The sequence below is a fragment of the Alligator mississippiensis genome, chromosome 3, assembly GCF_030867095.1.
Source record: "Alligator mississippiensis isolate rAllMis1 chromosome 3, rAllMis1, whole genome shotgun sequence".
In the NCBI taxonomy this organism is placed as follows: domain Eukaryota; kingdom Metazoa; phylum Chordata; order Crocodylia; family Alligatoridae; genus Alligator; species Alligator mississippiensis.
This window is the reverse complement of record NC_081826.1, coordinates 195733133-195877311: the sequence shown is the minus strand read 5'-3', so window position 1 is coordinate 195877311 and position 144179 is coordinate 195733133. Positions and strand designations below refer to the sequence as shown.

Sequence of the window (144179 nt, the reverse complement as noted above, 5' to 3'; positions counted from 1 at the left end):
GGCAGGACTTCCAGCTTCTGTCTCTCTCCAAGGAAAGGAAAAAGCAAGGTAAAGTTATGTGGAGTTTTTGCTGCTGTGCAGGCATCTAAACAACAACTATTGCTTCCAGGACACACTATTAATAGATAAGTTTAGATGAACCCTATCTGTAAGTGTCCCTATTTTTAGCAGAAAGTGTACTCCTACCAAAAATATCCATCTGCTCCAGTGTTTTTCAAGGGAGGCTCATGGTGTGTCCCTCATGTCCCCTATTCCCCACACAGGACTATTAGGCTAAGTACAGATGGTCAAAAAGTCTGAGGCTGAATTGATTCCATTTTGCAGGTTAGTGTAAGCTGTGTAGATTGAACTGACAAGCAAGTGAACAGACATTCACTTTTGATTCTGGAAATGCAGCCACATGCCTGCAGTGGCCCAGGCCAGAAGCCAGGGGGCACTATACCACACGTCCTTGCTTGGCTGGATCAAACAGTTTGGGCAAGGCTAGCCCCCCTGTGAGGGTGGGGGAGGTACAAAGCATCCTGGGATGCTGAAGGACTGTGAGTTGACTTGAATCTGGAGGGGATCTGGGACAGAATGTCAATAAACTGATTTAATCTAAATCAGTTAACTATCATACTACATCCATCCAGGTTTATCTTAAACCAGTTTTGGCCATTCTGAAAGCAGTTTATGTACACTGAACTCCTGGGGCTCATCCACACATGCAAGCATGTGCACTTGCAGCAGCTCAAAAAGAAGCAGTGCAGATTTGAGCCAGGACTTTTTGCCTCAACTCAGCGCACATGCTCAGACATGCAATTTGTTATGGAGCAAATTGTGCCACTTGGGGCAAAATAACCCTGCCTAGCTCCTCCCGGATCTGCAGTCAGAGGGAGCTAGAGCCTGGGGCCAGCACCTGTGCTGTCCCTAGCAGTATAAAAAGCTGCCCTGTTCTGGCCCCAGCAGTATAAAAAGCCATCCTGGCAAGTAGCTCAGGGCTACTAGCTCTCAGGAGCTTCTGGGGCCCAGCCAATTGGTACCTGGGTACAGTACCCCTTGTGCCAGCTGGACTGCTGAAGCAGCACTGAGAGTTCCCTGCACCCTCTACCCACTGCAGCAGTCTGGCAGTGGGGGCTGCTGCCTGGCTGTGACCTGCTGTGCACCTGCCAGACCCGGATGGGACTGCACAGCCAGTAGAGGCATCTGCCCCGCTAGGCCAGCTGCCAAGGGACTGTGGTTGCAGGGCTGGCCTCTGTGCAGCACTACTGCCATGTGTGCCCCCTGCCTGGCCATCTGGGCAGCTATCGCCTGAAAGATGTTCCAGGTATGGTGACCTGCTTTGAACTGTCAAAGCATATCCTCCTGGTCCCATTTGGCCAGGAGGTCAGCCACAGCCAGCTGGATCCCAGGTGCCAGCTCTGAGTAGGCAGGGTCCTGCCACTGGCCTCCCTAGCAGGAATTCTAGTGTTCGCTATTGGAAAACTTAAAAATCCCTGATAAAAAAAAATCCAAGTCACTCTGTAAAATACCCCCAAATCCATGTTCCTCCACAGGTAAAACAAAAGACCACTATAAAGAGAAAGAGAGAGTGAGACAGAGACAGTGATCAGTTGGACAATGTTTTATTGATATATCTATAGTGTTAAAGCAAGTCTCATCATAATAATAAAGTGAATTCTAAATACAGGTTTCATGAATTTATGAATACATATTTTGCTGCCCTCCCACAGAGGCTATGGCCACCACACAGGAGTTATGGCCCCCCAACAAGGGATTTGTCCCCCACACAAGGGCTATGGCCCCCCAACAGGGGGTTCAGCCTTCACACAAGGGCTACAGCCCTCCAACAGGGAATTCAGCCCCCCAACAAGGGATTCAGCCCCCACACAAGGGGTTTGGCTCCCCAACAGGAAAACTAAGGCTGCGATGGAACTCCAACCGGCTACAAGTATCAAGGACAATAAAAAGTCCTTTTTTGGATATGTGGGGAGCCGGAGGAAAAGCAAGGGCAACATTGGACCCCTGCTAAACCAGAAGGGAGAACTGATGACCAAAGCCCAGGAAAAAGCCAACTTCGTAAATGGGTACTTTGCATCGGTCTTTTACAAGTCCCATGGGATGCCCCTGCCCATTATGGGACAGGGACACCCAAGTGAGGGTGGTTCCTTGCCCTTCATCAATGCTGACCTTGTGAAGGAACACCTTGACAGGCTGGACACCTTCAAGTCAGCTGGCCCTGACAATTTACATCCCTGAGTACTCAAGGAGCTGGCCTGCAGCATAGCTCAGCCCCTGGCATAGATCTTCAAGAGCTCCTGGTGCTCTGGTGAAGTGCCCAATGATTGGAAGAAGGCCAATGTGGTGCCTATCTTCAAGAAAAGGAGGAAAATGGATCCAGCAAACTACAGGCCCATCAGCCTGACCTCTATCCCAGGGAACGTCTTAGAAAAAAATCATCAAAGAGGCCATTCTTAATGGACAGGCCAGTGGAAACATCCTGAGGGATAGCCAGTATGGGTTTGTTGTGGGTAGGTTGTTCTTGACCAATCTCATTTTCTTTCATGACCAGGTGACCTATCACCTGGACAAGGGGGAAGAGATTGATGTCATATATTTTGACTTCAAAAAAGCCTTCGATTTGTTATCCCATGATCACCTTTTGACAAAACTAGCCAACTGCAGCCTTGGGTCCACCACGATATGCTGGCTGGGGAACTGGCTCCGTGGTCAGACCCAGAGGGTGGTGGTTGACGGAAGTCAATTGTCATGGTACCTTGTGACCCAGTGGGGGCCCTCAAGGATCTCTCCTTGGACCTATTTGGTTCAAACTCTTCATTAATGATGTGGACATTGGAGTCAGAAGTGGACTGGCCAAGTTTGCTGATGATACCAAACTTTGGGGTAAAGCATCCACACCTGAGGATGGAGGTTAGTCCAGGCTGACCTTGACAGGCTCAGGAAATGGGCAGACAAGAACCTGATGGTGTTTAACACTGAAAAATGCAAGGTTCTCCACCTTGGGAGGAAAAACCTGCAGCATGTCTATAGGCTTGGCAGTGCTATGCTGACTAGCACTATGGACGAGGGACTTGGGGGTCAGGATTGACCACAAGATGAACATGAGCCTGCAATGTGATGCTGCAGCCAGTAATGTGAGCAAAACACTGGCTTGCATCCATAGATGCTTCTCAAGCAAATCCCAGGACATCATTCTCCCATTGTACTCAGCCTTGGTGAGGCCACAGCTGGAGTACTGCATCCAGTTTTGGGCTCCACAATTCAAAAAGGATGTGGAAAAGTTTGAGAGAGTCCAGAGAAGAGCCACACACATGATCAGAGGTCAGGAAAACAGACCTTTATGACAAGAGGCTGAGAGCCATGGGACTCTTCAGCCTGGAAAAGTGCAGGCTCAGGGGTGATTTAATGGCCACCTATAAGTTTATAAGAGGTGTTCACCAGGACGTGGGGAAATGTTTGTTCACCACAGCGCCCCAAGAGATGACAAGGTTGAACGGTTATAAACTCCTGCAAGACCATTTCAGGCTGGACATAAGGAAGAACTTCTTTACTGTCTGAGCCCCCAAGGTCTGGAATGGCCTGCCACCAGAGGTGGCAGGCCATTCCAGACCTACTTTGAACCTAGACCTACTTTGAACACCTTCAAGAGAAACCTGGATGTTTTTCTTGCTGGGATCCTATGACCCCAGCTGACTTCCTGCCCCTGGAGCAGGGGGCTGGACTCAATGATCTTCCGAGATCTCTTCCAGCCCTAATGTCTATGAAATCTATGAACGGGGGTTCAGCCCCCCCCCGACAGGGGAATCAGTCCCCACACAAGGCTATGTCCCCCCAACAGGGCTATGGCCCCAACACAAGGGGCACAGGCCCCCAACAGGAGCCAAATGGCCCCTGCAGGGGCTACCACCCCCTGCAAGGCTCACCTGCCCTACCCCAGCCTCCCAATTGCTGCCTCACCTGGCCCCATCCCACACCAGCTGCTGCAGCCCCCTAATGGCTTTCCCACCCAGCCCCACCCCCTGCTCCCACAGACCCCCCCAATGGCTGCCCCACCCAGCCTCACCCCCCCCAAATTGCACCCCCAGGCCCACATGGCTACCCCCACAACCCCAGGCACTGTCAATTTAAAACAAACAAACAAAAAAAAAGAAAAAAAAGCCTCTGCTTACCTTAGAAGCAGGGGTGGGGGGGCTCCAGATCCTCCTGGCAGAGTCCCCCCAGGCAGTACAGGACAGAGGGGGGGCAGAAGTGCCCAGGATGGGGCTGCTGGGGCTGTCCCTCTGCCCGGCACTGTGCAGGCGGGGCCCCAGTCAGTGAGACGACAGTTGGAGCTGCTGGTAAGTGCCGGGGTTTTTTGGCTTTATTTTTTTAAACTTTGGGGTGGGGGGGCAGGGATCAGGGGGGCTTGGGGGATGGGAGGATGGGGCTGGGCAGGGCAAGGGTTGGGGGCCTCGGTGGGGAGGCTGGCAGGGGAAGGGTCTAACCAGGGTAGGGGTGTGGGGCCTTGGGGGGGCTGGCGAGGGGTGGGGTAGGGCAGGGCAGGGGTGGGGGGGCTGGGGGAGTGGGTAGGGCTGGTGAGGGTCCCCTCATGGTCCCCTTCCCCCTCCTCCAGCCCCCTGACCCCTTACTCACCAGCACCAGGGCAAGGGGCCAACCACAGAGATGCTCTGGCAGCCAGAACATCTCTGTGGAGGACCCAGCCTCTGGGTGCCTCAGGGCATGGTCCAGGACCGTGCCCTGCTGCGCTTTTTTAAACTTTGATTTTTTAGACCCCTGAATATCCAGGGGTCTCATTTTCTCCCCGCACTGCAAACTTGCCACATGGGGAACATTTTTTTATTCCCACACATGCCTCTTGCCCCGCCTCAAAGGGGTTGAAGCGGGGCAAGAGGCACATACACGCTCATCTGGACACAGCCCTGTTGTGTTACAGATTTGAACCGGTTTCCAAACACTTATACCAATTTGTGTGTAATTTCTGTCCCTAGCCTTAATAATCTTCAGTTGTTGGCTTCTATGCTTCAAGAAATGACCAAATCATACCCACCTGTAACAATGAAAAGAGTAGAGCACAGTGATTCTTTTTTGATGCTTTTACATTTGTGTCTCCAAAAATACTTCACTTCTCTTCCCTTCCAAAAAAGCCACCTCTCACCCTTGCCCATTTTTCTGCTCACCTTTCTCATAGTTTATTCCACCATTCAAACCCCTGATAATTGTTTAGTAGTGTCCAAAGCAAGCTTGCTTCACTTAAGGCAAACAGTCACTTGATTTGAAAGGCTACTGAGTGAGTTTATTTTTTTACTATCTAAACAGAAGCAGAAGATTATGCCAGGAATACAGCACTGCAGGACTGAGTGCTGGAGAAAGATTGCTAATATATGCACTGTCTGCTTCTAAGTATAAAGAAGTATGCTGTTTTAAGCTGGAAATAGAGAGCTATTTTTTAAAAAAAGCTGACACAGTATTGTTATTGACTGTAAATGCCAGCTGATTTTTGGTAACTTCCCCTTATTTCTGTGTAGCCTGCTTCTCTGTTACTGGTATTTCTCCATATTTTTTGCTGGGCTGTGGTCCTTTTTAACCAAAGGGTTCAACATGAGGTTATATATTCTCCGAAGTATGAGAGTGATGTTGACACCATGATAGTTCAGAGACCTGATGAAGAATGTATTAAATTTGAAAGCTTGTCTAACTTTATCCCAACCACATAGTTGGTCCAATAATAGATATCTGAGGCACCGCATACCACATGTCTGACCATGCCCTCTTGGGCTAGGGACAGAAGTTACACATAAACCGATTTAAGTGGTCAGAAACTGGTTTAAATCTGTAGCAAAATTGAAGCTCAGGACACATAAACCAGTTTCAAAATGGCTTGAATTGGTTTAAGATAAACCTGGTTGAATGTAGTATTGGACTTAACTGATTTGAGTCAAACCAGTTTATAAAACTTCTGTCCCAGACCTTTTTCTGGTTCAAGTTAAATCACATTTTCCCAGCATGCTTTACAGCTCTAGGTTGGGCTGTACTGTCTGCTTCACAGAGCAGGGCTGGTCCTGCCCCTCTGCTCCCTATCTGGAGCAGTGAGGGCTGGCTGGCTGACAAAATGGGAGAGGCAGGGAGGCCTAGCTGGGATGCAGACTAAAAATCCCAAAGGCACCTGAAAGCAGAAAGAGGAAGCAATGTACAACCCTATAGAGTCCTGCTGCTGTAATTCTAGACTGCAAATCCCAGAGACCTCTGGGGCAGCAGGAAGAGGAAGTGAACACAGCCAGAGAGCTGTGCTCTAGCGCCTCTTGGGTTCTAGCTTGAGTCACTGTGGGTATGTGGCTGCATACCTGAATCAAAGGTAAATGTCTGTTCACTTCTGTTTCAATTTAATCTCTGCAGTTTAGACTAACCAGCAAAGACTGAATCAATTCAGCCTTGGGCTTTTTGACTGTCTGTACCTAGCCTTGTTCACAATATCAGCAGTAAAAGATGGCTCTCACTAGTTTGCTGTTACAAAGTGCCTGATGATGTCTGCTGCTATGATTAATGTTAGCATTTTATGCAGTTTGCAGTTTTAATTACTAGCTTGTATTAATCCAGAAATTGTTAAATTATCTTTCCTCAGTTACCCAAGAAGACACTCAAAAAGAAGTAATTTTATTATTATTATGATTATTTTCTATGAAAAATGACAGTAGGACAAATTTAATAGGAACTCTCTCATGGCCAAAGGCTTAACTTGTATCCCCCAAAAAAGCTCCCAGATTAAACACAGTGCACCTATGCCTGTATTTATTGTTTGCAATATGTTGTGATGCTCGCAGGAAACAGAACATCTGTAATGTTGGAGGGCCCAATTCACTCCTGCGCTTCCCTACACATTAATAAGTCAAGTGTATCTCAAGAAAGTTCAGTAATGCTTCAGAAAGTTCAGCAAAGATTAGTGAGACCCACAAAACTGTAACACATCAGGGTGTTTACTGATTGTTAGTTGATACTAGAACTGGGTAGATAACTGATTCTTTTAGTTTCTGTTTCTTCTGATTTGCTGATCATTCCAAAATATTATTTTGCTTTTTGTATGATACAAATAGGAACATTTCATTTTGATTTTGGGGCATCTTTGTTGTTCTAAAAGCAAAAAGTATTTGAAAATGAAAGGCTATATGGACAATAGGAATCTAATTGCATTCACAAAATTGGGATAGAGAGAGGAAGTTAGCTGTGTTAGCCTTCTGCTTGAAAGGAGATTTGAGATTCAGTAGGGCCTCTGTATTCATCAAAGAGAAAATTTGTTTCCCAATCGCTATACTCTTGTGCAGTGGGGGTTTAACTTTTTTGGTAGGTGTATCACAAATTATCCCCTCACCCTTCCCAAGTGCCATTGATCCTCTTGCCCTGTCTGATCTGCTCCTCTGCTTTTTGCTTCTAGCCCTGTCTGCCATTGTGCAGATATCATCTTAACCAGCTACTGACTCTTAATAGGTCACTGGTGGCTTTCTCCTCAGGAGGAATCAGTTTAAATAACAGTACCTAGAATATGAGTCATCACTACCATGATCCAGCCATAATCCTAACTACTTCCTACAGCTACTTAAAGCAGCCCCAATGCCTTCAGCTTCTGAATATAACCTATAGCACTGTGGCTTGGAAGATAGGTTTTCCAATGTAGAAACTGCAGTAAAGTAAAATATACATGATTTGTGAGCCTCCTTCGGCAGTCATAAGCTAAGACAAAGCTAATCGATTTGATTGTTAGAAAAGTTCAGCAGGAATACAACCTATTCACTTAGCAAGTTTCAAGCACAATCAAGTATTCTGTTAGTGAAAAATTATTTTGAATGCAAGTTGACAGTACAGTCCCCACTTTCACAAAGTTTGATCACTCCTTTTTTATCAGTTTGGTATAAGCCTCAGACTGACATCTCATATTACTAAAATTTTAGGACAAACCTCTGTAAAGTACCTGAAACACAAGTGGCCAACCAGCAGAACCTGTGTGCAAGTGGCATGAGCAGCCTTTGTATATGGTATGAAGAGGATCAGGGAAAGGTCAGGGAGCAGCAGCAGATCAGACTGGGCAAAGGGGCCACAAGTGGCACACAGGGAAGGCACGGGGCTTGATTTGTGGTGTGCCTGCCAAAAAAGTTGGCCCCTGCTGCCCAAAAACACTCAGGCTGGATAGCTCCTACTAAGATGCAGAAGCTGATCCTCCAGTATTTGGGCACAGGAATTGCTAAATTGTATCAGACTAGTGACCCATCGAAAACATGCTTCAGGTATCAGATATGGGATTATTGTTAAAGTGACAATCTTAATAGTAACATTAGAACTGTATATTATTAGTTCAAGCTTCATAACATGCATGCTGGCCAAAAGGGAAGGACCTTTTAGCTTATTTTAGACTATTTTGTTGACAAAGGTATTTACAGTCTGCTTGGAATATAATAACTGATTTAGCCAAAAAAGATTTAAATTGGCTTGAATGGGAGCCAATCAGGCCCTTAAGAGAACACCAGTGCTACACAAGAGTTTAGACAGAAAGTAAAAATGAATGCTTAAACCAATTGAATCCACAGGGGATTGTAAATAATCAGGACAAAATTAGCTGAGATGGAATTTGATGAGGACACAGGTCTAACACCCACACACTCACTAAAAGTGCCATGGAAACTTCAATTACCACAAGTGGCCATGACCTGGGTTTTACCTGTCATTCAAAATATACCCCTTCCAGCAACATAATGCTTATAAATCAGTGTTTGTAAATCAACAAACTCAAAGGGAAGAGTGCCACCTATTGAATCCCATATATAAGTGTACATCCTTGATGCCATATTCTCTCAATATTTTGCACTGGGCTTAGTTGCTTATTTCTTTAATTTCTTCCTGTAGTTTATTTTCTATAACTTTATGCAGCTCCTTGTTGTCCCTTGCAAGCCTCTGATCCAAGTATTGATTCAGTTTAAATATGTCTGTGAAATTTGAAAGGGCAAGATAATTATTGCTGCATCAGTCAACTAAAAAGGAAAGCGGTGGGTGCATCTACATGAGACACTTACTGCACAATTGACTGAGCAGAAAAATAGCTCAGCATCTAAACGTGCATCCCTATTAGGGTGCATGAAATTAATAAACTCTTCAGAGTTTTTTGTGTGCAGTAGTCTATGTGTAGATGCTGCCTCGGCTGGCTGGGGCACTGGGTGCTTCAGTGTGGCATCCACCAAGTTGAAGCACCCTTGTGCCTCACCCAGCTGCTCTTAGCACATGGAGCTTGGTCAGAGCAGCCCTGAGCTGCCAGGCTGATCCCTGGGTCCCCAGCCACCCCAGGCTGCTCCGACTGTGCTTCGCATGCTGCGCACAAATAAACTCCGGAGCAATATGCTCTGGAGTTTTTTGCTCCCGGGGCATGTCCTGGAGCAAAAACCTGTGAAGCAATAAATTCCAGAGTTTATTTGTGAGCATTAATCACACATGTAGACGTGCCCAGTATATATTTAGTACCTGTAATAGCTTGTTGGAGAATTCTGCATCGGGTATCCATGTTATGTTAGGATGATTTGATTTTAAAAAAATGATTCTTGAAGTCATTTTGCTAATAGTCAATCAGTGGTGTTGAATCTAATTATTACAAACCAGGTAGCAGAATCATTGTTCTACTGAATGTGCAAGCCATCTCCAAGATTAAGGAACATGGAGGAAGACAGTTTGCCCCATAGAGGCATACTGCAGAAACTGCTCTCACACTCTTTCCTGGCTAGTTATTAGCATGCAAATGAGTGGGCTATGGAGGAATCTGCTTATTAAATGCCTAATTGAAATCCATTAGCTAAGCCCCCATACTTTGGGACTGTACAAATGGAGATTTAGAGAACTGAGTCACCATCTCAGCATATATGAAAGAAATCTAAGCATTTTGCACTATTCTCATACATACAATTAACATTTCAGAAACCTAACTAAATATTAAAAACACGGAAGGTAAGTCTTTATGATGAATTTGCAATCAGCGTTGCTTGCTGTGTTGAATGGCAAAGAAGGGAGAGTGGCCTTTGTACAATTATGAACAAAATCAGAACAATAAGTCTAACTATGGACACAAAATGATTTACTCCCCCAAAATGGCAAATAGGTTTAAGATTAAAATTGTGCTGTTATATAGAATAGCGGGAATGTATTGCTGGGCTAGCACATGCCTACACAGTGTCAAACAGTGTTGAGAGGAGGTGTCATGGTGAAAAAGTGTCTCACTGAGTCACTCTCCACAAACATCAAAAGATTGAAAAAAGTGTCACCTAGATGTTTTTTGATGCCTAGGTTGGGCACATCCATGCAGGTACTTGCGCTTGCAGCAGCTCAAGTAGTAGTGGCCCAAATTTATGCCTCAGCCCACATGCCTGAACATGAACCTTGGTGTGGGGCAAATTGTGCCACTTGGGGCAAACTAACACTGCCCAGATCTTCACACAGTGGGAGCTAGCGGTTGGGGCCAGCACCTGTGCTTGCCCCACCAGGATAGTAACCTACCCTGGTGAGCAGCTCAGGACTACTTTCAAGGGCTGTGTGAAGCTTCTGTTGCTGATTCGATTTGGTGGAGATTCAACCTGATTCAGTGGCCAAATCTCCAAATCCAAATTGAATCAGAGGACCCTTTAATGTCTCTGAATTGAATTGGAACCCTCAGAGAGATTCAGAAAGATTCAATGATTCAGACATAGACACAGCTTTAAATGTTTTTTATGCATACTTCAAGGTACCAGGCGGCTCATGAACACTGAGATGGTGGGGTGCTTCTGGTCCACTTCTGGGTCTGCCACCAAGCAAGGTGGAGAGGGGGCCCACGCTCCTGTGGGACGCTTCATCTGCCCTACCATTGCAGTGTCCACGAGCCATGCCTGGTACATCGAGGTATGTAGAAAAAACATTTAAAGCTGTGTCTACGGCCAAATTGCTGGTTCTCCGAATCGGCATCGAATCTTCAGATTTGGATTCAGCTGAATCGAATCGGGACAGTGATCCAAATCAACTAAACAAATCACTACCCCTGATTCAGGCCAAATCTCAATCAAATATGGCCCGTTTCAGACACCCCTATTACTTGCCCTCAGGAACTTTTGCTGCCCAGCCAGTTGGTATCTGTGGACATTAGCTCCTTGTGCCAACTGGACTGCTGAAGCAGCCCAAACCTAGAGTGGCCCTGCCCCGTCTACCCACTGCAGCAGTCTGGCAGTGGAGGCTGCTGCATGGCTGTGACCTGCTGCCATCTGCAACAGCATCCACCCCCTTGGACCTGCATCCCCAAGGCTGTGCACCTGCCAGACCCAGACAGAGACTGCACAGCCACTTGGGCTGTGGTAGGAGCACTGTGGCAGAGCTGCCTGCAACTCTGGGCCAACTGCCAGTGGGCCATGGCACCACAGTTGGCCTTCATGTGGCACTGTTGTCATGTCTTTCTGTGCCCCTGCTCTGCCATCTGGGAAGCTCTCACCCAGAAGACGCACTCATTGTAATGGCCCACTTTGAACTGTTGAAGCATGTTCTCCTGACCCCGAATGGCCAGGAGGTCAGCCACCTCATCTGCCCTCCAACTAGGTCCAAGTGCTGGCCCTGGGCAGGCTCTGCTGCCTGGTTCCTACCATTTGCCTCACCAGCAGGGATCCTGATAGTCCCTGTTTAAAAATTGCAAATTTTCTGATAAGAGCCCAAATTCTCTCATTAAAATACACAAAATCTGTGTTCTTCTGCAGTTAAAAAGAAATGCCACTATATATAGAGAGAGATCAGTTGAGCAATGTTTTATTGATATCTTTACAAGTTTAAAGCAATTTGGAAACCTACCAGTGCCTCTGTCCTCATAATAAAATAAATTCTAAATATCTGTACACTTTGGCATTTGCTTTTGGGTTTTTTTTCATAGAAAAATCAGAGCTGTCCCAGCCCCCTTCACTTACCAAGATGTGGGGATGGTTGCAGCTGTACTCACAGCTGCTTTATGGTGCTGAGCAACACTGATATGCTGATATCCTGTCCCTGTCCAGGCCCTTGCCCCCACAGCCCTGCCCATGCCCCTCACTCCTGACCCGCAGCCCCTGCCTGTCCCTCACTCACTCCCTCCTGTCAGCAGCTCCCTCCTAGCACCAGGACACAGGTCCAGCTGTCCCACTCACTGCTTTGTGGCTCTGAGCAGTGCCAGCCCTTGCTGTTCTTCTCCCTGTGCTTGTGCCCATCCCCAGCTATCCCCATACCCTACCAAGGAAGCCCTTGACTGGGGCTTACGGACTGGGCTCAGCAAGCCCCTTCCCTTCCAGGTTGACCTCCCCCTGCACAAGTTGCTGTATGGGGGCAGAGGGGCTCCAAGCTCAACTTTGACACCTGCTCCTAACTGAAGCACTCCCCCACTCTCTCTCACATGGTCACACACACACCCATAGACTCCACTGCTACCTCAATCTCCCCACACCCATCACCCACCCCTGCTGCCACCTCCACCCCTCCCCACAGCACATCACACTACCCAGTGGGTTCCTGGGACCAGCACCCTCCCCTCCCAGGCCAGGGCTGTATGTCCCATCACTGGAGTGGGTATGGGGCAGGACTGCAGTGTGGCAGTTTCCCCTGCAACTCCCACCAGCAGGTCTTGTCCCATCTGTTGGCTGAGCATTCAGGGTGTGAGATATGTAGTGGGCATGTGGGGTTTGTCAGGGGAGGTGGGAGTGGGTGTGGGGTTTGTGGACATGGAGTTTGTGGGTGGGTATATGCATGTGGGGGTTGTGGGTGTGGGGATTCTGGGAGGGTATGGGGTTTTTTTTGGGGGGGGTACCACATGCCCAGCTGCCTGCTTCCCCCATGGTGCACGGACCCTGGTGCTGGCAGCAGCAGCGGGCCCTCAGGGTGCTCATGGCCTGCTGGAGGCAGAGCCCCCCAGTGGTGCATGGCACCAGCTGAAACCTGGGTGCTACACGTGGTGCAAAGAGCTAGCGCAGCCCACTGGTGCATGCCTTTGAATAGGACTGGGCCAACTCCTGCTGCTACTCAGAGCTCCTAGCACTGCATGCAGGAGCCATGCACCATTGAGCCAAGCCAGCTCCTGCCTCAACATAGTGGGCAAATGGAGACAGAAGCCAGCCCAGCCTGATGGTATGCTGTCCCTGTGGAAGCAGGAGCTGGCCCGGTTTGATGGTGTGAGGCTCCAGGATGCAGTACTGGGAGCCCTGGGTGGCAGCAGGAGCTGGCCTGGTCCTGTCTGAAGGTGTGCACCAGTGGGCTCCATGCACCACATGTAGCCCCTGGGTCTCAGGCAGGGGCTGCGTGCCACGGGGGGGGCAGGTGGGTGGGCAGGCATATGGTGCCTCCCCTCACAAACCCCGCACCCACACACAGAGCTGTCTCTAGGGATGTGTGGGATCCAGGGCATATCAGCCTATGCAGGGCTGTGGGGGGGGGGGGTGGTGAGCAGCCCAAGCACAGAGCAGGGGGAGGGTGGTGAGCAGCCGGACCACGGAGCTGGCAGAGCCGGCGGCACGCAGCAGCTGGGGTGGGGCCTGTACGGCACTGTTTGTGGGGCCCCCCAAAGCGCAGGGCCTGAAGCAGCTGCCCCACTCACCCCCACCACAAAGTATGGCCTTGTCCACACAGCACAAAGTCCCTTCACCCCCACGTCCCTGCTTACCGGGGACAGAGCCTGGGTCCCAGCCAGCTCTGATCCACTGCTGCCAGCCATGCCTCACTTCTATTTCTTCCATCATGCTGAGGCAGCATGCTAGAGCAGCAGGGGCATACAGCAGGCATAGAGATGTTCTGGCCTGGTGTTTAGACCATTTTCTTGGAGGACCCAGCCTCCATTTGCTTTGGGGCATGGTCCTGGAGCATGCCCTGAGCCAATTTTCTGTCATGGTTTCTTTTGATACCAGGATTCCCTGATATCAAACTTATCAAGGTTGCAGCATGGTATCAAATTTGAAGCATGGGGAGCATTTTTTTAGTTAGTGGCGTGCCTTCGGAGGCATCTCAAATGGCTTTGAGATGCTGCAACAGACATGTGCATGCTCATGTAGACACGACTGGTGTATCCACAGCCACTGTCAGCTTCAGGCTGCTCCAATGGAGCTATGTAACAACTTTTATATCATGTGGCATTCAGAGAGCAGAAGTGGGGATGGTGTGTTTACACAGCAGCACTGCCAATACAATATAATGAGTCTATTGTAGAAACTGATGCAGCAAAGCATTTAGTACTGAGTATCATTAATGAACTTTATAACAGTCCTGAGGAGCCTCTGTCATGGCCTATGATGCCATTGTGCTGGCACTGCACAAAGGTGGGAGGTAAAAATACTCTTGCCCAAAGACCTTACAATTGGATGATTACACAGAAGGTTTAAATAGGTGACTGGACCTATTTAGAATTTAATAATGCAGTGGTTACTACAAAACAGTTCTTGATGCTACCATCTGGAGGCTTTATGTAACCATTTCTCACAGGAAAAGTCCTACTTAATGCTGTCTATCCATCCCATACTTGTTATTGTGGTAGATGAGTGCTTGCCCAGGCATATTTTTGAAGGACAATTTAGAAAACAAAGTGCCATAATTCCAAATGCTCATCTGAATAATGAAAGTGGGTATGAGTGAAAATTTTGAACTTTCTGCATGTATTTACAATAGACTGTTTTAATAGCCAAGGAAAAGAAATGGTTATAGTTGGACTAGCAGGTGAACTAGAATTATGGCATTAGACATAAGCTCAGAAAAAATGTTATATGGGCACATCTACACAAGACATTTATTGTGGAGTTGACTAATTAGGTCTGCAGTAAATGTTTTGGCATCTATAACCATGGCCCTATTAGGTTACAGGAAACTAATAAACTCCACAGCAGATTAGCACTTGTAAATACAAGTAATATCCTGCTGCAGAGTTTTTCTATGTGCAGCACCGCAGGTATAGATGTTGACCTGGCTGGCTGGGACACACGGGTGCTTCAGTGTAGGGGTTGCTTGCCAGGTTGGGCTGGCAAGCTGACCCTCAGGACTGCCTGCCAGCCAGGGCTGTTCCAACTTAGCTCAACATGCTTCAGTCCCAGGTGCACATGTAAACATGGTGCCCGGGAACAATAAACTCCAGCATGATATGCACTGGAGTTAATTGCTGTGCATTAATATGCACATGTAGATGTGCCCTATTAGTACTAATGGTGGCATGAATGTGGTGTTTTAGCCATGCTGGTCCAGGAAATATGCCAGAGGCAAGAATTCTTGTGGGTGATATCTTTTATTGGGTCAACTTCATGGTTGGGATAGACATAGACAAGCTTAGCTATGTCTACCTCAGCCATGTGCTTAAGATACTGGTACTAATTAATTTAATCTTTGTCATTACAATCTTCCAAAGTACTCTGAAAATGAGATGAACAAATGTGACTGGATCCAGTCATTATATTTGGACTGAGAGCAGCTTGGTGCATGGGTGGATCCAAGATTTTGTAAAGCAGGGTGCAGGAGCAGTTTCCTATGCTGCAGGGGTGGCTTCACTCTGCTCCGACCCTGGCACACACACTAGTGGGGGGCAGACTGCATTTCAGAAGCAGGAGAAGGAGATTTTATTCTTAAATCCCTTAAGCAGGTAAAAATCTTTCCTCCCCCCTGCCTTCCCCTCCACACTCAGCAGCACATTCCCAGACCTCTTCTTTCATTCCCTCTCCTCTGCCCTGCCCACTGCTGCTGGTACTGCCACTGTCTCTAGCTTATCGGGGGGGGGGGGGGCAAGTGTAGGGGAATGTATATGGAGTGAAGCTCAGCTAAAGACAGTGGCAGCAGCAGACAGGTTTTCTTCCTCCGCATCTGCTCCCTGGCTGGCAAGGAACACCCGAGGGGACTGGGCAGAAAAGAGGAAACTCTGCTGCTACCACTGCCCCTGGCTCAGCCTGGCTCTGTGTGGAGCTGAGCTGGCACAGACAGAAGTGGCTCTGGAGCTTCCCACAACCAGGACAGCTGAAGACAGCAGCAGTGGTTGACAAAGGGGTGGGGAGTGTAGGGGGAGAAATGTGCTGTTGAGCACGCAGTGGATGGGAAGGAGCATTTTACTTGCTTCCAGGGCTTAAAAAAATTCCCAATTGCTTCTCCCACAGCATGGTCAGCTGAAAGGAAGGGGTGCATCTGTGTCACTGCACATCCCCCCCCTCACTCCACCCACTCCATTCCTCCTCTGGTTGGGCATATCTTCAGTGTCCAGGCACTATGGTAAGGATCACTGCAGTGAAGCCTAATGTGTGTGTTTCATGTATATTAACATCCTTGAAAGCACGTTATGTCACCATTCTAAATGTGGCACCGGGCATGTAATATATCTTTCTTCACAGCTGGCCTTGCAGCCTGTGCATTGATACAGCAGCTGTATTGCCTCCCCTCCAGTTGTGAGGGCAATTACATTCATTGGGATGCTTGATATAGCAGATTTCATGGCCTTTCCTCTGGCTTGCTTCCATTGCTCAATCTACATGAGACTGACAAAGCCTCTCTCCATGATATAAAGAGCCCCCTACCCATGCTCTCTCTGTAGTGCTTGCATAACCCTTACAATAAGGTTTCCTCAGTATGGGGTTCTTTACATTTTACATGTTGTGGTAAAAGATGACAGGATGTGTAACTCCACTCTGACTTTTTTATAGGCAACATGACAGTAATGTATTCACTGCCTTCCTCTGTTTGCCCTTCTGCTTTCCACAGTGGTTGGCTGGTGACAGTTGCAATCACCCTACCATAATATTTAGGATGTCACCGCACTGTTGTGTGTGCTGTCAACTTTCCCTACATGAGGAGGCTGCAATATCCTGATACTCTGTAAATTTTGTGATAAACTTAGGCTTTATGGGATGATGCATAGTCACAGTCACTATGACACCTGCTAAAACTCTACGCTCAATTAAATACACAAGTGTTGGTGATGCTCAGGCCAAGAATAAGGTCTGAACACATTTTAGGAATGAAGGCATTTACACATCTATATACAAAGAATTTCTCTCCAGATGAATAGACTTTATTTTAGACTAAGAGAAAAAAATAAAGCCAGAAAGAGCACTTGTATGGTCTCCAAGAGAGAACCCAGGTTTGTTTTCACTTCAGGATCCTTGCAGCCTCCTTTCTTTTCAAAATGGCAGCTGACCTTGACGAACCCTCTCTCTTGGGAGGCTCCTAAAGGTTTAAAATTATAGGATAAAAATAATACTCTTTTAAGAATTATATAGCAACTTAGACCACAAAGGTCCTCCATAAAATTTGGATCCTGATCTGGACTTCTGAGTCTGGGTCCAGGTTTTGAACTCAACTCTAGTAAATTGTGAAAAAAAAGAAAGAAATCAGAATTGTTGGCATAGGTCTAAATATTGGGTTTTAGGCCTTGACTTTTCTTACTGGTTTTGCCAGAAGAAATTCCGGCACCAACCACTGTTGCTAGACTGTGTACACACACACACACACACACACACACACACACACACACACGGCTCATTGCAGCCATTACGCCAACAGAGCACAAAGTGCACAGGAGGAAGGCTCTAGCTGCTGAAAAGTGGCTACAAGCAGCAGAAGATATCACAGCAGAGATGTAGTAAGGCAGCTCTGTATCTGGGGCAGTGTGAGCTGTCACCATGCTGATTGCGGCAGAGCAATCAGCTGCTGATGTGGCTATTTTTACACGCACAGCCCCAAACAAAAGTGGCACCAAGGCTGCTTCCCCAGTCAGTCCCTTCACTTACACTACTATATCGTGGTGTCCGCTCATGCATTCTGCAGACTGTGGGGTGTTGGTAGAAGCCTTGCTCCTCTTGGGAAAGGAATTGTAACTCCATTGGAAGAAAGTAGCCACACTCAGCATTTTGTAGGTAGAACCAGCTTTATAGTGCAGGCCCAAAAGTTTTTTCTATTTATTATTCTTTACAAAGCCAGAGCCTCTTGGAATTCCATGCAAGACAACCAATTATGACTTAAATTCCAACCTACTAGAATTCACAAAGAACTCTATGGCCCATACAAGAAGTCCAGGACGTTCTCCTGTCGTCCCAAGCATAAAGAAACAACGAGCACACAAGAATGTTTAAGGAACCTCTGACCTAACAAGGGAAGCAGGCACAACAGCTCAGGGGGATAAATGCTCTGCTAGTTAGGGTTGCACTCAGTTCAGCTACACAGTACCTGAAATATTCTGAAGTCTGGCCAAACTTGAATCTGATGCCAAACTTAGGCATACTTACTGGTCCCAAGAGTCTTAGCAAGGACAATGTGAAGGTTATTGCTAAGGGGGGCAAACTGGAAACTGTCTGCCCCTTGAGCAACGGCATTAAACATTCTGTGGTTTCTAACTGCTGCTTTTGACAATTGTCTGTACTGCTAGCAAAACCTAGCTCTTACTCTAGGTTCAATATGGAGATTAGCTCAACCCATTTCGTTTTTGTTTGATACTGACACATGGGCTGTTTTACTAGTTGAGTTGCATAATAAAATTATGAACGCATGTATGAGATATGCAAACCAACGTGATAACAAAGCACAAAATATTCCCACAATTTCATTGCAGCTGATTATAAGAGCCACAAGAATGAAGAGGACAATCAGGACACTTTCTTCCCAAAGGGAATGGGTTTGTAAGAACTAGTTAATTTTGTATTGATGTAACAGACTGCCAATGCGGGCTCACCAGATTGGCTGAGATACTTACCCTGGGCTAGAAACAGTGTGGGTGAACTCTGAGTGGCCCCAAGGGTGGAGCAGGGGAGCCCTACCCTGTGGAAAAGGAGAAGCCAGTCAAAAGAAGGGGTTTTCAGTCTCCTTGTTCGCAGGGAAGGGGGATGGCTGGAGTGGGGGGCCAGCCACCCTGAGCCCTGCTTGGCCGGTTTGCAAGCCAGGGAGGGACTGCCGGAGGGGATAAAAGCAGAAGCCAAACTGGCATGGGGAGCTGCTGACAGTGACTCCGGGAATGATGCAGGAGGCCTAAGAAGAGCTGGGGTGAGCTGACCCAGGGGAGGGAGCAGAGAGACTCCTCTAAAGAGCCTCGAAGGCCCTGGGAGAAGAAGGCAGCGGCAGTCGGCCGTGCCTCCAGCCCTGCAGCAGAGAGGGAGCCGCAGCCAGGGCTTGGGGCAGACAGCTGGTACCCCGAGGCCCCATTGCAGTGTGCTGGATGTGCCGGGCATACCAGAGGCTAGGGGTGGCAGTCGGCCCCCCACTCCACTGCAGAGAAGAGGCAGCAGCCAGGAGTGCAGGCAGCATCCTTATCTGGAGCAGGGAGCTGGGCTGGTGAGTTGAGGAAGCCCCTTACCTTCCCCGGGGAAGCAGGACAGCAGCAGGCAAGGCATTGGGATCATGAGGAGCAGCAGAGCACCAGGACGAGGGTCTCCAGGAGCCCCGGGAACAGGCCGGTGCTTGGAGTGGGATTGGCGAGCCATATGGCATGTGGGGTGCCCGACCAGTCATCTGGAGCAGGGGTTTAGAGCAATGACCCCCGGGAGCTGCCTGTGCTGCTGACCCTCTGCCACTGACTGCCCCAAAGGGGACTCAGTCCTGTCCCTTATTCTGCAACTGATTGTCATTGGATGGAGTCCCTGAGCCTTGTGCTTGGGTGATGCTGATTGCGGCAGGAGCCTACTCTGTTGCTTGTTGCTTGCCTTTTTGGTTGCCACGGAGCCCTTCAGCCCCTTTGGGGGGTTGGGGTTTGATACAATTTGATTGCTGCAGACCAGAAGAGCTTAACCTGTTGCAGTCTGTCACTTATTGGGAAGCCTGCTGGAGCTGCTGGGAGTGAGCACCTTGCTTCCTTTTGGTAGCATCTCAGCAGTGGCTGAAAGCTGCCAGTTACCCTACCTGTGGTTCTTGAGTCAAGGGTTGACTAATGCATTCGGGTTTGTTTTGGTGATACTAGTTAAGCCATTTAAGTTCACTTGTAAATAACCTTTCCTATTATCCTTGTTTTGTAAATAAAGTCTAAATAGTTAAATTAGTTAAGTGTTAGACCTTCTTGGGACCATGGGCTGCTCTGTGGGGAGCAGGGTCCGGCTGGAAAGTAAATTGGTGCTGGTCAGAAGTCCTGCCCCACTCTCACCACACCATCCCTGATATTGGGCAGGGGTGGCAACTATTGGGCTGCCACCCGAGTTACATTAGCACGCTGTGTTAGAAATAGGAACGCTCATAATGAGGAGAACCACAATGTAAATGACTTGTCTTCCTGGGGTGCTACAGCAGCTGGGGTGCTACACTGCTATCAGTACCCAGCCTAACTCCTTTAATGTAAGCTCAGGTAGTTCTGTACAAGTTGCAGTCACACTTCTGGATTGTGGTGTAGACATAAACATATTGAGAACTATTATATCATCAGAGCAGGCTCTTGAGGGCTTGCTATATCCTGATTTTTCTCTCTGCTGTCTACAACACTGATTGTAATAGTGATGCGATTGACGCTGGTAAAAGTTGCCATTTATCAGTTATCTCTTTCACCAGTGTTTTACATAGCCCAAATGAACAGAGAACACTGTCAATGTAGGCCCCTGCTACATGTTACATATTTACACAATTAACTGGTTTAATTGTGCAATAAATTTTAAACTACCCATGCATGCGAAATAATTATCCAGTAGAGGTGTGCCAAGTGGGCCCTATTCGATTCAGATTTGGATTCAGCCCAAATCAGGGACAGTGATTCAATTCATTGATTCGGATCACTGTCCCTGATTCAATTAATCCAAATTTGAATCTGAAGATTCAATGCTGATTCGGAGAATCAATGATTCAGACATAGACGCAGCTTTAAATGTTTTTTCTACATACCTCGAGGTACCAGTGTGGCTTGTGAATGCTGTGATGCTGGGGTGGATGGAACGTCCCACGGCAGTGCGGTAGGGCCCTCCATGTGCTCAGCAGCAAATCCAGGTCCGCTGGGGAGTGCATGGGCCCCCCTGCATCCCGCCAGCTTGGTAATAGGCTGTGGGGGGACCCCGGGTGCCCCCCCAGACCCAGGAGGCACCAGCCACCAGGGAGTGGCCCTGGTGCGCTCCCCAGTGGACCTGGAACTGGACTGGAAGTGCTTCTGGTCCACTTCCGAGTCTGCTGCTGAGCACACTGGGGAGCCCCCCGTTCATGAGCTGCCTGGTACCTTGAGGTATGTAGAAAAAACATTTAAAGCTGTGTCTATGTCTGAATCACTAAATCTTTCTGAATCAATTCAGAAGGTTCAGATTCAATTCGGAGAGATTAAAGGGTCTTCTGATTCAATTTGGATTCAGAGATTCAGCCACTGAATGGGGCCAAATCTCCACCGTATCGAATCAGGGACTGAAGCTTTGCACAGCACTATTATCCAGGTATAAAATGAGCCAACCAGTTATAAAGTTAGTGCTTGAAAATGTGTAACAACTCTCTAGCTGGTTTCTATTCAACTTTAATTTGAACATGTAGCAGGGCCTGTCACTGCAAGAGCAAAAAACAGCAAGCCTGAGGGGTTCTTATTTCAGCTGCAGCTGTTAATTCGGTGAAGGGTCTTGAACAGCCCATAGGATAGCAAAGTATCACGGTCAATACTGCTGAAAATCCAGGGCACACTGCAGACCATGCCGGACAGTGATGTGTTCCATCATGCTGCTCATGCTTCCTCCTAAACCAGAAGCAGAACAGCTGTGTTCGCAAGGTGCTACAGGTGGGCTAACTGATACTGCTGAGAAACACTACTAATTAGCCCACCTGAACAAATATAGCCTTCTGCTTTTGTCTCTCGGAGTAGGATTCACAGAGCAGGTGGTGTGACTGAAGGTGCTGCTGCCTGACATGGTGAATGAGTGGACTGGACATGCCCTTGGTATAAAGGAAACATACTAAAATTAATGCACTACATTTAACAGAAACTACCAAAAAGATTATTTCCTTCTTTTCTCACCTGTCTCAACAGGGCCTCTGTATCTTGTGTTTGCAACTGTATTTGACCTTTATCCTAAAGAACTGTCTCCTAGAAACTGTACTATTTAATGTGGAAGGTTCTCACATCTTCTGCTTAGTTAAAATTCTGTGTTCATAGGTAATTGACACTTCCTTGTTCTGAAATCTGCTTCTTCCACTGTCAGATATTTAATGTATTTTATTTTAAACAGTAATTAAGCCATAAAACATTTTAACATAGAAATAATTTCTGCTGCTGTATTTTCCACTGTATTAGCAGTTGAAGCCAAAGCTTATTCATGAGTTTGCCATTTAAACTGTTCTGCATTGACTTTTCTTACTGAGACTAATTTGAGAATCAAGGAGTGAGTGAGTTATAGCAGGCTGTGTAGTACTACAGTGATGTTAATACAGAACTTCATCAAATTTGGAAGCCAAGATTAAAGAGATTTTCAAGAAAGAAGCCTAGAACAAGATTTCCTGAAACTGGTTTAAAGATTAACTGGAAAACAGTTTTTATTGCCTCTTTATGAGAGAGTGAGAGATTTGTTTGCCTCATAAAACTTTTTACAAGGAGACAGCAAACCTTTTCACTTATTGCTCACATTTATTATTTTATTTCTCTTTTCACATTCCTAATGAAAAAAGTCAGTTCCCTTTTACCCAAAATAAGCCAGTTACGTAAGCCAGCAGTTCACACAACCAATTTCAGGTTAATTAAATCAGAGGTTTGGGAAAAAAATATGAAAAACCAATCATGTAATCATACACCTCAGAATAATATTGCTAACTATATTGCTGGATGAGTGCAAGTTTAAGTAAAAGAATATTTCCCTAATCCTGTAAACTTAACTGTATACAAGTAAGCAGTTACAATTGACTTCACGTTAACAAAGTGAAATATATTTCTGAATCTTTCCAGGATTGAAGTCTATGATAGTGTTACCTCCTCTTATTGTTTTATTCTATTGTTGTTTTGTTCTTTAACACAACATGAAAAGAACCAAATAGACAACTTGGAGTGCAAACAAATATATATTATTGCATGCAAGGGATATATGTATATGTATCTATAAAGGTCTATCTATCTGTAGATTGCTTCCCTGGCAGAGTTCTGGAAGTTTAAGATGGCACTAAAAGTCATTAACTATTTGAAGAGATACTACTTACCATATAACACATAACACATTCCCCCCTCCCTTCCTCCCCCCCCCCCGGGGTAAAAAATAAAAAATTGAATCTCCAAAATTGGGGTGCAGGTCTTAATCAGGGAAGCTGATTTTCTTTGCTGCACAAGAAGAATGGAGATACTGTGCTCCAATCACTTCCTTTTGGGCCAGCAAGGAGAACGGGTAAACTCCAGGTTAATCCTCTCACTGCCACTAAGGAATTTACAGTAGCTATAAGTGAGCACTGTAGTTTGTATATGAAGCAGTAACTAAACTGGTTCTGGGCAAGTGAGCTGCTGCTGCAGTCTGTAGTACTTTAATGAGACTTATGATGAAACTTTATTATATACAGGAGCTTATAGATATAACTATTTACAGTAAAGAAGTAATAGTTTTGCTATTGCCCTTGAAGGGGTCTAGGCCTAGCCTTAATGCTATCTTGACATACCAGGAAGTTCTTGCTGCATCTCCCAGACTGCATCCTGAGAGACTATGCAACCTGGGCACTCTTTGTTTCCAGAAGGACTTATTCTATATGATACAATTGTCCGTAATTGTTCTAATAGAATAGTCTGTCTGTCTGTAATGCTCTGGGCCAACTTGCATGCACCGCCCACAGGGTGGGCAGTGATTGGCTGGCCTGGAGTGTTACAGACAGACAGGAGGAGGTGGAGGCAGACATGGAGGCAGTTGAGGGTCAAGGAGCAGGCCAGGCAGTTGGGGGTGCAGTGCGGCATGGCATGCTGCCTACCATGGGGCTCTCCCTTCTGCGGCGATGGCCATGTGGAACAGCCTGCTCCCCTCCCTGCCTCTTTCTGCTCCCTGCCACCTGTTGTCGGGAGAGGCAGTGCAGTGCACCCCCAGAACACAGTTAGCAGGGAGCAGGAAGCGGCTGGGAGGGAGAGGAGGGACGCGGGTGTGGCGTGTGACCCCACCCCCCACCCCACTGCACTGTGCCCCCAACCACCTGTCCTGCTCCCTGGCCCCCAATTGCCTCCGCCCAGGGTGGAGGAGTGGGGAGGGGAAGTGGCAGGGTGGTTGCACACAGCCTGACACTGAGCACAGGGGCAGTGTGGGGCATGAGGAGGTGGCTATGGCCGCCATGTGCAAGCTCCCCCGCCTCTTTCTAGGAGGCACCATGGGGTGGAGCAGCAGGAGGTGGTGGTGGGGAGGCACACAGGGCCAGACATGGGATGAGCCAGGGGAGGGGGGCACATGTACTGCCTTGGCTCCCCTACACTGTGCCCCTGAATGAGGCACTAGGCTTGGATTGCCCCATGACCCGGCCCAGCCGGGGCCCCAATTCACAGTGACTGAGCCCCAGCCAGGCTGGATCGTGGGGCAATCCAAGCCTGGCAGTTCCTCCAGGGGTGCAGTGCCAGGGAGCCAAGGCCCTCTGGTCTGTGCATAAGGCAATGGCAGGCAGAAGCTGCAGGCTGGGTTCAGCTGCTGCTCCCTGTCTTGCTACCACTGCTTTGACAGCAGCGTGGTACAGCACCACGTGAGTCCCGCCACTGGGTGGGCCGAGCAGTGAGGCACATGGCATTGCACTGCTGTCAAAGGAGTGGCAGTGAGGCAGGGACCAGAAGGTGAGCACAACCTGCAGCTGCAGCCCACCTTTGCCCCGTGCACAGACCAGGGGGCCATGGGCCGTGCCCCTGGAAAAGCCATGGAGCTCTGATTGCCCCATGACCTGGCCTGGCCAGGGCCCAAATTCACAGTCACGGGGGCCCTGGCCAGGCTGAGTCGCTGGACAGTCGGAGCCCAGTGGCTCCTTCAGCGGTGTGGAATGGGGGAGGGAGGGGATGGGCCCAGAGCCAAAGGCTGGGGAACGGGCCCTGACCCAAACTGGTAGTGGGGAGGGAGAGAATGGCCTGAACCCAAACCAGTGGTGGGGAGGAGGGAGGAACAGGCCTGGACCTGGATATGAAGCAGGGGACGGGACCGGATGCAGAACTGTGTCCCTGCCCGCCCATCATTATTGACGGGCAATTTGCTAGTAAAAAAAAATATTTCTCTACAGTCTTTCTTCCAAAAACCGGTGCATTTCTTATTCAGGAAGTGTGGTATACAAAATAATATATCATAATTCTTATATTTTCTATTATCTAAAATTCTTTGACCATATCTACACTGGAATTTTATTCATTTGAGGAGCTATAGTACATGTATTCAAATATAGTGCAATAATTTTAATGGAATGGTAGAAAGGCACTTAAAAGAAGTCTAAAATGGTGTTGAATTTGCTAGTTAGTAGACAGATCATTCTTATAAGCTATTGCTTGTATATCTTCTGTGTTGTGCATTTTGAGGACTTCAAAGCATTTCACAAACATTAATTTCAGCTAGTGCCAATAAGATGTAATGAACCAGTTCCAACCACTAGATAGTATTCTCATCTATCTTCTTTTGGGGGTTTCCATCTTTAAAACTGAGCAAAGCCAAAGTGACCCCAAACTGTGGAATCAAAATTTATCAAGATAGGAATATTTTGAATTTCAAAGAGAATCTTTATTACTTGTGAGAAACAGAGGAAATAAACCCAGTCATCCTAAACATTGCTTTATTCCCTTGAAATACAATGTCCTAAATACTGAATAGGGAAATGCAAGTCTGTAAGACAAAAGTTGGTTCTTCTGGGAGGCAGTTGGTGTGTCTACACATGTGTAACCCTGGGTACGACACTACACGCGCCGTTTACATGAATAGTGGGATCCTGGGGTAGCCAGTAGCCCTGCCCAGTCCCCCTGGGAAGCTGCTGCAGTGCCCTCGAGCGGAGATCCTCCCCTTACAATCAAGCACCCTCACGGACAATTCTCAAACTATTTACAAGATTTTATTATTTACAACATAACAAATAATCATTAAATAAGCACATGGATATACCGACTAATAAACCCTCAAGAACTTATTTGCACAGTCTCTCACTTGCACACGGTGTACCGGGGATCCCGTGTGCACTGCCCCTGGTGGGGTATCTCAGGGAGCGGGACTGTCTGTGTCCCTGCACGTGGTCTGTGGACACTCCCTGGCACTGGTGGTCCTGGGGTCTCCAGGCAGCAAGCGGTGGCTCCTCTGCAGTTCCTGCAAGACAGCCTTCCCCTGCCTTTGACCCCCTTCCCTGGTTCTGCTGTGAGCAGTGTCTGGGCTGCAGGCTGTAGCAACCCTCCTGCCCCACACAGCCTCGCAGCCCCGGCAACTGCAGCCCCTCCCTGGGCTTTGCCTGCCCCTGGGGCCCCTCACCCCCAGGGAAATTAGGGCAGACTCCAGCAGTCGTGTCACTCCCCCCCTCCCCCGGCTCTACTGTGCTCACCCAGCCACACCGGCTGCAGTCGGGTCTCTCCAGGCCAGTCTCCAGCCCGACCAAAACCTGCTCCCCCTTTTATCCAAGCCTCTCAGCCAATCCCAGCTCAGGGCCCTTCCCGGGCTTTTGCTAACGGCTCTATTTCAACACTTTGCTGGGGTACATCACCCCTCCCACTTCCAACAGGGCTGCTCCCAAACAGCTTCACTTGCCCTCAGAGCCTACAGTGTTCCCTCTGGGACAAACTGTCTCTCTGCCAGGCAGCCCTTCCCATTCTGTTCAGGTGGGGCCACTTTTTAAAGGCTGCTACACATGCATTAAGGTACTTTTTCTAATGTGCGTTAAATTTAGTACCTCCAATGTGAGGTACTAAAGAAATGCGCATTAGGCTGCTTTAATGTGGAGTAACAAATGTGCATGCTTTTTAAGTGACACAATGCACAGTAATCTATTTAACTGCTCATTAGCATAATTGCACAGTTTTTTACATGATGCTTTAATATGCATCAAAATAGGCTGCTGCACCTTAAAGTACACCTGTATGCATGCCCAGTAAGAGCTAATTTCCTCATATTCAGGCAGCGCACAGAAGGATGTCCAAAGGTTTTGTGAGCTACCAGCTTAATAGTTCCAGAATACAGTAGAACAAGTAAAAGAAGAGCTGCATGTCCTTCAGTTAAATAATCGCATCAGATTATATCTCACCCAAATATAATTCACAGACAATAACCCTGTTGTGTTCCAGATGCCTTCGATGGTCCATCACAATTGGTTTCTTTGCAAAAATGCAACCAAAATATAAAGAACAGCTTCCAAAGTGGTGTAGATAAAAGTGTGCGTGTGTGAGGATGATATTGTTCTAGTGGTGTAGATAAAAGTGTGTGGGTGAGGAGGAGGGAAGGACATAAGCTTCTAAGCTATAATAGTGATTGAATATAGAAAATACCAATACAAAAGTAACTGGTGGGCCTCAGTTCTGAACTGCAGCTAAACTACATTCAGATTGAATTTGGTGGGGGAAAAGCAAAAAGAGAAAACATTTTGGTAAAGCTGAAACATCTATTTGGATATCTTCAAAATGAAACTTTTTTAAATTTAAAAAAAATGATTTTGTTTTGAAATTAACCTAATTTTTAAAAAATTGGGGGAAGGAGGGTTAGAAAAAAGTAATGAACATTTCAACATAAATCATTTCCCCCCCCCACTTTTGTTTTGTTTTTTTCATTTCACAAAAAAACCTGAAAGAAAAAAAAATCATACAGTAAGCACATAGGAAAATATGTGAGATTTGCATGCAAGAATGCTCTATGCAAATAAATAGCATATATTTAACATGTTGGACATATGCCATGAGCTAATATATTGGCTCATATGCAAACTAATATGAAAGTAGCCTCTTCATTTATTATGAGTACCACACACACACATTCACCCATGTAACATCTAAAAGGTATGTTATGCCACCCAGAGGATAAATCACACACATTTTTTCTCTGTTACACTTAATATATTTCACATAAATTATTTTGCAAGGAGAATACCTTTTTCATTAAAGTCATGTATGCCACCAATCTGTCCTTGTCTTCTTTCATAACAGTTAGTAAGAAACATTTTTTTTCAGGAGATTTGCCTGGTCCCTATTTAACCTTTTCTCTTTATAGTCAGAGGATGTTGGCACTGCTGGAAGTGTTTATAAATAGTCTGACTCTAATAGCAGCAAGCATACCATTAATTTATTGCTAAACTAAATAAAAAAGACTTACTGGTTTATTTGTTGTTGTTTTTTCCCCAGATAGTGATAAATATAGCACGGACCCCAAAGCCACATTGTGGACTAATAATTTTAGTTTTTCCCCCTGCCATAGCAAGTACCAAACATGTAAACTAGTTTAAATTTCTCTGCTGTGCTGCTGAAAGGTGTCGTGTGTGTACATGGATGGACAGCTGTTCCCACATGATGTTCTGTAGTCTTGAGCTAATCCATCAGTAAAAGTGCCATTTGTCAGGGGTGTCTTTTGCTGAGCAGGTGTCATCTTTAATGTTTTGTCTCATTCATGTGGTGGGTTTTCTCCCATTAAAATTCTTTACAGCCCTATCTTGGTCAACCCAAAGGCCTGCAAGGAATAGGCCAGTAGAGAAATTAGAGCTTCCTTATGTGGATTTAGTAACCATACTTCACTTTACACTTGGGATAGTGTAGCCACATGCTGCCCCTTCCAATGGGCACTTTTACTAGTAACAACTGCGATGATAGCATCTCTAAACCTTACAGTATTTTACAAAAGTAAGCCCAAGAAACATTATCCTTATTTAGAAAGAAAAACTAAAATTAAATAACTTTAATGTTCACAAAAGAGATCAGTGACCTTGGTGGGAAGAAAGGTCCCCTATTTCTACCACCACTTCTCAGAATCTGAAAAGCTGAATATTGCCCTAAATAAAACAAGTCTGCCCAGGAGAGAAAAAAACAACACTATGACAAAGGGCAGTTAGTGCAACAGTGGATTTGGATTCTTTAAAAATACTAGGGCTGTGCTAAGCTTCGGTCTGTGATTTGATTCAGCTTGATTTGTTGGCCAAATCTCCAAATCCAAATCAAATCAGAGAACCCTTTAATCTCTCCGAATTGAATCGGAACCCTCTGAATTGATTTGGAGAGATTCGGAGATTCGGACATAGACACAGCATTAAATGTGTTTTCTATATACCTATAGGTACCAGGGGGCTCATGAACACTGCAATGCTGGGATGCGTGGAGTGTCCCACAGGAGCACAGGGGCTTCCCAGTGCACTCAGCAGCAGACCCAGAAGTGGACCAGAAGCACTTCCGGTCCACTCCTGGGTCCACAGGGGAATGCACTGGGCCTCCCCCTCCTATCTTTCTGGCTGAGTGACTGATGCCTCCTGGGTCTGGAGGTGCACCTGGGGTTCCCCCATGGCCGATCGCCAAGCTGGGAGGGCATGGGCAGCCCCCCAGCATACTCCCTAGTGGACCTGGAAGTGGACTGGAAGTACTTCCGGAAGTACTTCCAATCCACTTCTGGGTTTGCCGCTGAGCACATGGAGGGCACCCCCCTGCACACCTGTCGGACGCTTCATCCGCCCCAGCATTGCAGAGATCACAAGCTGTTCTGGTACCTTGAGGTATGTAGAAAAAACATTTAAAGCTGTGTCTATGTCCTAATCAGCATCGAATCTTCAGTTTTGGATTCAGCCAAATCGAATCAGGGACAGTGATCTGAATCAACGAATTGAATCGCTGTCCCTGATTCAGGCTGAATCCAAACCTGAATCGAATAGGGCCTGCTTCACACACCCCTAAAAAATACCCTTTTGTGCACAGTGAGCAACTAAGTTAAATATTAATGTTTGAATATACATAATTTGTTACATGTTGGAGATCTTGGAGGTATCTTGCTTTCCTGGTAGAGTGGTTCAGTCAATAGCATTAAAAAGGGAGTCAAAAGGTCCAGTGGTTAGTACACTAGATTGGGTCTAACTTAATTTGGGGTCAAGTCTCTGTTCCACATTGGGCAAGTCACTTGGGGCCTTGGATGCCCATCCACTACAGCTTCTGTTCTGCAGGATAGCTAATTAGATTATCATGAATTTCACTCCTAGTTCTAGCCTCTCCTTCTTTAATGGCCTCTGGTTGAATGATCTGTTGCAAATGGCTCCTTCTGTCAAACACAACAGCAATTCTTCTCTTCCCAAGTATTTTTGCTGGGGGTATGAATCTTGGCATGACTAGCAGAGGATACCAACCTCTTTAGATCCTCTTCTCTGGAATGAAGTTATTTTCAGAAGTGTCTGGTTTATATTCAGCATTTAATTTTGGTTCTTATTTATGACATGTTTGTAGTGTCACAAGCTGTAGAGTGTAACAAATGGTGACTGTTTTACAAGGTAATAGGTGAGTGATGGGCAACCCAAGTGACCAGACAGGAGATAATTGTGTCAAGCAGAATATGCAGGTAGATCAGCATTCTACTTTTATTCAGTGGGAATGTCAACCTGGTATTGAAAAACAAATCTGCTCTCCTGTCAGCTTTAGATGTTTTTGCATAATTTTAGGAAAATAGTTATTTTGATACAATGGAATGTGTATGATTTTTCTGTTACTTTGTACATTGAATAGCTGTCAAGATATCAGTAATACCCACTGTCCAATTCCTGTTGGGAAGGAACATTTGTTTTGGTATCCATGCTTTAGGTCTTCAAGTTAAAGACCTGAGAAAGGAAGTGCCCTGTGTAGCCAGGAATTAAGAATTTGCCTCTCACATGTGGCTGGAAAAGAGCAAGATTTGCCACCCCGTTCCTTCATGTGATACCTTCTCAGATACACGAAAATAACATCTACCAGCCCACATCAAAAGAATAGAAAAATGGGCACCGCATTTCAAGAAGGATACAGATAAACTCGAGAGGGTGCAGAGAAGGGCAACGCACATGATTAGGGGCCTGGAGGATAGGCCCTATGAGGAGAGACTCCAGGAGCTGGGCTTGTTCAGTCTGGTTAAGAGAAGGCTGCAAGGTGACTTTGACAGCCACCTACAAATATGTCAGGGGGGTATACCAGGATCTGGGGGAGCAGCTCTTCAGGAAGGCACCCCTTGGGAGGACGAGGACCAATGGTATCAAACTAATAGAGGGAAGCTTTAGGCTGGATATAAGGAGGACCTTCTTCTCCCTAAGGGTAACCAGAACCTGGAACACACTCCCGGCAGAGGTGGTGCAGTTGCCATCCTTCGTGGTGTTCAAGAAGAGGCTGGATAAGCACCTCATTGAGGTGGTTTGAACTCTTTAACCTCCTGCCTATGGCTCAGGACCGGATCTGATGATCTTACAGGTCACTTCTGGTCCATTGACTCTATAACTGTATGACTCTATGACTCTATGACAATATCTGCAATTAAGTGTATGCTTTAGAGAAACGAATGCTTCTCTGAATTGCTTTTGAAGACTGATTGTAATAACTAATTTAGAAAAAAGGCCTTGTGCCCCTATTACGTAGGATTCCCAACAAATCAGAATACAGAAAAGGTGCATTGCTTTAACATTAAGCAAAAAGCCTGCAGTTTTAATTTTCCAAGAGCCTTGCAATTGGAGATTAAGTGAGTCAGTCTGATATCGGTCAGGAATGTTGCTGGGAATTCCAGAAAAGAAAGGCTCCAATAAATGGGCCTATCCACATATAAATGCTTGAATACATGGTAGATTGCTGGGGGCAGAGCAAGACTCAACTTTTGAAAATAAATGCACAGAGGTTTTTTTAAAGCATATTTCTATAAACTGTATGTGTTTGGGTGGAGACTGGTGTGGGATTACTCATGAGTGGGTCTTGTGAGAGGTGAAGGAGGACACTTGTCACTAAAAGTGAAATGTGAGGCAATGAGTGTCTAAGTTTGCCTTTAGAGTGCTGCCACCATAGAACAGGCTAGACTCAGATGCGTGCAACGAAAGGCTGCTGAGAAAGCATAGCTGTCCACTGCTATCAAGTGCAACAGCAATGCCAGGCAAGCATACGTACAGGTCATTTTAGCAGGGATATTGTCTGGTATTACTTTAGTTCATAGGGGCCAAGCTTTTTGACTGGCATGCCACAAATTAGCCCCCCTCTAGGCATGTCTACATGTTCATTAATGCACCTTTGCTATTGTGCATTAAGTTTAGTACCTCTAATAGGTACTAGATAAAGGGGCAGTAGCTGCACCAATGTGTAGTAGCAAAGGCAAACTTTTTTGTGACATTTAATGCACAGTAGATTAATTCTACTGCACATTAGCACATGAACATAGTTTTTGCCATGGCACACTAATGCCCAGTAGAACAGTCCACTGCACATTAAGGCAGGTTGTGTAGATGTATCCATTGAGTACCACTGACTTCCTTCCCCTACCTGATCTCCTGCTTAGCTTTCCTTTCCCTGCCCTCTCTACTGCTGTGCTGCCTGTCTCCTCCCTGATCAGCCGCATGCTACACACAGAGGCTGTTTGTGCTACTTATGACACTCATGCCACAGGTTGGCCACCTCTGCTTTCATTAGTTTATATGGGGACCAATGCTGAGCACACTCTCACCAGAATAGCCTTATCAACCATAGCATGGTGTAATAGAATGCAGTGGTTTGCCCCTTGTACTTTTAAGATCAGTATATACTAGTCACTTCTAGCAGGTACCAACGATTCTGGCATCACTTAATTTTATTTTCATTCTTCTGTTCTGGGGAAAATGTGCAAGCTGGGGGATTTGCTGCATTAAGTTGCCGTAAGAGTTTATTAAAATATTTATTTCTATACGGGAAGTATATTGTTGCAGTCTTGTTCACCCAGAACCTTAGGATTTATCATATTTACTGAGTATAAAACAAGGGTTTTTTTCTCCCCGATTCAGCTTGTGGGGGGAAGCTTCTTATCGTATAATCAAGGACATGACAGGCAAGCAGCTGCTGTGGCTCCAGGCAGGTGGTGCATGATGGGGGAACTGGGAAAGGGTGCGTGGTGCTGGAAAGGGAGCATGGGGAAGGGGCACACAGAGTGAGAAGAGTGCAAGGGAAGGGGTGCAGGAAAAGGGACACCTAGGGCAAGGAGGAAGTGTAGCGTGGAGTAAGAGGATTGTGGGGAAGGGTCACAGGGAAAAGGACACACAGAGAAGGGGACCACAGGGAAGGGACATGTGGAGTGGCAGGACAAATGTTGAGGCTGCAGATTGGGACTGGAGGCTGAAGCAAAGGCGGCCACTACTGGCTGGCCTGGCTTAGTGCTCTATGCCACCAGTAGAAACAAAGCAAGAGCAGCTGCAAAGGTGAGGGGGGCAAGTGGTAGGAAAGGGAAGGCACTGGGGGCGGGAGGGGGGTTGTAGGAAAGCAGGCCTGGGGAGCAAGTGGCTGTCCCCAGCTGTTGCTTTCCCTGCCATTACTTTCCCTGTGGCAATAGTGGGACAGATGAATACAAGATGACCCTCCAATAACTAGATTCTAGACATGGAATTAAAACACATTTATAATTTTCCGTGTCTATAATCTAATAATTGGGGGGTCATCTTAAATTCAGGATTGTCTTAGATTTGAGTAAATACAGTAGTCCATTGTATTCAATGTGTGATTGTACCTAGTTCTATCTCATGTGGTCCAGGGCATTTACAATATATTACTTCATAAAGTAATATATTTTATTATGGATTATTTTATTTCTCTTTCAGTTTATAAAATGAATTACATCTTTCCCAGAGGTAACCTTTAACTAAATCTTCAGTCATTAATTTTGTTTTATCACCAACCTGTTACCACATAAGATGTTGAAGAATGATCTAGTGAGAAGAATATACATGGAGGAGTGTATATTTTTAAAAAGGGAAGAATAATTTAAAATGATCAGTAAAAGTACGTTAATAGCCAAAAGGCATATCTTATACCTCAGCCACTGCAAATTTATCAAAAATGCTCTTCTGCTAATAGGATTTTTGGAATACTTTACAATGTTTTTTGTGGTCCAACCCAAATCCATTAACTTTAGTTAGGCTTTGTATCATGTCTGTTTATGCCGGTTTACAAAATATAGCTTCATTTTGTTCAAAGACATCTTTGCTTGCCCATGTAACATATTTGTTCAGTGATGAAATTCTTCCTTAAATGTGAACATTATATGAATGGGAGTCTTGACTAATTTCTCCATAAATAAGCTTGCTTGCACAAATGCCAAGAAGCATTTTGTGTGCAAACCGTAGATTCCCACATTCAAATGCTCAGATGAATTTTCACATATAAATAAGTCTTTTTCCCCTAGAGTTCTACAATGCATCCATTTGAGAACTTGTTCAAAGCAAGAGCTGAGATTTGTGAATTCTCTGTACAAAAAGTGGTGTGCAGGTGTTGCTCAAAATACAGTCATTCTGAGAGAAAATTGTTCTTTTCCTTTCATAGTACAAGAACTAGGTTCAGAGAGAAAATCTGTAAGAAAACAGTACAGTAGTTATCATTATATTCCATTGAATCGACCTCATAGAATTTGGTGAATATATTCCCATAATATACACTGTCTTATTTTTCCTGGAAGTTTAAAATACAACCTATCAAGCTCTGTATTGTATTGTAGTGTATGTACTAAGTAGCACTACTGTTTGTGGAACTGCAGTCCTTTACCAAGTGTCATACGATCTTTGCTACTAGCAGCTAATGGAGGTTCTCCTGCAGTACAGTAAAAGGCCATGATTTTTTAAACTGAGGGCTGAGTTCCAATACTACTTGCCACTAAGACGTTTCCGGGCCTATCAGAAACAATGTAGCAGAAGTGTCAAAAATACAGCCTGTGGGAGCCTCATCATGTAACCTCTGGTGCTGCTCCTAGGTTTCAACCCACATCACACACAGCATGTGCCAGACCAGCCCCATGCACAATGCAAATGATGCAAGCCACACACAGTGCCTGCCTCAGCTGCTCCAGGACAGGTGGTGCTTATGGCACCCGCATTGGGCCAATCCTGCCCCCAGCCCTCATGCTGGATCCATCACCTGTGGCACCTGCTCCATCCAGTCCAGAACCGTGCTGCATGTGGTGACTGATCCAGCTGGTCCAGGACTATGCCACATGCTGCAGCTGTTCTAACTAGTCCAGGACGTGTGTGGCACATGGTGCCTATTCCAGCCAGTCCAAGCTGGGTGCCACACGCAGTGTTAATCCTAGTTTGGTTGAAGTGGGTTCCATATGCAGTGGAGTCCTAGTCTGGCTAGAGCAGGTGACACATGGGTGCTGGATCTAGAATGGCAGGTGATCTGTGGGCCCAATCCAGCCCTGCACCATTCATCCAGCCCATGGACCAGTCTCACGCCGCTCATCTGGGGCCAGATGAGTTTGACGTCCCTACTGCATAGCATTCACCATCAAGTCAAAAGAGGCCAAAAATATTGTTAGATGTTGTTCTCTTTGAAATCTTTGGACAAAGTATTGAATGAAGGAGCCACCACTGCTGATTCACTTGGTTCCTATGGAATTTTTGGCTATGTAATTTAGGAGATATCTTAAGGATGGTTATGTTCACAGTTAGAATCAAGGATGCAGGCACCAATTCATTTTTCATGGCTCTGTCAGATAAAAAGATTTCACTGAGTAAAAGATGACCAGCACCATGCATCTTGGGGTGCTTGTACATGTGCTGGGGGTTTAGTTCTTCCTAAATTGAAATGGTGGGTTTTTAACCAGTGGGAAAAGAAGAAAAAAATAACAGTGGTGAGGGGCCTGGTGCTTTTTTTTTGCCCTTGGAGCTTGCCTGCCTCTCCCATGGCCAGAGGTGAGCTGCTGGTGGGCCCTGAGCTGGAGGGGACCCAGTCCTTCCCTCTTCAGTGGCAGCAATCCCCTGGCAGCACCCACCCACTAGCAGCTTGCCCAGACAGTCACAGGGGGCACCACCATCATGGAGGGCAACACTGGTTCCCCCCCCCCACACACACACACACACACACAGCTCAGGGGCTGCTCGGCCCACCAGCAGCTTGCTCCCTGGCCCTGGGAGATGTGGGCAGGCTCCACCAGGAAAAAAAAAAAGCGGGCCCCTCACCGCTTCCCCCCCATTCCTAAGCGGATCCTGCCTGTGGGAGCTGCCACTGGGCAGCCCCTGAGCTGGAGGGGGCCTGTTACTTCTCTGTGCAGCAGCACCACTCAAGACCACCCATGTGGGCTGCTAGCTGCGTGGGCGCTGCCCCAGTTTGGAGGCAGCATCCACTGAATCTATAGGTGCACAGGGTGCTAGAAGCCCAGGTGTGCTTGGGGAAATTAAGGCTTGGTGGGCTTCCAGTGCCCCATGCACTATTCCCTCCACCTTCCCGCTGCCTGGCACCACCTGGGAACAGGCTGGCTTGCCCCTAGGGCAGTGCAGGAAAGTGGCAGGAGGGTGGCTGGGTATGCTGGCAGCCGGAGAAGGCATCAGGGATGGTGCACAGGGCACTGGAAACCTGATGAGCCTGAGCTTCCCTGAGCATGCTTGCGCTTCCAGGACCCCATGCACCTTCCCCACCACCATCTTTGGATGTATGGTCCTTGTACACATGACAAATATAATTTGTTACACAGCAAACTAAAATACATTGGATGTGTTTTACTTTGCCATGTAAAAAAGTCAGTTAAATCAAAATACGTCTCTGAAGGTGTACGCTATTATGAAATTTAATCGCAATATGCTGCTGAACATGTACACTGTTACATAATTAAATTGTTAAAAAGGGCAATTAAGCTGCTAAAAGGGGCAATTTCATCATGTGTACAAGGGCCCTTGGGCTGTAATTGTGCTCTTTATTCACAAACTAAGCATTAATTTTAAAAGAATGGACCTGATATTGGACCTGATCCAAAACCAATAAGTCAGTGACAATCTTGCCATTCACTTTAATTGTTTTAGGATTTGACCCGATTGAGGCTGTTGTTTTATTTTGGTTAAATTACAGCAGAACTTTTATTTAAATTAGATGCCCCTAATTCTGTGCCCATTTGTGCACTTAGAGAGCTGTTCTATAATATCTGCATTGACTCATTTTAGTAAAACATTGAGTTGTGTCTATACAGATGCAGACAGAAGTGCAGCTCCTCGCTGTAACTGAGAATGCTTTGCAGGAAGCGCTCTGAGTTACAACAATCCCCTGGACTAGATAGAAGTTCACTGTTGGGTCCACGGGGTAGGGGAATCTAGCTGTTGGCTGCCAGCCTGCAGCCGTTTTCCCCTAGCAATGGCCACTCCTCCCTCCCAGCCTGTTCCTGTTTTCAGAATGGGACAGAGGAAAGGGACAAGTGGGAGCTCATTCTAGGGATGAGGTGTGGGTGGGCTCCAATATAATCACCCCACCCTCCAGCAGAGGGGCCTGATAAAACCCCAGACTGAAGTCCCTCTGCTCCCTTTCTCGCATCCCATTCTGAAAACAGGGACAGGCTGGGAGGCAGCACAAACAGAAGTTACAGAAGATGCTTTGTTTTGAAATGTCTTCATCTGACCCTTCATTCAATAAGGGTTCAGATTTTCACCTGATTGGCCTTTTTTTTTAAAAAGCTGTCTGCAGCTGTATGCTTGTGTTTGGTCACAGCTATAGCCTGTTTTCTGTGGCCAGAACAGGCAAAAATTTTCATTATTGTTTGCACCCCAAATTTCTTGGGTTACTTACCCAATGACTCTCAGACATTATCAGCACATTATTTTTAGAGCAGCAAAAGCAGCTTTATACAGTTGCAACTGTGACCATGCCAGGGGTTGGTGCTGCTTTAACTGTAAAAGACCTTAGAGAAAATCTGAAAAGAGCACTTCTAACAAATATTTAGCAATGCAGTTTTACACAGGTTTTTTTTTCCCCCAAATGAAGTGTCAGTTAAGCAGCAGGGAGGCTTCTGCAGCAAAGTTTAAATGGGCCCTTTTAGTAGCAACCCTTATAAGAGCAGGTTAGTTTCATTCTTCTGAGTGGCTGGCACATCTTTTGCTGAGACACTGCTTGAGGAAAATACAAAACAGCTTGATTCATGTGCACATAATTTTGCATAATTTGGTAATAATTTGTGCATAATTATCAAAACCTTGGCACGTAATTCCTCAACGTATAATTAACTGCTGTCCTCTGGGATTGTTTTTGTCTGAGGAAATCCTCTCCTAGTGTGCTTCAGAGCTACTTGGATATGGAACTCTTTCATGCCTGCTCTTTGAAAAAATTACAAAGTAACAAAAAATATATGTAAAGAGATGTGATTCTTGTCCTACATTTGTGTGCTTGCTGTCAACTGCATGAAAGAAACATTTCAGGAAGGTCTACTTAAATACAAAATAGTAAATGTGTCAGGGAAGCAGTTAGTCTGATTTATCAGGCCAGTAACTTAGCAATAGATTTACTAATGCTACTGGAATCTGATTCTACAAGATTGGTAGTCACCAGAAGATAGTACTACATACACTAAGTAGTGTTTTCAGATTACTGATAATGTGGGAGTCCCAGATCCATGGAAGAAAACTGAAGTTCTCTGCATCTTTCTAGGACATGGGGGTCCTCGCTCTATGTTTTTTTCAGAAAACCAGTCAGTCACAGAATCACTGAATCAAAAAAGTAAGTCTGGAGAGATTTAATGAGGTCAATCTCCTTCTCCCGGTGGGATCACTCCTATCTAAACCAACCCAGCCAAGTGTTTGTCTATCTTGCCCTTAAAAACTTTCAGTGAAAAGGATTCTACAACCTCTCTAGTAATCTTTTCTAGTGCTTCACTACCCTCAGTTAGAAAGATCTCCCCTGAATGGAAGTCCATAATTTCATGTACTGTTCCTTCAAAACACAGAACAACTGACCGCCATCCTCTTTATAACAACCTCTTTTTGTATTTGAAGACTGTTATTGAAAACCCACAATTTTCTCTTTTAGCCTAACTTACCCTAATTCGTCCAACCATTCCTAGTATGTCACATTCTCTAGACTTGTAGTTTTTGTTGTTCATTTTTGCACTTTTTCCAGTGTGTTCCCATTTTTCTTGAAGCATGGTGCCAAAACCTGGACACAATATTCTGAGAGATGTCTTACAAATGCCGAATAAACTGGAAGAATCACTTTCCATGACTTGTATGTAACACTTTTGTTAATGTATCCCAGTATGCTATTAGCTTTTTGTTTGTGTGTTTGTTTTGGAACAATATTTTATTGGTGACTCATGTTTGACTTGTGATCCACTCTAACCCCCAATTCCTTTCTGAGGTATTCTTACCCAGCCAGTTGTTCCCTATTTCATATTTATGCTTTTGATCATTTATTCTTAAGTGTAGCACTTTTTGTCTCCGGGGTTGTGCTTGTCCCATTCCCTCCAGAATCAAAGACTGAATCCGAAGATAGCTAATGTAAACACAAGGCCTCTTTATTTTGTTTCAAAAGCACGAGGGTACCCATTTAGCACAATCAAAAACAAGCAAAATGGAGCAGATAGCAATTACCATCATTCCAAATGTATACTCTTTCTTCCAAAATATACGTAATTAAAACAGAAAGGAGAAACTGAACATTGTTTTGGTTAGGTATTTTGAACAAAATCAATACCGAAAGAAAACAACAGGTCTTACATATAACAAAAATAGGTAGACAGAACCATTGGGCCAAATTCAGCAAAACTGGCCCCAGTGAGGTGTAGATTACTCCCTGGAAGGGGAAGAAAGAGTACATACTGTAATGAGAGCTGCCACATCCATGTCTCAGTATTTTTGATGAAGGCAAAGCTTACATCAAACTAGGGTTTCACCAGCAGAACTAAATTGACCAACTGTCTTGAATTGTCTCAAATTTCAAATGAGACCCAAATATAAACAAGATTTGTTCCAGATCAGCTATTGAAGGAATGTAGGGCATTTGTAGACAACACATTAAAGCAGGTTAAATGCCCTTTTGCACCACTTTAATCGTGTTGCTGTTTGCACAAGTTTGCAAATTCGGCAGCATATTGTGCGTTGATTCCAGCTGCTGTAGCAAATTTGGCAGTGTAATGACTTTGGGGCATAGCAAATGACTTTGGGATGCAGCAAACTAAAATGCCTCCAAGGAATTTTAGTTTGCTACCTTTCAGCCACAGAGGGAATCACCAGGCTCCATGTAGCTCAGGGCCTGTGCAGACAGCCCCAGCAGGCAGCCTGGCAGCAGCCCAGGAAGGCAGGCAGCAATGAAGAAAAAAAAAGTGGTGAGCTTGATCTTTTTTTTTTGCTTCCCTGGAGCCTGCCTGCCTTCCTGAGCTGCATGTGGGCCCGGTGCTTCCCTCCACAAGCCAAGCTGGGTACCTGAGGGTGAGTGCTACCTGGGGGAGGTGGTGCTGCTGCCACAAAGGGAAGCATGACTGTGCCCCTCCCTGCAGCTCAAGGACTGCTCAGCCCGCCAGCAGCTCGCTCTCCCCTCCCCGCCGCTGGAGAGGCAGGTAAGGATCTGGTTCCAACACGGGTGTATACAACCCGGGGGTTTACTTTACCCTAACTTGAAGCATTTTTTTAAAAAACACCGCTTCAATTTAAACCCCTGTCATCTACAAATACCTGTAGTTTTTAAGATTTTAAGGTTCCAGAATGTAGTTTTAAAGGAGGTTATTCAGACCTGGGTAAACAAATCCTTGGCTGGGATGATATAGTTGGTGTCCTACTTTGAGCTGTGGGTTGAACTAGATGTCCTCCTGAGGTCCCTTCCAACCCTTATTTTCTATGATTCTTGTACAATACTGCTTAGTGTCACAACCCAAGGGTGTGATTTTTTTTGTGTGTGCTTTGGCACCACTGAATTATTTTCCCGCCAAATTGTAGCTTTCTTTGCAGTGTGCATTTCTTCTTTGCAGCACAGAGATGCACGGTGCAAAGAGTTCCCGCCATTTGTATTATAATTCGAGCCCCGTTATTGGCTTGCATTAAATTATTCACACGTGGCGGCTAGTGATTGGCTTGCTAGCCGTATAAGAAGCTTGAGTGGTTTCCGCCCAAATTGGAGGACTCCACGAACACCAGGAGGAGGAGACTTCACGCTGTGTGAAGATCTCTAAGCGCTGCGGAACCTATTGGACCCAGCGCATTTCAAGCAGGCAACAGAGGTCTGATCAGCCTCTAGCCTCTTCCCGTCGCCGTTCGCAATCCTCGACGTATCCCTTTCCCTGCGCGCAAAAGGATCCACGGAGCCTCGACAACTCTGTGGGAGTGCCGAATATTGTCTGAGTCCTCAAACAAGGATTTAAGCGGAGCTGTGCCTGGCAAACTGTCCAGCCTACACCGCGACCATCTTCGGTGTAAGTAAACAATCTTGAATCGACCATTACGCGTCCGTGACTAATTCTAGCGTGCCGCCTGTTTTCTCCGACCCAGCGTGCCCGGGCTGCTGGCCACAGCCCGTGCGGCGCAAAAAAGGGCCCGGATCGCTCCTGGCCCGCACACTTAGCACCACGTGAATGCAGCTGTGCTACTTCTGGTTTGATTTGGGTTGAACTGAAAGCAGTACAGCTAGGCATCCGCAGTGCTGTACACAGGTTAACTCTGCCTCTGTCTTGTGCACATAGGATCATAGAAAAGGAGGGCTGGAAGGGACCTCACAAAGTCATCTTGTCCCAGACCCTGCTCAAGGCAGGATCATCCATGACTAAACCATTCCAGCCAAGTGCCTGTCCAACCTGCTCTTGAAAATTTCCAGGGATGGAGATTCCCTGTGGCTATGCTAATTGGCTCTCTTGAGAAGCAGCTCTAATTAGTTTGAACACAGTGTTGTATGCACATAGATATGCTGTTTCCCATTCAGAAGGCAGCAACGGGCTACCTCCCTGGGAAGCAGCATGGCCAAATGTGCATCCCTTTGTACACAGACTAGGTAGCCTGTCTGCAGTATGGCACTAGGGCAGATGTTCAGCATGCTGATGCCTCACTCAGTGCAATTCTTTTATCTCATGAAACAGACAGATGCCTATTATTACTGCCTACTACTACAGCAGCAGCACTAAATGTAGCTGGAAATGGGATAGCCTACTTCTGATTCCAGAGGGTGAAAGGAACATCTGGGGCTGCATTCTGGATGTTTTGGTGTCTTCAGCTAATGCAGCCTAGACAAGTTTATACAACTGCTTTGTACAACTTCAGTCTAATCCTTTAGTAAACGTTATACCATCAATGACCTACAATAGGATATTCTGATATATACAATAAGGTGTATATCAGTTAATGCCACCCTATCCCGCTAACTAGGGACTTTACTGTCAGCTGAGCTTGACCATAAGGTGTCTCAAGCAGATCCTATGGGACTGGCATCCATACCATAAAACCTACCAACATACCCAGTCCAAAGGAGGTGCCAAACACTGTCTGACAATGGGAGCGAAACCATTTAGTTGCAATGAGTGTGGGCCTCTTCAGCTGAAGGCCTGTTTACATTGGAAAATGTTAATGTATTTAGAAACCATTGGGAGCACTTGCATTAGACAATAAAATGCTGACCCCAGCTCTATAATCAGCATAGACTAGGACAAGTTATGTTCAGCAACATGTCAGTAACTCACAGAAAACTTTGGTATTAACCAGAGATTAGTACTTGCTGACACAATACTGAATGTGATTTGTCCTTATTTTCAGTGACCGCTAAGTACTTAAATTCTGCATTATTCAAACACAGTAATAACAAACAATTGTTTAAACACAATGACATTTTCTAATGTACACAAGCCCTCTTAGCTGAAATGTAAAACCAAGTAACCTAGAATAATGTATTATGCAGATCTTCCTCCTCTTTCAATAATTCATAAGTTACAAATTTAAATGAAAGGTCCTAGAAACCAGGAACCATCTAGCCCACAGACATGAACAATCCTGAACACTGGGGAAGTTAATCTATATCTGATTTCTATGCACAAGTCACTGGCATCATATAAGGGGAATCTAAAGAGCTGGTAAAGGCTCTGAACTCTAGGTATTCTGAGAAACAATTTAAATAAAAAAATCATAAGATAATTCCCTCTCCAAAATAGTGTTTCATTCATTCAAGGAAGGAGGACAGGGAAAGCATCAGTCTTTGTTCCTAAGACAATTTACTTTGGACATTTTGGCTCTTAAAGTTGTTTGTTTGTTTTCTTTTTTCCTCTTAAACTGATTCATACACACTTCACTTTCCAGCTTCATTATGGAGATCAGCAGGGTCTGTTCACAAAATCCTGCGACCAATGTTGGGAGACTTTTGGCTCCTAAAGTATTGTGGAGTTCAGGGTATAAAAATTATTAGATCTCTCTGTCTTCTTTAGAAGATGATATTTTCTGTAGAGTTATTTTTTTTTTTATATAATACATTTTAAAAGCATAGTTACATTAGCTATATAGAATTATTGGTTGGCCTTGGTCATTATTTTCATATCTCACAACAGAAGCCAGGGGCACAATATCTTGTTTATATAGAAATTGCCATATGTCAAATCGAGGGTCCTATCTTTGACGTGGATGGAGCCAGATACTTCAGCGGAAGCTGTAAGAACCCAGAAGCAATGAAACCAGGCATGCCCTTTGGGCTTCAGCCTCATCTGTACGGGCCTGAAGCATGAGACCGAATAATTAAAAAAAAAAAATCATCCTTATGATTTTATGATGACTGGTAACCTGTGACGGTGTTATCCATGTCAATACCTGATCCTGGTTGGAATTTTATTGACCTTTTGACCTCAATGACCTCAATGACTTCCGATAGCAATGACTTCCTATATATTGGTTTAATCACACAAAGTGTGAAAAAGTATTTCCTTTGGTCAGTTTTGAATTTCCTTTACTTTTCCTTTGGTTCTTGTGTCTTGAGACAAGGAACCACCTTCTAGTTCTCTAATATCCTTTTTGAGAAGCTGTGACTGCACACAATAATCCTGATAAGGCTATCTCTTTGATTTGCATAAGTGCATTATAATATTCAAAGATGGCGCTCCTTTCCCTTTATTAATGATTAACTATGGGAACACTTAAGGTTATGTATTTTTAACGTCTTTATCCAAGTTATACTGGATATATCTTTGATTTCTAAAACTAATAGTCTTTAAAAGAACTCAGGTCTACTTGTTTAGTTGCTTTTCTATTTTGTATAGCGCAGTGATAAACTAGACCAGCGTTCTTAGTCACTGTCAGTGTAGCAACAACAGTGCTGGGGTGTTGGATAATTCACATTCCAGAAGCACAGTTAAATTAAAAGGCCTGTTTCTATTTTTAATATAAAAAACAAATCTATATCAGTGTCTATCAAATCACTGTTCTCACACTACCCAAACCAATATTCAGGTATAAATTTCTTAACATGCTTCTTTTAACTTTTCTTTTCTGGAAGAATGAAAACATTCCATAACAACATTCAATACCAATGAATAAATACATCTCTCCCTAGGTCTATAAAGCTTTGCTTTCTGCAAAAATCACAGACTAAAATAGACATTAGGCCAAAGCAATATTTTAAGGGGAGGAACTCCACTTGCCACACATGAATAATTCAAATAATGCTGCAAAAAGCACAGGCAATATTTAGCACTTTCATAAATAACTGAAAACATAAGGTTTAGAAATGACACAAAAAGATAAAACATATAAAAATTTCAAATAGATTCAATTTACAATAGGTAAGTGTGCTAGTCTGAATATAGTGGGCATGAAGCATGGTGTCCAATGAGCAAGCCTTCTATAACCCATCCCTTTTCTCATTGTCTGAATCAAATGCTGACGCTGAACAGGAAAGAAACTAAGATTCTGTCCACAGTCTGGGACGGTAACTAAGATGGGTATCTGGAAAGTTGGGCCTATGCTCTTCCACAGGTTCTATCTTCCCTCTAAACTCATTGGGTCAGATGTTCAGATGAAGTCAATGGTGCTATGACAATTTTTACACCAACCAAGGATCTTCTGTCCCTTTTATGGCTTGTAGAGTTTGGTTTTTGTGAGGGTTTGTGACTTGATTCGCCTTCCTGTGGGCAATTCAATGACTGTGGGGATTGGTTAGTAACAGAATTCTATACCAGCCCTAAACAGTATATTTCTACAATGGGATCCCCAGTGACTTCCCCCAAATCTGCTTTGCAATAGTTTGGCTGCTTGACTTTGCATATCTTTAGGGATCCCCTGGAGTCACAAAACCTTCCATGCAGAGGCCCTAGCTCCATGAACCGCCTGGAAGGGGCCTCAACTGGGACCCTTCTTTTATGGCCTTCATGTATTGCAGTCAAGCTCCCCTCCAGTCTAATTGCGACATTTCTGCTAAAATGGTTCTTGGATTGTACAAGAAATGCAAGTCACATCAGCACCTTTTAAGAGCCCCTCTATTGGCTTCTCTTCAACCTTGACATCAAACATGGGCTTTGTTCTTTATTGTAAAGTCCCTCCATAACCTAACCCTACCCTATGCTGCTTAACCCCTTCTTGGCTCCTATCCTTGTACACATGCTATTGGATTTGGGGGAGGGTATGGTGCTGTGGAGGTCACTGAACTTCACTCCTCTGCAAAAGCTGATCTTCCTTGGTAGATTAAAAAAAATGCCATTTATTTCCAGTTTTATGTTTGCCAGACAGACAATGGCAGGTAGCTACTATTTTCATCTTGTGCCAAAATTTGTGGGAAGCCCATTGGCATGTTACCACAGCTAAGACTACATGTTGAATTATCTCAAATAGCAGCTATACTACAGAATTTCCTTATAGCTGAGCCACTTGAGAGATGTTGAGCTCATTTCAGCTAAAGGTTACTTTTTTTTTATACCTAACCTGGATTTTAAAAAGCATTAAAAACTACAAAGGGGATGGAAAGTGATACAATTAGGCATCATTTGGCCTACAGCCTAAAATAGAAGTGCATATTTTTATCCCACAACTCAGTCAGAACAAAAAGATGGTTTTGTGCTCAGAGACTTTATAGGTTTTCTCCATCCCAGACTAATTCCTGCAGGAGAGCCACAGCTGCAAACCTTGCATTCCTCTAAAGATAATTCCAAGCAATAATGAAGGAGACTGAAACTGCACAAATCTTTGGTTTGGAAGGGAAAAGTGAGGCTAATTTAAATGCATGTTAAAAGTTGTAAGGAAAAACACTTCCTGAGCCAGGAAAAGAAGTTGAAGTGCAAGGGGAGATCATGGCCAGGAAAATGGGTTATTGTGTAGGAGACTGGAGCAGATGACAAATAGGTCTCTAAACCATTCTAGGTATATTTACTGGAGAGAAGTATGAAAATCCTAATCAGTTTCAAGAATCTAAATATGACTAACACTAAGGAGGCTCATTGATTCTTAGCACGCTGAAACAAATATCCTTTAAATCTGAACATATTTTGTTGGCAATTTGGGCCAATGATTCTCTTAAAACTGTATTTAAAGGAGAGTCTCCCACACAAACAGCCCCCCATCCTATGAATAAAAAGAGGTCAACTGCCTCTGCAGCATCCAGCAATGAATTAAGGGATTGAACTACAGCCCACTGAAATAAATTGAATCTTTACACTGATTTCTAAAGGATTTGGTCAGGCCTTAAAGCCATGCTCAGCTAGTAAACAGTGAGGTTACTCAACACAGTATTGTGGAAGAAATGTCTCTGAGGATATTTAAATTCAACTGTGCTTCCTTTACATTGTGAAATAGTCATGAAAAGGAGGCAGTAGGCCAGCAAGTGGGCAAATTAACAGCCAAATCCCATGAGGCAAAATGGCTCAGCTAAAATGTAGGGAAATGTATTGTGCAGGGGAGGAGGTTAATCGCACAGACTTTCTGGAAAAAATCAGAGGCAGTTTCTAACTGGATTTGGACAGAACTCTACTGAAGTTAATTTAGCTCAGTGATTCTTAACTGATGAGTTGTAGCACCCTGAGATGCCACCAGATGCTTTGAAGGGTACCACGAGGTATGAGGACATAAACAAGTAGTGAAGAGATAAGCAGCACAGGCTCAAGCTTGCCCCTGCCTGGCTGATCCCCCACTGCCACCTCCCACCCCCCTGTAAAGAGGCAAACACTGCAATACATAAATTAGTTTTTGAATGTAGATGTCACTCAATTCACAAAAGTTATGGAGGGGTTCCTTGAGTCCAAAAAAGGCTGAGAACCACCATGAGAGGAGAATTTAGCCAATCAGTATATAACTAAAAACATTTGAGGTTTAAGTTGCATTTGGTTCTGGCAGTCTACAAACTCTGTGAAGAGCTGCATATTTTTTGTTTGATGCTTCTGCCAGTCCTAGAAGTAGGGCCAGCTTACTATCAACACCAATGTTTTCTCTTTGCTTAGCTCAGGCTTCCACTTATTTATAAATGCATGTTTCTTGCTACATTTCTATTGGAAAAAAATAATATCTAAAATACAGGGAAAATATTTTAAAATTTTTGAGCACCCCAGAACTTTAAAATATATTCCAAATGTATAAATATAAAAATGTCATTGAGATTCCCACATCTAATCACAATAATGAGGAACCTGCACTCTAGTGTGACATTCATCTTTTTAAAAATGGATTTACAGTTTTTTGGGGGTGTTTTGCTTACGATTCCTCAGAGACAAGTTGCTCTTGCATCATTGCTATTAACTCTTCCTACATTTTCTTGATGACTGCCTGATGCTTATGAAATAATGAATAATAGTTACCCTGTTTTTCTAGTCCCCCCCTCCCCCCCCCATGTGATTTATGGAGTTGGATTCAAATGCAATGTTTTTCTTACAAATGTGATAATTTTGGTAACTTTAATCTTAATAGATCTAATGATATTTATAATATTCTACACAGTAACAACATTAAACAAAAATGTTAGGTGTCATTCTTGACAATGAGGCACTGTGTTTAACCAATCCTTTCAGATTCAGATGTAGAATGGTCAGCAGACAGTTTTGCAGAAGGGAAACAGAATTATACTGAACTCGAAAAAGGAACCACTTGCTTGCCAGCCACATACACTTCAGAAATATTCCGATCATCACCTGAAACAATACAGTCAAAAGAGGTTTTTATATTGATCTACACATTTTATGCAGTTAGTACTTGTATTAGTAAGTGAATGTCTTTTAGGTGATGCTACTGTGCAATAGCTTAATAATACGGCACAGTAGTGTATTAGCACTGTCCGTGTTGTGACACGCTACTACGTAGTATTTTCCAACTACTGCACAGTCAGCTTCTCACGTAGATGCACCCCTTGTGAATGGTACTATACTCAACACCCTTTGTGGGAATGATAATTTGAAAGACTGCAGTGCATAGCCTTTCTGCACAATGAAATAACTATGATGTGGTCCTCCTTTAGGGAGGAATTGCCAAGCAAACTTTGCTCTTTAGTTCAGTACTAGTACCTTAAGCCTCAAGAGGATAAAACCAATCAGGGTTTTGTTATAAGAATAAAGGCAGCTCTACATACAGTTTTTACAATGATTAATTAATCTGCTTCTATTATGCATTTCATCAAATTGATGCAAAAACATAGGAGGATGTCTATATGGCACAATGCCATTAGAGATAACAAACCTAGCTTTAAATGCTACCAGTGTATCCTGAGCACAGCTACATGCTAATATGGGCAAACTATTTCTGGTCATCAAGATACAGTATTTAGAACTAGTTAACCCACTTCAGTCTCTACACAATACTACATTGTGCCAAGTGGACGTACCATGTATGTAGGAAAGTACACCTAGTTCCATGCAAAGACTATATAATATTTTCATAGACAGTGGTTTCCTGCCTTTTTATGGAAAACAGGGGCACAATAGTTACCATTCATGGAAGATCATTGCCAGGGTTTAGTTTTGTGTAGACTGGAAAAATCATTTGTATTTTAAAATATATTGATATTACCTCATTGTTAAACATCATGCAGTATAGGTCCCTGCCACATATTACATATATTACAAAATCAACTGGTTAACTGCACAATAAATTTAGCCCAGCCACACGTGCAAAGTAATTATCATGTTATAAAAATATCCGTCCAGCTATAAAAAGAGCTAACACACTATAAAGTTACTGCTTGAAAATATATAACGTCTCTATAGATGGTTTCTATCCAGCTGTAATTTGAAAATGTGGCAGAGTCCATAGATAAAGACAATTAGGCTTACACAGCTAGTAGTCATATAGATTAACCTGCCCAGCTGATCACTGTAAACTGATCACAGTAAACTGTGTAATTCTTTTTAATTATAGAGCAAAAGTTAAAAATGCACTTAATTCATAATTATATAAATAAATCATTGTAGGCACGTCTACATGAGATGCTAACTGCACAGTAGCCTAATAACAATGCACAGTAGTGCATAACAGTGCTAATACGCTTCTGCACAGTATTATTTGGCTACTATGCAGTAGCATCACTAAAAAGGTGTCCACTGGCACTACTGCAGTAATACCAGTTTTGCACAGTGATTTAGTACTTGATTATACAAGTACTAAATTTAATGCACAGAAACTATAGCACATTAATGAACGTGTAGATGCACCTTATGATTTTACAAAGGGAAAGTGATCCATCTTTTTATCATGTTAGAAAATTATCTAGCTCAGTATGAGATGAAAGGAGAATTTTCTGTATAAGAACTGGTACATACCTAGATACAGGAACTTCTGGAAGCTATCCTGAAAATAAGGTGGGGAAACCAAATTTCAAAAATTAGATTCTACCCTCATAGCAATCCAAAATTTAAAGTAGTTTCTGAAAACAAATCACATTATATTGATATTTATTTTATTCTTAAGTATAAAGTTAAACTTCTATATTTGCAAATTTCTTCTTTTTTTGAAAAAGAGATTGTGTCTTAGAAGTTGCCTTGTCCTCAGTGCTTTCTTTCCTGTTCTGGAGCTGAGTTTGCCAACCAAAGCCAACCTAAGAACACAACAGTATTTTTCCAGTGTAGATATACCATCATAGGCCACTAGTTCTCAGGGGTTATTGGGGTAAACTAATATCACCACAGCTGTTAGCTACAATATAAATACTAAGGTTACTTAAAGACATTTAGGGTGGGTGTTTAGATTGGATTAAAAATGGCTTCTCAATCTAAAGTAAGTCAGGATGAGACGGGGCTAGCAGGCAGGGGCTTGAGGGGCCAAGCAATGTCTGTGGGAGGGCTGCAGGGCTGCTTGGGGAGATTGGGAGTGACTAGTGGGAAGCTTGGGAGGATTTAGTTCCACAGGGGGCTTGGTTGGGTCCCAAAGGGTTTGGCAGGATCAGGGAGGCAAGCAAGATCTGCGGGGGAGGGCTAGGGAAATTGGGGGGGGGTCAGTGGGATTGTAATGGCTCTCTGATCCTGCCAACTGCCCCCACCCCCCCCAAGCCTCTCCTCAGTGCTGCTGAACTGCCCCTAATCCCCCAAACTGCTCCCAGGGCCCTTTTATCAGTTTTCACAAGTTCCAGGAGCCTAATTGAAATAAGTTGGGGTGGGGGGAGTGGTGGCTCTGCAAAGATGGGGGGATTGGCAGGATGAGGGATCTCCCCACCCCCAGGACCTATATGTAGTCTCCTGTCCCCCCACCCTCAAATGAAGAACTGCCCCCAGCAAACCAACCCCACTCCCCCACTCCCACCTGCCCTTCCCCCTACCCTGACTTATTTCCATCAGCTCCAAGCACTGGTAAACACCAGTAAAACTGGCACCAGGAACAGCTTGAGGGCTTGCAGGATTTGACAGGCTCAGGGGAAGGTGGGTGCTGGCTGATCAACTGGGGGATTGTCCATCTAGAGGTGTGTGTGTAGGGGGAGGGGATCAGGGGGCTAGAAACTGCTTGGTGCTGGGATGGGGTGAGGTACTAGCAAAAGCATGACTGCAGGGCTGGGGCCAGCAGCTGGGCTTTTCCAGCCATGGGGCCACACTGGGAACTGTACAGAAGTTCAGTTAGATCAGTCTCACTAGGCCCAGTCTAAGTTAGACTACCACCAAGGTACAGTTAACTTAGATCAGGTCCGCTGTTTTTAGGCTAATCTAACCTTCCTGAACTTCTTTGCAGTTTGCACTTATATCTACCTAACTAGGGATATAAATATAAGGTCTGAATCTTGGTGAACTAAGTTAGATCAGGTATCCATTTTTAACATGATCTAACCTCCCCAAACATTTGTATTTTTCCTGAGCAATGAGTCTGACATATTGTAGGGTACAGGACATCTGCTTGTTACAAAAATACTCCCAATGGACTGGGGCCACTTCAGGCCCTGAAGGCTGCAGTACCCCTAGCCACTTCATAAATATGTAGCACTAACTTTCTGGGTCACTCCACAAACTTAATGGGTTGATTACCTCAAAAGTATCAGCAGCAAACAAATCAAAGGGACTGTCTGACGCCTTGGAGTTGACCAGCAGTGCATCAAATTCTTTTCCGACCTCAAAGTTTCCGATTACATTATCTAGTCCTAGAGCTGTGAAACATAACCAGTTAATCAAGGAATCTCTAATTTTCTATAAATGCACAATCCCTAATGCCAAGTTATTTTAATCCACATTTTATTCAAAGCCTCATCTGAAAAGCTTTCACCTGATTGTCTTGAGTGTCATTAAAGAGGAGCTGAGGGTGCTGAATATTTTCGATAACAGGTCTTTTATTTTTAAGGGTAAAGGGCTAAATGGATGCTGCCAGGATCTGACTTTGTGGTGCAAGTAATTCAGCTCATTCAACCCTGAAGCTTAGAACGTTATGACTTCAATCCAATAATGTGCAGTGACTGCACAGAGCTCCATTGTTTTTAAGATCCTGCCCATGCTGGTCCATTTGGAGGATTTGGTGTCTAAGTCACCCTAACTAGACAACTCTAGGGCAGATTTCTGCAAATGTGAATCTAGAGGTGAACTAAATAAACCATACTTCAGTGAGGGCCTGATCTGTCTAGGGCAGTGGTGCTCAACTGGTAGGCTGGATGGGTAGTGGCCAAGCCGTCTATGGACTGGATCCGGATGATGGTCCCGAACCACATGGGAAAGTTATGTCAGGGTCCCACCAAGCCATGAGGAGGGGGGCAGGGAGCATCCCAGCTCCAACCTGGCCCCACAAAGAGGAGGGAGGGAGAGTGGCCCAGCCCCATGGTAAAGGGCTTGACCTGGCCCTTTGAAGGGGGAGGGCGGGGCTTAAGCAAGCCTCAACCAGGCCCCATGGAGGGAAGGAGGCATGGTCTAGTCCCATCCAGCCCAGGGGAGGAACATGTCCCAGCCTCATCCAGCCACAGGATTGGGGGTGGGGGTGTGACCTGGCACTAACTTGCTGCATGGGACGTGGGGTTTGGAAATTCAGCAGTGGGGGAGGGTGGCCATGTTTATTGCCACCACTCCCCTGCTGTCACATTTCCTGATCCATTGGGAGCCCCGCAGGACACATTTGGCCCATAGGCCAAAGGTTGAGGACCTCTGGTTTAGGGAAATAAAAGGACAGACTCCGACTGATTTCAATGAGCATTGGTGGATTTGTTTTCATGTAATGTTGCTTTACTAAGCCACCTAAGTAGTCAGCTCTTGAAATTATGGGTATATATGTAGTTTCTAATTACATTGGACGTGATTGCTGAATGCTTTGGGATCTTTGGATGGAAGTATTGTTGATCCCAAATTCAGTGTTGACTAGCGCAAGATATAACCGAGGACTAGAACTGGGCTTCAGATTTTCAAGTTTCCTAACAGCTCAGACATAGCCCAAAATTCTGCTGTGTAGTTATCGAGCATGGGGCCAGTTTTTATTTTACTGGTTCATATGGAGACTGAAGTAGATGACCCTTACAGCCCTAGTTTCCTATGATCCTGTGGTCTTCAGATGATGAAGCATCCTGTTAGTTCATTTTACAGGAAAGTCCCACGTGAAGGAGTTAGTATGAAGCCCTACTGCAAACAAGTCTCGAGTTTTCATCTGTAGGATATCTACAGAATAGTTCCTTGTGGTGGGACAGGAAAGCAGAGAGGCCAAAAACACATCCCTAAGGCTTGTTTTATTGGATAGTGGGATCTACTTTTTTTCCTTTTATTATTTTCCACCTCACAGCTCACAGTACTATTAAATTATAACCTCTGGGTCTGGTTTTTAGAGATGTCAAACAACCACTGTTGAAGTTGGTAGTATTTGCAGGTGTTCAGCATCTCTAAAATTAAGCATTTGTGTCATTCTATTCTCTTTTTAAAATAATTAAACTGGTATGATGTATCTGTAAGATAAAATAAGCTTCACTAGGAATTCCACTGGTATTGCCCAGAGCAAAATATCAGCACAGAATCTCTTCTTTAGTTTGAAAGGTTCAAGGCTGGCAACTGAAATTACAGTTGGTATAGAATTTAGTTGGTATAGAAATTTGCTTGGTATTGCAGCAAGGTTTAACAAAAATAAGAATGGTGAAATAATAGCTTTGTCAAATTGGTTGTGGATGCAATTAAATACCAACTTCACCTGAAAGGGTCTGTTGTGATTTTTCTCTAGTGTGCCTACTGCAATTTCTGAGTTAAACACAAGGGGGTGTTAAAGGATCAGAAGTCTTAGCAGTCAAATCGCATAGCAAAGTAGTAAATATCAAGAAGAAATCTTCCCAATCCAGACTTTCCCAAATCACATTGGTCTAAGGTGGGTGGTTGAACAAAACAATAATACAATTTAGCATTTAATAGTAACTTACAATTTTAGAAAGAAAGAAAAAAAGGTGATTCAATACATCTACAATCATTTTTAAATGGATATGTAAAGTAAACCTACCATCAGCAGCATAACTGAACAATTCTGCTGGCAGTGGTCAGGAAAGCAGTGGTGGTGGCTGCTATTTTTGCGCCCCAGTGAAGTCAGCACCTGGGGCTAGTGCCCAGTTGCCACCCCCACTTTTTTTATGCTACTGCCCACCATATTTTTGTAACCTAAAAACCCAAGTTCAATGCAGACTACCACAGTATATAGGTGAGGGCTAAAACTGGGCTTCAGGGGCACTTTTACATGTGCTCCAGGGAGGAGGGCAGTCAGCGCTTTAATTAGAGCAGGTCTGAGAGCTGCTCTAATTAAAGTACCATCACATCTCTTGTATCAGTGTCAGCCTTGGTCTGTAACATCTCAAATGAGTACCTTAGCCACTAGTCAGCCAGTAGGCATGTCTACATGAGACTTTTACTACGGAGCTAATTACCTCTGCAGCAAATATCTCAATGTCTATACTATTAGGCCATGGTAAACTAATAAATGCTGCCATAGGATAATACTTGTAAACACAGGTGCTACCCTACAGCAGCATTTTTAGTGCACTGCAACACAGGTGTAGATGATGATGGGAATGCCTGGAGCATGAAGGTGCTTCAGTGCAGGAGCTGAACATTTTTATGGAACCTAGCACAATCTATTTGTCAGCTTGTTTTACATTAACTGGTATTTTCTAACCAAAAAATATATCTGACTACCTCTTCTGCTATATCTGCTGCCAATTAAATCATGACATCTACCCATGCTTAGATTTGCTTTCTACTAAACAGTGCAAGTTCTATTGTACCATTATGCTTGATGTTTTTTTTTTCTTTTTAAAAGCAGTAATCATGTATATCAACCATAACAAACTATCTTAGTGAACCAGATTACTAGATGTATTGGCTATAACTGCTATAGTCTGACAGTGCTGCTGAACTTTAAACAACGATATTGTGTCTGTTGTTTAGATTTTATTCACACTTATTTCTGGCTCAGAGGTGATTTGCAATATGTCATGTTTTAATAAAATAATAGGCTGTCTCGCAGTGGCTCAAAAAAGAAGGAATAAAGCACGTATGTGAAGTGGATATGAAATATAATTTATAATAGTTGCATCATGCTTTTTGAAGTATTAGCTGCTGAATTAACTTGCAGTTGCAACATACAGAAATCCATCATCTCTCCATGACAGAGAACTCAGGATTTCTTTAGAGAAAATGTAAAGCCTTGAAAATGCAATGAGACTTAATTATCCAAACTGGCAATGTCATTATGAATGTTTTTCAGGTATCATATCTGGTATCTTTATGAACCACCCTCTAGTGTTGGGTTCATACCACTACAGAATATCTTATTTTTCTCTGCTTTTTTTCTTCCCAGAAAAAAATATATATTAAAAAAATTATAGAGCCTGAAGGAGCTCCCAAAGTAAAAATAAGATTTTGTTAAAGAATTTTATCTTGGTCCCAGATATTCTGGAGTGGGTTGATAGGGCTACATTTTGAGGACAACAAAAACACTGTAAAATAGCTGTAATCAGAACACAATATACGTAATCTATAGAGAATAAAATGTCTCCTTACCTTGGCTTCCTCCAAGAGTTGCTAGTCGGAAAACTTCTTTAATTGTTAGGCCTTCCTCATTGATTTTATTTATTTTAAGGCCATTAGACATAATCATTGTTTTCCTTATAGCATCCAGCATGGAAGCTGAATACCCACCAGCAACATCTACAATAGATCAAAATCATAAAGCTCAGATTTTTGGATATAGTGTTAGGTTTAAAATGTATGAACTGCAATACAATGTTAGATAATGGCAGGTGATATAGAAAAAAAAATCACTGTTATGCTCTACTTCTACTGAAAAATTCCTAAACAAGATTGATATGACAGCTGCATGAACAGCTGTATGAGTGATACAGATAATACAGAAAATCATAATTCCAGATCACATGCTCATTACTTTTGATCAGAGGAACATATTATCTCCATTCATTTTCACAACATTTTAAATGTTTTGATCAGTTCAAGATCTAAGGCAATGGGAAACTTGATCCGCTAGTTAACTTGTACGCAAGTTAAAACTTTAATATAAATATGTCAATTTATTTGCAGGATAAAATAGCTCTAAAACAAATAGTCCTATAGGAAATTACTAACCTGTGCCCAAGCCCAGTTTCACTTTGTGTTTCAGAACTTTTCGCACATTTAAATTGCCACTACACAACCTGGATTGGAAAGAAACAGGTCTTATATCACATGCACAACAAAAAGTGTAAAGACTCATTTCTGTAGTCCTTGCTCAAACAAGATGTTACTGGGGTTTTTCTTGGGCTGTGTATACTTGTTCAAGTGATCTGGTAGAAAACACTTACCTAGAGACCCCAGAAAAGATATTCAAATGCCAAGCCCCTGAGGAGCAGAGAGTTCACAGTGCTGATGCTGCACAGCCACAGAGCCCTTTTGTATGCATCTCGGTGTGCTCTGCAGGCACCCTCAATCCATCTGGTGACAGATGGCAGCAGTGCACAGGGCAGCCCTGACTGGCTGGCCCAGACTGCTCAAACTGCACATTTTGGGGACTGTGAAGGGTGTTCTGCTCTCTGCTCTGCTGGAGCAATAGAGACCATCCCAAGCAACACCCTGTCTCCCTGGGAAGAGGGAGCAGAACCAGGAGCAAGGCACCCTGGGTGGCTGAAGAATTGTCCTGCAGCTTCTCAGAAGGAAAAGTGTACAGACATTTTTTTTCCCAGGAGAAACTCTCCTGGGAGTGTGTTAACCCTGGATGTTCCCGGGGGGGAGGGGGAGAGGGGGTTCTCCCAAGTAGACATTTTTGTTCTAGGAAAAAAAAAATCCTGAGCATCTGCACACTTGCAGTTTCTAGTGGGAGAGCAGCAACTCTCCCAGTAGAAACTGAGGGCGTCTATACATGTGCTCCGGAGTGGAGGATGGGTGCTTTGCATTTGACGAGCTTTAGTTAAAGCACCCCTGTTGAAATATGGGGACGCTGAATACACATGATGTGGAGGCTGCTCGTGCTAATTAGCATGCTCCAGCAGACTCGTAGCAGACTCAATTCATCGAATCTGCTCCATCATGTGTATAGGTACCCTGAATGTCTGTACATGTTCTTGAGCAATAACAGAAGAGTATGCCACTAAGACAGTTTCATGGCAATGTGTCTCTGTACAAAGTATTTTCCAAAATGTGACCAGTGATGCCTTATCCAGTAGAGAGAAACCATGCATATTTATAAATCTGAATAATGCATCTTTAAAATGATACGGATCAATTAAACAAACTCACTAGAAGATCTCTGTAGTCTCATGTTCATAACCAAAAATTAGATCTTTAGTATATTCAGAATGGGCCAAAACCAAAAGCAGAAGTGAGCTAGTCTAAATAACACATTCATTTTTAATGTGGAGGTGTAACTTAACGCCACAAATCTGTTAAACTGTACTAGATCACCAGAGGGCAAGAAGATGAATCTGTTAAAAGGCAGTCTCTTGTTCTGGAGGCTGATGGGTCACCAGGAAAGGGAGGTTCCACAGTGAGTAGAAGAGAGTGAGAAATGAGTGAAGCAGTCCAGGTGTTCCTGATACATGTCATACCTAATATATCACCAAGGATTGCTTCAGCAGTAACAACAAACTCTTTGAAGACTTCATGAAGGGACATTGCTCCATCATACAAGAGAAAGGAGCAGTAGGAGAAACTGATAATAAGAAGCTGTGAGTTAGAGCAGGGAGGGGAAAAGTTCACTGATTACTTTTTACCCTACATTTTCTCCAAACTTTCATAAGAAAATCCTATGAACTTGGATTCCTTTAGTGCCCAATTTTGAATTTTTTATAACCCTCTGAGTCTGGAGTAGCTCCACTAAAATCACTAAGAGCTGTTGTGTCATTTAAAATCTTCACCGGGCAGAAATGAAATGTAAACAGCAATCTCACTCTCACAGTTCACATTATATTGAAGTCCCCAAAACAGGATTACCATGTGGCAGCAGGTAGGATTGAAAGCTCCGTTTGAACCACAGCTTTTTGTTAACTGTTTTCTACTTACAAAAAATTGGAGTTGGGGCAATGGGCAATTGAAGCTCCTCGAAGATTAAAAATGTCCAGCTCTTCTTCTGAGAGATAACAGCCGTGGGCCATCACTGTCTAGGGAAATAATACCACAATATTTCTTCAACACAGAGTTTATTTTGCTGCCTTTAGAAATTGTTGTTTTACTTGCATCATCCAAAAGGTTCCCTCCCACTGTCAGAGATGAAAGAGCAGGATGATTAACAATATTATCCAGGGGTACTTGACCTCTGGCCCATGGGCCAAATGCAGCCCATGGCAACGTGGCAACTGGCCCACAGGACTTGCCACAGGTCCGGAAATTTTGTGACAGAAGAGCAGTGGCAATACCTCTACATTTCCCTTCTTCTAACCACCAAATAGTAATCAGGTGCATCCCCTGTCACTGCAGGACCAGGTCAGAACCAGGCCAAACTCCCTCCCCTAGCTCTGCTGAAGCCAGGCCAAGCCCCCAATTCCCCCCACCCTGCAAGGCAGGGGGGTATATCAGATGCAGGAAGGGACATGTTTGTAAAATTCAGCCCCATATAGATTCTGTGCTGCTTTCCAGGCGAAACTTGTCCTTTATGTGGGGCAGATCCAGGGAGGTGCAGTGGCATGGTCTTTGGTTGTATGCCATACATGCAGAGAAAATTAGAAATCATCTACTTCACCTACTCTACTCCAAAAGAGACCAACTCAGGAAGGAAATCGTCATACACTACAACAACTTAAAAGATATAAATCCATGCATGTTCCTTGACAATATACAGTGGATACAAAGAGACTACGAAAAACTTTCTACAGCATTCATCCTACATAAAAAGAAGAAATGGAACAAATTACTCCAAGAACAAGCTCCCCAGCCACAAAACAACCATCAGAGGAACAACACCAACACCTTCCAACCTTCCAACCTCAGACCCGATGAAACTGAAAGCAGCAACCAACCTATAAATATTATCAATCTCTCCACACACACGCTTACCAAAACTGAAAAATCTGTCCTTTCTAAAGGCCTAAATTTCTGTCCAGAAAAATACCCTAATAAAATACTTCAATGTGGAGAACTAGAAGAATTCTTCCGACGCCTGCGCCTCAAAGAATATTTCCACGACCAAACTGAACCCACTCCCAACAACAACTCATCCTCTGACAACATTCAGGAAAGGATCAATGCCAAAAAGCCCCCAAAAAATCAGATTGGACACCTCGCAGTGGACGAAACCCTAACCTTGACCGCTACATTGACTACTTCAGGGAAAGAATGAACAATGAAATAATCAGCAACACGTGCCACCACAACAACCTCTCTCTACCAGAGAAAAAGGCCATAGAATCTCTAAGATCTAACCACCAAATAGTAATAAAACCAGCAGATAAAGGAGGAGCCACAGTCATCCTAAACCGTGAGGATTACATAAAGGAAGCCAACAGACAGCTCTCTGACACCACCTACTACAGAGAACTACAAGAAGATCCTACTCCCCTTTTCACCAAAAAACTCAACAATACCATCAAATCATTTCCATCAAGATTACAAGAAAAACTACAGACCTTGATCCCCCCGCTACCTAACCCAGGGACTTTTTACATGCTCCCTAAAATCCACAAACAAGGGAACCCTGGCAGACCTATCATATCCAACCATGGGACCCTAACTGAGGAAATATCAGGTTTTGTTGAATCCATCCTAAAACCGCTTGTCACCCACAGAGCAAGTTTTGTCCAAGACACCACAGACTTGCTACGGAAACTTAAAAACATAGACCACCTTCCCAGCAACACACTCCTAGCCACCATGGATGTTACCAGCCTATACACCAACATCCCACACCAGGATGGCATCCAAGCCTGCCTTACATATCTACAGGAACAAGATTACAACCCAGAATACAGACCCAAAGATATTACTGAACTTATATACTTCATCCTCACACACAACGATTTCACTTTTAATAATCAACACTTCCTCCAGACGATGGGAACAGCTATGGGCACTAAAATGGCCCCACAGTATGCCAACCTTTTTATGAGCCACCTGGAAGAAGACTTCCTCAAGAACTGCACCATCAAACCCTTACTATACCTAAGATACATCGATGACAACTTCATCATTTGGAGTTAGAACCTGCAATCTCTGATTGAGTTCCACCAGAAATTCAACAGTCACCATCCCTCCATCCGACTTCCTTTAGAATACTCCAGCACCAACATCCCCTTTTTAAACACAATGATCAGTATCCAGAAGGGTAAAATACAGACCACAGTATACAAGAAACCCACAGACCAACATACATATCTGCACAGAACCAGCAATCACCCGAAACACACCAAAAAAGCTGTGATATACAGCCAAGCCCTCAGATACCACCGCATTTGTACTGAAGAGAACACCCGGGATTGCCACCTCACCAATCTTAAAAAGGCTTTCACCCAGCAAGGACACTCCTCCAGAGAGGTAGATCGCACGTTTGAAAGAGCCACCTGGATACCACGTGAAGAACTGCTGCAGTACAGAAGAAAAACATCCACAAATCGCACACTGTTGGTTATGACGTATCACCCATCCCTTGAACTTGTATGGAAAATCCTCAAAAAATTGCAACCTATATTAGAAAGAGACCCTATTCTTAAAAAGATCTTCCCAGAGCCACCCATCCTAGCCTTCAGACAAGCACCGAACCTCGCCAACCTCATCACCAGAAGCAAACTTCCTCAACCCCAGAACACACCAAAAGGATCTAGACAGTGCCAGAACAAGAAATGCAAAACCTGCCCCCACATCTCCACCACCTCCACTATTCCTACACCCCACAAAAGAGCCATCAGCACCCCTGGATCTTACAGCTGCACCTCCAGAAATGTGATATACCTCATCCAATGCACCAAATGCCCTGATGGAAAATATGTAGGAGAGACCAAACAACAACTGCGCACCAGAATGAACGCACACCGGAAATCCATCAAAGACAGAAATTACCGGTGGGGGCACATTTCTCACAGGAGGGCCACTCTCTCTCCAATCTCTCAGTCCTGATCCTCAAGGGAAACTTACACAACACTTCCCAGAGACAAGCCTATGAGCTCCATTTCATCAACCTGCTGGATACTAGAGATCCGGGACTAAACATAGACATTGGATTTTTGATACATTACAATCTGCCTGGCAACTGACTCCCCAGCCCAGCCCCTGGCTTCTTTACTTTTCATTCCATCCAGGAAGAGCACACACCAACTGCTGAAGCTTCCTTAGCCTGACGAAGGTTTTTGAACCCGAAAGCTTGCTTAATAACTATTCTCCAACCATTTGGGTTGGTCTAATAAAAGATATCAAATTCACCCAAGGAACCTTGTCTGCCTATGTCCTTAGACCAACACGGCTACAACCTAAACCCCTGCATACATGCATTAAGTATTTTGAGGTCACTGGCATGTCAACACAGCTCCAGCTAGAAGCTCCATGTGTACCATGAGCTCTGAGCATGCTAGCTGGGCAGTTCTGCAGCCTGGGGGTAAATACCACTGCTGTGGAAATTAATTGTAAGAATGATGTTTCTTTTTTCAGTCATTGGAGTTGTATAAGTTTTCAGCATACAAGACATACAAAGCCTAACAGGCATAGGATCATGTTGTTTAGGGGGATATAAACTTATTACTCTTAGATAAGCAGCCGGATATATCAAAAGATAAATACTTCTTCCTTTCCCCAAATAACCGGGGTATTTTTGAAAAAGTATTTGGCATGATTTTGGGTATACTAGTGTATAATAGTCATATTGCTGTTTTAGAACATCATATATAAACATATCATTTATAGTGATCGGCCAAAAAAGATGCATTTTTTAAATCTGTGGAAGATTTTTAAATGGAGGTTTAGTCCCATTCACTCTCTAATTGCCTGTTATGCCTTTGAAAAAAATCTCTCCCTAACATTTTCAAACTGATTTTAAAATTAAGTAATGCATATAATGTATATTCCTCCCTAAAAATGTTTCTGCTAATAAAAATCTGATATTGCCACTAAATAGTACAACTGTATTCACTGATATGGCAACAACTGATACAGCGGCCCTAAAGTATATTTTAAGGAACACTGCACAGCTCACGTGTGAAAACCTGGAGTTTTTATATTACCACTCTTTTTTTTAAATACTTTTTATATTGACATGCATGCATCATGAAATAGCACATCTGCTACTCAGCCAAAAATAAATCTGCACCACCTACAACATTTTAAAATTAATTTAATCATACACCAGTCACTAGGTCAAACTCTCAAGCAGTGCAAAGGGGCAGGAAAGCTGAATACTAGGTGCCTGGAAACTTCCCTGTGGCTTCAGTGCTGCCTAAGTGATTCTGCATAGTTTTCTCTTGTCCCCTTGCTATTCCCAGTTTTCAACTGGGCTGTTAAAAGCCAGACCCAGTCTTTATCCTTCCTTTCTTGTCAAGGAGCGCTGAGCAGAGTTCCAGTATATCACAAGTTCCAATGCTTTTATTTTCCATAATCATAAGTGCATTATAGCAAATCATGTTTCCATCATCTCTCAGATATTACTGCATCTTCTTGACTGTACAGCAATAGATTTCTTTTTCAAGCATGTAGGTGGCAAATACAAGTCACCATTATTTTTTCTGTATTGAAAAATCTCATAACTTAAGCTATGGAGGGTTCCTTAACACTACCTTGCTTGTAAGTAGCTTGTTTTTGTCATATAAATCAGTGTAATTTTTATAAGTAGGAAACATTTCCTCTACAAGTTTCATTTCTCCTTCTGTCTCACTGATGTGACTCTGTAAGGAAAAATATACAATCGTGAGTACTTATTTACTGTAAACAACAACAAATTAAAAATTGACTACACATGTCCCTACAAAAACTGATTTACAATAAAATTATGATAAGCAGACACTGGACACATCTACACATGTGCTTTAATGTGCAGTAGCCTATCTTACTGCACATTAGAGCATCATGGCAAAAATCATGCTACTACACTAATGTGCAGTAAAATTAGGCTACTGCGCATTAAGCATCACTAAAAAAAAGTGTGCTTTTGCTACTGCACATTAGTGCAGCCTACTGTGCATTTAGTTAATACCTCACATTAGAGAGCATTTATACACATCCTTTTCTGTCCCACAATGCACTGGAGATCCACCGCTTAAGAGCAGACTTGATTAATCAAGTATGCTCCGCACGTGAGCTGAGGCAAACTGCACTGCGCTGCATGCAGTTGTATAAGTGCCAAAATGTGTGTCAGAGTGCAGAAAATGGCAGCAGTGCGATTTGAAAAAAATCCCATCCCATGTGTTTTAGTTCAAAAGCGCGCTGCCACCATTTTCTCAGTGCTGATGCGCATTTTGCCGCTTATACAACTGCAAGCGTTGCAGCACCAGACACTTTTCAAAGCACCTCGCACTGCAGCACTTGCATGTGTAAAATTGCCCAGAGGTACTAAATTTAATGCGCAGTAGCAAAAGTGCATTAATGAACATGTAGATGTGCCCACTTTGGATTATTCCACTGCTGCAAAGCAATTCTGTGAATTCAGTACCTGGAGACTCACTCTGTAGAAAAGATCCTTAGGTAGCACAAAGCTGTCATACCAGCTTCTGCTTACCCTCTTTTCCTACATTGGACAAAAGATTGGGGTGTGTGGCTGGACATCGCAGTACATTGATCCCAAATACCATAATACACCCCAGATGTCATAGGGGACTGGCAAATGTTAAAGCAGCATTTAGGACCTGGAGTTGAAAGGGTGGGGTACCAGTTCTGAATTGTTGCCCAGGATTGTCCTCAGATGGAGTAAGCACTCCTTCCTCCCTCAGCTTCAGCTGAGAATCTGGCTTATTATGTGCTGTCTGCTGGAGTATACATTTCTAATATATCCAAATGCCCCATCATGCAATGTTAAATAACCCCACAGTAGGATAGTTCTAATAAAGTATGTAATTAGGATTAGGATTATGCAACCAAAAAGCCTCTCCCCATTTTAACACAGCTGTAGCTTTTAAAAGGCACTTTGAAACTGCAACTTAATGACATAGTAAGGTGCACTTCTATGTTAATGAGGTTCAGACATGATGCTTTGAATACAAAGGCTCATATTCTGTTCTCTGCTGAGATTTATTTTGTGCAGGAGCAATGAGGAAGATGGTTGTAACCCTCCAGGTCTCCACACACAGTTGTATTTGTGACAGCCCTGGTATGGATTAGAACAGTCTGTAGGCTGCTCTAACCTATAGCAGTTAGGTATGGTCTCCCATGTACTTCCCTCATGCACTAACTAGGCATTTATTCTAGCACACAGTGGGCACATCTACATGTTCATTAATGCACAGTGCCTACTGCGAATTAAAATTTAGTACTTTTATAATCAAGTACTAAATACACTTGCAGTAGGTTACCATACTGTGCATTAGCGTGATCGCACACTTTTTATGTGACACTTAATGAGCAGTAGACCAATACTACTGCCTATTAGCATATTAACACGGTTTTTGCTGGGCATGCTAATGCACAGTAGAATTAGTCTACTGCTCATTAAGAGTCTCATGTAGATGCATTCAATGTTCCAGTGATGAGCCTGCTTGGTCCCAGTGCTGAATATTTCACTGAGCTGACATTTCAGAGAAATTCAAAGACAGTTAAGTATGTGGGTTACATGCTTTGATGAACTAGATATTATCAGACAAATAATTTGATATTGATCGTTTATGAAAATGGCATGCTTTCTGGGTTATCTTGCCCTGAAAATAGTTACTGGAGAAGTCACAAAATCTTACCTGCACATAGATATTGTGAGCTTCCGCTAAGTTACCAAGTGAACACAGCAACTCTTCAGTGCAGGAAGGTCCAAAACGAGGTGTCACTATGGGATGTACCCTTGGATACTGGAAGTATTCAAATGACATATATTAGATTATACGTAAGCATCTGTACACCATAGCAAATATACCCTGAACCACAAACTTACATAATACTCAGCAAAAAAGCAACACACTTTGGTGTGTATTGCTCTCTATCTTCTTTTACTTCTATGAATAAATCACTATACAGTGATATATATTATTACTATTTTTATTATTATATTTATATGTGTTGTCATTGTAACTGTTGTTGTTTATTATGACTCTCCTTGTCACAGGAAGAGACCATCATTTTTTTTTCCCTGTAAATTATTTTACAGTGACCTGTGAAGATCTTTTCTTGACAATACTTCCTCAAGCAGAAGGGAGGGTAGATTTGCAACTTTATAGACTAACTAAATCAAGAGAAGCATAGGATAAGCTTTCATAAGCAGCAGACTTACTTCATCAGATGCTGTGAAGGGACTGCATGAACCAGAGCTTCTAAACTGGAAGCAGCAATGAGAGATGAAGTAAGCCTGCTGCTTATGAGAGCATGTGGTATTTTGGCTTGCAGCCTCCTCAGCTTACTCTTTATTTGCATAGTGCTCATGGCTTTTGAAAATCAAGTCAGTTATGCAGATAATAAACATGAATTTAAGAACCTAATTTTAAGTACCTATTCTTAAAAAATTTGACAAGTGTCAAACAAATTAAACCACTAAAGATAGAAGGGCCATTTATCTCCAGAATTTCTTTGGAAATTCCTTCATGGATAGGAATGAAGTGATCCACAACATTCATGTAAAAGGATTTATTAAATGAACTCTAGAGTAAGGACATTATTCTGAAGTTATATTAAGACATTTATTTTCTGAAATAAACCAAAAATTTATCCTTACAGTTTATTAACATTAAAATGATTAAATATTTATTTCTAAGACTGGGGAACCGTACTTCGTAGAAGCAGGCTAACTTTTTAAGAAGTAAAGTTTACTTTTTAAAAGTACATTATTCTCCAGTGCTCTGAATAAATAGTAGTGAAGGTACAGTATACAGAAATATTTGCCAATATTAGACCAGTTGTCCTAAATCCAGATCCAGAATTCACTTGATCACTTTTTACAGGAAATTCATTACATTTTTATTTTTTTATAATATACTGAAAGGTCAGTAGTTAATGACTTATCAGAGGATTAACAAGGTTATACACTGGTAAATCTTCTTTTACAGAAATGAATGCACGCTAGGGAGAACTCTTTTTTTTCCATTTGATACAGTGCATGGGAAAAATGTACGTACAAAATGCAGAATGTGTCTTATGTTTTTAAAATGCAAGCCTACTTACTTTCTTTTCAAGAAGTTCTTTAACAAACCTGGAAAAGGTATGAAAAGTGATATTTATTATAATTTAAGAAGAATAGGAGAAAACATTTACCTTATTATTCTATTAAGTCTTTCAGAAAACATCAGATTTATGTGGGGAGTAGAAAGATCTCTGGGTCAGATTCTCAGTAGGCAGTCAACATGGATCCATTCAAGTTGGTGGACCTACATTAACTTCACTAGCTAAGAATCTTTCCTTAAATCTGCAGAAGTTCTATCACAAGTAATAATTAACTCCAGACACATGGTAATTACTATTTGTTCTCATTGGAAACTAAATACATTACATTAAATCAACTGAAAGCATTATTACATGCTACAATGGTACAATAAAAAACCCTTAATTTTGGCTGTACATGAATTTAAAACACAGCATTGATTCTATTATTTAAAGGGCTATTTTTAAAATGCTGCGATATGTTATGCTTCATTTACAGTGGTTTTACATGTTGAGAATTAAAGTTATAGAATTCTTCTTCATTCACTTAAAATGCCTTTGATTTTTCCAAGGAATATTTATGTAGGTGTTTAGAGTATAGACAATTTACTCTACTGAAAATGCAAAGTGCATTTTCTTGCTCCATTCAAAACAGAAGCATAAAGCACAAAGGATTGGATTCTATGAATATACTTTAAACAATCAAATATGGATACTAGAGGTAAACTAGAATTCATCCCTCAAAATTATACCAAGATTAACATTATTGGATCTCTTGTCCCTGGTCTCGCAGCTGAGCATCCTAACCAGCAGGCTATAGAGTACTCTGAGCTGGAACTCCTACAGCTTGACTCCCTAGCTTGATCAGTAAGGCTGCCTATGCGCATGTTCCAGTGCATTCTAATGAACATATTCCAATTAATTCTTGATTAATCAAGTCTGCTCCATGCTCTAATTAGGACGCTGCAGCGTCACCACAGCATCACATGTATTAAGCTCTTGAGCATTTAAAAATGTCCGTGGGGCACTTTAACTAAACATTATCAAATGAGGTTTAGACAAAGCATCCCACAGCCATTTTTAAATGTGCAGGGGCTTAATACACATGACACTGTGGCATTTTAATTAGAAAAACTATTCAGAAACTGCTGTAATTAAAACTCCTTCCCACTTCCAAGCACTTGTATAGGCACCCTAAGATACCCCCTGGAAGAGGGAAACATGGGGCACATCCAGACAAGCACACATGTGCCTCCTTGCAGCATCTCAAAGGGCTTTCAGATGCTGCAAGAGGCATGTACAGGAACGAAAAAACGTTCCCCATGCTGCAGATTTGCAGCACGCAGGCAAAATTAGATCCCTGGATATCCGTGGGTACCACAGGTGAAAAAGTGGGCCAGGGCACAGTCCCAGATAGTTCCCTGAGGCAACCAGAGGCTGGGTCCTCCACAGAGATGCTGTGGTAGCCAGCCAAAGCATCTCTATGGTTGCCCCTCACCCCAGTGCTGAAGCACACTGCCTGCCTGTGTGGGGCAGGCAGTGTGCCAGCCACAGGGAGCTGGACCTGGGCTCCTGCCGGTAAGTAAGGGGTAGGGGGGCTAGAAGAGGGGGTAGGAGACCATTGGGGAACTCCCACCGGCCATGCCCACTCCCTCAGCCCCCCCCCCCCCAATGGCTGCCCCGCCTGGACCCATCCCCTGACTGGCCCCCTGAGCCCTCCAATCACTGCCCTGCCTGGCCCCAGCATCCCTGCAATTAAAAAAAAAAAAGCCCTAACTCACCGGCAGTAGGAGCTGCTGTCAGGGTTACTGGGGCTTCATGGCAGAGCCCCCTCCACATGCAGCACAGGGCCCAGATGACAGCTGCAGTGGCTCCATCTAACCCTAGCCGCACCCACCCAAAGGGACAATAGCAGTGCGGGTGCCAGGTGGCCAGGCCCAGGCTCTGCTGCCCCCCCCTGCCCCATGCTACACAGGGGGACTCTGCCACAAGGCCCCAGAGCCCCCACAACCCCTGCTACTGCCAGGGTGTATGAGGATTTTTTTTTCTTTATTTTTAAAGTGGCAGGAGGCTGGTGCCAGGTGGGGCAGCCATCATGGGGCTGGGGGTGCAAGCGGGGGGTGGTGCTAGGTGGGGCAGCCATCGGGGGGGCTGAGGGAGCCAGCAGAGGATGGGGCCAGGTAGGGCAGCAATCCAGGGGGTTGGGGGACCACATGGGGGTGGGACATGTGGACCCTGTTGGGGGGGATGTGGCCCCTGTGGGGGACAATCTGTGAGCTGTGCAGGGGGGCTTCACCCTGCAAGGGGCAGGGGATCCACCCCTCCTGAGCACCCTCTCCCCACAGTCCCTCCACAATCCACCCACACCTACCTACACACCTCATAGCCCCCCATATCCTCCCACAGCCACCCACATCCCCCAGTGCCCCTTCCCACCTCCTTCCTGGAAACCCCACATACCCCCCAGCACACACCCTGCATGCCCACCTGCCAGACAGGATGAGACCTGTTGGCAGGAGCTGTGGCTGCAGGGGCGGCTGTCCTCACATCCTGGTTAGTGAAGGGGTCACAGGGAGTTCTAACTTCTCTATGGTAAGAAAACCAAAGGCAAACAGCAAAACATACAGGTATTTAGAATCCATTTTATTATGATGATAAAGACACTGGTAGGCTTCCAAATTGCTTTAGCACTGTAGATATATTAATAAAACATTGCCCAACTGATCACTGCCTCTCTGTCTCTCACTCGATCTCTCTCTATATATAGTGGCCTTTCTTTTAATTGTGGAGAAACATGGATTTGGGGGTATTTTACAGAGTGACTTGGGATTTTTTTATCAGGGATTTTTCAGTTTTCAAATAGGGAACACCAGAATTCCTGCTGGGGAGGCAAGTGGCAGGACCAGGCAGAGGAGCCTGCTCAGAGCTGGCACCTTGTACCCAGCTGGAGGTGGCTGACCTCCTGGCCAATTGGGGCTGGGAGGACATGCTTTGACAGTTCAAAGTAGGCCACCACACTGAGAACATCTTCCGGGCGATAGCTGCCCTGATGGCTGGGCAGCAAGGTTCCCTCTAAGCTGCACGCGTGCGCGGCCGCACACAATAAAAAATCTTTCTGCACACTAACTTTTTAATGCCGTGCACCCGCCTGGAGAGGAGCTGGGCTGCAGCTTCCCGGAGAGGAGCTGGGCGTGGAGTGCGATGGAGGCAGCGGGGCTGGCATGGGACACTTACCGAAAGTAAGCTCCTCACTCCTCATGCAAGGCAGGCAGTGGCATCTCCCCAAGGTGGGGCAAGACAGGAACAGGGGCTGGGGCTGGGGCCTGGCACTGGCTTTGCTGGCTCCAGGGAACTTCTCCGCATCCCTGCATCACCTCGGGGAGCAAGGAGGCACATGGTGTTAGGGCTGGGGAGTGGAGCAGTTCCCCGGAGCTGGCAAAGCCTGTGCCAGTCCCCAGCCCCAGCCCCCATCTCTGCCTTGCCTCACCTCGGGATGGAGCTGCTGCCTTCCCTGTGTTGAGAAGCAAGGAACTTACCTGCAGTAAGTGTCCCATGCCAGCCCCGGTGCCTCCTTTCAGTTCTATCAATTGATTGTGTCTGGGCCATGCCTGCCCCACAGCACTCTTCTACGCTGCTCAGGGCAGCAGTTAGCATGGAGAAGGGTGGTGGCCGAACCCTGCCCACTCCCACCTGGACACTTACTGTGGGACACTTACCAGCGGACCGCACCAAAAAGGGGAGGCAGGACCGAAGTGGCACGCTCACAGACCACTACTCCTTAGAGGGAAAATTGCTGGGCAGAGGGTACACATGGCAGTAGTACCACAAAAGCCAACTCTGCAGCAACAGCCCACTGGCAGCTGGCCCAGAGGGGCAGATGCCTCTACTGGCTGTGCAATCCCCATCTGGGTCTACAGGTGTGCAGCAGGTTACAGCCACGCAGCAGCCCCCACTGCCAGAATGTTGCAGTGGGTAAAGGGTGCAGGGAACCCTCAGGGCTGCTTCAGCAGTCCAGCTGGCATAATGGGTACTGTCCTGAGGCACCAACTGGCTGGGCCCCAGAAGCTCCTGAGAGCACATGTGCATGTCTGGGCACATGTGCTGAGGCAAAAAGCCCCAGCTCAAATTTTCAGTGCTTCTATTTGAGCTGCTGCAAGCTCATGTGCTTTGCATGTGTGGACACGCCCCTGGGGATCATTCCAGTACTTATTCCAGTGAAAGCTTAAGAACTTAAATTAAATCTGGGCCCTTCATCTTGGGTATGTGACCTAACCACTAGCATATTGTGAAAAAAGATACACTTCTCCTGTTTTATGAATTCAGCCTTGATTTACCTTTGCTTTTTTATGTGTATCCAAAATAAGACATTTTGTTTCATGTCTAATGGAATATTTTATTTAACACGACATGACAAGTTTTGATGATGAAAACAAATAGATGAAGATTACTTTGGTTCGATCTGGATTATTTGTTTCTTGACCTTTTGGTTCAATAGTTGAGCCAAAAAATTGATTATTGCACAGTCCTGGTCCTGGGGGGGAACCAACAGGTGGAAAAGGTGTGGGGAGGGAGGAATCCTTATCCAGCCCTACATGGTGGATACTCAGTAGGGCTATAGTTTTATGCCAACCACGGAGAATGCAGGGATTCAGAATAAAACTAAGTGGGTGTCACCTAGTATCCAGTTTAAATGAAATTGTTCCCTTTCAACTTCTGATCTTCCCATGTCCATCTATTCTTTTCCTTTCTCATATTAGGTGAAAGTGAAATGATTTCAGTGACATAACATATTTTATATATATAAATAAATTTTATACTGGGGGATATCACCCTATGTATATGGTATATTTACCGTATTTACCCAAATCCAAGATGATCCCAAATTTAAGATGCCCCCAGCAATAATTTTCCATGTATAGAATCTAGTTATGGGGGGTCATATGCAGCAGTGGGGAAAGCGGTGGGGGGGTAGGTGTCAGGAAGTGGTAGGGGGGCAGGCAGTGGGGGGAAGGTGGTGGGGGGATAGTGAGGAGGTAGGCAGTGGGAGACAGGTGGTAGAGGGATCATATTCTTGACCCTTGCCCCTCTGTACCTTTCCCTCTGCTACCTGTACCCCACACCACTTGCCCTGAGCCCTCCACCTTCTTCCCCCCCATCTTTCCCTCCCCACAACCTCTGCCAGGGTCAGAGTTGCCATATCACAGCTGCTGCTCCTTGGATGAGCTTGGGATGGAGCAAGCATGTGTTCCATGTCCCAGGCTGGAACAGGGATGTAGCCCAAAGCACTGGAGCAAGGATAAGCAGCAGGGGGAATGGGGGTTTCTAGATTGCAGGTGGGGAGAAAAGTCAGGTGCAGGCAGCAGCTGCAGCTCCAGTCCCAACCCTAGGCCAGAGCCAGAGCAGATGTGTGCCCCCCACCCCCACCCGCCTCATACTTGATTCCAAGATGAAGAGCTTTTCCCCTCATATTAAATGGGTAAAAAACCTTGTCCGGGAATTAATGTGAATCATTTGACTTCCTCATCTGCACGCTGGCCCTAATTCACCTCTGCCAGGATCCCTTACAATACTCCAAGACCCTGAGCAACTGCCAGGTAGCAGCCATTTAAAAAAACATAAGTGAACCTGCCAAAGAAATGTGTCCTTCTTCACCAAAAAGGTAGAATATCTCCTACGGCAGGTAGCTAGGCATCAGGCATCACAGAGACAAACTTTCCCAGCAGGACATACGTCTTTTATCCAAGAGATCTGAAACTCCTGTCTTCAAAGCTGTAGAGCATTCATTATTAATGTCATCACAAGGTATTGGATCTCAGACACACGATGGGGCACTACAGAAAATCTATTTTAGAGCATTTTGAAATGCTTAAATCATATTAGAACTAAAGGCTCTGTCACTCTAAGAAGTGGTAGTATTAAGGAAACCTAGGATCACAGGCAAAGGGAAATAAAAATGACCATAGTTACTAATGTTAAAAATAACATTTCTTTAAATATATGTCATTTAAAATCCCTGATGATCTGTAGCAATAAATAGGTTTTACTGGTATTTTACTCAGCATGGCCTGCAAAATAATGTAGCAATTCCACCTTCATGCCATAGGATGTTAATACTACTGTGCAGTGTGTTATCAGATTGTCTCTTTATGCCCTGATTCTGCAAACACCCAAATATGTGTGTGACTATTCTTAAAAGCCAAATTATGTGCGTGCTTGTGAATAATCAGAATATGGCTTCCAAATGACCCCATCTAATTCAGTACGATGTCATAACCTTGATATTAAACCTACAGTTTTTGTCAGAGGACTCATTGAAAGTATATGTATATACACAGTATGTGGAGTTAATATTCATCTATTTGCCCAACTATAAATTAGGGATAATTCCACTGAAGTAAGTATCATTATTCTGAAGAATAATTGATGTGAGAGGAAATTTGGTCTATTTTTAATTGAATAAAGTGTATGTTAAGCCTTAACTTGTCTGACTCCATTTCACATTAAAAAGTAGGATGCCTAATTTCTCAAAATGATGCTATCAGTATAATCATTTTACCTTTCTGTGTCCTTGACAGAATCATCAGTGGTTTCCTTGTATTCTGGAACAGCATTATTAATATCCATGCAAACTTTGCCAACATATGCTCGCTGACCAAATTTATCTGCGAAATGTACAAAAGAATAAAACTCAAAAATCATTGGTTTTCAACACAGGCTGTTATTAAGGCTTTCATTTAAAATCAAAATAATAAATTTGATCCTAAATAGCTTCACTTCAGCTTGAACAGTGCTGATGTTCTTTTCCTCATCTTTAGGTTGAGACAATCTAATAGGATGTTTTGTTTTATTTATCTCAAAGCAAAATATTTAGAGAAGACAATAAGAAATATATGTGATAGCATTATCATAATACTCATTTCTACAAACTTAGAGCTAGATTTTGTTAGCCATACTTTGTTGGCTTAGAAATGGTATTTAAAGGTTTATTTTGTGGGAATTGGCTTAGAGGTATAAATATATGCATTAGTATGGTTCAGGATAGGCAGCAGGGGTTGATTGATTTCTAAGAGTCTGGGTCACACAGTTTCACAGTTTCTCCAGCCTTGGAAGCAGACAGGCTGTCTAATACAGCAAGGCCAACAAGGACACACAGTCTGGAAATCAGCTTGGGAACAGAGGGAGTATATACCATACTGTTCCATAACATGAGATAAAAGTGGCACCAGCTAACAAGGCCCCAAAGCAGGGTGAGGGTGGGCTAAGTCCCAGGTTTGGGGGAACAGACCAAATTAGAAGAAGGCCCAGAAGGACCAAATTAGTATGCGTGCATGTGATAAGCTATATGGATGTATGACAACCACACAGAGGGACCAACCAGAGGTAGACACAGATCAAGAGTAATCAGGAGGGAAGGAGAATACAAAAACAGAGACTTGAGAGTAACAAAGGGTCCCTCCCTCATCCCTCCTCATTCCTTCCAATCCCTCCTCCCTGTCCCCAGGGAAGGGTCTCCGAGGCCACCATGGACAAAGGGCACACAACCAGCCCATCTCATCCACCCCACTGGAGGGGGTTGTGGGCCTTGGTATCCCCCCTCCAGACTGCTGACATCTGACACCTATGAGAGAGCCTCAGAGTGAAGACTGTGTCCTGGCCAGTTTACTTTGACTCTGATGACAGCCCTAAAATTTGGTAGATACATAGACTTGCTTGATTATTTGTATTGCTTCTTTTCTGTTATCGCTGTATATCAATATATTTGCCTATTATCAAATGGAAAGGTTGTGGTCGGTCTGAGGATGGCTCCCCATTGGAACAAGGCCTCTGGGTCCTAAATCCACAGCCAACATACTTCACAATGCAACACAACATTACTCCAGGGAGAACAGTCCAGCCCATGGGCAGAGGATGTATGACAATACAATCTGTTGTGGCATACAGCCACATACCTGTAAGCCAGCCTTATTATGGATATCATGTGGGGGTCATAACTCACTTCTCTGTCCCTTTCAGGACACTGTGTATCCACTTTGTAGAAAGACTCCCAGGACCCCTGGGATTCAAACCTAGGTCTTCTGGCTTATAGGCAAAGGCCTAGGCTGCAGCACCACCAAACAACTAGCTAGCTGGCTGGCTAGCTGGCCGGCCGGCCGGCCACTCCCTTGAGGCTCTCAGTGGGGGGTCATGTGACCTAGAGGAACCAATGGGAGCCTCAAGGCCCTGACAGGAGGGCTATAAAACCCTCCCACTTCCTTTGTTCCTGCAAGAATACTTCTAGTATCTCTTCTGTGCCCAGCTCTGGTATTCCCACTCCCACTCCTGTCCTGGACTGCTGAGAACTCTGAACTCCTACCTGTATCTCATCTCTGCCCTGCCTGTGCTTTAATCCTATCCCACCGATACTGCCTACCTCATTTTGCATATTGGGTTCCTTAGCTCCTGACCTTTGGCCTGTCTTGACCACAGACTCACTTGATTCCCCTGGCATATGACACTGGATTTAGACTGATGCCTGGTACTGTAACCCTGGCTTGGCTTCTGGACCTATGGTATTGTAAACCCTTTGTTCCTGAGACTTTTCCTCCACTCCTCTCCCTCCCCAGCCCCCACCTCCAATCTCAATCCCATCTGGGACAAAGGCCAGAATGCAATTGTGCCTGGATTTTCCATGGACTACCCCAAGAGCTTTTATTTATTAATTTTTATTGCATGTTTTCCAGAAGAGCCAGGAAGAATCAATTAATCATAGGTGCTGCTATTCTGTTATTACTAAAACATTAATAGATGAGTATGACAGCTATTCCATATTTATTTGCCAACCACATGCACTTTTCCCTAAAAAATCAGGCCTCCAAAATTGGCGTGCATGTCTAACTGGGGAAGCTGACTTTTTTCCCTGGAATAGAAGCATGGAGAAATAAAACCATGGAGATGCTGTCTTCTAGTGTCTGCCAATATGGATGCTACTTCTTTATAGTCCAGTAAGTAGAAAGGGTGGACTCCTGTGTTAACCCTCTCACGGCTGCTAAGGAATTTGCAGTAGCTATTTGCTGAGCACTGTAGTTTGTGCCTGAAGCAGCAGTTGAGCTGGTTCAGGGCAAGTGAGCTGCTACATGTAGTCTGTAGTATCTTGATGAGTATGTTTATTCCTGTAAATAATTCCTGTAAAATATTCCTGTAAATAATAAAGTTGTTTTCAAATCACAAGAAAGACCTATTTACAGTAAAAAAATAACAGTCTTTCTACTTTCCTCACAAGGGTTGGGTCCTAGTTTTTGCTGTCCTGCCACACCAGGAAGTTCATGCTGTCTCATGCTGTCCCCTGAGATGCTGCACTTCCTGGATATAGAGATATCATACAGTTCACTGTGACTGAAAAAAATCTTTTTTTCTAAATTCTGCCTTCCAAAAACAAGGTATACATTTTATTTGAGGGCATGGAGTATGTGAAAAAACATAGTACTCTCAGTCTGTCATTTTCTTTGCAGCCATAATCGCCACCAAAAAAGACAACTTTCCAAATTTGCTAAATCCCATCACCCTACCCAAAAGCTTGTCCTAACAATTCAAAGTTCCCTTATTTCTTTAAGGCAGATGGCACTTTCAGTCTGCACAAGCTTCTAAGTCTCTTAGGGTATGTTTACACTACCTCTACAGTAATAGTTTCATGGTTTCATAGTTTCATAGTTGGTAGGGTCAGAAGGGACCTGAGCAGATCATCAAGTCCCTGCCCCCCTGCCATGGGCAGGAAAGAATGCTGGGGTCAAACAACCCCAGCAAGGTGTCTTTCTTTTTAAAGACCCCCAGGGTAGGAGCCAGCACCACTTCCCTTGGAAGTTGGTTCCAGATCCTAGCCGCCCTGACTGTGAAGTAGCGCTTCCTGATATCTAGCCTGAATCTACTCTCCATCAACTTATGGCCATTATTCCTTGTTACTCCCAGTAGTGCTTGGGGGAACAGGGACTCTCCCATTGCCTGATGGTCTCCCTTGGCCATTTTATAGACAGCCACCAGATCCCCGCTCAACCTTCTCTTGTGGAGGCTGAACAGGTTCAGGTCTCGTAGCCTCTCCTCGTAGGGCCTGCCCTGCTGCCCCCTGATCATGAGAGTGGCCCTCCTCTGGACCCTCTTGATGTTGTCCACATCCCTCCTGAAGTGTGGTGCCCAGAACTGGATGCAGTACTCCAACTGCAGCCTGACCAATGTCATATAGAGGGGGAGTATCACCACCTTGGACCTGCTCATGATACATCTGTGGATGCATGACACGGTGTGGTTAGCCTTCCTGACTGCGTCCCCACATTGGCAGCCCATGCTCATCTTGGAGTCTATAATGACTCCAAGATCCTTTTCTGCCTCTGTGCTGATGAGAAGGGAGTTCCCCAGCCTGTATGTATGCTGCTGGTTCTTTCTCCCTAGGTGCAGTACCCTGCACTTGTCGGTATTGAATCACATCTTATTCTCATCCACCCACCCCTGTAACCTGTCCAGATCCAATTGCAACCGGTCCCTCCCATCTAGCATGCCCACCTCTCCCTACATCTTAGTGTCATCTGCGAATTTGAACAAGGTGCTTTTCACCCCCTCGTTCAAGTCGCTGATAAAGATGTTGAACAGTGCGGGCCCAAGGACTGAGCCCTGGAGGATCCCACTGCCCACATCGCTCCAGGTAAAAAATGATCCATCCACCACCACTCTCTGAGTGCGGCCCTCCAGCCAATTGATGACCCATCTGACTGTGTAGGCATCGATGCCACAATCTCCTAATTTTTTAACGAGAATGGGGTGAGAGACAGTGTCGAAGGCCTTCCTAAAGTCCAGAAAGACTACGTCCAACATGACACCTGCATCCAAGGCTTTTGTGACCTGGTCATAGAAGGCCACCAGGTTGGTCTGACAGGACCTGCCTCTAATGAACCCATGTTGGTTGCCCCTAAGCATACATTCCCCTGCTTGCCCCTCGCAGATGTGCACCTGGATAATTTTCTCAAAGAGCTTCCCCAGGACCGAGGTAAGACTTAACAGGCCTATAATTTCCTGGGTCCTTCTTCCTCCCTTTTTTGAAAATGGGGACCACATTGGCCATTGCTCCTTGTTCTGTCACCTGCCACCACTGAGAACAGTCTAGCTCCATCCTCTCTGGAACCACCTTTCAGGTACCTGAGGGCTGCTATTAAATCCCCTCAGTCTTCTCTTGTTCAGACTCCATAAGCCCAGTTCTCTCAGTCTCTCCTCCTAAGTTATGTGCCCCAGGCCCCAAACATTTTTGTTGCCCTTCACCGGACTCTCTCCAATTTGTCCACATCCTTTCTGGAGTAGGGAGCCAAACACTGGACAAAGTACTCCTGATGTGGCTTCACCAGTGCTGAATAGAGGGGAATAATCACTTTCCTTGATTTCCTGGTTATGTTTCTACTAATGCAGCCCAGTAAGCTGTTAGTTTTCTTTGCAACAAGGGCACACTGTAGGCTCACATTTAGAATATTGTCCAGGTCCTTTTCTACAGAGCTGCTGCCAGTTAGTTCCACCTCGCCAGAGCACCACAAGTGCTCGTAAAGCTGTGCCAGGGGTTCCGCAATGACCTCTGCTAATTCCCTCAGCACTCTGGGGTGGAGATCATCAGGACCAGCTGATTTGAACACGTCCAGTCCCACCAGAAGTTCCCTGACTAGGTCCTCTCTGACCCTGGGCCTGGCTGTGCCTCCCCTGGGACCATCGGGGATCCCAGAGTGGGGGATGACCTGGTCCCTGCTCAGAAAAATGGAGGCAAAGAAATTGTTAAATAGATTAGCTTTGCTGTCTGGTGAGGAGACCACCAGATTTCCAAGCATATCCTGCAGAGGCCCCACATTACCCAGAACCTTTTTACCCTCTATGTATTTAAAAAAGGATTCCTTGTTATCCTTGATCAGGGTTGCTAGTCCCAGTTCCATCTCTGCCTTGGCCTTCCTAACAGCCCCACTACAATCCCGAGCAATGGAGGTATAGTCCTCCCTGGTGATGGCCCCTCCCTTCCATTGGGTGTACGCCTCCTTTTTAGCTTTGAGACATTCCTAGATGCTTTTGGTGAGCCATGAGGGCTTTTGAGCACTCTTGCCCCCTTTGATCCATGTTGGGATTGCCAGCCTTTGCGCTTGGAGGATCGTCTCCTTCAGGAACAACCTCTCTTCTTGGACTCCCAACTCTGCACCCCTCTGGGACCTCAGTGCCTCCTCAACTAGTCTCCTTAGCTCAATGAAATCCACCCTCTTGAAACCCAGAGCTGCTGTCTTGCTGCAGGCCTTTGCCACCCTGCGCTGGATGGTGAATTCAAACAGGCAATGATTGTTATTGCCCAGGTGATCGAGCACCCACAGTCCCCTCACCAGGTCGTCGCTTGTGGCCAGGACCAGGTCTAACAAGGTATTTCTCCTGGTGGGACTGTGCACCTCCTGAGTTAGATGGAGGGCCTGTAACACAGGCTAGGAACAGCTAGGAACCTACGTGAGCTTCCATCAAGCTATGGACAATAGTAAGACTTCCATCAAAAAACAAGTGTCCAGGGATGCTTTCAAGATTTTCTCAAGTATGCACCTGAGGGCAGTCCAGGACATATCTGGTATTTTTTCAGTTTGGCATATGCAGAGTAGGAGCCAGGGGGCTGGGCTTGTTTCTCAGGAGTGGTCCCAGGATCACTGTGGAAGCAGTACTGACATGGATGTATGTTCTCATACAGTCTTTGTCTGCCAAGCCTCCAATATAAGAAAACATTTAGGCTTGTTCTTAAGACCATCCCTATTCAGCACAGCACTTACACACCTAACCTTTGGCACATATTTCCATGGACTTCCGCAAGACTTAAAGTAGGCACATACCTAAACCTAGCATATGCTTAAGTGCTGTGATGAATATGGATACACTGCTGAACAGGGGTCTTGCTGAAAACTACTGGAAGCAGGAGCCATCTTTTCCTTGATGTCTTGTTCACCAGTGTCACTTTATACCACAAACATATCATACAAATCTCATGTTTGGTTTAAAATGTAGTTTGTCCTTAAAATAAAGGTAAATTCCATAACCTGCATCCTCAAAACACAGCATCACTTATTCAGTACTGTAAAAATCAGCCATTGTCAAGAGGCATGACTTGTCAGCATGTTATGAGCCACTGGCAAGTGTAAATTTAATAAAGAAGTCCATACGGGGTAAGGGTTGCAGAGTCCATGCCCTTGCAGGCTACATAAGACTGAGGCCAAGATGTCTTTAGGTCCAAGATTTTATACAATAACAGATAAAAATCAGAAGCCAAATCAACCTCTGGTGCAGAGGTGTAGCAAGTATTTTCTGTTTCTGGGTAACAGGTGGTAGTGGTGGTAGATTGTGCTGATTACTGGACAGTGGAGGGGGAGCAGAGCAGGGAGCAGAGGGGCTATAGAGTCTTTCCTGGCAGCACTCTCTCCACTTAGGCAGGAGCAGAGACTCAGGCTACTGCATCTGAGAGACTCCTCAGGAGACATGGGCCTTACTGGTGTCCCATTTACCCCGCCTTAGTTACACTACTGCCCTAGTTACTCCGTTGACTTGTTTTTATTTTTTATGTTAGCCCTTTAACCAAAAACAAGCAACAGATTTTGAGAAAGGGAAATTGAGGATTCATATGACAAAATGAGGACACAATTATGCACCTACATCTGTATGTGTAATGATGATAATTGTACAAATAAATGAAGTATTTGTGCATGACTGAACTATTAGGGCCATGATTCAGCAAATTACTTAAGCATTTACCTACTGCTTTACATTTAAGTTGCCAACATTTTGGTAGTATGTGTTATTTTGAATTGAATCTCCATATTGTAGTTAGGAAAGAAGTTATTTGCAGATTGAAAGATAATTTCTCTTTTCACATGTTCTGCTAAAAGTCACAGTCACAAAAGTTTACATGCTTTAAGGATCATGACACTAGGAAAAGAGCCAAGAGTATATTCTACATGCACTATATGTATACACCATTCATAAAAATCCACTGTCAAAAGAGTTCAATTCAAATAAGCATTCATTTTTTAACTTGGTTTTCAAGGATTAAGGGTGAATTTGGTGCTCATGAAAACAAAAAGCTGGTAGCATCACTGGATTTGTATGTGCAAACTTGGCATTTGGACATCATAATTCTAGGATCAAGTTCTCTACAGATGGCCTTACACAGACTTTCCAGTGCTGGGCCGCTGGAAATTGGTAAGAAAGCTAGTTCAGCTTTAGTTCTGCATTTAGATTTGTATATTCACATGGCATCTATATTTGTAAATCACATGGCTGGACTTGCTTGTGTGTACAAAAGCATGGATATAAACTTTGAGGCTAGGGACAAAAATTACACATAAGTCAGTATAAGTGATCAGAAACTGGTTCAAATCTATAACACAACAGACATTCAATGCACATAAACCACTTTCAAAATGGCCAAAAACAGTTTAAGATAAACCTGGATGGATATAGTATCAGACTTAAATGATTTAGATGAAATTGATTTATTGAATTTCTGTCTAAGATTCCCTCCAGATTCAAGTTACCTTATAGTTCCCCAGCATCCCAAGATGCTTTGTACCTCTCAGGGTAGGCAGGCTAGCGTTTGCCCAAACTGTCTGCTCCAACCGAGCAGGGAAGCGTGCTCTAGCACCCTCTGGCTTTTGGCCTGGGCCACTGCAGGCATATGGCTGCATTTTCAGAATAAAAAGTAAATGTGAGTTCACTCACTTATTGGTTCAATCTACACAGTTTAGGCTAACCTGCGGAGATTGAATCAATTCAGCCTCGGACTTTTTAACAGTCTGTGTTTAGCCTGGAAGTTACTTTGAGGTCATGTGAAGAGTGTCTTTGAGTGTGCTGATAAATCTTGGCCAAAAAAGATGAAAATCATATAAAAACAAAGCAGTAAAACATTCACCTGTGGACAACAGGAATCAGTAAAACCATTGCAACAGTTTGCAAGCGCTCTGCTGGGAGCAAGAGGGGGAAAGAGAAGAGGAAGAAAAGCCAGGTATTAGGCACCAGATCCTGCTCCTGGAAGGTAAGTGAGGCAGGGCTTGCTGAGTGTTTGTTTGGTGGGTTGTGTGTTTCGGCATATGCTGTGAGCAGCTGGGAGTGCTGCTAGCTGACTGCCTGCTGGGTGATTGCTGCCTGTGTCTGACAAAAGCCATAACAAGGGGACAGAGCCAGTGCAGGCCCAGGAAGGTATAAAAGGAGACTTCCTGAGTGACTAGGGACAGCAACAAGCCCAGTTCACAAGCAGTTTGCCACCCACTTCTTGAAAGGGGAGCCTTTAAAGTAAGATATTTCTTTATTTAACCTAGTAAAGACATAACTAACCTAGATATTCATTGCCAAAACTCAGCACTTTGATCAATAGTTAAGTCTCTTGTTTAATTAGGGACTAGAGCAAGTGGGGAATTCACTAGGAAGTTTGCCTGGAAACTCCCTCTCTCACCTTCCTTCACTGTAAGCTTGGTGAGAGGAAGCAGGTTAGCAGGGAAAAGGGAACCTTTCAGGACCAGGGAGCAATAGACCAGCTTACAGGGGATTTTGCCAGGGAAGGTCTGCTTGGAGAGAGGGGCAGAAAGAGACAGGCAGTGGCTTTTAGAGACACAGAGAAATGGCTGGAGGACCTCACAATGCTAGAGCCACTGCCACTCCCAGCTCTTCCTCTGCTTGCACCTCTGAAGTATCTCTCCAGGCAGGATTACCCACTGTCAAGGCATCTACCCAGGTCCCATTTGGGTACTGTGGAGACTGAAGCTTGCAGGTTCCTTCCAGTGACAGCCAGATGGGGGAGTGCCTCCTGGTGGTATGCTTCATGGAGCAGGCAAAAGAACCATAGGAGGTGGTGGTGAGGCCCTGAAGCATCCGCCACCATGAGGAGTTCATCAGTTTGATGCTGGAGAACCTCTAGGACTGCAGGACTGCCAGAGGCAGCGCTGGAGAAGGAAGAGAATATGGACTCCCAGGAAGTTGGAAGCTGGTGACCTCTGGCAGCAAGCAGAAGTCTTCATCCCCACCTGCAGTGGTTTGCCTGGAAAACAGATATGAAGCCCTAGCTACAGATGAAAATGAGCACATTCTGTCAGCAGAAGACACCAGGCCAGTACTCCCCCAAGTTGGGAGGATCTGAACCACTGCCACAAAGAGGAAGCGATGAGTGGCAGTGGTTGGAGACTCCCTTCTGCAGGGGACAGAGACATCCATTTGTTGGCCTGACCTGTTGGCTCAGGAGGTCTGATACTTGCCAGGAGTCCAGATTTGGGATGTAATGGAGGAATTACTGGGACTCATCTGGCCCTCTGACTACTATCCCATGCTGATCATCCATGTGAGCACCAATGTTACTGCCAGGGGGAACCCTGACTAGAGCAACAAGTGACTACAAGGCTTTGGGTGCAAGAGTGAAGGGCGCAGGGGCTCGGGTGGTGTTCTTCTTGATCCTTCTGGTCAAGAAGGCAGGAGCAGATGTATCCTGTAGATCTATGTATGGATGTGCAGAAGGTATCACCAGCAGCGCTTTGGCTTTTTTGACCATGGGATGCTGTTCCAAGAAGGATTGCTAGGAAGAGATATAATCCACCTGACAAAAAAAACGAAGAGGATCTTTCCAGACAGGCTTACTAACCTGGTGAGGAGGGTTTTAAACTAGGCTTACCAAGGGATAGAAACCAAAGCCCTGAGGTAAGCTGGGGAGTGGGTGACTTGGGGGATACATAAGCAGAAGAGGGCAATAAGGGAAGCACTTTTTCATTCTTCCTGAGAAAGTAGAGCAATTGGCTATTTACCTCAGATGTCTATACATGAATACACAGAGCCTGGAAAATAAGAAGGAAGAGTTGGAAGTCTTCACAAAGTCATAGAACTATTATCTCATTGGAATAACAGAGACTTGGTGGGATAGCATGACTGGAGCACTGTCATGGATGGGTATAAACTGTTCGGGAAGGACAGGCAGGGGAGAAGAGGAGTTGGAGTTTTGCTTTATGTAAAAGATCTGTATGATTGCTCAGAGCTGCAGTATCAAACTGAAAGTCAGGGTTAGGGTTAGAGGGGAGAGCAACACAGGTGCTATTGTGGTGGGTGTCTGCTACAGACCACCAGAGTAGGAGGACGAGGTAGATGAAGCCTCTTCAGATAGTTAGTGAAAGTTTCCAAATCACAGGCCTCAGTTCTCATGGGGGGACTTCAGTCACCCCAACATCTGCTGGGAGAGCAATACACCAGTGCGCAGGCAATCCAGGAAGTTTTTGAAGAGTGCTCCTTCCTGGAGCAAATGTTGGAGAGACCATCTAGGGGCTGTCCTCACAAACAGGGAAGAACCGGTGGGGAACGTAGAAGTGGATCGCAGTTTGGGCAGCAGCAACCACAAGATGACTGAGTTCACGGTCCTGAGGAAAGGAAGGAAGGAGAGCAGCAGAGTAAGGATCCTGGACTTTAGAAAAGCAGAATTTGACTTACTCAGGGAACTGATGAGCAGGCCAGCCTGAGGGGGAAATGAGTCCAGGAGAACTTGCTGTGCTTTAAAGAAATCTTACAGAGCAAGCAGGAATGAACCAGCCTGATGAACAGGAAGACTAGCAAACATGGCAAAAGACCATTTTGGCTTAGCAGGAAACTCTTCAGTGAGCTAAAACACAAAAAGAAAGCTTACAAGAAGTTGAAACTTGGACAAACAACTAGGGAGGAGTATAAGACTATGCAGGAGTGAAATCAGGAAGGTCAAAGCACTATTGAAGTTGCAGCTAGCAAAGGAAGTGAAAGGTAACAAAAAGGGTTTCTACAAGTACATCAGCAACAAGAGGAAGATCAAGGAAAGTGTGGGTCCCTTACTGAATGGGGAAGCAACCTAGTGATAGATAATGTGGAAAAGGCTGAAGTACTCAGTGCTTTTTTATCTCTGTCTTCACAGGCCAGGTAAGCCACCAGACTACTGCACCTGGCAGCACAGTTCAAGGAAGAGGTAAGCAGCCAATAGTGGCAAAAGAACAGGTTAGGAACTGTTTAGAAAAGCTGGATGTGCCCAAGGCTATGGGGCCAGATGTGATGCACTGTGGGTGGTGAAGAAGTTGGCCAATATGGAAATCACTGGAAGTTAATGGAGCCACTGGCCATTATTTTTTAAAACTCATGGTGGTTAAGAGAGGTCCTGGATGACTGGAAAATGGCACATATAGGGCTCATGTTGAATAGAGGCAAGCAGGAGGATATGGGAAACTACAGATTGGTCAGCCTCACCTCAGTCCCTAGAAAAATCATGGAGCAGATACTCAAGGAATATATTTGAAAGCACTTGGAGGAGAAGGTGAATAGGAGCAGTCAGCGTGGATTCACCATGGGCTAGTCATACCTGACCAACCTGAATGCCTTCTGTGACAAGATGACTGGCTCTGTGGAGGCAAGGAGAGCAGTGGATGTGATATACCTTGACTTTAGGAAGGATTTTGATATGATCTCCCACAGCAATCTTGCAGGCAAGCTAAGGAACTATGGGTTGGATGAATGGACTGTAAGGTGGATAGAAAACTAGCTGGATTGTCAGGCTCAAAAAATAGTATGCAATGGCTTGATTACTTGATTAATGGTAGCTGGTATCAAGTGGAATGCCCCAGGGGTTGGTCCTGGAGTTAGTTTTGTTCACTATCTTCATAAGTGCACGAACCCCCAACAAGTTTGCTGATGACACCAAACTGGGGAAAGTAGTAGATACACTGGAGGGTACAGCTAGGATTCAGAGAGACCTTGACAAATTGGAGGGCTGGACCAAAAGAAATCTCATGAGGTTCAATAAGGACAAGTGCGAAGTCCTGCACTTAGGACAGAACAATCCCATGCACTGCTACAGGCTTGGAACTAACTGGCTAAGCAGCAGTTCTGTAGAAAAGGACCTGGACGATATGCTAAATGTGAGCCTACAGTGTGCCCTTGTTGCAAAGAAAACTAACAGCTTACTGGGCTGCATTAGTAGAAACGTAACCAGGAAATCAAGGAAAGTGATTATTCCCCTCTATTCAGCACTGGTGAAGCCACATCAGGAGTACTTTGTCCAGTGTTTGGCTCCCTACTCCAGAAAGGATGTGGACAAATTGGAGACAGTCCGGTGAAGGGCAACAAAAATGTTTGGGGCCTGGGGCACATAACTTAGGAGGAGAGACTGAGAGAACTGGGCTTATGTAGTCTGAACAAGAAAAGACTGAGGGGATTTAATAGCAGCCCTCAGGTACCTGAAAGGTGGTTCCAGAGAGGATGGAGCTAGACTGTTCTCAGTGGTGGCAGGTGACAGAATAAGGAGCAATGGTCTCAAGCTGCAGCAAGGAAAAAATTAAGTAAAATATTAGGAAAATGTTTTTACTAGGAGGGTAGTAAAGCACTAGAACAGGCTACCCAAAGTGGTTGTGGACTCTCCATCCATTACATTTTTTAAGACCCAGCTTGACAAAGTTTTGGCTGGGATGATCTAGTTGGGGCTGGTCCTGCTTTGAGCAGGGTGTTGGACTAGATGACCTTCTGAGGTCCCTTCCAACCCTCTAAGATTCCATATTCTAATAACTTCAAACAGGTAAGTAATCCTTTATTGATTCACAGAAAATTACCCCTAAACTGAGGACTGCTTCCTGTGCTGGACAGCTTCTCTTGCAAGAGGCACGGATTTTATTCTCTTGGTCTGATGGAGGAGGGTCTGAGACCCAAGCAGAGTCTTCTCCCCATTAAGTCAAAATGGGTGAATGAAGAGCCTATCTTTTGTTCCCTCTCCAAGGCTGTTTGAAGGTACATAGGGGAAGAAAAAGATCTGTGTGATTCCCTAGTTGAATTTTGCTTAAAATAATGATGTACAATAAATCAGTTAATAACAGTCATGTTCATTTTGTCTGTTGTCTTGTTTCTAAGCCTTTAGTCCTCACAAGCTTCAAGTTTTCAAGCTTTTCTCCGCAACTGTAAAAGCTAGGAGCTCATTATTGCTTTGTGAATCCTCCAGTATTTAGTGTGTTCCATAAAGCCTCTGCTTCCTGAGTCAAGTTGTTTTTTGAGCCACCTCAGTTTTTATACAAAAAAATGAGAGCTGGCAACTGCTTTCCCAGATGCTTGTAGAGAAGATTTAGATCAGGGTTGTCTGACTTCTCAGCAACTGAGGGCTGCAGCAGAGGGGTCCAAACAGCATGGGAACTATGTGCCCCCTCAGGTTGCACGCAATACACGTATGGGTGGGAAATAGATATGGGATGGGGTGTCCCCCCATCCCACTGCACCATGTGCTGCCTTACTCTGCTGCACTGCATGATGCAGTGCCCCACATCATCTACAGCTCCCTGAGGGCACAGCACTGCATAAGCACATCAGGCTGCCGGTTCACCTGGCATTGCAGACTGCTCCATGCCACCCCACGCTGCCCCACAGAGATAGGTCAAGCAGCAGCAGAAGTGGGAAGGAGGGAGAGTCCCAAGACCCTGGCTGCTGCTGCAGCCAGAGGAAGGGGTAGTGGTGGCTACTAGGGGCCTTGTGTGGATACCTTGCAGGCCGCATGTGGCCTGTGGGCCATGAGTTAAACAGCCCTGATCTAGATGCTGCTTCCACTCTCAAGGTTAAGGGAGATATAAAAATCTTGGAACTGACACCCCCACTCCATCCTAATGCCTGAGAAGGGCATAGAAGTGAAGACACTAGCTGTTCTTCTGGCCATGATTCATAGGGCCTTCTTCTAATCAATTAGTGATGGGTCAGGAACATCACAGCACTATAAAGAAATGAACAGTACTAGCTGCTTTGGAACCCGGGAGAGCAGTGACAGTAACTGAATAAGCTGAAGGTAAATAGGAGTGAATGAAAATGGAAGAACGATAGGAGGATGGAGGATTTTGAGGACAGTGTGTGAAACAGAGAACAAGAACAAATAAAGACAGAATAGTTAAGAGGGACAGATCCTCAGCTCTTCATTGACTTCAATTGACAAAATAATTTATTTGATGTCCTTTAAAAAACACTTTTATGTTCTTACCTACAATTTCAGCCAGAAGCAGGGAAGCATCTGTGTGAATTGTTCCAAAGTAACATGCTGTAGTCGTGCCATTTTTTAGTGTTCTTCTCTATAAAAAGAATTCTAATTTTTAGTCACGTTGCCAGAAAGACAGAACATATGATCAGTAGATTTAATCTGTAATATGGTTCTGCTAGGTTTTGCAATAATTGCAATGACTGTAGATGAAAAGGAAAGCCAACATGCAAAAAATTTATAACAGGTTATTATTAATGGATTTAAAAGGAAAATTATTTAGATGACTGTTCTGTGAACAGAATGGGCAAAGGTCTGTGCTATATCAGGGAAAATCTTTTCAAGATCCAAGGTTAACCCAATTAAAGTTATGTCATATTTACACTAAAGATTTATACCAACTGAAACAGGTGTTGCCTTATGTCTAACTTGAGAATTTAGAAGTATAAACCTCTGCACCTATGAATGATTTCTTAGGTTGACAAGGCCTGGGATTTTCTGAGTAAAAAACGGTTTACATTATACTATTTATAATACTTTTTAAAATCTAAAATGAGTCTTAACAAAATATTTAGGGTCTCTTTTCATAGACAAATTTCATAGAATTTCATAGACATTAGGGCTGGAAGGGACCTCGGAAGATCATCGAGTCCAGCCCCCCGCCCAAAGGGCAGGAAGTCAGCTGGGGTCATAGGATCCTAGCAAGATAAGCATCCAGTTTCATCTTGAAGGTGTTCAATGAAGGCGCTTGAACAACCTCCAGTGGCAGGCTGTTCCAGACCTTGGCGGCTCGGACAGTAAAGAAATTCTTCCTTATGTCCAGCCTGAAACGATCTTGTAAGAATCTTCTTAAGGGTAGGGAGCCTTAAAGTAACATATAGATCAGTTTTTCCTAGGGCTTATTAAAAAGGGAAGTAACTTTCCAAGTTAATTAATAAATACCACATTGACAACATTATTCTGAACCACAAAGCCACAGAAGAAGCAAAAACTTTTGTTTTAGTCTAAGGGAATTAACTAGATAATGTTGTTAATGTAGTTTTCTTAGTCAAATGGTAGTTGATAGCAATCTATAAAGCTGGTATCCTGTGTCTTAAAGTGGCTGAACTCAGATATTTTAGAGGAAAGTACAAAAACCAGAGTGAGGAAAATAACTAATCTTTGAATTTGCAACTAAACCAAAAAAAGTTTCAAAAAAATTTAGAATAGAGCCAAAATAAGAAAATTTAAGTTTTCTTATTGCAATTAAAAGCTTAAAAATTAATTTCATGTCAAACTAAATGTTCCCTTTCATGTTACTATTTTTAGAAATAACTTCAATTCAGTTTGGCCTCCAAATATTATTTCAGTCAAAAATGGAGATGTTTTATTTTAAAAAGTCAAAATAAAATATTTGGACTTTTCTGTATTTTAATTGCTTTTTTCCTTAAAACTATTTTCTTAATTTGACCCTAGTTCACAAATACTTTATTGCCTCAAAGCTGTATTTTTGGCAAATAAGCTCTCATCTCAAAAATTTCACCTGAATTTGTAGATCCGGTTTCGTCTCACTCCTACTGCAGGTTTCACTTTGATATCTATCAGTCAGGTGATAAATAAATGTTACATTTGACCTGGTCCTGACCTGGTTCAAAACAGCTATGGCATAGTGGTACAGTGATTTATAGGCTTGTGCAAATAGGAAAGTATTCAATTTGGATTTGGCCAATTCGGAGGGCAGTAATTCAATTAGGAGATTCAGATGAATCAGCTTTGGAAGATTTGGCTGAATCGACTTTGGAAGATATGGCGCTGATTCAGAGAGATTCAGTGATTCGGATCGGCTGGGGAGAGGCAGGCACAGCCGGGCAGCTGCAGGTTCTCCCGTGGCTCCTCCAGCTGTGCCTGCCTCCCCTGGGGTGGGGGGAGCCACGGGGGAAGTCCCCATAGCTGCCCTGCCTGGCCCAACCCCTGCCTGGGCCCCAGTTTAGTCCTGGCACTTAAAAAAAAAAAAAGCCCTGCACTCATCGGCTGCAGCAGTGGTGACTGGGGCCTCTGGGCACTCACGGTAGAGCCCCCCCTGTGCAGCGCAGGGCAGCATGGGGCAGCAGGGATTGCTGCCCCCCACTGTCCCACGCTGTACAGTGGGGCTCTGCCATGAGCGCCCAGAGGCCCCAATCACTGCTGCCACAGCTAGTGAGTGTGGGGCTTCTTTTTTTCTTGTTTTTTTTTTTTTAAGCCCCACACTCACCGGCTCCAGCAGTGGCGACTGGGGCCTCTGGCTGCTCGTGGCAGAGCCCCCCCTCCCCCACACACACAGCTCAGGGTAGTGGGGATTTCCCCCTCCCACTTGGCACCCACACAGCAGCTGCCCCATGGCACAGGTGCAGTGTGGCTTGGAGGCCGCTGTGCACTGTCTAGGAGCTGGACCCGCTGGGGCTGAGTGGCTGACAGGTGGAGCCACCCCACCTCCCAGACAGCGTGTGACACCCTGCCAAGCCGTGCTGTACCCACACCATGGGGCAGCTGCTGCATAGGTGCCAGGCAGAGGAGACCAATCTCTGCTGCCTCCGACTGCCCCACACTGCAAGGAGGAACTCTGCCACAAGCCCACAGAGGCCCCAATTGCCACTGCCAGAGCAAGTGAGTGTGGGGCTTTTTTTTTTTCCAAAGTGCCAGGAAATTGGGGTTGGGCAGGGAATGGGGCCGGGGAGGGTAGCCATAGGGGCTTCTCCTCTGGCTGTGCCTGCCTCTGCCCTGGTTGGGGGAGCTGCAGGGGCTCTATCCTGTTGCCGCTTGCCCAGCCAGCATGGGGGTGGGGGTGATGCAGGCACACCTCACTCTAGGCGGCAACAGGGCACAGCCCCTTGCTCCCAGCACTGCTGCTCCCGCATCAGCACTGGGAGCAGGGGCTCTGCCCTGCTGCCACTTGCCAGCCAGCATGGCAGGGTGTGGGATGCAGGTATGCTAGCGCTGGGAGCAGGGGCTATGCCCTGTTGCTGCTTGCCCCCTTCCCCCTGGAGCAAGCTGTGCCCACATCCTGCCCTCCCCCCCGGGCTGGGCAAGTGGCAGCAAGGCAGAACCCCTGCTCCCAGTGCTTCCATACCCACATCCTGCGCCCCCAACCCCCCTCCCTAAGTAACGCACCCCCCTGCCCCGGCTGGGCAGCTTGTCCCAGTCCCAGCCCCAATCCCTCCCTCCCCCATGTCCCTGCCCTCCCCCCTTCCTCAACCCCAACACACTTACCAGCTGGAGGCAGCTGTGTCTGCTGCCTGTTTAGTTTATGGCCAAAGCTCCGAAGCGGCCAAATCTGTTCTGAAGCTTTTCTGAATCGATTTGGATGCTTCAAATCAATTCGGAGCTTTTAACTGGTCTCCTAATTTGATTCGGATTTGGACATTTGGTCCCAAAATTGGGCCAAATTTCCTCCAAATCGAATTGGCTACCGAAGCTTTGCATAGCCCTAGTGATATATACAGGCACTGACATTCTTTCAGCTGCATTGCTGTCCCTCTGCCAGTAGGTGGCTGGAAAGAGTGCACATCTTGATCTGCTTGTTAGGGAATGACTTGCAATAACTGTATTGCAGATATGCACCATGATGGCCCAGGAAAAAAAATAATAGCACTTTTATCCTACATACTTTGGCAAGACTTGAAGTGGGAAAGTGGTCTTGTGCGACTGTAGGGTTCCAGGACAAAATGCTTTCTCCTGGGACAAAAGTGGTGTCTATTTACAGCCTAAGAGATTACTTTAGGCTCCAAAGAACAAAGTTTGATGTCTGTTTGAAAAAAAAATTATTTCAATTAAATTATAACTCTGGATATGCACATAAATACCCAATCTTTAATTTATTTTTTTAATATCTTGTTAAGTTTTGGCTTCAACAACTTCTGGTAGAAACCAGTTCCACATAAGAACAATTCTATTATGTTGTGTATAGAAGTATTTTCCTTTCAGTTTTGAAATTCCCAATTTTTAATTTAATTGTGTTTTGCAGGGAAGAACAGAAGCTTCCAATCTGCTTTCTCTAAGGTAACAATCCCAGTCTTTCTGGTCTCTCCACATGTAAGAATTTTGCTAGGCCTTTGGGGCACTTATATACATACTCCCAGAGTCGGCGGGGGGGGGGGCGGGAAGGGGAGGGGAAGGTGGCACTTCAATTAGAGCAGCTCCGAGAGCCACTCTAATTAAAGTGCCTGGAGCATCTCATGTATCAGTATCCCTGGGCTGAAAAATGGTGGTGGGGGCACTAAAGCTTGTTCAATAAGCTTTAAGGTACTCCTGCTGCCATTTTTCAGTGCAAGGACACTGATACACAAGGTATTGAAATCTGCTAGAGCATGGTAATTACCATGCTCTAGCAGACTCAATTAATCAAGTCTGCTCCGACATGGTGTAATTACAGTACATCTGAGCAGTCCTGCTGCACATGTATAGGTGCCCTTGATTCTCATACTCTTTGTTACTTTTCTCTGAATCCCTTCCTGCAGTATTCTTTCTGAGATAAATTAGAAATATTATAGTCAGTAATCCAGATGAGACTGCACATTTGCTTTAAAAAAAAATCATTCTACATCCTAACATTTCCCTAAGATTTTTTAATACAGCTGCACATTCAGCAGAGATTTTTACAGAGCTGTTTATAGCTGTTTATAATGTTCACATTTATTTCTCAAGCTGATAAATATATTTAATCTAAACTATGAATAGATTCCTTCATTGAGTAACATGTTCTTTGAATCTGTTACCTCTCTAGCTGGTGAACCCTAAGGTAATATAAATAGTTACTGTAGGGAGCAGGGACCTCTTAAGTAAGCCATTGTGGCCGCATTCGGACGAGTGCAGCCACGCGGTATGTGATGTTGCAGACCCATCTGCGGTGCCACATACCCCACAGCATTCCTCACACTGCTGCCTTGTAGCACAGGGGCGTTTTTGAACCCCAGGAAATCTGGGGGTTAAAAAAACCCATGCCAAAAAAAAGCAGGATGGTGCATGTGGTGGCAAGGCATGCTGCCCAAAACCAGAGCCTGGCCAGCCGAAGCTATGTTCCAGCTGCTGGCCAGGCTCCCAGATGCAGGAGCACTGTGGCTGCAGCTCCCTGAGGCCCCCAAGACCCCAAGCGAGATTGCTGGGACCAACACAGTTGCTGGCCTCAGCCTCCCCAACCCCACCGAGGGTAACCTGCTACTTGTCCCTGGGGAATGCCCATGCCAGTGTACACATAGCATGGGCATTCCCCAGGGACAAGTAGCAGCAGCACAAGGTGTGCCACTGCTACTTGTCCCTGGGGAAATGCATCCAAGCTCATCTGGATGCAGCCAATGAGGCCTTTGTTTCAGAAACTGACGTGATACTGATAATGCAGTGTCGAATCTTTCATTTTTGATTAAGGCCATAGTGAAACTGGCAAGACAACACCCAAAATAGCAGGATTCTTCAGTCTTGTATTTATCAATTAGAGCAAAGACCTGAGTAAAGGCTAAAAACTGCTCTGGTGACATTAGTAGACTTTCTTCTCCTTGTGACAGATGAAGATTAGGCATCTCTTCTGATGTCCTGACACTGTTAGATCTATACTGATCAGATACACTGCAGATTCAGCCAGCCATTACATGGTATCAACTCATTTGCAGACCAAAATTATAAAGGGAATAATCTTGAATAATGTTGGTATTCCCAGTTTATTCAGTTCCCTTGATGATATTTTATTTGTTGCTCAATTGTAATATCAGCTTTTGAAAGCAAAAACATTTTGTAAAATATGCATTTATCATAGAAAAGTAAGCAGAAGACATTTGCTGTACTTACTACAACTCTTGTGTACACTTCTTCAGCATAGTCATTATCTTTGAATTTGGCTTCTGTTGGGAATGTGTAGGTTTTTAACCACTCCAAAAGAGGTAGATCTACTCTTGTACCAGTAAATGAATATTGAGGTGCATGGATATGTGCATCAACCAATCCTGGCATGAAGAATTCACTGGAAAAAAAGAAAACTATAGTAAATTGTCTAGTTTTTAAATAACTGTTCTCAGAGATGACCCAAGTGGGGTACAGGGCCCAGGGCCCAGGGCAAATCAGCCTGTGTGAGGCCCCACCCTTGCACACCCCAGATGTGAAGAAGCGGCGGTGGATTCAGCAGGGGGAGGTGCTGAGCAGCTGGTGGCACAGCACCGAGTCACCATAGCTGCTCTGCCTGGCCTGGGGCCCCCCAAAGCGCATGGCCTGGGGCAGTCACCCCAGTTTTCCCCACTATGAACAGCCCTGACTGTTCTTGAAGTATAACATATGCCCTTGTTTTAAGTAAGAAGTTTGCGTTAGATTGAGTGGTCAGCAGACTTGACTCTCCCAGACCTTGAGCAAGCTCAGACCCCTTCTACCTGTACAGACGAAGTAAGTTATTTTAATACTGTGAAGTAGTTGGCTGTTATTCCATATGTAGACTAGATACTCAGGCTAAGTAGACAGTCAAAAAGCCCAAGGCTGAATCGATTCAGTCTTTGTCGGTTAGTCTAATCTTCAGAGATTAAACTGAGATACAACTGGACAGACATTCACTTTTGAGTCAGGAAATGCAGCCACATACCTGCAGTGGTTCAGTCCAGAAGCCAGGGGTGCTAGAGCAGAGCTCTCTGGCACATAGCCAGCATGGGCTGTGTGTTTGCTTCCTCTTCCTGCTGCACCCAAGGTTTCTGGGATTTGCAGTCCAGAATTATAGCAGCAGGACTCTACAAAGTTAGTCATCACTTCTTTCTGCTTTCACGTACCTCTGAGATTTGTAGATCACATTAAGTTTTTATTGGATTGGGCCAAGGCAGCTCTGTACTCAAAGGGATGGAAGTTTAACCTCCCTCCCTGGCCAGAGACCCCAGTCAGGGTTTGCCTTGTGGAGGGACGGGGGGAAGGCAGAGATTGCCCCAACCCTTCTCTGCTGGAGTAGACAGCACAGCCCAGCATGTTGAAAGCATGAACATGAACTTTTCACAACATGAAAAGCATGTTGGGATGCTGGGAGACTATGATTTAATTTGAACTAGGATAGACGGGATCTGGGACAGAAGTTTCATAAACCGGTTTGACCCAAATCAGTTAAGTCTGATACTACATTCAACCAAGTTTATCTGAAACCAGTTTCACTCATTTTGAAACTGGTTTATGTGCACTGAACATCTGTTCTGTTACAGGTTTAAACCAGTTTTTGATTACTTAAACCAGTTGTATGTGTAACGTCTGTCCCTAGCCTAGAGGAAAAATCAATATAAAGAGTTCTGGTAAGTAATGCAGCTGAATCAGCATTAATTCAGTAATATTTTATCAATCTATTTAAAGCAAATCTCTATGGGAAAAGTGTAAAAAAAATCATTAGAATTATTTCAACTGCAAAGGCACTTGATTATGGTCCTGGTCTCTCCACAAAGTATATATATAAGGCTGTGTGAAACAGCACCGTTTTGTTTTGACTTCTGTTTCACCATTTTGACAGGGTAGTGTTATGTTTTGAGTTTTATTTCATTTCAAAAGCACTGTTCCATTTAGTTTAGTCAAAACTGTTTCGCTGTTTTGCCCATAGGCTATAATGGGGAAGCATGAAACTGCCTATAACTTTGTCATTTCTTGCATGATTCAAATGAAAACAGCAGGGATGGTAACTCTTTCTGAGGGCATGAAGCCTGCCAAGCTTCACAGACATAGGTGCAGGGGGTTTTGTGAAACTGCACCTCAAAGTCTTGAAAGCAAAACTCATGTCATTTGTAAGTGTGAAGGCACAGGTGAAAACTGCAGGCATGGTAGCCCATACTGAGACCATGATGCCTGGCAGGTTTCAAGGAGATAGGCGCAGGGGCTTCTGGGAAACTGCACCTCAGGCTGCTGACAACCAAGACTCATGACATGTATGACTTTTTGTGTGTGTTAAGGTGCACCCTCACTGGTGCTGGGGCCACAACACAGTAGTGTGCCTCAGTGAGGTCTCCTCCTCCCCTACAGCCTCATCTCATCTACCACTTTAGATGACAACAGGTATAACTTAGTAAGCAGCACAGTAGCACCAGCAGCATCTCAGGCAGCCAAACTGTTACAGAGCCCTTCTTTCCTGTCCTGCAGGAGCTTCTTCTCCAGCAACTGCCAGAGAAGTCTCCCTGCCAGCCCCAGCCCTGGGGCTTATATGTGCCTACAGCCCTCCTAGTCAGGTGCTAAGGGTGTTGGTCTAAGGACATGGCATTGGCAGACAAGGTTCTTTGGGTCAAATTAATCTGGTATCTTTTAGTAGACCAACTGAATAGTTACAGAAATATATCTTAGCAAGGTTTCGGGTTGAAAAACCCTTTGTCAGGCTGAGGACACACCTGTAGTTGGTCTGTGTGTATGCTGTTCCTGGATGGAAGGAATAGTAAAGAAGCCAGAGGCTGGCATACAATGCAGGCAAGAAAGCCAGTCAGTCAGTGAAAATGGAAATGGAGAGCATTGGGGGGTGAGGGACAGGCTGGGGTGAGGGGAGGGAAGGGGAATGTAGCAGCACAGGTAAAAGTGAAGAGGTACCTGGGGAGTCAGATGTCCGGCAGGTTGTAGTGTATCAGAATCCCAATGTCTATATTTAATCCATGAGTTTCTGTACCTAGGAGGTTGATGAAGTCCAGTTCATAGACTTGTCTGTGAAAAGTGGTTTGTAAATTCAAACAACCACTGAACCTCGCTAATCTCATCACCAGAAGCCAACATCTTACAGCCCAAAACACACCAAATAGATCCAGGCCATGCCATGACAAGACACGCAAAACCTGCCAACAATATCTCCAGTATGGAGATATCTTCACAATACAATACATATCTCCATCAGGGCACCAAATGCCCTGATGAAAAATACGTGGAGACACCAAGCAACAACTGCACACCAGAATGAACTCACACTGAAAATCTATCAAAAACAACAAAACACCACCTGTCTCCAATCTCTCAGGCCTGATCTTCAATGTGAATTTACAAACCACTTTTCACAGATGAGTCTATGAACTGCTTTCCCCAGCCAGGACTGTGTATGTGCGTGTCGTGGCTCGAAATTATGGCGCCTCCTACCTGCCTTTCACTAGGGGATCCTTGGTTCTGGCATTTCCCGGGGTTGCCATGCTACCAACAGTCCCACAAGACCTCCTGACCCTGGCAGAGTGTAGTTTTAGTGGTCATGCATAGGACCTGGAGCCTCTTCCTTCCCCATAGCCCAATCCCATACCTCCAAGTTCATCTGATATGGGAGCTCAGCAGGGACATGTTCTTCCCCTTCTAGTTGGTGATGCAGTGAGTTCCCCTCCAGCTTTCAAAGCAGGGTATTAAATGGTTTTAAAAAATGAAAAAAGGAAATAGGTGCAGACAGAGTGAAGAGGGTGGCATTCATTCCATTTGCACCTGGAGCTTGGGGAAACCCAGCAGCGGGAGGTTCACCTTCAGGAACACTAGCTGCTCTACCAAACCAGGATCCAAGCAGGTGTGGTGGGGTGTCACTATATCCCCAGCAATTCTGAACACCCTCTCACTTGAAACACTCGTCGGTGGACAGGACAGGTGTTCCTGGGCAACTGTGGACAGATCCGACCACATCTGGCTGAAGCTTGCCCAATAGGCCAAGAGGTCACACAGCAGCGGCTCCACATCCTCGGTGAGATAGGCAGCCACCAACGCCTAAGTGCTACCTGCCTGATGCCTCTGAACCCCACCATGGAAGCCATGCCCTTGGCCACGTTGGCAGTACCTGTGGTAGAGAAGGAGACTGGCTGGTGGATGGCATGCTAGCATGGGTCAGTGGATCACCTTCTTCCACGTCCCCCTGCCTCCGCCATTCTGCCTCCCTGACTCTCTTCACCAGTACCTCCATCCACAGATTCAGGGTTTGGCTGCTGCAAATGTTGCCCTGCACCCTTGGGTCACACATGGCAGCCAGGACGTGGACCGTACTGGTCCACAAGGGATCAAGCCATTTCCTGATGCCCTCCTTCAGCCTCCTCACCAGTGCCTGCACATCTGGTGATAGTGGCTTGCCCCAGCCATGAACATTGATTCCCTGGAAGTTCTCCATTTGGTTTTGAAGTTCCCTCACTACAGGGATCACCAAACTAAGGAGGGCATCACCAGTGCTGAGGGTCTTGGAAAATCTGGGAGATGGTATCCCACTCAGCTCTGTTAAGGGGGCCGCTGATCCCAATCTCCCCGAGCAAGGCCATCTCATGGATGGCCTTCTATTGCTCCACCAACCCTTTGAGCATCAGGTATGTGGGAGTTCCACCGAGTCTCCACATCTGCATGATTTTGTGCTGTGGGATGTTCAGCTCTACTTGCCCCCCTTGATGCTGCGGTGAAAGTAGCCCACCACCTCCCTGCATTTTGAAATGCTGGCTCAAAGTGGTAGTGGTGGCACCATCACTGGCAGCCCTGTCCCCCTCCAAGGCATCTCTGACTACAAGGTGGAACTTGTGTGCCACACAGCGGATGCCAACAAAGTTGGCATCATGGACCACCAACCATATTGGCCCCATTGTTGGTGACCATAACCCCGTGGGTGAGCTTGACTTGCATAATGAGCCACCCCTGCACCAAGCAGTTCATGGTCCCCATGATCATGCCATGTGGAACTCATCCATCACCTCAGCTTGAAGGAGTGCCCACCAACGACCTGACTGTGCCCTTTGGAGGAGAGGTATGGACGATCTCCACTCTGGCTGCTCCGGATGTCAGAGGTGAACTGTAAGGCCACCTGTGTACCTGCCTTGTGCAGCTCTTCCATCAAGTACTCATACAGGGAGGGCTGAAGGTGGTGCATGCAGACACTTGATATGATGGGGCCACAAGTGCCATGAGCCACCTGAACCCTGGCCACTCAACTAGGGAGAAGGGCTGGCCATCCACAGTAAGCATCTCCCCAGTGCTCTGGGTGATCTCGCTCACCCTTGCAATGTGCCCCCCTTTCTGTCCACCTTTCCCCCACTGTTCCAGGGTGGCCTGCCTCTGCTTTGGGGGCAATGGGGTCTTTGGAGTGAGAGGGGGAATTGTCTTTGGGCATGCTCCCACTGGTGCTAGGCTGAGGAGGAGCAAGGGTAAGGGGGTGGTGCCTCCAGAGATACATCAGCATCCCTATGGTGCTCATGTGTTTTGTTCCCTTGCCCCGGCTGGTTTTGGCTTGGCAGTGCAGGCAGATAACGTATGTGGGATCATCCAACTCAAAATGATCCCAGACCACACTACCCGCTCACTTCTACAGTGTGGGTGCATGTGTGAATGCTGCAATTTCCCCCTCCTCAGCGGGCAGAAGCACAGCAACAGGAGGAGCGGACTCGGCTGAGCCACTTGCCTCCGCAACCTCTACCTCAGCCTCCTCTGAAGTGCCTTCTGGAGCAGGAGACCTCACTCTAAGGGAAACTTTAGGGGTGTGGAGCACAAACTGAGATGATTCCCCCTCCTTCCCCAGAATTTCCCTTGCTAGGGCACTCAGATCCAGATCCACCTCCAGCTCTTCCTCTGGCATTGGAAAGCTCAGCATGGGAAGTGAAATTGGGGTGGAGGAGACTGTCATGTTGGTGCTGGTGCTTGTTGTCATGGTGGTGGTGGTGGGGGTTATGGCTGGTGCTCTTGGAAGGGATGCAGACTCAGGCACAGGCAGTGGCACTGGCACTGCTCCCCTCTACTTTCTGCCTGTACTAGAGGAAGCCTCATGCCTGCTTGTTGTAGCAAAGAGTCTGCATCTCAGTTTTGCAGGGGAGGGAACTTACACCTCTCCCTCTACCCCCTCTTCCACCCCTCCCTGAAGGCTTGCCAGCTGCCTTTCCAGCACACTTCATGATGTGTTTCATAGTGTCTTGTCTTTATAAAAATATATAAATGTATATATGTCTTCCTACATAAATTCTATATTATAATATGCAGTATAATTATGAAATTGAAAATAATCAATCAATGAATATAATAATAAAATAAAAGGGTATGGAAAGAAAGCAAAAGGTATTGCAGAATCCCACTTGCTAGGCTAGCAAGTAGGAAATCAATAGTAGTAGCCTTTGTTGTCTAACGCTGCTGAGCTTCTGGAAGATAGTTCAGTAACTGACCTCAAGGCAGAAGGCAAGACAATTCAAACAATGCTGCCTTTTATGCTGTTTTTCCATTCCTCCCCCAAAGCACTGGGATTAGAAGGGACCTCAGGGAAGAATCACAGTCACTGACCAGCTACACAGTCAATATCAGAGCAGTCCTTCCCGCCTCTTCCCCCTCCCTCTCCTTACTTTCTGTTTCCCTGCAGGCAAGCCTAGCTTCAGCTTTGAAACTCAAAACGTTTTGAAAATTTTGACTGCCCTTGTTTCATTTCAAGGATGTTTTGAAGTCCTTCATTTCATTTTGATTTCACTGTTTTGAGCTTGAAATAAGTCAAAACAGCATTAAAATGAAACAGCTGGTGAAATTTCACACAGTCCTAATATATATTATTTCAACTACAAAGGCACTTGATTATTCTCCTGGTCTAGTCACAAAGCATATATTCTCTCCCCCTGGTCTTACAGGCTTTGGGGGCCTAAAACTGCATTAACCACAACTTTTCACCTCCTCCTATCTTGTACAATCTTCTTTGACCTTGTTGCATCTGCACCTATCACTTCCAGATCAGTTTTTATATTATCATCCCATTGTTGCCTTAGTTTATCTTGGGATATAATACCCCCACCTCAGCTTCCAAAATCTGCCTCACATGCCTTGTTGCTTCTCACAGTATGCCCTACCCATTCATTCTCTGTGCTCTTGAACCTTGCTTAAGACATCACCACAAGCTCTTAATTATGCATTCTCCTCCATACTCCATTTTCTTGTACTTGACCAAATATTTTCCTGAGCATTTTGCTTTCAAATACTTGTAGCCTTCCACCATTTCCCTTTGTTAGCATCTAGGATTCACATATAAAAGAACAGGTTGAAAAATTATACTATATTTTTTTACCATAATTTCCGTATAAGAGATATAGACTCATTTCTCCTTTTATTTACACTAGTGAAAATAATGAGGTGACTTTGTTACATCTTTGTCAATTAGTGGAGAATCAGACCCAATCATGCTTCTTAATATAGGCATAATTGGGCAGGTTCATTTGACTGATTAGAGTATCAGGAAGGCTGTTCTATTCCTAACTTAGTTTTCCTATATATAATCAAGTAGAGCTCAAGATTTAATAAATGATGAGTCACTTTGTCACTCAGTGGACCTTCAGAGAGTCAAAAAAAATCTCATTTTGATGTCTTGATATAATATTGGTCTATTGTTGCAATGATTTTTTATTATCATACTGAAGTGACATCACAAGGAAACTATTACAACACAATGCTAGAAAATCATTCTTTGATAGTCTGGAATAGATAGTGAGGCAGAATCAATCTAAATTACGTGGTTTTCTGTAAGCAACATAGTTTAGATAGGAAGGGAAAAGAACATACATTCACCGTTCAGTGGGGGACACAAATTTTAGACCAGGTTCCACCATTTTTAAACCAGTCTGTGTGTGCCGGAATTCTGTTCTGTTAAGGGTATAGAGCTTTTTCTGATCACTTATACCTTTAAAAGTGTAATGTCTGTACCTGGCCCACAAGAGACTGCTCAGACTTTCTTTCACTCCTTTTCCCCTTAGTGTTGAGAAAGTGGGGATTTCTTCTTTTTATCACCCTCTTACTTCCTTCAAGCTTTGTACCAGACTAAGCCTATGCAAGATAGTTTCAAAAAGATGTCAGTAAATCTAATCTATTTTCACAGCAATTTCCACTTTCACCTGCTGTTTCAGGTGTCTAGCATTGTATTTAAAAATCCTGTAATTCAGACACTCCACATGATCAATGCTCCAACAAGACATACACCTTTCACAGTAGTTATACACATAATCCCCAAAACTACTGTAGCTTGAGACTAAACTTTTGAGCCACAAGTGGGCACAGATAGAAGTGACAATTTTTGCCTGATCTGGCCCCTGAAAGTGCTCTACAGCTATGACCAAACAGAAATGCATGGCTGCAAAGCACTTTAAAAGGGTCCAATCCCATAAAAATCTAAACTCTTATTGCAAGAGGATTCAGATGAAGATGTTTCAAAACATAGCATCTTCTGTAACTTGTATCTGCAAAGCCTCCCAGCTTCCAAGCTGTTTTCAGAATGGGAGGGGGGGAAGGGGAGTGGAAGGAGTTCAGCCCCCACTGGAGGGTGGGGTGAGTGTATTGGAGCCCCCGCAAGGTGGGGGCCTCAATACACTAACGCGCATTATCATACTAACATGACTTCACAAGGAAACTACACACATTCAGCCTTTAATGGGGGCTTTTCAGGGGGCTCCAATACACGTACCCCACCTTCCAGCACTGGCTGGAGAACCCCTAGAACAAGCTCCCCCTGCTCCCTTTCCCCCCTCCCATTCTGAAAACAAGGATAGGCTGAGAGGGAGGAGTAGCCATTGCTACCAGAAACCAGCTGCAGACTGGCAGCCAACAGCTAGATTCCCCTCCCCCCTGGACTTAACAGTGAACTTCTGTCTGGTCCAGGGGATTGTTGTAACTCAGAACATTTCCTGCAAAGTATTCTCGTTACAGCAGGGAGCTGCACTTCTGTCTGTGCCCAAGATGTTCACAGATGCCAGGTACAGACCCAGGACCATTTCATTTCACCTCATCTGTTGAGGTATTTCTGGCTCTGCAAGATGTATTTCATAGGCTTTTAGTGATTTTATGTGAAAAAGGACCTCCTTTACTGTTAAATCAGTAGACATTTATGATTTCCTGTAACTCACTCCTAGTTTTGACATATGCATGGGTCTTATTTTGTATACAAATTACCCAGGAAACTAATGTGCCCAGGAAACAAGATAGAATTTACCTGTGTCACAGGAAATGCAAACCTGGGAATTAATCTTGTGAATAAGAAGGGAGCTCTGCCATTTACCAGTTCATCTACTGAAAATCAAGAAATGTGGACCCTGTTCCAACAATGAAGAATTATTTTTTTCTTCATGCTACAAAAGTGATTCACGTGGATTGTTCTTGGACTATGTGCCTTAAGGAGATGAGGAAGTTTTCTTCCCCACCAAAGGATGAAACAGATTTCAAACAACAGATGTCTGTTGTTTTATTATTTTATTACACCCCTTTACATGATTGTGTTCCATTCCATACAAGACAAACTATAACATAAGCTGTAAACTAGCCTCCCTTCAACAGTTCAAGACAATGGGAGATCCTAACAAAAACAACTAGGAGATACCCAGGAGAGAGACTAAAAATGATAATGGGAATGTGATAGAAGTGGATGAAAAATGAGTCAATAAAGCAGAAATGATGGAAAGTGAAGCATCATTCAGACTTGACACTAGCAACAGATACTGTGTCAATGACAGAGTTAAAAGATAATCAGACAAGTGCTAGACGGAGCACCAGGGAAGAGATGAGTTATCCTGATTTCACTTTTATAAGAAAAGAAAGTAGAATGAAGTATTTATAAAGCAGACAAATAATCTGTAACCCGGAGATAGCACCCCTTGGGTGCCAGGAAATGTGATGAGATTCTGATGAATGATGGAGAGTTTCCATGTGTTGTATGCACTACAGGGCCAATTATATGTATGAAGGAAACTTCAGTAGAATCAAAGATGATGCCACTAATTTAGGAAAATAAGTAAAGACAAGGTCAAATGCAAAGAACCTTTGTGAAGATGCATTTTGAGTTAAATGCAAATGAAAATACAAAGTCAGATTCTGATTATCAACTCACAGCTGCACCAGTCGAGAGGAAAAAAGAAGCTCTAAATTTTAAAGACAGGAATGCTTTCTGCAAGGATTGAGAAGAATGGAAAGGGAATTATCTGGAGCCTCTGCTTGAACAAGAGAGAGACCACACTCTTGGAAGCAAAATTTACCACATATATGGACCACCTGTAAATAAGGAAGATGGTGATTTTCTGCTTGTTTAGAAATAACTAATGTTGGTACAAACTGAATGACTAGGGCTTGCAGCAATTCACAGAGTAATGGTAATAAACAGCATGGAAAAGAACATTTCAGTATTAGGCTATGTGGGCCTAGAGGAAATTTTCCTACCAGTGAATATTAAAGGGGAAACTTGGGGAAAAAGCTAGGAAGAAGACAAAACAAAATGGAGACAGAAAAGCTCAGCGCATGCATCTACACATGCTATTAATTCAAAGCAATAAATTTCAAGAGCAGTCTGAGCGGGAATAAACTACTCCCAGGCCACATCTACATGAGATGCTGACTGTGCAGTTGTTACTGAGCACTCATTTAGTAATGACACAAATACTAAATGACTGTACAGTAACCAGAGTTGCTGTGCAGTAGCATCACCAAACAGCGTTTAGATGACTCTGACTACACAGTAGCTCATTACTACTAGGCAGTAGCATCACATCATGCTTCATGCCACACAACGCTACTGCACAACAATAACGAGCTACTGTGCAGTCAGTGTATCATGTAGGCACAGTCCCAGGCACAGCACCAATGCATGCACCCCAGACAGCAGCAATTTGAGTCAGGGCATAGCAGTTTACATAAGGGCTGGGGGCACAGGGGGTCACCCTCGGGCTCCAGGAGGTGGCACTGCGAGGCAGAGGAGTTGGCTGTGGCAAAAGGGTGCTGAAAATTTAGAGCCGTATAACTAGGCAGCAGACAGGAGTCTAGACTCTTGCTACCTGGCCTGACCAGGCACAATTTACACCTATGGTCAGCATCTACATTTATGTTTAATCACAGTTAATTATCATGCCACAAGATAGTACTGGCCCTGACAGTACTCTTACAGCAGCGCTAATTCGTTTACTGCAGCCTTATAGCAACACATATGTAGCCGGTGATGCTTTAGTCTGCAACTAATTAGTCTGCTCCACAGTTAAACACACATGTAGACACAGCCAATGAGTCTTATTTTATAAATGCAAAAGTTACATATGATAACATTTGAGGGTGAAACACCTGTGTTGAGGAAGAAGTGAATTGGAATGAGAAATAGTTGGTTAAAATGAGTAAGTGCCTGAGATAGTATTTCTGAGGGAACTGATAAAATGGAACAGAAAGAGATGTTGGCAACATGGGTAAAAGAAGCTAATATAAAAAAATGAAGTGATATACTGTTTTATTGAACAAAACAGAGAATATTCCAATCAAGGGGAAACAGTTGAAAGGAAGGAAAGGAAGTGAACTCAATGACTACTATAGAATACAAAAAGGCAAAGTGGGAAAACTGCAGATAAATGATGTAAGTTTAAAAACCATTGCTCTGGCTATAGGATGATTTCAAATTATAGAAATGCCAGGTAGAAAACAGCAGTGGGATAATGAGGAGTTCTTGGAATGAGAAATATTTACTCCTCTGACTGCTCCATCTTAACTAACAAGTTACTTGGATAAGTAAGTCCTAGTCTTCACGAGTAAACGCTGTTGAATCAGGCCTGATGCTGGATTTGTATTTATATGGCTGGTAAAAAAATGACTTCTTCATGTGCTACACTGAACAACCACAAGATTGAAAAATCTAATAAAATGAACAACTAGGATGAGGTACATTTTTGTGTGACGTACAGCTGAAGTTGGAGAAACTAGCACCGAAGGAAAATAATATTACTAGGTTCATGAATGTGAACCAGTTCTGAAACAGTCAAAGCACTAAAAACTGGAGTCTAGAGATGTTTTATAAGCAATGTGATTAGTGACTGTTTTCTCAGAGTGACTATGGGCAAGTCATTCACCTGTCTGGGCCTCCATTTATCTATCTGTAAAATGGGAATAATGATACTGGTCTCCTTTGTAAAACACTTTGATGAAAAGTACTATAAAAGAGCTAAATGTTATCATCTTACCTATTTATTTCATTCCCACAGAGGGATGTAAAGGCAAGTTAAATAAACAGTTTGACAAATAATGGCCAATACTCTATATAACAAGTTTTGCTAGCAATTGCAAACTGAACTTACACTATTCTAAATCCCTAATTGGCCTTATACGCAACTGTTTACGTTGGCCTCCTGAACAATGATATGTGCCAGTATTGTAGAAATCAAGGTGATTAGCTGAAAATATTATTTGGCAGATTCTTAATATTATAAAACAATCAAATCTCTAAAATTATGGACATACTATTGTATCTTCATTCATCAAATGAATCAAAGATCTATTTGTTTTAGGGATGCATAAGCTTTCATGAGCAAAAGGTCACTTCATCAGATGTTATGAAGGACATGCAGAGAACAGAAAATAGCTGCATGTCCTTTCATAGCGTTCGGTGAAATGAGCTCTCACTCACAAAAGTTTATGCATCTTTGATTCAATTGGTCTCTAAGGTGCATCTTTACCCTGCCTTCTGCTTGTCTTTGGACTAACTATCTCTCTCTAACCTGCTTTGTATTTGTTTTCAGTTTATAGGAACACACAATGGTTTTAAAAATGGACCCTGAATTATTTTAGGTATACAAGGAGATCCATGCTTAAATGAAAAACAGAAAAGCTTCTCTGACCGATATTTAAAAGACTGGGTTGCTGGCATGGCAGAAATTGTTTTTTTACAAGTATCTTATAAAATGAATGAAAAAAACTGAAGAATGTCATGTGATTTGGGATGAAGGAATACTTTACTGAACAATGAACATTAGCGAGTATACATATGATCTTTCATGAGGGGCTGAGAAGTTAGTGTAGCACTTCAACATTTTGTTTTACATTCTTGATCCTTGCCCATATTTTACATTATCGAATGCAGATCTTTTTGTTCAGTTTTGAAATCCATAAGGACATTTTGCTAAAAACAGCATATGTCATATAAATATTTTAAAGTCAAAATTAGCCACTTTTCCAGGGAAAATGATCCTATTTCTCTGAGGTGGTTCATTTTTTTTCATAGAAAAAATATTTTCATTCAAGGTATTATATTTTCCACATTAAAATAATTGTGTTGTCAAAACTGTAATAACACAATATTTAAAGTATGAATCATACAAAAGAACAAAGAGAAAACGTGTGTGAGAAATTCTGTGCAAAAAAAAAAAGGCTGGATTTCAACCTAATACATAAAGCAAGTTAAGTAATCTAACTTAATTTGTGTTAGTAATTTTCTAGTATAGGAGTGACCACCCTGTGACATGAGTAGCATGGGCAGCCTCTGTGTGTGGCATGTGGCAGGATGAGGGAGAGGGAAGGTAGCACCACAGCAGACAGGGCAGGAAGCAGAAAACAGAGCAGCAGCTCTGGCAGGGAGCATAGGACAGAGAGCAGAAAACAGCAGCAGATCAGCAGGGAGAACAGGGTAGGGGTGGAATGCATTTAAGGTAGGGAAGGGGATTGGAGTTGCATTATGTGAGAGCCTGGGCCTTAATTTCTGGCATGCTTGCCCAAAAAATTTGACCCCCACTGGCCTAATCTGGGACTCCCTGCAAACTAAAACAAATGATATTTAATTCCTATCTGTCAACTCAACAGTGACAAGGAGCCAAATGAAGTCTTTCCCGTCAATTGGTTTCTGTAGTATGATATTCTGTCACGTGTTTGACCACAACTCTTTTGCACCTGAATTTCCAGGTCTCTTCCATCTAAGAATTAACCAGATTTGAAACTGCTCGTCTTCCAAAAATAGATGAAGGCAAGTGGTTTCACTTGACACTCCTGTCGGAGGGAGCTGGAGCCTGCTGTAAGTAATTTTTCCTTCCCTGTTTCCTGTTTATGGAGACCCACTCTAGGATTTCCAAGGAAAGAGGAAGCCCACACAGGTCCCAGCATGGAGGCACGGGACCCAGGGAATCCCCAGCACCCTGGGCCTCCATGACAGGACTTGCTTACCTAGAACTCTGGGGGCACATCTGGGTAAGCAGAGGAACCTGACTTTCCCCACTTACCAAGATGAATCCTAGGGAGGCATCTGCGTAAGTAGGTAAAGCCAAGCAGGTGCTCCCAGGGCTTGAGAGGCCCGATTCTGTGTGGGAATTGCCAGGGTGCACAGGACTGTGCCCCCCAAGCTCTTGGAGACCACATCACCTGTTGTCTCGCAGCATCAACAGACACATTAAAGGCACAGCTTATCTGCTTCATTTGGTAACATCCTTTTCTAGCCTTAGTTTCCTGTATGCTAACTGTCCCATCTGAATAGCCCTTCAGTTTTATCAGACCAGCAGTTAAATCAAACAGACGTCGTGATATCTGGCAGCTCTGCCAGAATTTCTAGGCAAAGTGTTACCCACACTCATTAACTAAGCTACTAAGTGTTCAGACGTGGTCTAAAGGCACAGCCTGTCAAAATGGAAATAGATGCAAGCTTAAATTACTGCAAAAGTGAGCATTATTTACTGTTACATAAAATGAATAAGTCATTTCTAGAGACTAAATATGGAAATTCAATCTGAGAGTTAGGAATCAGCGAACACAATTCACTCATGAATAAAATAAGCAAACTGGCTGTCCATATTTAGGGCCCATTCAAGGTACCTTATACAGGCAAAACTCCCATAGACCGGGGTTACAAACAGAGTGGTAAGCATGTGTAGATTACCTGAATTCAATTTCCAACTGAAGTCACAAACAGACATTGCATTTGTCCCAGGACAAACCACTTTATCCCAGGACAAAGTGCAATCATTCAGATGTCCACATGTGTTGTCCCAGGATAAATCCTAAAAAGGTTCACGGAATAAGAAGTACTAACAGTTTATCCTGGGACATCGCAAAGTACATCTGAATTGTTACCCTAGGATTGCATTGCTGAATCAAGGGCAAAAAAGCACAGTGCATTCAGCTACTCACTAAACCCTGATTAGAAGGACAACATGAGTACGTGCCAATTCTGAGATATTTCTGTTCCAAGATAAATGCAGGCACTTGTTCAAGGGCAAATGTGACATCTGTTCCTAGCCAAAGAGTGTTCTTTGTTTGCATTTATGCACATATACCTGTAGTACATTCGGAAAGCAAACTGAAAAACAAAGCATAAATGAAACTAAACCAAAATACATACTGATTACTAAGTTCTCTTATATCAGATGCTCTGAAGCCCCATTTCTTAGCCAGTTGCTCTTGCTGGTCAGTTTGTTCCAAAAACGCAATCTATAAAGAAAAAAAAAAAAGAAAGAAAATCAGTTAATGATTTTTATATTGCATTTCAGTACAGCTAATGTTGTGTGCATATATGAGAAGTCATAATCTGCAGCACTGGATTTTTATTAAATGTACACTCCATTATAGCAAAAATGAGTTAGTATTAAAATACTCGTTCTTCTGACTATGGATATCTAATTTCTAAATGCTTCCTTCTTGTCCACTGAACGATCCAACCTGTGACTTCAGTTGGAAATTGAATTCAGGTAATCTGCACACATAAGAAGTCCATCACTATTTCACTGGCAGAAGTCCAGCATCCTCCTTCACTCATTATAATACCTAGTGTACCAATTCTTCTAGTAGTAACAGAGTTCTCAGGTTACAGCTCTATAGTAGCCTAATGGAATATACAGTTACAATGTTCAGAAACATAAAAGTCAAAATAATGTACTTGTGTGTATGATCAATATGCAGTCAGATATTCTCAGTAACTGTTCATACCACCTCTATATATTTTTTTTAATTAGGTAATGAAGATGTAATCAGGAACTAAGAGGAAAAATTATGATAATCTAGTGGCTGAGCTGAGTGGAATGACATAATTCTTAACAGGTCCTTGTTTGCTCCAATATTCTCTGATCCAAGCCCCAGGTTTGCTCTTGATTCTCAATGGATATCAATTTTGTATCTGTCAAGTTTGTTTTCTATCACACACAATGATGACAACTCTCAGTGCTCATGGATGTCACGCTAGTTTATATTTTTCTTAAATGCACAGATCTTGGAGTTATGTGTTAATGTGAAAGCTCAGGTTTCACTAATACAGAAGTGTATTTCAGAACATTTTGATTGTGGAGAAAAGTCAGAAGTCAGAACCAACTTTAAAAACCCCCTAGATCCAATATTCTATATGATCTCTTTAAATCTCCTGATATTTAAACAAATGTCATTACTTTTAGGAACCTGATTTATGATACTAGAATGCCAAGGATTCTGCACATGCCAATGGCCACGTTATATTTACTCATGAAACAAACAGCTGAATCCAGACAAATAAAGACAAGAAAATAACAGGCAGAGAGAAGATAAGGTTAGTTCAACAAGTATATCCACCAAAACATACCCATTATTTGTATTAAAGTTATTTTTGTATATATAATTATATATATTAAGGACCCTACAGGCTCCGGTCAGGAGCAGGTCTCCATTTTAAGTATTCTATCAAAACAAGGCACATACACATGCATTTACAGCACCTGAATAAACTGTGGAGCTTATTGCTCCAGAGTTGATTGCTCCCAGGCACACCATTTGAACATGCACCCAGAACAAATAACTCAGGAGCAATAAGCTCCGCAGTTTGTTCAGGCACAGCACGTGGAGCCACCCAGGGTGGCAGGGGACTCTGGGGGTCAGCCTGCCAGCCCAGGGCTCCTCCCCCCAGCACAGTGTGCTGCAGAGCGGGCTGGCTAGGACAAAAGGCAGTTTCAGTATGGGGCTAGCTGACAGGCAGCCCCGACACTGAACCACTCCCATGCCCCAGTTAGCTGGTCAGCATCTACACGTACACTGCTGAGCATGAAAAAAACTCCACAGCAGGGTAGTACTTGTATTTACAAGTACTGAGTTCTTGCGGAGTTTATTATTTTCATATGCCCTAATAGGGGTGCATGTGTAGACACTGAGACATTTACTGCACAGTAAATTAGTCAATTGTGAAGTAAACATCTCATGTAGATGCACCCACAGGGTACAAAGATAATCCTGTCCCAAAGACCTGACAGTCTAATGACTTGTCTGAGCAGCATTTCTGTTTAGAAACCAGTGGGTGCATCTACACAGGCCATTATGGTGCCGTTTTTACTGCGCCATCATTTAGTACTTCATTTTGTTGTATTAACCTTTTATAGAAGCAGAAATTTGGCTGCCATAGTTCCCCTGCTTTACCTGTGGCAGGTTAAGGTGTTATGTCTTGTGTTGTGTCAGAGTTGATGGTAGTTTTACAGAGTTTAGGTTATGGGTTTGTATAGGATGGTTTGGATAGAGATGCGGGTGAGGGAAAAGGTTAGACTAGATGACTTTTGGAGATTCCTTCCAATCCTACTTCTCTATAATTCCATGATTTTATGATCTTTATGCTGGCATAAATTTATTAACCCTATGGGAGTTGTTATCAATATTTAAACCAATATAGCTATAGTAATACAAAATTCTGTGAAGATAAGCTATAAACAAGATGTAACTGGGATACAGCAAACATGTATAGTCTGCTTACATTTTTCACTCAAAAAAAACTTACCAAGTTTTAAAAGAGAGAGGTAGATAATTGTTAGTCTGAAGTTACTTACAAAAGCTTATGCCTCTCTGAATCAGTTAGTTTCTAAGACTCCACCCTAACCACATTTTTAAAAATGTATTAAAGTTGAGACCTTAGCATCCTACTTTAATATAAATATTCACTATTAATAACAATATTAGCTAACTATAAGAATAATAACATTATAATAAAGTAACACTCACAAATAATAATCATAAAAGACATGGATATTTACATAAAGCAACATCTTTTTTCAAAAAAAGGAGGGGCATGTTTAGCATGTCCAGCAAGTTCAACAACTGAACAGTTAAAGCTGCTTTATAATGCAGTCTTACCAAAATTTGTGACAAGCAATAAAGTAAATGTCAGAGAGCTCCTGGAGTCAAAATGGATGTGGAATGACTAATTCTAGCTACTGAACAAAACTAGCAAGTTAGGATAAAGAGAGACAAGCTTGAAATACCAGATGGCAAAGGCTGGAAACAAACTTGTTGCTATGGAAAAGAGTGAATATTTTAGACTCTTACAAAATGAGAGTTATGTTGAAATGTCTTACAAAACTCTTAAAGTTATGTTGAAATGGTTCAGTTCTAAAACAACAAAAAGCCAGTCTGGAATCAGTCACACAATATCCATCCTACCTTGATATATCATACAGTCTTAACAGAGATAAAAATCACACAATAAGTTAGGGCTATAGGAAAGGTTAAGACTTGAAACGCACTGAAAGCAGAGTGAGTTTAGGCTCTCGTGCTTCCCAGGAATGTCAGTCTAGGTCACTGAATGTTCAGAAACATGGGCTGATGCTATTGACTCAGATATACATTTCCTCCAAAAAGTCCTCTACACACCTTGAGCATATATTTAGCTGACTTCAAGTCCTATATGTCCATGATATTTCATCTGTGTTGGCAGTCCCTTGGCCATAAGTGGGCAGTTCTGTGCCTTGAGCAGTGGCAGAGCACAGGCCACAGCTATTTTTGTGCCCTTCCTAAGCTGGCACCTGGGGCTGGTGTCCCAGTTATCCCCTTCTTGGTCACACTACTACTATGGGTCAGAGCTTTCATTGCTTTATATTTTGCACAATCACTTACATAGTGGGCGCATCTACACATGCTATTAAGGCAAAGCAATAAACTCCAGCGCATATTGCACTGGAGTTTATTGCTCCCAGGTAACATGTTTACACATGCAACTGGAACCACAGCACATTAAGCCAGGGTGGTGCAGCCCCACACTGGCTGCGGCCCTGGGGTCAGCCTACCAACCCGGGGCTGCTCAACATGCTGCAGAGCGGCTGAGTGGGGCATGAGGATACTCCAGTGTGGGGCTAGCTGGGAGGCAGCCCCCAAACTGAAACACCCTTGTGCCCCAGCCAACCCTGTCAGCATCTACATGTATGTTGTGGTAGAGTAAATCAGTTTACTCAATAGCATTGCACATGTACACACTGAGAATTACTACAAAGAAACGAGTCAGCTCTTCAGTAAACGTCTTATGTAGATGTGCCCAGTAGGAAGTGGGCTACTACAAAATGCTACTAGATCATAATGGTACTGTATGGGTGCATCTACATGTGCACTTTATTGCAGCACTGACCATTTAGCTCCACAGTAAAGCTTCACCATCTATGCATGCAACGCTATTAGAGCACACTAATTAACTCTGCCGTAGGATAGTACTGTCTGGGACAAGTACTATCCTGGCAGAATAATTTACACTGCTGCAACACATGTGGAGACAGTGATGAGTCTGGCTGGGGCTTTAGCAACATCATGCCCCAGGCAGCCCCTCTACAACATATTGAGCCAGTGGAGAGCAGCCCCAATCTGGAAGGCTGATCTCCTGGACTCTCTGCCAGCCGGAGCTGTTCTGCCCCAGTGCAATGTGCTATGGTCCCAGACACATGTGAAGATGTTGTGCCCAGGAATAATAAACTCTGGCACAAACTACACCAGAGTTTATTCAGGCACACTAATTGCATGTGTAGATACACCCTACTATACTAATTTTTCACCCGTGTCAATAATTACAGTGTCTAATAAAAGCAAGTAGTCAGCCAAGGACTGTATGATGAGAGAGATTTTTTTTTTAGTCCTTCCTCATTATTTCAGAAAGGTAAAAACATTGAAGAAATGACTTAAAATACATACTTTTCAAACGAAGTGGGTAGAAACCTGTTACCTCAAGTACAATTACCTAATCTGGAACTTGTTTTTCCATATAGTCAGGGAGCTGTGAGGGTCTTCCAGTGACAGAAAGCTAATGATTTGATGCCCGCATTCAAGCTAATGGGTTGAAACAGAAAGAAATAGAACCATCTCTTGTACAAATAACCCACCTGCCATTTGCAGTGCTGATTTGTCCTGAACAGAGTTTGCTTTCTTTCTGAAATTATTAACAATTTGGAATGAATTAGTAAAACTTTTGAAATTCAAAATGGACAGCAAGTTTTCCGTGGTCATTTAGCCACACTTCCTGCTCACCGTAAGGTTTGGGAACCAAATATTTCAGTGTAGGAAGCGAATCGCATAGATTACTTTATTTGTTTGCAGCTGAAACTTATTTCACTTCCTCACTTATAAAAATAAGCTGACATCCCACTTTCCTATTCTGTTCACTACCTAGTACTTCATATGTAAGTACGAGACAGACAAAAGCCTTGCCTTGCACACATTTCCACTTTGTCATACTGGGGTTCTGTTTTTGATTCTCAGCTGCTAAATACCACTTTTTCTCTCTTTTAGTGATAACCAGTCTCTCAAAGAAAATGGGAGATGAAGTGAAACACAGTTTAATGCAAGGGATAAATAATCTGCAATTCTCAGTGACATTCAAATTAATTTCTATATTTTTATAAGGTGCACCCTATCTTCTTCCTATGTATTATTACACTTACAGCACCTAATTTATTTCCACGGGGATTAATAAGCTTCATTTTGGTCGATCCACTTGGCATTAAATGTCCCTGTCCAAATTCACATAAATAATTCTGGCTAGTGAATGTATTTGTACAATTCAAATGTTCATCTTCTGTCTTGGATTTTTTTAATACATATGTAAGTGCTATATCTGTATATAAAGTATTCTGGGTAAGATTTTTCTTTATCTCAACTCAGTTCCAAGTCCATTGAAATTAATGTCAAATCTCTCATTAATTACCATTACATTTAACCAGTAAAACTCTCTAGGTGCAGAATTGGGCCTTTATTTCCCTCCTGCATTCTCTTGTCTGTGGAAAAATTCTTAGCCATGATAGCTGTAATTGCATTAATGAAAAACATGAATAGCTAAAATTTTAATAAAAATACTGTTCATGTTTTACAGTGACATGGTGAAATCAGATTCTAGACACACAAAAAGAAAGACAGAGCATATAGAAGAGAGACAAGAGACCCAAAGAGTTTGTAAGACCTTTTTAACTTATCTTTCAGCACTTTCAGTACACTAAATCCCACAAGTGTCACCACAGAGAAGCAGCTCTTGAAGAACAAGAGTTACTGGTAAGTAACCTTTCTTTTGAGTCATAATTGAGCCTGCTCCACGTTCTAATTAGAATGCTTCAGCTGCATCTCAGCATCATGTGTATTAAGTGCCCCACATTTCAAACTAGCTGTGGGGGCACTTTAACTAAAGCCTGTTGAATAAGCTTTAGTTAAAGCACTCCTGTGCCCATTTTGAAATGCAGGAGGGCTTAATACACATGATGGTGAGCCATTTTAATTAGAGTAGCTGTTCAAGAACTGCTATAAGCCTCCCACCTCCACTTCCAAGCATGTGTATAGGCAGCCTTTGTTTTGAAGCCATAGATATGGTTCCTCCTTACTTGCAAAAATAATGTTTTCTCAGAAAATTACAATAATTTAAGGTATTCTATTACTCACACTCATAAGCAGTGCTGGTCCACTGCATGTATTCTAATACATTCTCAAGCACTGGGGCATGTAAGGGATGTTAAGACTCCATCTTTGCCAGTGGCAGAAAGAGCACACTTGCAGTTTTATTATACCATGAAATGTGAGTTCTTAAAATGATAACACTAGAAAAAAATAGTTTTGACCATTTTTAACATGGGTGACTGGCACCTCTTAAGTCTGGAAGTCAGTGGAGTCTTTGCATTGCTTTCAATGAGTTTTACACCAAGCCTTTAATAGGCCACAAATGAATGCTCATAATAGGTCTCAAATGAAGAAAAATAGGTGTCAAATCTAGGTGGATTTGGAGGAAAGGCAAGTGTCGGGAGTAGGCATGTAAAACTGTGAAAATTGTGGGAAAAGGGGCTTAAGGGCTACTAAATTCAAAGTCTGTTCTTCACCCCTGCCAAATTTCATGCAGCCTGGATTGAATTTATTGTCCTTCAGCAAAAAAAGTCCTTTTTCTGCAACATATCTGTAAATAATGTCCATTAAAATCAAGTGGACTTCACAAGTTACTGAAATCTACCTGTACAGAGCTCACTGTTGGACTGAGGCCTACGCTGAGTTCTATTAAGGTATTAATATAGCTTCCCAGCAGATCTAATCCTGTTCAATTAGTAGTAGTGCTCTTTTTTTAACAGGCTCACATCGTTAATAATCACAGTGTTATAGACTGCCTGTCATCTTCATAGCCCTTTAGTCCTTTAGTTAATTATTCCATTATTTACTTTTTACACGTTTGTCTCTGACAGAAGCAAATGTCTAGGATAGACTATACATCATTGTGGATAATGTACTATTCTTTCAGAATATATATTATAATTATTTTTATATTTCATTTTTACTGAGCATGAAATGTCAGTTTTAAGAATTGAAAGGGACATTATGGTTCAAATTTACTTGTTTGAAAATAAAGCATTTTAAAATATTAAATAAATCAGTCATCCATCATCTGCAGAAGTTAGACAAGAGCCCACTCAATGCCTAGTTGCTTAACTGTGTTTAGGTGAACTTTCCATCTAAGCCCAAATTGCTTAATCTAGGAAGTTCATTCTTTAAATTACCAGTTACATCTAGCTAACTCTTTATACAATATGATATATGCTTGAACCCATTGCTTCCTTATACATACTTACATACACACACATATATGTGTTTATGTGTATAAATATGTATGTGTGTGTATATATATATTAGTATTTATGTATATATAATATGTGTGTAAGTATATATGCATATATATACATATATGTATATGAATATATATGTGTGTATATATGAGGAAGTAATGTGTATACATTAATGGGTATATATATATTTGTGTGTCTGTGTTTGTATATGTATGTGTGTGTGCATATATGTATGTGTGTGTGTGCGTATATATATATATATATATATATATATATATATACACGCGCACGCACATATACATATATATACATTCACATACACTCACACACACACATACAAGTGAGAGAGGAACAGTGGAGAAAAAAATCCTGGTCATACTCAGTTCACTCTCCCTTTCAGCATCCACTCTCCGCAACTGTGCAACTCAGGATACCGGGCAAGATGGACCTATAGTCCAGCCCAGTAAATGATAGTTCTTATGTTATGTATAGACGGGCTTGTATGATGTTGGAGGGACGGTATGTAATATGTATGCGGGAAAGGACTGTCACTAGAATGTATAGAAGAAGAGGCAGAGTACTGGGATATGTGTTTCTGGAGATATATATATATATATATATCTGTGTGTGTGTGTGTGTGTGTGTCAGATAGAAACACAGGTGTGTGTGTGTGTGTGTGTGTGTATACATACCTGTGTTTCTATCACACACACGCGCGCGCGCGCGCGCGCACGTGCACATACTTTGTATCCCTGAAAATGTTCAACTTTCTCCTTAAGATCTGCAGAAAATCTGAGTCTGGAACATTTTTTTTTAATTCTTTATCCTTTATAGAAAATGGCTTCAAGACATAAAATGGGCAATTTCAAGCCCCAGAACTAGAATCATGTCACTACTTTGGGAGACATCTGTATAGCTGGAAATCAATATATCATAGCAGCTGCAAGAAAGGCAGAGATCTGATAAAACTTCATCTGCACCATTTATCTCTGCTGTTTTAGTCTACTCAGCTTCATTTCTCTCACTAAAATTTCATTTTCATCACAAAGATAAAAACAGAAACTACAGACAAGCTCAGCTTGTGTGCATCTACACCTTAAATACATACCTGCACATACTAATACCACCTGTGATAGATTACACAGGTACCCACTATTCTATTTTAGTTACATGTATATATATCTCAATACAGCAAAAAAAACCCCACATCTTTCATCCAACATGGTTTCACATACATGCATATCCTCAGCACTATAAATAACCCTTCCCTTGCACTCATACTCAATATACTATAACTCCTCCTATACATACCCCAGCACCCCTGTATATCCTCCCACAAACACTCTTATTATATGCCTCCTCTCCAGAAACACATATCCCAGTACTCTGCCTCCTGTCTTATACATTCCAGTCCTCTCTTCCATACATATCACATACCCTCCCTCCAACATCATACAACCCCCTCTATATATATATATAAGAATATAAGAACTGCCATTTACTGGGTCAGACTATAGGTCTATCTTGTCTAGTATTCTGTGTCACACAGTGGCAGAGAGGATGCTGAAAGGGAGAGTGAACTGGGTATGACCAGGATTTTTTTCTCCACTCTTCCTCTCTCACTTGCAGCCTCCTGCATTTAAGGTCCAGGAAGTTCTGATTCAGAGATTGTATCCTTAACTCCGGTGAAGATGTATACCAGCATTATATCCTTCCCCACAACAAATGCCCCAGTATTATATACCCTTTTGTGTCCTATATGCCATTACTCTCTACCCCTTCCTCCATACACACACACTGATATGATACATCCCATCCCCAAAACTACCCTGGTTACATGCTCCCACTCTCCACACCCACATCCCAGCAACACGAGCCCCTTCCCACTCACATCTCAATACTACACCCTTCCTTGCTGTGTGTTCCCTCTGGATCATTCGCCTCTTCCCAGACATGCATACCCCAACAATATCAGATACCCACCTTTCACTCATCAACCCAATAGTGTAATGTTCTTCCCATGCACAGAACCCATAATTAAATACCCCAGGACCATATACACCACTCTCCCTAATGTTACATACTTCCCCCATATTCCTCCTGCTGCCCACACCTGAACACCTCACACTTCACGCCCTTTCTTCTCCACACCCTAATATTCTACCCCCTCCACACCACCCAATATTGTACAGCCTTCCCCAAGGGAGCACATGACCAACATTATGCACCCTTATCTCTCCTTGCACCATCATATCGCATACTCACCTCTCCCTCCCCACCCCCCGCCCGTTATATCCCCTTCCTCCACATGCACACCCCCCAAGATTATACACACCTTCCTCCCTCAGTGCATATAATCCTCCTACAATATTAGGAAGATATTCCCCCTCCCAACATTATATAAATTATATATGCATTATGTATTATATCTATCCCCCCAATATTATATAACTTCCAATATGATATATATATTGTTTATGCCCCAACACTATATATTTATATGTATTAAATACTCCAATATTATATAATGTATATCCCCATTATTATATATCTAACATTACATATATCCCCAATATAATGTTATGTGTATTTTACATTCCCTAATATATATTTACCTCAATATTATATATTAGATATACTGTATATAGCTCCGAATATTATATAATAATATATATCCCTAATATTATGTATGTTATATACCCCAGTATTGTGTGTGTGTGTATCTATATTATGTATGTACGTATGTATGTATAGCCCCCTAATATTATATAGCCTCTCTCTCTTTCTATATATATATATTCCCCCAATATGATAGATAGATAATATTGGGGAATGTGTGTGTGTGTGTATCAATATATAGATATAGATATATGTATCCCAATGCTATATACCTCCAATGTACGTGTGTGTGTGTGTGTGTGTGTGTGTGTATATATATATATATATATATGTGTGTGTGTGTGTGTATACACACACACACACACACACATCTATAGATCTATCTATGTATACATAGACATATATAGATATCTATCTATATATAGATATATCTATAGATGTATATAGATATAGATACCTATGTATCTATCTATATATGTATATCTGTATCTAGATTGATAGATCTCCCACACATATATATATAAATATTGAGGGTATATAATATCGGAGTCTATATACATTATACTATATAGTATTGGGGTATATAATATTAGGGGGCTATATAATAGCATATATATGATATTGGGGGTAGATACAGTATATATATAATATTACATTTTAATTATGGTAATGTGTCTATACTGTTCTATCAATCCCCCAATATTTTATAATACATACATACACTATATATATATCTATATCTATAGATATAGATATATATATAACACATCTCCCCAGTAGGCTAGCCCGCCCGCGGCGCGCCCCGCACGCACGCACTTTCCCGGTGTCGTCCACCCCGAGCAGGCGGCCGTGCAGGATGTCGGCGGGCGAGGCGCAGCTGGAGTGCACGAAGGTCCCTCTGAAGACGTGGGCCAGCGGCGGGGTGTGCGGGGAGCCCATGGCGGTGCCGGGGGAGCCCGGCTGCGGGCCGAGGCGGCGCCGGGATGTGGCAGCTCCCAGCTCCCGGCTCCCGCTCTCCCGCACCCGGCGGCGGTGGCGGCACCCTGCGCGCTGCCGGCTCCGTGTTATTCCCTCCGCGCCGAGAGCGGCTCCTGGCACTTGCCGCGTGTCTCCACCCACCCCCTGGTGACTGTCCCTTCGGGGTGTGGTTAACGCCGCCGGCAGGCTCCCCGCGCTCCTCCCGCCGCTCGTGCTCCGACAGGTTTGGGGGATGCCGCTGGCGAGCCGAGCTCCGCCTGCCCTCAGCGCCGCCGGCCGGGACCCCGGGCGCCGGCCCGGCCTCGTGCCCAACCCGCAAAGCACTTCTGCAAAGCGCCTCGGCCTCTGTGTCTACAGCCAGGAGCACCAGGCTGACACTGGGCTAGGAGCCAAATGCGGAGTCTTTTATCTCCAACCCTTACCCATGCGCTTAGACCCACCCAGAGAAACTCAGGCGTGAGTTATGTGGTGCCGCCGGGGCAGGCGCTCCCACGCTGCAGAGCCGTGGATTCTTTATGACCCCGGGGTCAAAAAACCCATGCCAAAGTGGGGAGCGCCAAAAACTGGAGCCTGGCTGGCAGGAGCCCCACTCCAGGTGCCAGGCAGGCCTTCTCCCCGGAGGCCCCAGGTAAGGCTGCTGGGGCCAGCAAAGGCGCTGACCCCAGCCTCCCCTACCCACCTGGGGTAACCTGCCACACGCCAAAGCGTGCATGGCACCGGCATCACCTTGTGCTGCCGCTACTTGTCCCTGGGGAAACTGCACAGATAAAATGAAGCCCGGTCACACCTGTCCCATTTTGCCAGGTTGCCCAAGCCCTCCTCTTTCCAAGCCCTCCTGGAGACTCACTTGTTACACAGCTCCATAAGAGGGAAATGAATCATATTTTTAATCGGAAGGAGAAGATGGGAGAGAAGAGCCTGGAAGGAATCAGGGTTGCTGGAATCGCTCCTCAGCTGCAGCCCCCAGTAAAAAAGGTTGCATGGGGGAAAGGGAAAAAATGTTTCCAGGCACGCTCAGGTACTGACTAGAGAATTAATATCAAAGGAGCTGACTCATTCTGCTTTCTTCCACAGCAAAAGCCAGCCCACAAAACAAACTGCTTTTGCTTTTGCTTTGCACTTCCTTAAAGTGCTAACAGTCTATTTGGGTCACCAAAAAAACCCCACTAAATAAACTAATTAGCACATGGCTTTTCACACAGACTACTGTTTCTATATTTTCCCTCTTCCCTTTATTTGCATGGAAATGGCATTTTAGACAACTAGCATTTTAGACAACTGGAAAAGCAATCACTCAATCTTTTTCTCTATTATACTGCAGCTCTTGGGGATCAGGGGTGTTTTGGCCTACTCACCAAATAGAAGATAAATGCCATGCACTTTGATAACCTGGTTACCCTGCCCTTCCCCCCCCCCTTTAATATACTGGTTTCATTTAAAAAAGAGGACTTGTAAGGTTTCAGTGTGTTTCTACTTACTTAATAACTTAGTAAATACAGAAGGGAGCTGGACAGTGAGCTCTGATTCATAATCAAAGCTTAAATAATATTTTTATTTTTGCAGGAAGGAATGAGAGAACTAACAAGATGACACAAGTTTGTTGGCAAACCATTAAGTAACTGATTTATACCAACAAAAACAAGGGTGAACCCAATTTAAAAAGTACTGTGTGAACCATTTTTTCACCAGGTGCAGAAAGCTGAGTTTCTGGTCTCAGCTGCTACCCTGAGCCCATACTGGTAGAAGACCCTTTGACATGTTCAGTAGAATAAACCTAGTTTTAAAGAGATTGTGATTTTTAAAGTACAGCTACTGGGTGGTAAGCACTACTTTCTTCAGCTTCATGCCCTGAAGTTAGAGGCATTTTTGTCGATTTGATGAGCTGGCAGGGTAGCTGCCTCCAACTCCTATCGTGTGGTACATGAATGTGTGTTCACTGTTCGGTATCTGAGCAGAGATGCCAAAGGTGACCTGAACTGTCAGAAGAAAACAGCCAGGTAACTCAGCCAACGGAATGTGAAGAGAAAAAAAAGGAAGAGATGCAGTGGGAGGGAAAGATAAGGGAGGGAAAAATGAAGAGAAAAATAAGGGGGAAAGGATAGAAGTTCCACAGAAGCAGAGATGAGAACTGCTTATTTCTCTTACAATCATTTTATTTTTTTAAATAAGACATCATTATAAACAGATGTATGAACTGATTGCTGGTTCGTAGTTTCATAGTTGGTAGGGTCGGAAGGGACCTAAGTAGATCATCGACTCCAACCCCCTGCCATGGGTGAGAAAGAATGCTGGGGTCAAACGACCCTGGCTAGGTGATTATCCAGCCTCCTTTTGAAGACCCCTGGGTAGGAGCAAGCACCACTTCCCTAGGAAGTTGGTTCCAGATCCTAGCTTTCCTGACTGTGAAGTAGCGCCTCCTGATGTCTAGCCTGAACCTACTCTCAGTCAACTTATGGCTGTTATTCCTAGTTACTCCTGGTTGTGCTCGGGGAAACAGGGACTCTCCCATAGCCTGCTGATCCCCCTTGGCCAGTTTGTAGATGGCCACCAGAACCCACCTCAGACTTCTCTTGTGGAGGCTGAACAGGTTCAGGTCCCCAAGCCTCTGCCTTGCTGCCCCCTGACCATGCAAGTGGCCCTCCTCTGGACCCTCTCGATGCTGGCCACATCCCTCCTGAAGTGCAGAGCCCAGAACTGGACGCAGTACTCCAACTGTGGCCTGACCAGTGTTGTATGGAGGGGGAGGATCACCTCCTTGGACCTGCTTGTGATGCATCTGTGGATGCATGACAAGGTGCAGTTAGCCTTCCTGATCATGTCCCTAGGGTTCTTGTGCCAGATGCCATTACTGGAATGCCAGGGGCACCCTGCCTGCCAATAGTAATCCAGGGCAGAGCCCTGAGGTTTGAAATGCAATTTCAAAATCAAAAAGCAAGTAAGGCCTTTAAGGAAAACAACTCATGCTTGGTGGATGAGCGTAAGAGTGTAGCAGCATCCAGGGAACTACAAATCAGTGACAGTCAGCCAGGATACCCAGAAAAATCTTGGAACAGGTCCTCAAGGAATCTATTGTGGAGCATCTAAAGGAGAAGCAGGTGTCAGTAACAGCCAGCATGGATTCACCAAGAGCAAGTCATGCACGTCATGCCATTGTGCGGGCCAGGCCCCGATCCCACCGCCAAGTGCAAGTCAGGGGGGGCGATCCGCGGCCCATCTTTTGTGCACGCGGGCTGTGGCCAGCAGCCCGGGCATGCGGGGTCGGAGAAAACTGGTGGCGAGCTAGAATTAGTCACAAACGCGTAGTGGTTGATTGAAAAGATTGTTTACTTACACCCAAAGATGGTAGTGGTGTAGGCTGGATAGGTTTCCAGGCACAGCTCCCGCTTAGATCCTCGCTGGAGGACCACGACAAGTTTGATTGCTCTCACGGACTTGTTTAAGCTCCGCGGGTCCGGTTCGGTTCCCTGGTCCCCCGGAGTTGTTTAGGCTCCGTGGGTTCGAAAATTGTGTTTACAGGAAAGAGATACGTCTTGGATTGTGATCAGCGACGGGGAGAGGCTGGAAGCGAAAGCTCCGCGGGTTCGGTTATTAAGCTTGAGAGGCGCGTTGGGTCCGCGAGGGTCCGCAGCGCTTGGAGATCTTCACACAGTACGAAGTCTCCTCCTCCTGGCGAGTTCTGTCTCTTTCCAGTTCTCCCTCTCCCTCTCCGACTTGGGCAGAAACTACCCAAGCCTTTTATATGGCTAGCAAGCCAATAGCTAGCCGCCACGTGTGCCTACATTTGGAACTGGCCAATAATGTGGCGCGAATCCAAATACAAATGGCAGGAACTCCTTTGCAACGTGCATCACTAGTATGCAAAAGAAATGCACCCTGCAAAGAAGCTGTAATTTGGCGGGAAATCCCCCGTTGCACCAGAGTTCTCTCCCGCAGCAGAGAACTCTATCGTGCAAAGAAAGCTACAGTTGGCGGGAAAATAATTTAGCAGTGCTGAAGTGCACACAGACAAAAAACCACAACTTTGCATTGTGACAGCCATGACCAACCCGATTGCCTTCTATGATAAGATGACAGCTTCTGGGGATGGGGAGAGAGCAGTGAATTTGATATATGTTGATTTAAGCAATGTTTTTGATGTCATCTCCCATAAACTTCTTATTAACGAGCTAAGGAAATACATACCAGACAAAAGTACAGTAAGGTAGATAAATAACTTGTTGAATTGTCATATTCAGCAAGTAGTCTTCAATGACTCAATGTTTAATTGGGAGGAAGTATCAAGCGGGGTTCCCCAGGGGTCTCTTCCAGGTCTGGTATTGCTTACTATCTTCATTCATTATTTGAATGATGGGATGGAGTACATGCTTAGCAAATTTGCAGATGTCACCAAATTGGGTGGAATTGCAAACTCTTGGGGAGGGTGGAGCTAGGCTTCAGAATGCCCTGGATAAACTGGAGAAATGGTCCTTAATCAGATGAGATTCAACAAATACAAGTGCTAAGTCCTGCACTTGGGACAGAATAACTAACTGCATGCACAAATACAGAGTGGGGAAAGCCTGGCTAAGCTGCAGTACTGCAGAGAAAGACCTGGAGGTTATGGAGGACTATAAGCTGAATATGAGGCTCTAGTTGCAAAAGAGTGGGGGTGGGATAACAGTTTACTAGGTTGTATTAACAGGAGTACAACTTGCAAATCAAGGGAAGTGAATCTTCCATTCTGTTCAGCACTGGTGAAGTCTCACCTGGAGCACTGTGTCCAGTTTTGGGCCCTATGCTTCAAGGAGGATGCGGACAGTTTGGGAAGAGTCCAGAGCAGAGCAACAAAAGGATAAGGGACCTGGGAGACAAGGCTGAAAGAGCTAGCGTTACTTCATCTGGAGAACAGAAGCCTGAGGAGGGGATTTGATAACAGTCTTCAAATACCTACAGGGCAATTTTAGTATGGAGATGGGCTTATCTTGGTGGCTACAAGGGATAGAGCTAGCAGCAGTGGCCTCACACTGCAGCAGGGATATTTAGGTTAGAGATTAAAAGGAACTTTCTGACTATGATGAGGGTGATAGGCTACCTAGAAAAGTTGTGTAATCTCCTTCCTTGGAAACTTTTAAAAGCAAGTTAAACAGACACTTGGCTGGAATGATTTTAGTCAGGGAAGACCCTGCTTTGAGCAGGGATCTGGACTAGATGACCTTGTGAGGTCCCTTCCAGTCCTACTTTCCAATGATTCTATGAACTCCTGTATTACGTTATCTTAAAAGGTGAGGCCTCTGGGAGACTTGTTACAAAGGGCACCAAATTTTTCAGGGCCTGCTCCTACTCCATTTCAATGCAATGGAAAGTTCCAAGTTACAAAACACAAGTGTGTTCAGTGGAGTATGTGCTGAGGGTGTTGGGATCTCAGTCTTTACCTAACCTTTGTCTCTTTGCAAGAAGAGCCAGAAATGTCATACAGGTGTGATGCTGAAAGCCCTGAAAGCTTTAGGCTCTCAGGGCAAAGGAGAAGTGGATTTATTATTACCGCATCTATAAGGAGGATCTTTGGTATTGCCATTTTTGAAAGTCAGTTTACAATGAGGATGATAAAATAGTACAATGAGGATGATGAAATAGTTGCAAAGAAGACTTCAACAGTTCCCCAAAATTGAAGCCTCCTCATACTGGTCCTGCATAAAGATATATAGAGAAGCTATCCTTGTCCTCTTCTAAAGAGGTTACTATTCAAATAGGACAGATAAAAAGCAGAACCAGGGAGCAGTACAGAGAGGAATTCTGAAAGCAGGTGTATGGCACAGCAGGTGATGGACATTTCATCAAAAAGAACCTATGTCCTCTCACTCCCTAGCTAGTAACTTATCCACCATACTGTAGTCTCTCTCAAACAAAAATATACAGCTATGCTCACCTGAAACCCTTCAGTATATTTTAAAGCACAGCATTAAGAAGGTGATCCAGCTGCTGTTGAAATCAATGTGAAGATTCCCACTGACTTCATTATCAATTAGTCCTAGCCAATTGAATGAATGGACAGAATAATAGGGACTTCTAAAAGTAGATATTTCATGCTGAATTCAGAGGCCTCCTGAGCTCCAAGATCTGGGACAAGAAACTAAACAATAATATAACATGATTTTTAAAAAGTAATTTGCAAATTTTTGTCATACTGTTATAACACGTTTGAGATGAATAACTAGCCAAAATTTCAGGGTGTTGCAAATTAAACCATTTAGGAGGAAAAGCCGATAATTGAGTTCAAGGTATTTTTAGTGCAGTTTAATATATTTAAATAAGTGTACAAATTCCAGACTAATCAAATAACAGGAGACAGTTTTCCTGGGCCCCAGCACCAAGCTACATTTTAACCAACACCTGCAAAGGCTGACTCTCAAGGGCTTTCCTTAAGAAAGACTATGGTACCATAATTGCTCAGGTTGCGTTGGAACTGTCTTCTTCACCAGTTTCTAAGGTGTGTCCCTTTAGTTCTCGACCTTATATACCTCTCACACATCTATACCAGCCAGCCCAAAACAATTTTCAGCAAAGGCTACCACCTAGATCATTCAGAATTCCTGAGCAACTTTTTATTTGCCTTCATTTTTATGAACAAGTGTTTAAGTTTGGTTTTTGAGATTGTTATTATCTCAACCAACTGCTTGTATAAAGGAGCCTAAATAACTTCTTAACACACAAAAAATATTTAACCCCCTCAGCATTCATTCCTGGAAAAAAAAACCCAGGTGATATTGAATCTTTTCTCCTTCTGTTGTGCTTTTATACTTTATAAAAGCACAAAAGTAAGTGATCAGGCAAAAGGCATTACCTTCTCTGCTACTGTCAGTTTCAATATGCATCAAAAGTAAGTTTTGCTCAAAAAAGTAGAGAGTATAGAGACACACTTTTCCTAATGTGGCAGTGTGTGTAGACTCTTGATAAGCAAAAGGAAAATTAACACTTAAGTAAAGATCACAGCTGTATGTCCTAAATGTAGAATTTGCTAGGGTACCTGAACTGGACCAGCTGTGACTGATTAAATAGTTCTCCCAGGACACTATAAAAGGGCTGTATTGTAGAGCATATGGTTTTGCTTACGCTAGGAGCTGGGTCCTTTTCAGTAGTAGTAGAAAATTGCTACCTTAGAAAGATGTTTGTTTGCTTTATTAGCTTGAATTTACATTAGCTTACATATTAACTTATTAGCTTGCAGTAAATCATACTTCCATGGTTATTTTTTTTCAAGAAACCAGAGTTTGTTAGTCAGGTGAATATGTTCATATTAAACCATACCACTGCTTTTTTGGCATGCTGCTAAAGAAAATTATCAGGTTCTCAATCATTCCTCAGTAACACTTCAGTCTCTTTTATTATTGATCTTTTATTTTTCTCCTTTCTTCCCCTGAATTTTAGAAAAATTAGGGCTTAGGCTGAGATTTTTGAAGTCAAGCAACAATGACATATGCAGTCAAATACTTCTAGGAACAGCAGGTGAAATGCTAGAAGCAGTAGAAGGTGGTCCTATAGTTTCACTGTTGTTCCTATTTTTCCACCTTTCATTATTTTTTAGAATAAAAGAACCACAATGTAGTATGTATATGAATTCTGTAATGAGTTACCTTCAGTGTTGTAGTGCAGCTTTTATAAGTTCAAATAGTGACTTCAATAGGTGCAAGCCCTCTAATGCTTAGCGAAAGTTGAGAAACGGAGACCCTTTTACATCATCAATAAAAAAGTGATTAATGGATTAAGTGCTAGTAACCTCTGATCCAGAAAGAAAAAGATTACACAGACACTACAGTCAAGTGTAATGACAGTGACATTGACTACTGAACTATTGTTCCTCATTGAAAAGAGAGGAGGGAAGTATATGAGATGAGTGAGACATTTAGTGTGGTACTATTACTTTAAAATCAAGTGTTTATGGCTTTGCTGTGATTCCCACCAATAGACTTCAGATTCAGGCACAAAGGGTTGTGTTCTAGTTGAATTACCAAATAGGCTTGTGACTGGTTCTGGTTAATAAAATGCTTACTTTTTAACAAGCTGATCATGGACCTCAGTCAGCCATTACTTACGGAGCTCAGTGACTGCCAAAAATAGTCCTACAAAGTGCAAGAACACCTTGCACAGGCAAGCGTTGCTTGTACTGGGAGTAGGGCAGTGAACAACCTAAAGGTAGAGGATAATGTTTTTCAATCCTAGCCTACACATAAACAAAGTGAAGCCATTTGACCTCACAGGTGATAGAACACAGCAGTGGTTATGCGATTGGCTGAAAAAGGCATGTAGGTGAATAATACCACACTTGAACTAACGCAAGAAAAGTATATGAACCCATTCCCTTATAACATTTACATCACTGAAACTCCATACACAGAACGAATGCAGCCTGTAATAAAGTACACAGATTCTTGGCTATACTGTTATATTACTGAGGTTATGTTAATAAAAACCGTTATCATTAAAGCTATTAAAAAACTTTGCTTCTAGCAGTTTTCCTATATTCATAACTTGCACATGACCAAGGTCCTGCTTAAAAGTTTATAACCACTGTCTATTATAACAATGTTCATAGTTTATTTTCAGACGTCAGACTTTTTATATGCTCTGAATGCTACCAGAGAAAAAAATATTCAGACACATGAGCAAAATAAAGATTTCAGAACAAAAATCATCAGCAGTTACAGGCTTCCTCCTTTAAGAGTCCATCTGCAAATTAATCAGTTGCCTGTGGTACAAGGAAACTGATTAATGGAGAAAATATTGCTTTCTTTCCTACTTTCTGTTCCTAGACATGTCAGCTAACTTGGGTGGCTAGTCTCATGACTATAGTGCTCCAAGTCACCAATAGTATCTTTTAATTAAATGCGCTGAAATTAATTTTTGCTTTGTGAGCTATTTCTACATTGCACGTATACAAGTTATCAACAGCAAAATCCTGTTGCGTACAATGGTAATGATTTCCATACCTGACCCCCAAAAGTGACTTCATTTCATCATATTTTATATAAATGTAATTTACATAAGCAGTTAGTAAAAATATTATAAAGGGTTTGGGGATCAACCTGGAAAAACTCTAAAGAGGAAAATGTTATCTTCAGTGTTTCTTCACCTGAAGGATACACACTACAAAAATTTAACAGAAGATGAGCAATTATTTGAACTCAGTATTGGGGGACTATAACCTGAAATAAAAGGTTTACTAGAGTGCTTCTTGCTCATGTCAACACAGTCTAACAGCTCACCAGACTTGGAAACAGGAAGGATTTTTCCTGTGACTATCTGGCAGCAAGTCTGTTTTTTGTTTTTTTAATTGAGAACAGTGTTTTCAGCTTTTTTAGACTGGCAATTTGAACTTAAAAAGTTAATTATTTCCTTTTTATTCTTATGTTAATAAAACTGCTTTAGTAATTATTAAACAAGTATTTAATATTATTAATTGAATAATTTAATGATAAATGTATCAGTAATAACAATGATAAGACCATATCATTTATCTTTATAGAATGTGTGTGTTTCTGAGAAGATGACAGATGATTTGACCTGGAAATGTTGGGCAGTACAGTAAACAGGGAACAGTAGAATTTTCTTTGATTTAAATTGTAACAAATCTTTTGACATCTCATGGCCCCTCTGTTTCCAATATATGCAACACTCCTGGGGTCACAATCTATTGGTTGAACAAAAAGTCATTTAGACTATTGGTCAGAAGTCATCAGTCTAGGCCACATAAAAAATGTGAGATTTCATGAGGTTGTGCAAGGTTAGACATTTGTAGACCTCATTCATTTCCATGCCCTTACTTCTAGTCACTATCAGCTCTTTTTGCCTTAATTTTCTATTGGTTAATTAGTTCCTTTGCTTGCTTCTCCCAAGAGAAATGCTATTTGCATATTGTTTGTTGATATATAGGAACTCACTAATGTAACTATAGCTCATTGAAGCATTGCTTTGTAGCAGAAATGTGTGCAGCTTTGGTGCATGCTGTTGAGGATTTGACTTTGTCCGTGGCGTCTGGAGACTGTTCCTTTTCTATTGAGATGTTAACAACACTTGGCCACCTTATAATGTGCTTTTGATTGTAGATCTCAAAGTGATAGTCACATGTAACTAACATGCTACAGCTGCTGCAGTTGAAGTCTCCAGAAGAGAAGGGTGATGCAGTTTACTGTGGAATTCAAAGCTGTTTTCCAAAGCCAGTACCAAAGACAAAGTAACTTTGTTTATTTTCCTGAAGACACAACTACAGAAGGTGCCCAAATAAGACATTGGCAGGTATACTATAGCTACATAGATAGCTTGAAGGTTATTGGAATAGACACAATATGATGAAGTTAAAGCGTACTGAAGTGCACTATATTCTTTGCAGCTATGCTACCAAGGAAATGGTCTCATCATGTGGTGACTGATTCATAGATTCATAGATGTTAGGGTCGGAAGGGATCTCAATAGATCATCGAGTCCGACCCTCTGCATAGGCAGGAAAGAGTGCTGGGTCTAGATGACCCCAGCTAGATGCATATCCAACCTCCTCTTGAAGACCCCCAGGGTAGGGGAGAGCACCACCTCCCTTGGCAGCCCGTTCCAGACCTTGGCCACTCGAACTGTGAAGAAGTTCTTCCTAATGTCCAGTCTAAATCTGCTCTCTGCTAGCTTGTGGCCATTATTTCTTCTAACCCCTGGGGGCGCCTTAGTGAATAAAAGCTCACCAATTCCCTTCTGTGCCCCCGTGATGAACTTATAGGCAGCCACAAGGTTGCCTCTCAACCTTCTCCTGCGGAGGCTGAAACGGTCCAGGTTCTCTAGTCTCTCCACGTAGGGCTTGGCCTGGAAGCCCTTAACCATACGAGTGGCCCTTCTCTGGACCCTCTCCAGGTTATCCGCATCCCTCTTGAAGTGCGGTGCCCAGAATTGCATGCAATACTCCAACTGCGGTCTGACCAGCGCCCGATAGAGGGGAAGTATCACCTCTTTGGATCTATTCGTCATGCATCTGCTGATGCACGATAAAGTGCCATTAGCTTTTCTGATGGCTTCGTCACACTGCCGACTCATGTTCATCTTGGAGTCCACTAGGACTCCAAGATCCCTTTCCACTTCCATGCCACCCAGCAGGTCATTCCCTAGGCTGTAGGTGTGCTGGACATTTTTCTTCCCTAGGTGCAGCACTTTGCATTTCTCCTTGTTGAACTGCATTCTGTTGTTTCCTGCCCACTTGTCCAACCTGTCCAGGTCTGCTTGCAGCTGTTCCCTGCCCTCCGGCGTGTCCACTTCTCCCCATAGCTTTGTGTCATCCACAAACTTGGACAGAATACACTTCACTCCCTCGTCCAAGTCGCTGATGAAGACATTAAAGAGTATTGGTCCAAGGACCGAGTCCTGCGGGACCCCACTGCCCACACCCTTCCAGGTCGAAACCGACCCATCCACCACGACTGTCTGGGTGCAACCCTCTAGCCAATTCGCCACCCACCAGACTGTGTAGTCATCCAAGTCACAGCCTCTTAACTTGTTCACCAGTATGGTGTGGGATACCGTATCGATGGCCTTCCTGAAGTCTAAGTATACGACATCCACCTCTCCTCCTGTGTCCAGGCATTTTGTAACCTGGTCATAAAAAGAGACTAGATTAGTCAGGTACGATCTGCCTGCTACGAACCCGTGCTGGTTTCCCCTCAGCATAATTTGTCCTGCTGGGCTCTAGCATATGTGAGACTTGATAATTTTTTCAAAGACTTTGTCAAGGATGGAGGTGAGACTAGCTGGCCTATAGTTGCCCGGGTCCTCCTTCCTCCCCTTATTGAAAATGAGGACCACACTGGTCCTTTTCCAGTCCTCTGGGACTTGGCCTGTGCACCACGAGCGTTCAAATATTCCCGCCAGTGGCTGTGCAATGATGTCGGCCAGTGCCTTCAGCACCCTTGGATGGAGCTCATCCGGGCCTGCCGACTTAAAGGCATCCAGTTGTTCCAAGTGACTCTGCACCATATCAGGGTCTACTCATGGTAGTCTGGCGCCTTGCTGCTGCCTCTCTATAACCCCAGTGAGAGACTTGTCATGCCCCTCTCTTAGGAACACTGAGGCAAAGAACTCATTGAGGAGTTCAGTCTTGTCCCCCCTGTCCATCACCAATTGCTTCTGCCCATTTAGCAGGGGTCCTATTCCTCCCTGGGCCTTCCTTTTACTCCCTATATATCTAAAGAACAATTTCTTGTTGTCCTTCACTTGGGATGCCATCCTCAGCTCCATGGTAGCTTTGGCTCGTCTAACTGCCTCCCTACAAGCGCGAGCAGAGGAGATATATTCGTCTTTGGTGATCTCTCCCTGTTTCCACTTTTTAAGTGCTCCCCTTTTGGCCCTTAGGCTGCCCTGGATTTCTCTGGTCAGCCAAGGAAGCCTCCTGGCCCCTTTGCCTCTTTTTCCTCGCATCGGGATCGTCTCTCTTTGTTCCCGAAGGATCATTTCCTTAAGGCACAGCCACCCTTCTTGGGCTCCTATCGCTTCAAAACTCCTACTCTGCAGTGCATCCTTGACTAATCGCCTGAGTTCATTGAAATCAGCTTTCCTAAAGTCTAGCACTTTCACCTTACTAGTTACCTTACCCACTCGATGTCTTATGAAGAATTCTCTTATTAGGTGATCACTGTCCCCCAGATGGCTACCGATTTGTAGGTCCCCTACCATGTCATCCCCCATTGCCAATACCAGATCCAGTAAGGCATTCCCTCTAGTGGGACTGTGTACCTCCTGTGTCAGGTGGAGGTCCTGTACACAGGTTAGAAACCTGCGTGAATGGTGGGACTTTGCTGTCTGCGTCTCCCAGCAGATGTCTGGGTAGTTTAGGTCCCCCATGACTACCGCCTCTTTAGCTTTTATGGTCTCTGAGAGCTGCCTCAGGAGCCCCAAATCTAGTTCTTCCCCTTGGTGTGGGGTTCTGTAGCAGACACCTACCACCAAATCCCTTTCTCCTTGCCCCCCATGTAACCTAACCCACAATCCTTCTACTTCCTCATCCTTCGATTCCGTCTTGATGAGGGTCGATGTATATTGCTCATTGACATAGAGCGCAACCCCTCCCCCTTTCTTCCCCACCCTGTCCTTTCTGTACAGCCTATAACCCTCAATATGTACCACCCAGTCGTGGGACGAATCCCACCAGGTTTCTGTTAGCCCTACTAAGTCATAGGTGTTTTCTGCAAGCAGGAGCGCTAGTTCCTCCTGCTTGTTCCCCATGCTCCTAGCATTAGTATATAGGCACTTGAGCCCTGTGACTGGTGCCTTTGCTGCCCCCCTGCTCCGAATCCCAAGGGGCCCCTTATTTCTTACCTTCTTGTTGCTTACCTGTGCTGTACTGCTGGCCGCCCCATGGATTGCAGGTTCCCAATGTTCTCCTTCTTCAGGCTGGGCTGTCCTTGTGGGTGCCACATAGTTTGGTGGTCCACAGCTTCCCCTTCCCTCATCTTCCCCTCCCCCCGACAAGCCTAGTTTAAAGCCCGCCAGAGGAGATCCGACTGCTTTGTTTACGCCTTCATCTTTGTTTTCTAATGGAGTTGCAACTGACTGCCACATATTTATCAGTTCTATTTTTATCTAGCATCCATTTATAGTGCAGTTTTCTCCTGCTATTGAGTGTTGACTTCTGGTCACTGAAGTTTACTTCTAAAGTCATTTCACATTTAAGATAAGTGGTTTATAACATTCTAAGACTGTATGGTCACATACTCTTTTTATTTTCTTTTGATGCTCTTAGAACCTTACTTGGATGAGTTATACAAGTACTTTTTTAGTTTGACAGAGTAATGACAGTGAGAGATCGCATTATTTGTTCCAGGTTTAAGATGAAATGTCCCTTTCCAATAGGCTCCAATTAAAAGATATGTCTCTGCTGCTCCATGCATACACACAGCTAGATTCATAGATTAAAGGTCAGAGGAACTGTTTTTATCATCTAATATGATCACCTTCCTATCCCAGGGCTCAAGATATCCCTGAGTAAATTCCAGTATTCAAATTGGATGAATGTATTTAAGCATGTATTTTCGAATAAAAAACCTAATCTTGATTTTAAAATTGCTAGAAAATTGTTAAATCCAAGTTTGGAAGTTCTGCTTGTAACGAACAATTGATCGCATGTTATCCCCAAAAGTTAGTACCTTCACTGTTTAAAAAGTAGCAACTTGATTCCATCTAAATTCATTCAGCTTCAGCCTCCAGCCAGTGGATCTTGGTACACTTTAATCTGTAGGATAAAAAAAAAATATTAAATATGTTGTTCCCCATGTTGGCACTTCTAAATCATAAACATCTCAGCTTTAACCTAAGTAAAATCAGGGGTATCAAACTCATCCAGGCTTATTGAGAAGTGTGGGGCCATCCCTGGGATCGATGAGACCCAAAGACCAGCCCAACGTGCTGGAGGCAAGACCTACAGGCAGCACTGTGGACTGGATAATAGAGCTTTGGACAGTGGGCTGCTGTCAAGTATTTACCTAGTAGGACCAGGACCCATACCTTCACAACAGCCAATGTGGCTGAGCCATCGGAAAGGTGGCCCAGGGACATGACTATCTACAATTTCCGATGGATTGCACTGTCTTACCTGCCACGACTTGATGGTATGCTTAACTGTTCGGAAGTTGGAATGTGCAGACAGCCCCTGTCCCTGAGTCCCACTTGCAACTTCAGAGGCCTTCTCATTCCCCTTACATCCCCACCTGTACCACTTCAAATGATAACACAGTCCACAAGAGGATACAATGACGTGAGCTAGGAGGCCAGCGATTGGGCTGAGTTTGCCTATGCCTACCAGATCAGTATTGTCAAGTAAGGTTCAGCTCTCAACATCCTGGTCCCACCTCTTAGGGCTTGGATGGAAAGTCCACCTCAACACAGTCTTTCCCTGGCCAGCCACTGATGGCCAGTGCTGGGTAGGTGGCAAACCCTGGCTCACTGAAGTTTAATCACAAAAAAAAGAAAAAGGCAAACACAATGCCCCACATAGGGTACCACTTATGGGGCTCCTCCGCCTCCTTTAAATATGCCAGGGCTGTGGGGCCACCCCTCAGTCCAGAGTATTAGTCCTCGGACTTCTACCAATATACAAGAGGCATACAGCAAAAGCAAAAAACAAAAAACCACAACAAGGATAACATCCGCAACTGTGTTGGCCCCCCTACTACACTGGGCCTGTCAGGGCCACCCTTCAAACCCTTCTGGATCCAGTCTTCCCTATGCTGAGCTTTGGCTGTAGAGCTAGGACAACCTCCTCTCCTCCCTGAGGCAATCTTCAGGAGGGTGAGAGAAGAAAGAAAAGAAAAAAACAAAACCAGAAACCCAATAATCCAATGATCTCACTGACCGGTTGGTCTATCTGGTCATTGGACACCCCCTGATCCAGAGATGCTCTGGCCACTGTGCCCCTCTTTACCCTGGCTCAGTAGTGACCAATCTGACTTCACAGCATGCTATTGCTGCCTTCACTGTTGAAGTAAGGCAATTACCTCTCTGCTGTGAGCACTCGTTGCTGCCTGCAGGGAACTGCTACTTCCAGTCCTTGTGAAACCAGCAGATAAGTGCTTTGCCTCCTGGCCCTCCAGTGTCCCCCACATACTGCCCCTCACTGGGGCCTGATATCTCTGGCTATGGACTCCTTTCTCCAATCTGCAGGGAGCACCAGCTTTGAAAATGCCACTGCTCTGCTGTGGCAGAATGCAGGACCTACACGCTGCCTGGGGAAGTTTCTTATTCGGCATTGCCCCATCCTCCAACCAGAGCCCCTCACAGTTGCATCTTTAACATCCCTGAGCTCAGTAGATTTTGCTCCTTAAGCCTTTCAGTACTAGGCATGTTTTCTAGTCTTTAACTCATTCTTGTGGCTCTTCTCTGAAGCCTCTCCAATTTATCAATATCCTTCAAGAAGCATGAGCACAAGGACTGGACTCAGAATTCCAGAAGCTGTGACAAATACAGACGTACTGTAACTTCCGTACTTCTCCCAAAAATTGCTCCCTGTCTTTATACATGCAAGGTTCACATTAATCCCTTTGGTCACAGCATTGAACTACAGATTTATAGCTGACCTCACATCTCGTCCTTAGTTTCCTTTCAGAATCACTGCTTCTGAAAGGGTAGACTCCCACCCACATCCATCAAATAGGGTCTTCATTCTTTATTCATGGATATATGGTTTTACATTTGGTCCTTACTGACCAAAAGATTTGCATTTCTCTGTACTAATAACCTGTCCTCTTCATTATTCACCAATCACCTTGTGTTTTATATTGTCTGAAAACTTGATCAGTGATGATGTTGTGTTTTCTTCCTGATCATTGGTAAACATAGCATAAGGCCAAATTCTGATCACTGCAGGATCCCACCAGGAGCACACCCACTCAATGTTGACTCCACACTGAAAATTACATTTAGAGACCAGCCAAAAGCCCAGTTCCTTATTTATCTCATGTGTATCATGTTGATTTAATATTATTCCAGGTTTTTAATCCAGATGTCACGCAATACCCTGTAACATGCCTAGCAACACCACAACCATTAGCTAACAAATGCTGAAATTTCACCAAAAAGATACCTAATTAGTTAAACAATTTGTGACTTCCATAGATTCATAGATGTTAAGGTCGGAAGGAACCTCAATAGATCATTGAGTCCAACCCCCTGCATAGGCAGGAAAGAGTGCTGGGTCTAGATGACCCCAGCTAGATGCATATCCAACCTCCTCTTGAAGACCCCCAGGGTAGGGGAGAGCACCACCTCCCTTGGGAGCCCATTCCAGACCTTGGCCACTCTAACTATGAAGAAGTTCTTCCTAATGTCTAGTCTAAATCTGCTCTCTGCTAGCTTGTGGCCATTATTTCTTGTAACCCCTGGGGGCGCCTTGGTGAATAAAAGCTCACCAATTCCCTTCTGTGCCCCCGTGATGAACTTATAGGCAGCCACAAGGTCACCTCTCAAACTTCTCTTGCGAAGGCTGAAGAGGTCCAGGTGCCCCAGTCTCTCCTCATAGGGCTTGGTCTGCAAGCCCTTAACCATACGAGTGGCCCTTCTCTGGACCCTCTCCAGGTTATCCGCATCCCTCTGGAAGTGCGGTGCCCAGAATTGCACGCAGTACTTCAACTGTGGTCTGACCAGCACCCGATAGAGGGGAAGTATCACCTCTTTGAATCTATTCGTCATACATCTGCTGATAAAGTGCCATTGGCTTTTCTGATGGCTTCGTCACACTGCTGACTCATGTTCATCTTGGAGTCCACTAGGACTCCAAGATCCCTTTCCACTTCCGTGCCACCCAGCAGGTCATTTCCTAGGCAGTAGGTGTGCTGGACATTTTTCCTCCCCAGGTGCAGCACTTTGTATTTCTCCTTGTTGAACTGCATTCTGTTGTTTTCTGCCCACTTGTCCATCCTGTCCAGGTCTGCTTGCAGCTGTTCCCTGCCCTCCGGCATGTCCACTTCTCCCCATAGCTCTGTGTCACCCGCAAACTTGGACAGAGTACACTTCACTCCCTCGTCCAAGTCGCTGATGAAGACATTGAAGAGTATCAGTCCAAGGACCGAGCCCTGCGGGACCCCACTGCCCACACCCTTCCAGGTTGAAACCGACCCATCCACTATGACTCTCTGGGTGTGACCCTCTAGCCAATTCACCACCCACCGGACTGTGTAGTCATCCACATCACAGCCTCTTAACTTGTTCACCAGTATGGTGTGGGATACCGTATCGATGGCCTTCCTGAAGTCTAAGTATACGACATCCACCTCTCCTCCTGTGTCCAGGCGTTTTGTAACCTGGTCATAAAAAGAGACTAGATTAGTCAGGTACGATCTGCCTGCTACGAACCCATGCTGGTTTCCCCTCAGCATAATTTGTCCTGCCGGGCTCTAGCATATGTGAGACTTGATAATTTTTTCAAAGACTTTGTCAAGGATGGAGGTGAGACTAGCTGGCCTATAGTTGCCCAGGTCCTCCTTCCTCCCCTTATTGAAAATGAGGACCACACTGGTCCTTTTCCAGTCCTCTGGGACTTGGCCTGTGCGCCACAAGCGTTCAAATATTCCCGCCAGTGGCTGTGCAATGATGTCGGCCAGTGCCTTCAGTACCCACGGATGGAGCTCATCCGGGCCTGCCGACTTAAAGGCATCCAGTTGTTCCAAGTGACTCTGCACCATATCAGGGTCTACTCATGGTAGTCTGGCACCTTGCTGCTGCCTCTCTACAACCCCAGTGAGAGACTTGTCATGCCCCTCTCTTAGGAACACTGAGGCAAAGAACTCATTGAGGAGTTCAGTCTTGTCCCCCCTGTCCGTCACCAATTGCTTCTGCCCATTTAGCAGGGGTCCTATTCCTCCCTGGGCCTTCCTTTTACTCCCTATATATCTAAAGAACAATTTCTTGTTGTCCTTCACTTGGGATGCCATCCTCAGCTCCATGGTAGCTTTGGCCCATCTAACTGCCTCCCTACAAGCGCGAGCAGGGGAGGTATACTCCTCTTTGGTGATCTCTCCCTGTTTCCACTTTTTAAGTGCTCCCCTTTTGGCCCTTAGGCTGCCCTGGATTTCTCTGGTCAGCCAAGGAAGCCTCCTGGCCCCTTTCCCTCTTTTTCCTTGCATCGGGATCGTCTCTCTTTGTTCCCGAAGGATCATTTCCTTAAGGCACAGCCACCCTTCTTGGGCTCCTATCGCTTCAAAACTCCTACTCTGCAGTGCATCCTTGACTAATCGCCTGAGTTCATTGAAATCAGCTTTCTTAAAGTCTAGCACTTTCACCCTACTAGTTACCTTACCCACTCGACGTCTTATGAAGAATTCTCTTATTAGGTGATCACTGTCCCCCAGATGGCTACCGATCTGTAGGTCCCCTACCATGTCATCCCCCATTGCCAATACCAGATCCAGTAAGGCATTCCCTCTAGTGGGACCATGTACCTCCTGTTTCAGGTGGAGGTCCTGTACACAGGTTAGAAACCTGCGTGAACGGTGGGACTTTGCCGTCTGCGTCTCCCAGCAGATGTCTGGGTAGTTTAGGTCCCCCATGACTACCGCCTCTTTAGCTTTTATGGTCTCTGAGAGCTGCCTCAGGAGCCCCAAATCTAGTTCTTCCCCTTGGTGTGGGGTTCTGTAGCAGACACCTACCACCAAATCCCTTTCTCCTTGCCCCCCATGTAACCTAACCCACAATCCTTCTACTTCCTCATCCTTCGATTCCGTCTTGATGAGGGTCGATGTATATTGCTCATTGACATAGAGCACAACCCCTCCCCCTTTCTTCCCCACCCTGTCCTTTCTGTACAGCCTATAACCCTCAATATGTACCACCCAGTCGTGGGACGAATCCCACCAGGTTTCTGTTAGCCTTACTAAGTCATAGGTGTTTTCTGCAAGCAGGAGCGCTAGTTCCTCCTGCTTGTTCCCCATGCTCCTAGCATTAGTATATAGGCATTTGAGCCCTGTGACTGGTGCCTTTGCTACCCCCCTGCTCCGAATCCCAAGGGGCCCCTTATTTCTTACCTTCTTGTTGCTTACCTGTGCTGTACTGCTGGCCGCCCCATGGCTTGCAGGTTCCCAATGTTCTCTTTCTTCAGGCTGGGCTGTCCTTGTGGGTGCCACATGGTTTGGTGGTCCACGGCTTCCCCCACCCTCATCTTCCCCTCCCCCCTATGAGCCTAGTTTAAAGCCCGCTGGAGGAGATCTGCCAACCTAAAAGAAAACACACCCTTACCTTTGGGGGACAGGTGAAGCCCAGCCCAACCGAGCATGTCTCTCATCATAATGTGCGGGTCATTGTCCAGGAAGCCGAAGCCTGCCTTGAGACACCACTGCCGAAGCCGCCAGTTGGTCTCTCTGATGCAGTTCTCATGCCGTCTTCCGCGTCTGTTCACTGGTAGGATGGAAGAGAATACCACCTATGCACCGAACTCCCTCAGCACGCCGCCCAGAGCACTGTAGTCCGCCATCAGGTGATCTGGGGTTCTCCTGGCCGCATCATTAGTATCCACATGGATTAGGACCATGGGGTAATAATCGGTGGGCGTGATCCTGGCCTGGATTACTTCCATCACATCCCGAATCTTTTCTCCGGGCAGGCAGTAGACCTCTCGTGTTGAGGGGTCCTGGTGACAGATGGGCCCTTCCGTACCTTTCAGGATGGAGTCGCCTATGATGAGCACTCATCGCCTCCTCCTTTGGGTCCGCTTGGATCTCTTGACCTGTTTGGAGCATGGAGAGTGTGGTGTTGCTTCCTGCCCAAGGGTTTTCTCGTCTCCTTCCATCTCCTGCAGGGTCACCAGGGCCTCGTACCTGTTCTTCAGTCAGACTGGCATTAATTATTATTAGTGACTGGCATTAATTATTTCTCTCCCTTATCTATTTGGTAATTGATTCTGATGTTAGTATTCCATTATTTTGTCCAGATATGATGCCTCGGGGAGGAGGGGAGGATGTCCTAGCTTTACAGCCAAAGCTTGGCATAAGGAAGACTGGATCCAGAAGGGTTTGAAGGGAGGCCCTGGCAGGCCCAGTGGAGCAAGGGGGCCAATGCAGCTGTGGATGTTATCCTTGTTGTGGTTTTTTGTTTTTTGCTTTTGCTGTGTGTCTCTTGTATATTGGCAAGAGAAGCCCAAGGATTAATACTTTGGACTGAGGGGTAGCCCCACAACCTGGTTTATTAGAGAGGAAAAGAGGTAGGCCTGGCACATTTAAAGGGGGCGGAGGAGCCCCATAAGTGGTACCCCAAGTGGGGCATTGTTTGCTTTTTTCTTTTTTTGTTATTAAACTTCAGTGAGCCGGGGTTTGCCACCTACCCAGCACTGGCCATCTGTGGCTAGCTGGGGAAAGACTGTGTTGAGGTGGACTTTCCAGCCAAGCCCTAATAGGTGGGACCAGGGATGACAGACCTACAGCAGCCCAGCTAATCTCATTTACTTTCTTAAAGTTGTGACACAACTTTTATCTCTGCTCCTCTAATCTGGAACTTCCCGAATGTTCAGAGTTGTTGCAGAACCGATATGAACAATTCAGATGGCTCCACAGCCAGCAATTTAAAATGCTTGGAAGTAAGTTATCCAGATCTGCTGATTTTTAAAAGCTCTAACTTGAGTAACACCTGTTAAACATCCTCTTGAGTTACTGTTGTAATGAAAAGTGCTTCCAGTGATATAACTAGTTCTTATTCTTTTTCTCCAAAGACAGAATTTATTATTATTTATTATATTTATTAAAAGTTTCTGCCTTTTTATTGACGTTTCCGTTTAGTAATAGGCCAATACCATTCTTAAATTTTTTAGTTTCTAATTCTTAAAAATCCCTCTTTTTTCATGCCTCTGATAGCCATACATTTCTTCCTCTGTACTTTTGCTTCCCTTATCAGTTTTCTGTATTTATTAGTTTCTGATTTATATTTGATACTGTCAAGTTCTCCCTTCTTCCATTTGATATATATAGGTGCCTTACTTTTTATAGCTGCCTTTTCCTCTGTAAACCAGGTTGTTTTTAACTACTGTGACTGTGACCTTCTTTCTCAATTTTGAGATCATGGGGTACTTTTACACATGCTCCAGCAGGAAGGAGAAGTGATGGTTTAACTAGAGTGGTTCTGAGAACCACTCTAATTAAACCACCACCAGCATCCCTGTGCTTAAAAATGGTGGTGGGGGTGCTTGAACTAAAGCTTGTTCAACAGGTTTTAGTTCAAGCGCCCACACCACCATTTTTAAGCATGGGAATGGTGATCCATGAGACACAGAAGATGCTGATCCATGAGATGCAGGAGGATAAATTGAGTCTGCTCCGATGCACTGGAGTACCAGGGTGCCGGACCAGCCTTGGCACTCGTGTGTAGGCACCCATGGATTTCTAGACATCTAGTGAAATGTTCTTAAGCATTTCCCCAGTATCATTTGCAATTTTGCTGATTTAAATTCTTTCTCTGGACTTATTTGATTTGTACATGTTTTCAACTTTCTGAAATTGACCCGTTTGTGTGTGTGTGTGTGTGTGTGTGTTACTGATTTGGACTGAATGTTGCTGATTGGGACTATCTTCTGATCACACATGATAAAATATAATTATACTCTGATCATTTATGCCTCAGCTACCACTAAGTTCTAGGTGTGATCAATTTGGGGGGTTTTTTTACCTGTCAGGGTGAACACTAACATAGGTTTCCACTGTGTTAAAATCAACATTTCTGAGTTAAGACATTTTCCTCTATAGCATTTAGACATTCTAATGCTTCAGTACAGGCAGCATAAGACTTCCAGCATAGGTCAACCCCAAATTTCTGTGGTAATTAGGGACCTACCAAAATCATGATTTCAAGATTTTTGTAGAAATCATGATTTCAGGCAGGCTCCACAAAAAAGGTGAAAAAGCATGAGTTCCTGAAAAAAAAATTACCAAAAATAAAATGGAACCAGAAGCCCTCATGGCTGCTACAGCCCAGCCACACAGCTGGCCAGGGAGAAACCCAGGAGGCGGCTGCTGGCATGGCAAGATGACTGCCACCTCCATCCCTCACCACTGATTGGCAATTGAGGTGGGGGGCAGGGCATATGCTGGAGATCCTCAGGTCTATCAATGGTGAGGGGCAGGACCACCAGGGCCCCTCAGCTGCCTTGACTTCAGTAGATCCTTAGTGATAACACAACTTTTCCCCCCTGTGTATTAGAGATGGTTAATAAGGAGACCAGTCATCCTATTCTCTAGTGTGATTTGACAGTCTATAGCAGGTGATATTTTGCATCCTACTAGTACCTCTTCTTGTGCTTTTTCTGTTAGAACATTAATACATACACATTCACAATCATTTTCCTTTGCTTTGTCATAAAATCATCACAGAAAATTCAGCCTGGAAAGGACCTCAGGAAGTCATCTAGTACAACCCCCTGCTCAAAGACAGGACTATCCCCAGCTGGATCATCCCGGGCAAGGCTTTATCTACCCAGGTCTTAAAAACCTCCAAAGATAGAGATTCCACATCCTCTGTGGGTAGCCTGACCCAGTGCTATACTACCCTCTTCATGAGAGAGTTTTTCCTAATATCTAACTTAAACTTTGCTTGCTGCAACTTGAGACCATTGCACCTTGTTCTGTCATCTGCCACTACTGAGAACAGTCTAGCTTCGTCCTTCCTTCAATTTGCTGGCAATGCTTCTCCTAATGCAGCCCAGTGTGCCATTAGCCTTCTTGGCAACAAGGGCACACTGTTGGCTCTTATTCAGCTTAATATCCACTGTAATACCAAGTCCTTTTCTGTAAACATTGCTGCTTCACCAGTCAGTCCCCATCCTGTAACAGTGCATGGGATTGTTCTGTCCTAAGTGCAGGACTTTGCACTTCTCCTTATTGAACCTCATGAGATTTCTTTTGGTCCAACTCTCCAATTTGTTGAGGTCTCTCTGAATCCTAGCTGTACCCTCCAGTGTATCTACTACTTCCCGCAGCTTTAGTCCAATCCTCCAATTTGTTGAGGTCTCTCTGAATCTTAGCCATACCCTCTAGTGTATTTACTGCTCCCCCCAGCTCGGTGTCATCCTCAAACTTGCTGAGTGCACTCCATCCCATCATAATGCATAAGTGATGACATTTTAAATGTTATCACCATTTATTTTAAGATAAATAAATAACAATAAAAAGGAGTTGAGGACATGTTAACAAAAGACAGCTGTGGGTTCTGCTTGCTGTCTCAGGTGAGGTCCTATCATTTGATGGGGGTGTCAGTTCTGGTTTATACCAATTTGTGCACTCATAGAAACATCCACAAATACCAGAAGTTTTGAAAAATCTAATGCAAACTTCAATATACTCATTTAAGAAATAAAGGTGCCAGCATACAGATGCGTATGCTGGCAGTAAGACTTTCTGAAGTTTCCCCTTTTTTAAGACTAATAAAACAGACCCTTGCCTTAGGAACCTATCTGTCCATGGTGCAAAACTACAAACAATCAGAAGCCATAACTGTATTGAGAGTCATTCTAATGACATCTACAGTTGTCTTAGGCAGGTGCTGTTGGACCCCATATTCAGACAGCATATGTTCTTGTGGTAAGAATGAGATAGATGACTTAAATCATTTGTGGCCTTGTTTGCCTTTTGAAGAAATAAGAGAAAAGTGGATCTTAGCATTAATGGGAAATACTAAATACTATGCTAATGAAGAAAAAACCATCTGGCTTCTTTCTAATCCTTCTCCATCTCTTTGCGCCTTAGATGTATTTGTGCCACTTGCACAAAGAATAAGGGCCAAAATCAAATAGAAATCTCCTGTTTTGTTTCATTGTTTACTGCTTGATTGATCTTTTCTTTTATATCATTGTACATTCTGTTCTAATTTTGTGTAAACTAGTAGAACAGATAATTTTACTGATGCTTTTACTAAAAAATGTATTTTATAAGTGCTTTTATTTTAATATATATATATGGAAGAGAATAATATGGAATAATATATATATTATCATTTATTTTATTGTACTGTGTTGGTGAAAGCTGTAAAATGAACTACTGCTGCTACTATTACTACTACTACTACTACTACTACTACTACTACAAACTGAAGCTTGTCTGAAATGCTATCCTGAAAATATTGCATTTTAAAAAAGAAAGGAGAATTAGGAACAGCTGAAGAAAGGAAACTTGAAAAATAACAACAAGCAACTATAACAAGGAAGTTGACAAGTGCTGTCACATTCACATCTATCTATCCATCTGCTCCCATCAAGTTTTTATCTCATGCCTATCATTGGATTGCTTCACTGAAATGGGAGTAGAAGGGTGACTGACCTGGCCGTACGTTAAAGCCCTCATACTTTCCAAGCAATTTAGTTGTTTTCATGGAATACAGACTGGATTCAAAAGGTAGAATGATTACCATAGTCCTCTGATGTCACATAGAAAAATGGCAGTCAGAGATATCTGGATTGTGCCTGGATGTGCTATTCCTGAGCTGATTCCAGATTTTCTCGACTGCACACAGCAACTGCAAAGCACTGAGGGATTGCTTTGGGAGGTGGTTTCTTGATTCTCTTCCATGTTGAGGCATGAAGGAGAGCAGTTTTAACTCACACCAGCTGACAGTGGTCCACAAGAAAGTGTCTGCCAGATGAGGATTACCAGAGCTCCCAGAGAGTCATGGTGGATGGGTCGGTTTCGACCTGGAAGGGTGTGGGCAGTGGGGTCCCGCAGGGCTCGGTCCTAGGACCGATACTCTTCAATGTCTTCAACAGCGACTTGGATGAGGGAGTGAAGTGTACTCTGTCCAAGTTTGCGGATGACACAAAGCTATGGGGAGAAGTGGACACGCCGGAGGGCAGGGAACAGCTGCAAGCAGACCTGGACAGGTTGGACAAGTGGGCAGGAAACAACAGAATGCAATTCAACAAGGAGAAATGAAAAGTGCTGCACC

General features: G+C 44.1%; 1 protein-coding gene across 1 annotated transcript; it reads right to left on the bottom strand.

Moving 5' to 3' along the window:
• Positions 1-39221: 39221 nt before the first annotated feature.
• GDA (guanine deaminase) lies at positions 39222-119115 on the bottom strand. Its single transcript, XM_014608727.3, has 14 exons — positions 118614-119115; positions 107732-107820; positions 92533-92704; positions 86746-86833; positions 72298-72403; positions 65766-65793; positions 64355-64462; positions 62249-62356; positions 57561-57658; positions 55653-55720; positions 55074-55220; positions 51099-51217; positions 49413-49440; positions 39222-47792 (listed from the first exon to the last, which is right to left on the bottom strand). The coding sequence occupies exons 1-14, from the start codon at positions 118734-118736 to the stop codon at positions 47722-47724; spliced, it is 1353 nt and encodes a 450-aa protein (XP_014464213.1). The 5' UTR covers positions 118737-119115; the 3' UTR covers positions 39222-47721.
• Between the last annotated feature and the right edge of the window lie 25064 nt (positions 119116-144179).

Coding starts and splice junctions, on each gene's coding strand:
- GDA (XM_014608727.3), bottom strand. CDS start 118,736: ATGGGCTCCCCGCACACCCCGCCGCTGGCCCACGTCTTCAGAGGGACC. Junction 107,821..118,613: donor GGGTGGACGACACCGGGAAA/GTGCGTGCGTGC, acceptor TTTTCTTTATAG/ATTGCGTTTTTGGAACAAAC. Junction 92,705..107,731: donor ATAAGAGAACTTAGTAATCA/GTATGTATTTTG, acceptor CTTTTTTTCCAG/TGAATTCTTCATGCCAGGAT.